At 47.4% G+C, this 123,306-nt stretch overlaps 6 protein-coding genes across 19 annotated transcripts; 3 read left to right on the top strand and 3 right to left on the bottom strand.

Annotated features, from left to right (window-relative positions):
- Positions 1-2,064: 2,064 nt before the first annotated feature.
- Positions 2,065-20,219, bottom strand: UQCRC2 (ubiquinol-cytochrome c reductase core protein 2). Of its 2 annotated transcripts, none has more exons than XM_085238076.1 (14): positions 20,081-20,219; positions 18,204-18,296; positions 17,912-18,061; positions 16,895-16,959; positions 16,084-16,140; positions 15,619-15,743; positions 15,006-15,103; positions 14,577-14,634; positions 14,351-14,446; positions 5,552-5,751; positions 4,683-4,763; positions 4,157-4,233; positions 3,026-3,179; positions 2,065-2,302 (listed from the first exon to the last, which is right to left on the bottom strand). In XM_085238076.1, exons 1-14 carry the CDS (start codon positions 20,114-20,116, stop codon positions 2,219-2,221), a joined length of 1,374 nt encoding a protein of 457 aa, XP_085094202.1. In that variant the 5' UTR covers positions 20,117-20,219; the 3' UTR covers positions 2,065-2,218. The 2 variants fall into 2 exon arrangements, with proteins under 2 accessions (XP_085094202.1, XP_085094201.1); XM_085238075.1 differs by having other exon boundaries at positions 20,039-20,178.
- CRYM (crystallin mu) lies at positions 20,168-28,860 on the top strand. The gene is made up of 8 exons (XM_085238077.1): positions 20,168-20,541; positions 20,669-20,819; positions 21,080-21,142; positions 23,263-23,364; positions 23,559-23,742; positions 24,929-25,050; positions 25,817-25,901; positions 26,435-28,860. Exons 1-8 carry the CDS (start codon positions 20,168-20,170, stop codon positions 26,497-26,499), a joined length of 1,146 nt encoding a protein of 381 aa, XP_085094203.1. The 3' UTR covers positions 26,500-28,860.
- Positions 28,311-36,847, bottom strand: ANKS4B (ankyrin repeat and sterile alpha motif domain containing 4B). The gene is made up of 2 exons (XM_010719938.4): positions 36,583-36,847; positions 28,311-33,135 (listed from the first exon to the last, which is right to left on the bottom strand). Exons 1-2 carry the CDS (start codon positions 36,744-36,746, stop codon positions 32,088-32,090), a joined length of 1,212 nt encoding a protein of 403 aa, XP_010718240.2. The 5' UTR covers positions 36,747-36,847; the 3' UTR covers positions 28,311-32,087.
- Positions 36,848-40,766: 3,919 nt separating this feature from the next.
- On the top strand, positions 40,767-47,008 carry ZP2 (zona pellucida glycoprotein 2). Its single transcript, XM_085238074.1, has 17 exons — positions 40,767-41,006; positions 41,150-41,233; positions 41,324-41,418; positions 42,081-42,239; positions 42,517-42,555; positions 42,770-42,934; positions 43,307-43,403; positions 43,479-43,660; positions 44,025-44,154; positions 44,328-44,509; positions 44,589-44,680; positions 44,766-44,890; positions 45,152-45,341; positions 45,686-45,818; positions 45,901-45,997; positions 46,085-46,168; positions 46,249-47,008. The coding sequence occupies exons 1-17, from the start codon at positions 40,910-40,912 to the stop codon at positions 46,392-46,394; spliced, it is 2,097 nt and encodes a 698-aa protein (XP_085094200.1). The 5' UTR covers positions 40,767-40,909; the 3' UTR covers positions 46,395-47,008.
- A 3,037-nt stretch (positions 47,009-50,045) lies between these two features.
- On the bottom strand, positions 50,046-55,428 carry LDAF1 (lipid droplet assembly factor 1). Of its 3 annotated transcripts, XM_085237691.1 has the most exons (6): positions 55,233-55,373; positions 54,524-54,768; positions 53,349-53,510; positions 52,690-52,858; positions 52,122-52,260; positions 50,046-50,934 (listed from the first exon to the last, which is right to left on the bottom strand). In XM_085237691.1, exons 3-6 carry the CDS (start codon positions 53,418-53,420, stop codon positions 50,841-50,843), a joined length of 474 nt encoding a protein of 157 aa, XP_085093817.1. In that variant the 5' UTR covers positions 53,421-53,510; positions 54,524-54,768; positions 55,233-55,373; the 3' UTR covers positions 50,046-50,840. The 3 variants fall into 3 exon arrangements, with proteins under 3 accessions (XP_085093817.1, XP_085093816.1, XP_031411749.1); XM_085237690.1 differs by lacking the exon at positions 54,524-54,768 and having other exon boundaries at positions 55,233-55,428; XM_031555889.2 differs by lacking the exons at positions 53,349-53,510; positions 54,524-54,768; positions 55,233-55,373 and adding an exon at positions 53,047-53,244.
- Positions 55,350-119,640, top strand: DNAH3 (dynein axonemal heavy chain 3). 11 transcript variants are annotated; one of them, XM_085237673.1, is made up of 63 exons: positions 55,350-55,865; positions 57,165-57,299; positions 57,770-57,862; positions 58,770-58,871; positions 61,436-61,667; positions 63,022-63,091; positions 64,580-64,766; positions 65,621-65,810; positions 67,442-67,637; positions 68,552-68,677; positions 70,174-70,369; positions 71,528-71,707; positions 71,896-72,032; positions 72,196-72,301; positions 73,305-73,483; positions 75,361-75,545; positions 76,186-76,309; positions 76,631-76,784; positions 78,367-78,511; positions 78,747-78,958; positions 79,224-79,315; positions 79,696-79,810; positions 80,734-80,850; positions 81,895-82,074; positions 82,354-82,490; positions 83,179-83,380; positions 84,652-84,744; positions 85,034-85,144; positions 86,393-86,507; positions 87,668-87,866; positions 89,146-89,254; positions 89,533-89,646; positions 90,301-90,477; positions 91,161-91,252; positions 91,675-91,894; positions 92,662-92,796; positions 93,938-94,049; positions 94,587-94,828; positions 95,439-95,539; positions 95,618-95,723; positions 97,273-97,402; positions 97,880-98,116; positions 98,438-98,541; positions 99,261-99,555; positions 99,974-100,153; positions 101,132-101,255; positions 101,347-101,503; positions 102,358-102,501; positions 103,136-103,802; positions 103,910-104,075; positions 104,402-104,618; positions 105,524-105,706; positions 106,466-106,664; positions 107,472-109,613; positions 110,547-110,772; positions 111,094-111,338; positions 113,423-113,539; positions 114,592-114,746; positions 115,454-115,621; positions 116,944-117,086; positions 117,655-117,859; positions 118,926-119,063; positions 119,236-119,640. In XM_085237673.1, the coding sequence occupies exons 3-63, from the start codon at positions 57,845-57,847 to the stop codon at positions 119,587-119,589; spliced, it is 12,204 nt and encodes a 4,067-aa protein (XP_085093799.1). In that variant the 5' UTR covers positions 55,350-55,865; positions 57,165-57,299; positions 57,770-57,844; the 3' UTR covers positions 119,590-119,640. The 11 variants fall into 11 exon arrangements, with proteins under 11 accessions (XP_085093799.1, XP_085093798.1, XP_085093801.1 ...); XM_085237672.1 differs by having other exon boundaries at positions 55,350-56,155; XM_085237675.1 differs by having other exon boundaries at positions 55,491-57,299; positions 61,436-61,661; positions 64,583-64,766.
- Positions 119,641-123,306: the final 3,666 nt, after the last annotated feature.

Genomic DNA, 123,306 nt, shown 5'->3' with positions numbered 1-123,306 from the left:
CTCTGTTGGTCAGCTCTTCAATGGGCACAGGAGAGGTGCAGCCAGGCTCCACCCCTTCCTGCAGCACAGCTGAATTGCCTTCACCTGTGCTCCTTGGCTGACTCACTGCTCGCCTCAGTGGTCAATCAGAGCTTCAGGCCGTGATTCAGCAGCCCCATACAAGGTTCAAGACCATCTAAAGAACATAAAGGTGCAGAAGTGCACGGGACCCAATGAGTTCTGAGGGAGCTGGCAATGAAGCTGCCCAGCTGCTGTCCATCATATTTGAAAAGTCATGGCAATCTGGAGAAGTTACCAGCAATTGGAAAAGGGGAACAAAATCTCCATCTTCGAGAAAGGGAAAAAGAATGATCCAGGGAACTGCAGTCAGCTCTGTGCCTGGCAAGATCCTTCTGGAGGCCCCACCGAAACACGTAGAAAATGAAGAGGAGGTGATTGGTTGTAACCAATGTGGCTTTGCCAAGAGGAAATCGTGCCTGCAAACTTGTCAGTCTTTTAATGACAGAGTTACAGCATCAGTGCATAAAGGAAGAGCAACTGACATCATCTGCTTGGACCTGTGCAAATCATTTGGCACTGTTCTGCACGACAGCCTGGTCACCAAATTGGAGACAAATGGATGTGATGGAAGCACTACTGGCTGGATATGGCATTGGCTGGATGGTTGCACTCAGAGAGTTGTGGTCGATTGCTCAATGTCCAAGTGGAGACTGGTAATGAATGCGTTCCTCAGAGACCAGTGCTGGGGCTGGTGTGATTTACCATCTTTGTAGGCAGCATGGACAGTGGGATCGAGCGCACCCTCAGCAGTTTTACTGATGGTACCAAGCTGAGTGCAGCTGAGGGAAAGGGCGTCATCCAGAGGGATCTGGACAGGCTTGAGAGGTGTGCCCATGTCAACTTCATGAAGTTCAACAAGACCAGGTGCAAGGTCCTGCATCTGGGTTGGGACAACCTCAAGCACAGATGCAGGTTGGGCAGAGAGTGTTGGTGGATAAAAGATTCAGCATGAGCCAGCAACGTGTGCTTGCAGCCCAGAAGGCCAAACCAATGCTGGGCTGCATCAAGAGAAGTGACCAGCAGGGAGAGGGAAGTGATTCTGTCCCTCTGCTCTTGCGAGATCCCACCTGAAGTTCTGCGTCCAGTTCTGGAGCCCTCAGCACAAGAAGGACGTGGAGTTGTTGCAGGCCATGAAGATGATCAGAGGATGGAGCACCTCCACTACGAGGACAGGCTGAGAGCTGGGGCTGTGCAGCCTGGAAAAGAAAAGGTTCTGGGGAGACATTACAGCCCTTCCAGGACCTGAAGGGCCTACAGAAAAGCTGGGGAGAGACTTTTTATAAGGGCAGGTAGTGACAGGGTGAGGGGAAATGGCTTTAAACTGGAAGAACGTAGATTTAGACTAGGTATCAGGAAGAAATTCTTCACTGTGAGGCTGTGGGACACTGGCACAGGCTGCCTGGTGAGGCTGTGGATGCCCCCTGCCTGGAAGCACTCGAGGCCAGGCTGGATGGGGCTGTGAGCAACCTGGGCTATGGGAGGTGTCCCTGCATACAGCAGGGGGTTGGGACGAGATGGTCTCAAAGCTGCCTTCCAACCCAAACCGTCCTGTGATTCTATGATCTAATTGTCAAGAAAGCTTTGGACTCCACAATTAGGCACATTAATTAAATTAAGCAGCTACAGGAACTGCTGCACATCTGAGCAGCTCCACACTGTGTCCTTCCAGCACAAATGAAGGCACTGAGGATGACAGCAGGACTGGCAGCAGGGGCAATTTACACTCAAGTGTGAGTATACACCTTTGCAGCACAAGCTGTAAGAAGCTATTGTGTAGTTCTTTGTGAAGTTAACTTTTTTCATTTGTGCAAAGAGAGCTGTGTCTCGGTGCCTTGTCCCAACACACCAGCTGATGAGGATGACTGGCATCCCAAGGACTGTTTTGACAGGTAATTTTCACACCAACTCACTCACCTTATTTCCCCCCTGCAGCTTTATTTTGAGATACAGAGCCAGACCAGAATTACAGGTACTGCTTCAGGGAAAGGAAAGCAACACAGAACGTATGAACTCAGCACTTTATTTGATCAGTGCAAGCCCACAGTTACTCCATTCATTTTCTCCAATAACTGAATTCATAAATAACAAGTTAGTAATTTCTTTAAGCACAGGTGACCGATAGTCAGGCCTATCCTGAATCCACATCCCAGCTTTGTTTTTACAGCTCATCAAGGAAGGGAGTATTGCCCAGATCTCCACTGGCTGCCATCGATTTCTTCCCGCTGACAAACTTCTTCGCAGCCTGAAAATTCATCAGAAAATCAGTGTAAGGAAACGTTCACTACAGCAGTCAGAAAGCAAAGAACCCAACACAACTGCAGCAGGACGCCATGCCAACGAGTTCCCTTGTGCTGCCTGAGCTTCGGCTGCTCCCACAGAACGGCACAATGACATGGAAGAGGCATTGGCTCCTTGGAAGTGGTCACCTCTGGATGGCAGTGACAGTGACAGTGACAGCACCGCGGGATCCTGCGGCTCTGCCACAGCTTCACATCACAGCAGCAATGGGTGAGCGGAGACTGGGAAAAACATTTGCTGTCTTAGAATTTCTGTCCCCGATGGACTTTCGGATGGAGTTTGCTTCAAGTATCATGAAGGCAGGAGCTCAGAACAGCAAATGCGGCTGTGCCAACTTACTGCTGGAAGTGCAGCAGTCCTGGTCTGCACACCAAGCACTTTGCCCTCGGCAGTCCAACAAGCTGTGCCACCACGTGCCCAGACTGAGACTTGCACCGAGTGTTTGTCAGTGCTGTGTGGGGGCTTTGTACCCTCATCTACACTCATTTTATGTAAGTCAGTAAATATATCGTCTAATTAATTGTCTTCTGTTAATAAAGATGTTAAATGTCAGCCAGCTGGTATTTGTTAATGAACCGCCTCTCGTGGTTTAAGGACACACAGACGAGCAGTGCCTCTGTTAGGAACTCGCGCAGCCATTAAGGAACACGTGGGGGGACACACTCACATTCACAACATCAGCAGAGGTTACAGAGTCGATCTTCTGAGCGACCACAGCAGGCGCAGTGTGTGTGCCGGACAGCAGCGCCTCGGAGCCGATCTCGTTCAGCAGCCCTTGCGCCGTCTCCACGGACATCAGATAGGCAGCCTTCAGCTGATTCCTGCCCCACAACAGGGAGAGGTGAGCACACCGCCCCAGTACCACGAGTGCAGCGAGGCCTTCCAGCACCTGAACTCTCAAGACCCCTCTGTTTTGCAGGTTCTTCCCTTTCTGCAGTGAGCAGAGGGGCACCACAAACAGTCACAGCACGAGGGCAGTGGGGAACGAGGCACTGTGCCCCGGGACCACCCAGCACCCCCAGTGAGACAAAATCATCAAGTTAACAAATTAGATGTGAAATTGATCACAGAGTCTCATGAAGACCAGACACAGATAAGAGCCATTCTTGCGTAACTGACAGAAGCACAGATGGGAAGTGGGGAGCTTCCCTGCTGAACAGTTCAACCTCAACCTTTTGTTAAGGATCAACAGACTCTGACTGCGTTTCCCTTCTTCCCCTTGAGTCAATCTGCCCAGCAGTGCTGTTCTGTACAGCCCAGATGTGGCAGCTCAGTGCCTGCAGCACTACTGAGCACAACAAAGCACAGCTCGAGCCAGGAGCTCCAAGCTGGGCTGGCACTGCTGGCACTGCTGCCCCTCTGGAGGTTTCCCCACACTGAACACCCCTAAAGGAACACAATCTTGGAGCACCTGGATGTACTAATCCAGCGCTTCACATTTGCAGATCCTCAGCACTGCTGTTCTCTGAAGGCTCAGAGCACAGTTGCTCAATACAACTGTTGTAGCAGTTGCTGCAGTGTGACTGCAGAGTGAACTGTTGACACACTGCAGCCCAGGATTCCAACACACTAGCTGTAGTATGAAACAGTTACCTGCAAGAATTATCATTTACTTAACAAGATCCTTACAAGAAATACTGCTGGCAGAGGATAAGTGTCGACATTGAAAACTAATGGAAACCAAAGCAGTCCAGTGGTGGTGCTTCCATTTCACTGCAGGACAGCGAGCGCTTCCCCCACCGCAGCACAGAGCGCGCAGCAGGGCACGCAGCATCCCCTCAGCACAGCCCACACTCACTTTGCCTTTGTGACATCCTCCTCCGTGACACCGCCCTGAGCAGCTGCCTTCAGCTGGTTCATAGCAGCTCTGATGACCTGAGGAAGACGAGATCGCTTAGGGCTTCTTCCAGCATTAAATGGCAATACGTTCTATTATTATTATTTCTATCGTTATCTTCAGCTGTGAGCTGAGCAGCTTTACAACAAAACTAAAACTACCGCAATCAATGCCAAAATAGACTAAAGAAAGCAGCGTGGGTTTGAACACAACAAGTTAAATTGTTAATTTGTACGGCACCTCCACCCTCCATGAGAACACCTGACTCCAACCCGCACATCTCACGCTGACCTACACGGCCCTACAGACACAGAGCAGCACAGCCAGCAGAGCACGGCGTCCCGCAGCCCAAACCTGCATCAGGCACTTCTCACTGACCCGCCCCAGCTGACACAAGGAGCCCAATGAGCTGCTCCTGGTGCTCTATCGCTGCACTGTGCAGCTCTGACACAGGCTGCCAACTCCCGCATTCCAGCCAGTCACTCACCTCCCCTGCGTGTGCAGCCTGAGATACGGCATAAAACCCAAAGAGCCCAGAATCCGAGTAATTCACATTAAATGCAGAAGCCTGCAAAATAAACACCATTATCTATTGTTTCAAGTATCACAACAATGCAGCATCAAGCAGAGGAAAACATTTGCTATCAAGATCCAAAGGCTGGAGGATGCCGGGTCACATCTGTGCAAGGATGACGCTGAGGAAAGAACTACAAGGGCTGCACTGAAGGTAATGCCTCCTGTTTTATTACCTTGACCCACACCATCAGAGGCAGACGTTGGTGGGATGGTGGCAGAGACTGAGCCTTCTCACCAATTTAACACCGCATTTTGCTGCTGTGTCACAAATTGCTGCAGTGGGGCACTGACAGAGTGATGTCTGACATAGAAGTGTGTATGCAGCAAAGAGGTGTCATTGAATTCCTCTGTGCAGAAAAAATGGCACCCACTAACACTGATGAACAGTTGTGAACAATGATGGAGACCCAGCAGTGGCTGTTGGCACAGTGAGCAGTGGGGGTGCTGCATTATGCAGTGGGGCAGTGACAGCAGCTCACCTCCACTGGTGCAGATCTGTACAAGTGCAGCATGCAGCTCTTGTTCACTGCTGGTCAAAATGCACAGCTAGTGGCGGTGACTGTGTTGAAGAAGACTGTGTCTTGTAGCTGAGAATTTGCTCTGTCACATGGTGTTACTGTGCTCTTTGTATCTATTGTCATTTCCACTGAAATAAAAAGGAAGCACTACTTCCAGAACAACCCACGTAACTAATTATGATTCTAGATGGAAATGGCAGCTCTCAAAGGACAGCACGTCTGTTACTCAAAACCTCAGAGTGCAGAAACCCCTGGAACTTACATCAAAAGGCTGCGTGGTTGCTTTGGCAATGCCCTGGTACAGCTTGCTGGTAACATTGCTTCCCCTCTTGATAAGTGGTCCAGCACCCAAGACGTGCTGCAGGACACTGAAAGCATTTGCTTCTGCACTTCCAACAGCAGCTCCTTCTGTTACAACAGCAGCATGGACAAGGCTGTGGCCACTCTGTTCTCGGATTTCTCCTAAGAGTACAGTAACAGGAAAAAAAAGGTAATGCATTGTTAGTTAAAAACTATTACGCATTCAGAGGAATGAAAACATTTGTAGCCAGGAGTTTCTTCAGAGGGAAATCAAGGTATGGATTTCTACATCTCCACCCCTTTTACTTTAAAGCCAATCCCCCTTGTCCTCTCACTGTCTGCTGGTGTAAAAAGTCGGTCTCCCTCCTGTTCATAAGCTCCCTTTAGTCCTGGAAGGCCGCAGTGAGGTCTCCCTGCAGCCTTCTCCTCTCCATGCTGCACAGCCCCGGCTCCTCAGCCTGTCTCCATAGCAGAGGTGCTCCAACCTCGGAGCATCTTCGTCGCCTCCCCCGGCCCCGCTCCAACAGCTCCCACCCTTCCCGTGCCGGGCCCCAGGCCTGGACGCAGCACTGCAGCTGGGGGCTCCGAGGGCAGAGCAGAGGGGGACAATCCCCTCCCTGCCCGCTGCCCCCCTCTGCTGATGCAGCCCAGGATGCAGTCGGCCTTTGGGGCTGCGAGCGCACACTGCTGCCTCACGTCCAGCTCTTCGTCCCCCACAGCCCCCCGCCCCTCTCCGCAGGGCTGCTCTCTGTGAGCTCTTCTCCCAGTCTGCACACCCCTGGCATTGCCCCGACCCAAGTACAACACCCGCACTGGGCCTTGCTCAGCCTCAGCAGGTTCTCGTGTGCCCACTTCTCGAGCCTGTCCAGGTCCCGCCGGGTGCCGTCCCCCCCTTCTGTTGTGCCGTCAGCAAACTGCTGAGGGTGCACTCGATGCCAGCCTCTGTGTCACTGGCTGAAGAGCACCGCTCCCAAGAGGGACCCCTGGGGGACGCTGCTTGTCAGCCTCCACTGCACACAGAGCCACTGACCGCAGCGCTCTGGCTGTGAGCGCCGACCAGTTCCTTATCCATGAACAGAAGTGGTGCTGATCTTCAGCATCGACAAATGGCGTGATATTGGGAACCGCATGTGGGAATCAATCATTAATGCTGGAAAGGAAGAAAAATTATTGCAGACCCTTGGCCCCTTGTGGAGGTCTATTATTAACTCTTTGAAAGCTATGCAAGCCGAGCGACAGGTAGCTGCTGCAGCTACGCAGGCACCGGCCGGTACAACAACTAATTCGGCTTCGGAGTTTGACGTGCCTGTTCGGGGTATCGCACACCCTGTGTACTCCTCGGCAGGTCAGGTGAAAGCATCGGTAGAGGCAGCAGCTCCTGATCTTTCAAATGACACTGCTACTGAGTCATCTGCAGTCTCCAGCATGTATAAGGGGCTAAAAAACTAACAAAGCCCTGGCGGGATGTGATAACTTGTATCAGGAGGTACAGGTTAGAACGGCAGGTAGCTGCCTCAGCTTCGCGCCGGTTAGAAAGTCTGCCCGAAGACGCTGGGCGCTTAAAGGTCGGGGGGCACTACGTTCCAACGCCCCCCTCGGGGGGACCAGCTCCACTCCGCACTAACGGCCTCTCGCAGGCAGGGGCTTCAGCGATCCCGTCTGCCCCCCCAGGGACGATGTAGAGGAAGTAAGTGAGGATGAGGGGCTGGACCTGTTTCCCGCTGACACAGAAGGTGGTAATGGGACGGAGCGAACACAGCCAGCGGCTCGGCACGACCCGCTGCTCCGCGGGCGGGAGCTCTCACAGGGCCGCACCCAGGAGGCCGTCGTGGACTCCGCCTCGCAGACCGCCCCCTCCTCGTCTCGATTGGCGGCAGTAGCAAGAGACGCCATCAGTGCCGGGGATGTGAGAATGGTAGAAGCGGTGAGTCAAGCATTCCCTGTGCGGTTTGAAGTAGATAACGATGGAAATCGACAAGGAATCCACGTACCCATGGGCTGGAAAATCTTATCACAGCTTAGGGCCACAGTTAATGAGAGCGGGCTGCGCGGAGAGCCTACTAAGCAGATATTGAACTATATATGGGGCAGCAGTGTATTAGTCCCAGAGGATGTCAAGGTAATTGTCCGAATGATAATGAGTCAGTCAGAGCAGTTGTTGTGGCAAGCCCATTGGCAGAGGCTGTGCGAGATCAACTCCAATAGCCCAAGGGCTGCCACAGATCCCCTGTTCGGGGTAACAGGAGAACAATTGATGGGCACGGTTCAATTCGCTGTCCCAGACATGCAGGTCTACTTGGGGCCCGAGGTCTGTTTGGAAGGAACGTGGCTAGCCTGACAGACAATGGAGATGGTTAAAACATCCACTCCAACTCCCTCGTACACGTCTATAAAGCAGGGTGAGGAGACTTTCGCTGGCTCCATTGACAGAATAACAGAAGCCATAAATAGGGCGGATGTTCCGGAGTGGATGAAGGGCGCCTTGTTACACCAATGCGCGATGGAAAATCGCAACGCCTCCACTCGGTCTGTCTTAATAACCCTCCCAATAGATGCAACTATCGAAATGATGCTAGACCGGATGAGCAGGGTACCAACAGGCCCCCAGGCGTTCTTAGTGGAGGCGTTACGAGAAATAGGCAGTAAGTTGGTGGAGGCGCAAACCCAAGCCTTTGCTGCTCTCATGCCTTTGACAAGAGGGGGAGGGGAGGGCAAAGGACTGAGCGACCACGGAAAAACCAGGAAACGAATTGTTTCTGCTGTGGAAAGGCAGGGCATATGAAAAGGGAATGTAAGGGCAAGGTCTGGTGTGACAACTGCAACTCCGCCTCCCATCGCACGTTAGCATGCCGCTTACCGGGAAACCGACAACAATGGCGGCCCCAGCAGTGGCCCCTCAACGCCTCCGCCATCAAGCCCACACAAGACAGCGGCACACGACGAAATGCATTCACAAGGGCCTCCGATCTTCGACCAGCCACAAGGGGAAGCCTCGGCCTGGACTTGGCAACCACAGTAGATACCACCCTTCTTGACAACCGGCCCATCTGAATACCTACGACAACTCGCGGGCCTCTAGAGCTAAAAGGGGCTGCCGTGTGCGCCTTGTTAATTGGACGTTCATCTACCGGTCTACGTGGTGTGACTGTTCTTCCAGGACTTACTGATGCTGACTTTGAGGAGCTTATACAAATAGTGGTGCAAGCACAGTTTCCACCTGTCCACGTTCCTGCCGGTTCAAAGATTGCTCAGCTGGTGCCACTACCTGTGCTGACACAAAGTATGCAGCCAGTTACCTCGAAAGCCCGAAATGAGAATGGCTTTGGATCAACTGGAGGATTAATGCTTCTTACAATGCTAATGTGTCAGCAACCCATCATTTCTGCCACCTTCCATTCTAATGGACAGTCGTGCGAGTTACAAGCCCTTTTGGATACCAGAGCTGACATCACGATTGTTGCCTAGATTCTCATTGCACAACCACAACTGTTCACTACCGAGCAGGAAACATTCCTGGAACGCACACTCCAGAATAAAGGACTGGTCATAGCTCCAGAAAAGGTGCAGCACGAGCCCCTATGGAAGTACCTGTGCTGGACCATCACACAATCGCAGATCAGCCCACAAAAGTTGGTGTTACATACTGATATTTGGACTCTCAACAATGCCCAGAAACCTCTAGGCGATTTACAGTGGCTATGCCCCGTTGTCGATATCTCCAATGATGATCTTAATGTACTGCATCCCCTTCTAAAGGGCACCGATCCTGCCACCCACGTTTTGGTGACAACAGAGCAGCAGCATCTTATTGAAACTCTTCGGCATCTTATTGCAACACAGGCCATCGACTGTCATGAGTCGTCTCTCCCCATAGATATCACTATCCTAAGTGGCCACAGGCAACTGCTGGGTGCACTGACGCAATGCAAAAAGAAAAAGGGGGAGAGACCAGACATAAACAGCTAGAATGGCTTGCAGCCAAGAACAACAATCCAGTAAGGGATCGATAATCTCATGGAATTAGTAAGAAAAGGACGTTACAGAGTACTCAACATCTCTGGGGAAGAGCCAGGAACCATATATTTATCCCTCAAACGTGTGGATCTGGACTGGTATCTACAGAATTCGGATGAGCTGGCAGCAAGTTTGCTGACCTCAGGAACAGCCCTGACAGTACCATCTCTCGCTTCCCTAGTATTGAAATGGATGTCACAACAACATTGGTTAAGAATACCTAAACAAAGTAAAGCTCCTCTACAAAATGCTGTAACAGTGTTCACGGATGCCGGCCGGAAATCGCGCACAGCGGCTGCAACATGGCATGAGAACTGTCAGTGGAAGCATAAGATTCTACAAGCGCAGCCCGGGGATTCCCTTCAAACCTTGGAACTCTTGGCCGTAGTATAGGCACTTATGAACTGGTCGCAAAGATCTATTAATGTAGTTTCAGACTCCTTGTACGTAGTAGGCCTGGTAGAAAGGATGGAGGACGCTAGAATAAGAGAGATTAATAATCAGCGCCTGTTTGAACTACTAACTATGCTACAGAGGGAGATTACGATCAGAGACGAGAAATATGCAGTAATTCGTATGAGGAGCCACAAATGGGCAGAAGGACTGGGGGAAGGAAACCAAAAGGCAGATGACTTAGTAACAATATCCGTCCCCATCAATAAGTTGGCACAAGCCGTGAGGCTCATAGCACTTTTCATCAGAATGCGAAGGGCCTTCAGAAACTGTATGAAATTAGCTTAAATGAAGCAAGGGGGATTGTATGGGCCTGCCTGACATCTGCTGATCACGGCCCCGGCCTAGGGTTAGGGGTCAGTCCTAAGGGGCTTGGTCCCCTGGAAATATGGCAGATGGATTTAACTCATGTTCCTGAATTTGGTAAATTCAGATATGTACATGTTACATTTACTATACATAGACACATATAGTAAATTTATCTGGGCTGCAGCCCAAGCCGTAGAAAGGGTGTTGCATGTAACCCGACATTTGACAGCATGCTTTGCTATCATGGGGCTTCCACAGCTGATAAAAACAGACAATGGCCCCGTGTACACTAGCAGTAGTTTTCAACAATTTTGCAAGAAATGGGGGGTGCAACATGTCACTGGCATGCCTAATTCTCCACCAGTCAGGCGGTGGTGGAGAGGGCAAATCAAACGCTTAAGAGGTACATAGGAAGGCTTCCGGAGGTAAGGGACCCACAAGAGCGCCTTGCCAGGGCATTGTATACAATCAACTATTTATGCATCTTCGGGGACAGGGAAGAGACACCCGCCCAGACTCATGGGCGGGTACCTTCCCAAAGCAGCACCAAGCCATTCTTTGTAAAATACCGAAATCCTAAGTCAGGGATTTGGGAGGGCCCCTCGGAGGTGAAATACATGGGGAGAGGATACGTGTGTGCTCACCCCAAAGGTCCGCTATGGGTTCCAGCAAAATGCACTAAGGCAGCAGCTGATACTGGTGGGCTGCCACCTCAGTGATCAGGCAGTGCTTCAGGCGTCGCAGCCAGGGAACCTGTGGGTGACTTGGGCGAATAAGACAGGTCAAACTGACTTCTGTTTGAGTCTTCAATCGGCCACTGAACGGATAGGACGATTGAATGTGAATTAACAGGATTTCATGTTACCAATACTGGAATCTATGGAAATAGCTATTTTAATGTATTAGTAGCACTAAGACAAAACCTGGAAAGGAATCTCAGGCAAAGGGATGACCCTATATTATAGAATGATTAACTCTCTTTCATCCCATTAATCAGGAATTTAAAATATGATCATGCAGCACCTGAGACAAAGGCGCACACTAAGAGAGTTAACCTTGATAGTTCATTCTGCAAGCAGGTGTTCCATTTGGCCTCCGTATCACGCACTGGCCATGCAGATGCAGAGTACAAATGGAAAATACCCTTCGGACCCTGAGAAGAATAAAAGCAAGAGAGAATCTGGGGTGGGTGAGAGAGGAAAAGTGCACCTTGAAGCAGGGGACGCCCTGCTGGCACTGCTATCGCATTCACCACCACCGTGTTTTTTCTCTCTCTTTTTCTGCAGATTGTTGGTTCTCAACGGTCTGTAAATAAGAATGCCCCTAGTTCTATCTGGCATGCAAAAGTTGCCCAACTATGAATTCTCTATTAGCCAGAGGTATAACCATGAGCACTCTAAAAGCATCTGTTGTACACATCTTAGTAAACTTTCAAAATCGATATATCAGAATACATTAAAGTTGAAGATCTCTTTCAAGGCAGAGAGATATTAACACAGAACGGGTCCCTCTGGGATTTATTTCCAGGTTGCAGAAAGTTGGGCTGCAGACCAAACACGTGTTTGTTCTTTTTAGGTTAACAGTATTTCTTGTCATGATACTATGTTTGCCTTGTTTCCTTTCTCACATTTATAGTATTGACAATTGAGGCCTTGATTGAGCTGTAGTGACTGCATTATTAATATAATTACGATTGTATTATGAAGGGCATTGACAAAGCCGCACAGAAAGCTATGCTCGTGCAAAAAGAAAAAGGGGGAATTGTTGGAGAATTGCTGCAAGAGCAGGGCAGCCATGAGAATGTGTACGAGCATAGCTGGTGCAGTGGCACAGAGTGCATAGCCATGAGAAAATACTAGGAGTTAGTGTATAATCAATGGATATACAGATGGTATAGATATACATCCAGGAGCTTAGCTAATAGAATTTATATTGGAGAAATGAGAGAAAGTCACTCACCCTGTCTGGGGGGGCTTGTGAGATGAACTCCTGATGGAGCGGATCTCCAGAGAGATCCTTTCCCACTGTTGGTCAGCTCTTAACCTCTAGGAGAGGTGCAGCCAGGCTCCACCCCTTCCTGCAGCACAGGTGAATGGCCTTCTGCTGTGCTCCCGTGGCTGACTCATTGCATTGCTCGCCTCAGGTGATCAATCAAAGGTTCAGGCCGTGATTCAGCAGCCCCATACAAGTTAGATAGGAGTCACAAGGTGCTTGGGGCAGCATGTAAACAATGGGCCCACATCTGCAGCTCTGCTCTGTGGATGTGGGGGGGACTGACAAGGAAACTGGCTTAGCAGCACAGGGGTGAATGCTGACTGAGCACTGGTTAAGGCTGAGCAGCCCACCTAGCAGCCAACCTTGTGCACCAATAGTAAGCAAACACGTGTATTGGAAACCTATATAAACCCTGTGTGTGCAACAATAAAGTGAAGCTTGATCACTCATACTGAGTGCTGTCGTGCTTCCCCACTAGAGAACAATCTAATTAGGATGCTATCCGTGGCAGTTCCCTCTTCACCTGACAGCCACAACATTTCAAATATGACAGAAGCAGCTCAGCAGCCACTTCAGTCAGCCTCCTTAGGACCCCACAATGCATGTCATCCAGTCCCATGGACTTGTACACATTCAGGTTCATGAGGCGGACTCGGACTTGTTCTGCCTGTACAGTGGGATTTTGCTCCCCCATTTGTCAGCAAGAAGCTCAGGGATGCAAGAAATATGGGAATCCTGCTGCCAGTGAAGGCTGAAGCAAAGAAGTGAGTACCTCAGCCTTCTTCATGTCTGTTAGAGTGAGCTCCCCCTTTTCATTTACCAGAGCTCTCCCTTGACTGTCTCTGCTGACCAACACACCTACAGAGCCAGAGCCCCTTCTGTATGTGGAGAGGGATGCCATGCCCCTCACCAAGTTCAGTTCCATCTGTCTCAGCCTTCCTAATCCATCTCTGCAGGACTGGACAGAACTCCAGTGCTCTTCTCAGGTCACAGACCCCTGCAGCCCTGAGCCCCTCACCATCCTCCCAAGGCACTCGAAGTCTCCCTCAATATTCTGCAGTCTCATTGTTGCAGCCTCCCCTGACCCAACCTGAATAAGCAGGAGCAGTAGCCATCCTCTGGCTTTATCAGACCCCTCAGTCTCTTCCCAACATCCCCACAACAGGTACTGCTCCTCTCTACAGAGGCCACGCAGCCCACAAACAGAAGCAGCACAGCCCAGAAGCTGTCCACGTACGCATGGGAGTGTTGTGCCTCTGCTCCCAGCCCCCCAATGCCGTGTCAGCCATCCTCTCAAAGTCCTGTGGGCCCCTGGCTGCTCCAGGCCGCTCTCTTCTCAGCCTGAGGTCTCCTGGATTTCCAGACCTGACTCTCATGCTGCCATCCTCAGCTCCACTGCAGAATGTGCCTGCACTGGAGCTGATCGCCTCGGAGAAATGTGAAATATTTGTCCTGTTTATCATAAAAGTGTTTATCCTTATCCTAGAAGCTGAAGTTATCCCATTCAAATGGTAAAAATTTCCTATTTTTCCATCTGACTACAAAGTGATCTGACACCCCAACCAAAGAACAGACTGCAGTATTATACAGACACTGCTCTGAAAGAGCAACACATTGCTTTGTGTTTCAGAAAAGGCTTCACACAGTCCAACAGCCCTTTCCTAAGGAGCCTACCAGCAGCTCCAGTCAACTCCCTGCCTTCCCCAGCTCTTAAGAGAACCTCCCCAAACACACTGAGCTAAAATAGACGCTAGCTTGCATTCTGTGTTAAGATAGACATGATTGCGCAGGTCAAACTTTGTTGAACATACAGGTTTGGTTTTTTTCCCAAAACAGTAGGAGAAAGAAAATCCTCTGCTTATTTAGAGAGACACCTCCGAGTGGTCATTTCCCACACAGAGCATACAGCACAACTGTACAGTTTTCATTGCAACTCTAATAGTGTTATAACAACACTAAGATGAGCCCCTGGGAGCAGAGCTGCACTCACCCCCTCGGTAGGCGGCCTTTGCGCTGGAAGTGCCGGCTCCGCTTCGGATATTTAGAAACTGCTCTGCGACTTGCTTCAAGTCGGAGTGCTTCACACCTGTAATGCAATAGTAATGTCACGCTATTGAAAAACCATCAGTTACAAAAGTTTCTTAAAAGCACCACAACACAGAACTTCTACAGCCGTTTCTTTTCTGACCCACAGTGCCCACACGGGCCATACGTACCTATTCCCACGAGGGCCATTCGCGCGCTTGTGAAGTTGTTCTGTACAAAATGGTGAAGCTGCAACAGGAAAGCAGAATTGTAGATATTTCGTACAAAGAACAAGAGGCAGAAATGTTTGTGACATCTGCTGTTCAGAGCTCACACTTCTTAAAGCCACCACCCACCATGCTTCCATGCCCAGAAGAAGTGCTTTGCACGCACTGAACAGCTACAGACTGCTTCTGTATGCCAACGTCTCACCAACAGCCATACAGCCACAGCCCTTCTAAATGCAAACCTGAGCTTTGTGCTCATCACCAAAAGCCCTGAGGAGACGAGATAAGATCATCAGCACTGATTGTACATCTGCTCAATTATTTTTTTCTCTGTCTGCCGTTCTCTATTCTTGGTAAGGAAGCTGGGAGAGATTTATCACACGAGAATCCTACCTGCTCGGATGTAATTTTTCCAATTCTGTAGTCTGGGCAGTACAAGGGGTTTGCCAGAGCAGTCTTGTAAGCTGCAGCATGCAAGTTTTCCAGCACTCCTAAGAGGAATAAAGTTTTCAGTACTGATGCTCCAGTGCTGAGGATTAGCAATAAACGCCAGCGTTACGCTGGTGAAGCACAGCTGTGGTGCACCTTACAGCGCTCATTCACAAGACCTGCAGACACGGGGCTGCAACAGCCCCACACAAATAAAGTTTCGTCCAGCAACAAATCTGGTCTGTGCATTTCTATTCAGCTGTACCTTATAAAGGCTCTCAAGGACTCACAGATGCTCAACACTTTCTGGCCTCGTGGCAAGGTATAACAGCCTAGTTTGCGTACATTTCTGGGGGGAGGGTGGGTGGCTTCAGTAAAAAGCAGTAGCCATATGTCACATATGGGCTGCAAAAACTTGTGGGCTTATGAAGAAGTTAGGTAACAACAGAAAGACCGTACCTATCAGCAGGGCAGGCAGAAAATAAAGTGGTCAGGGGACAGGGCAAGAGTTTTTCAAAGTTCTTCATTTTTAAGATGCATCCATGGCACCAACACAGCAAATCAGAAATACACCTACCAACTTGAGGGCTCTGAAACGCGATCGCTTTGTCAACTTTCAGCTGGGGCTGAAGATCAGTGACTTCCCACGGTCTGAACTCCGGAGCCGTGGTGACATTAAGGAGGTACTCCATTACGGTGTCACTGGAGAGAAAAAGTGAGAGAGGCATTCAGTGCGGAAAACCAGCAGGTATTTATTTAGCAGTTGAAAGCAGAGCCAACCAACCCAACAAACAACATAACACCACCAGAGCACACCAACCACCCAGACTGGAGCAGCAGCCAGCACTGCTGCAGGTGCCGCGATTCCCCTTCACCGCAGCGTTCGGGTGCTCAGTAACATGAACACAGGAGCTGAGCAGCAATGTGATGGTTTCTATTTATTACCACGACACGAGAGGTGCTGCTGCCCCCGCCCAGGAGAACGATACCCCATGGTAACACAGAGAACCTGACTTCTGCCCGCAGCGCACTGGGTACCTACACGTGGTCACGCAGGCATTCCACACAGTACGTCATCTTCTCTCTCGTTGAGTACACGCTGCAACAGAACGCACACAGATGTGTGGAAGTCCACATCTTTCTGTGCTCTCAGCTGAAACCCGTGTTTCCCACTGATGGAAGCTTTCAGCAAGATACTGATGGAAGTACCAGTTTAAAGGAGGGAGAACAGCAGCATTTTAACACACAGCCCTGCAGCACAAACACACATCTAGCAGTGGTATGGGAAGTACCCGGGTGATACCAACTGCATCAGGCCCATAGGAATCCAGGACATGGTGATAATTCACGGTAAAACAACAAGACTGAAGAGTAAAACCTGAGAAGTGGGTATAGATATCAAACAAAGCAATTCAGAAATTGCTCTCTGTGGGCAGAAAACTGCCTGCCTTTTCCACTCACCTCAACACATTATTTTTCTTAGCAAAAAGAGCAGTGTACACAGTAACCTACCACACTCTGTATAACACAACCTCACTGCACAGCTGGCACACAGCAGGTGCCCCTCATTCCTCCTAAGAGGGTTCTCTAGGTTTAGAACTCCCAAACTGGGAAACTCATCTACCACCCAAATTGTTCACAGAATTACAATAGGAGTGTTATCTATTTCCCAAGTAAGAAAAAACAATATCCACACACCTCAGTAAGTCTCACCTTCAAGACAAGAAAGGCAGACAGAACACAGAAGCTTCCTATACAAACCATCCCTTCCAGGCACGCACCCACCCACACACCGTAATGCTTTCGGTTCCCTCTGCCACACTGCTTTACTCCCACCAGGCCAGGTTACAAACCTTAGGCTGCCTCCAACAGCTTCAATGCCACGAGTAATCCTGAAAGAGGACGCTCCTTTTGTAGTCTATTAAAAAAAAGAGATAATAATTTGGAAAAAAAAAAAAAAGAGAGACTTAAGATTACAGCCTTGCTGATACGGGTCAGTGCTCCAGCAAAGCTGAAGCAGTCCGTGCTTACTCATTTCTGCAGAAACCACTGCCCCATACAGAGAAGCTGAGCCTACTTACCACATCCTTACTCCCATTCTATCCTTCTGATTTCCCAGCACAATTACCCCGTTGTTCCCCCAGCCCCATTCTATGGGAACGAGCCAGGTTTGGCTGAATGTTTCACAGGATTTTTTAACTTGGATAAACTTTGCACTGCCAGGACAAGGAAAGCCTACACATCCTGTTGCACTATAGGAGCAGTCACAGCACAGCTGGGAGCAGCCACAGCACAGCGCCCAGCACCGTCCTCCTGGCAGCAGCACCAGAAGAGACTGCTACAGCACAGCACCCAGAATCCATCCAGCACTATACCTGCAGAACCTACAGCAGCTGTGTTGGGCGTTTCAGTGCACACCTTCTGCCTGCCCACCTTTGGAGCTGTGTAAGGACTGCTGACAGTGAACGTGTATAATTTGTTCTTGAATCTGCTGGCACATCCCTGCCCCCAGAGCTCACGCCAACCCTGGTGGCATTAGTGAGAAAAGCCATTCGGAAACATCTCTCATACACATCTGAGTTCATGTGTGACATCCAAGTCTTTTACTGCAGCTGAAGCACAACGAGCCCCATCCTGGTGTGACACAGACACATTAGGTATGCAGCGAGAGACAGCATGAGAGAGCACAGCTCTACACAAACAGCACTGCCACAAAGCAACGGCGTTTCTCCCGCACTGGCATCTCCAGCCAGCAGGTAACGCGCACTGTCTGCAGCGAGGCACAAGCTCTTACACACCGCTGCCCTCTGCCATCCCAAATCTTCTACCACTCTATGCCCACCAAAAGCAGAAGCAGAATAACCACCTACCAGAGGGGAGGCGAGACGAAGCAGATGGGCGGTTCCCAGGTTAGCGGTGGTTTCGTATCTGCTGCCCGCCTTAATGAACACACCAATCCTCGAGGCTGGAGAAAAGTTCTCCAGAGATGCAATAATCAATCCATTTGGTAATTTTGTGATCTGCATTAAAAGCAACATTTGGGTTTCTGAGCCACTGGGTGTACTGCCACAGTTCTGCTTTGCTTGACAAAAAAAAAAAAAAAAAAAAAAAAAAAAAAAAAGGAAAGAGAGAGAGAAAAGAAATATCTGTGCTGATACCGACCTCCAGATCCTCAGCATCCGGAGACAGCTTCACCCGCTCTGCAGGCGCTGACACTGCAACTTTAGGTGCTACTTTAAGGGAGTAGAGCCTCTTCTGGAGGAGAGAGCAGAAGGAAAGGAGTTTGCTGCTGTCATGGTTCTGTTTTTTAGTTTTCAGTATTCCACATCATAACATCACATTGGGAGTAAAAGCGTTAAAGCTCCATTCCAGGTGCCCATCCCTACGCATCACGGAAGCCATGGGATCTGGCCCTTCCAGGTGGGGCGGACTCTCACTGCCTGGCAGTGCCGCTAGAGGCGCTTTCCTGGCCATTCCAAGCTTTTCAGGTTTGATTCGGTCTCAGGAACTCTCTCTCTCCTATCTTATTTGATTTATTAGTTTCAATTTCAATTAGATTGTATTATATTGTGTTATCTTGCATTCTGATATCATAATTAGTAAAATAAGCTTTCCTCCATAGATTGTTGCCACTGTTTTTTTTTTCCTTCCTTGAGCCCAGCTCCCATCTCCCTATCCCTTTTCCTTCCCATTTTGTGGGGCCAGGGGGCCCAGGAGCAACAGCCCCCCTATCACGGGCATAGATTGATCTAGTTAACTCCGTGACAGCTGTGTTAGTTAATTCCTACATACTAACGAAGCAGCTTATTTTAAAGTTGAAATACATTAAACAACGTAGGATCACAGACCAAAAATACACATTCTCTTTTAATTCCTCCAGTTGCTTTTCCATTACAGCTGAAACGTCAAAGCAGTGACTAAAATGAGGCCTCTGGAAGTCCAAAAAGCAGCACCTCGGGACAGTGCCCTTCTGCTTTCCTTTGTGTAGTATCAACCTCCCCTGGCACCATGTGGTCTGTAGGAACATCATGCAGGAATTAAATGAACGAGCCCCTGCGATCCCTATCTGTACTGTGGGGCAGAATCACAGAATGGCTTAGGTTGGAAGGGACCTCAAGGATCATCAAGAATATGATGATACATATCTGACACAGCAGCTCAGCCTCAAGGCAGAACGCCTGCTTACCTGCAGTGCTTTCCAGTCAAGGGGGGAACGCTACCAGAGCCCTCCTTTGGGCACCAGGCAGCAGCACCAATCACGGGACGGTTTGGGTTGGAAGGCAGCTTTGAGACCATCTCGTCCCAACCCCCTGCTATATGCAGGGACACCTCCCATAGCCCAGGTTGCTCACAGCCCCATCCAGCCTGGCCTCGAGCGCTTCCAGGCAGGGGGCATCCACAGCCTCACCAGGCAGCCTGTGCCAGTGTCCCACAGCCTCACAGTGAAGAATTTCTTCCTGATACCTAGTCTAAATCTACGCTCTTCCAGTTTAAAGCCATTTCCCCTCACCCTGTCACTACCTGCCCTTATAAAAAGTCCCTCTCCATCTTTCCTGTAGGCCCTTCACATCCTGGAACGGCTGCAACATCCCCCCGGAGCCTTCCGTTCCTCCTGCCGCACAGCCGCAGCTCTCAGCCCGTCCTCACAGCGGAGGCGCTCCATCCTCTCGCCACCTTCATGCCCTCTCCCTGCCCGCCTCAGCCTCCGGCCCCGGCCGCAGAGCACGGCTCAGCGCTGCAGATGCGGTCCCACAGGAGCCGCGGGCACAGCCCGCATCACAGCGCTGCTCCTCCGCAGCCGTCCGGCACCCGGCACGACCACGGCGCTCCGGCAGCCGCTCCCATCACAGCAGAGCAGCCGAGGCCCTGCGCTGCAGCCGGTACAGCCGGCCCGGGGCCGAGCAGGCCGCACCGCGCCGCGTCCAACCTTCAACGCTGCTACCCGGCCCGGCCGCCGACAATCACCAGACGAGCTCTCCGGCCTCGGCCTGCCTTACCCCAGCCTGCCCTGCGCCGCCCCGCTCCCGAGCGCCGCTCACCGCGAGGGACCGGACGGACAGCGGGAAGCGCCTCATGGTGCGGTGCGGTGCGGTGCGGTGCGGTGCGGTGCTGCAGAGGAGAAAGAAATGGCCGTCCGCGGGGAGGACTCCACCTTCCCGGCGTGCCCCACGCCGCGCGGCGCTCTAGCGGCGCCGGGACTCTACTGCTCCGGGGTGGGCGGGGCCATGGGCGGGGATCGGGGGCGGGGCGGCCGGGCGGTATTTCTGGGCGGTGCGAGGCGCCCGTTCGGCGCTGCGCGCGGAGCTCAGGCGGTTTGCGTGCTCGCCATGAGCTCGGTGCCGCCTGTCTTCATCGGCTCCGCGGAGGTGGAGCGGCTGCTGCCCCGCGCCAGCCTGCTGCTGCCGGGACTGGAGACCGCGCTGCGCAACTTCTCGGCGGGCGCGGCGGGCGGGGTGGAGCAGCCGCTGCGAGCCGTGGTGCCCGTGCGGCCACACGGGGGGTGAGGAGGGGCCGGGGCGGGCGCGGAGCCGGGAGCTCCCGGTGGGGCTGTGGAGGGAGGAGGGGGAGGGCTGCGAGTGCGCCCGTCGTGCCGCCCCGCGCCGCCGCTGAGCCACTCTCTCCGCAAGGTTCCTGGGGGTGATGCCCGCCTACAGCGCCGCGGACGACGCTCTGACCACCAAACTGGTGACGTTCTATGAGCGCCGTGGGGACTCTGCCGCGCCGTCCCATCAAGCCACCGTTCTGCTCTTCGACCCCCGCTGCGGCTCCCTGCGAGCGGTGCGTCCCGCGGGGTGCGGGCGGGGCCGCTTGGGAGGCGGCGGGGATTCGGGGAGCCGCGACGGCTTTGGTTGTTCTGTCGCGTCGGTGGTCGATAAGTGACGGGCGACGCGTTATCCGCTGCTCCCCGGGTGCCCCGCCGTGCGCTCCTCGCGGCGCGGGGCTGTGCGTGCCGTGCCTCGTTCACCGCTCGCTGCGGACGTCGGGCACTCGGTGCGTTCTGTGCGTCTCAGTCTGCTGTTGTTTGTTTGTTTTGGAAGGTCCTGGATGGCTCCGTCATCACGGCGAAGCGCACAGCGGCGGTTTCTGCCATAGCGACCAAGGTCGGTGTCGGGCTGCCCCGATCAGAGCGGAGCCCCGCGGCTCTGTGCGGTGCCGCCGGGCTTGTGGGAAAAGGGTTTGTTTCCCGTGTGCGCTCCTGAGGATGGCGGTCTGACAAAAAGACGGCTGCGGGGTGGCTGTGTGACAGCCGTGCTGACTGAGGGTGGTGATGCAGACCTTGGTGTGTGTTGCTTTATGCTCAGTCTGATGTGGTTGCTTTCAAATTCTCCTAAAACACATCTGGGCTGTGCTGCTGCATGCGGGCAGAGCAGCTCACTGTCCATCACACAGCAGTGCCGTAGCTCCAGCTCAGCCAAGTGAGAGGAATGGGATCTGGAGCTGAAGAGCACTCCTGATTTCTGTGCCCAGGTGGGGATGACCTCTGCTTTGCTAGCAGCACTCTGTGCCTGCCTGGTTCCGTCTGCAGCACCAAAATGGAACTGGCAGAGAGCTGAGGAACCCATCCCCAGGATCTTCTCCTGCTCCTGGGGCAGAAGAACTTGCAGAACATGATGCTCATCTGCCATCCATCCACCATGCTGCATGGAGCACTCTGACTGCTTCCCGCAGCCTCTGCTGGCTCCAAGGAGCTTTGGCTATTGGAAGGGCTTCATGACGAGACCCTCACTGCTATCCACTGCTCTGGGAAGCTCTCAGCAGTGGCTGAGTTTAGCTCATAGCTGTCATTATGTCCCCTCTTCAGCTTTCAAAGACTCGATGCTTTTATGCAAGGAGCCTTTGAGATTAGTGCTTCAGAGCCTTTGAAATGAATGTTACAAAGAGTTGTTGCTACTGGAAAAACACAATAATGAGACTTTTTTCCCCTCAATTTTCTTCCAGCAGAATAAGCAGTGAGAGCCTGCACAGCTCAAAAGCTTTTCGTGCAGAAGCGAGTGGCTGTAGTGAAAGCACAAACAAGAGACAAAGGTAGCGTGGGGCCGTGCTGCAGCCCATGCTGCTCTCCTGCCAAGTGCTGCTGAATCACAGGAGGGAACTGAATCAGAAAACCCAAAGCAACCACAGAGCTGAACCTGGCAATGTATTCCTTGGGCATTCCTGTTCTTACTGTCCAATGTTTCCTACCTCAGCAGTTCCACCATCCCTGCTGTGTCTAGGTCTCTTATAGTGGTTACAGAGTACAAATGCATGGCAATACAGTATCTGGGAAGCAGTGTTTTTCCTCATAGGTTAAATTAAATGGACCCCCTGCTGTGCACATGGGACAAGCTCAGGCAAAGTAGGAAAAAAGATCCCCCCCAAAATTGTGTCCTGACAGTGACTGTGCTTCTGTTGGTGCCTAGTAAATGCACTTTAAATCCATGGACTGCTGTCAATCAGATGTGATAGGAGTGAAAGCTGCCAAGTTACTGAGGTCCTAAAAGCTCTGGGAACATCGGCAGCTGAGAAGGGGAGTGGTGGAGTTGGTGCCCTGCTGGGGCAGGGAGCTCAGCTGCTACCCAGCTAGCAAGGAGCAGCCTGCATCTCAGCAGCTCCTGTTCTACCACCGTGTCATTATTCCCTTTGCTTTCTCAGCCCATCAGAAAAGAGGTGGGAGGATGCTGGAAGCACACAGTGTTGGTGTGCTGTGGGGGATGGGAAGGAGCTGGGGACATTGCAGTGGAGAGCCAGGCTGGGGTGGGGGATCGCCCCTCTTGGGGGCCAGCCAGGATTGCCTCTTGCAGCACCCAGCCCTGCTTGCACTGTGATCTGTGGCTTTATAGCTGCAGAAGGAGCTCTGTCAGGGGCTGCCCCGTTCTCAGACAGTGCAGAACACCGGCATCGCAGTTCTGTGCTTTGTTTGTCACATGGATGCAATGTGTTTTATTAATACTGCTGTGTGCCGTGGGAGCTGCGTTGGTCCGTACTGCTGTACCTCAAGTCTGAGATACAGGGGGTGGGCATCGAGACCCACAGTCGCCCCAAGGGAAGCAGCGGTGCTGCTGGCACGAGCCGTTGTGTCGGGGTGTGTGTGTGTGAGAGAGAGAGAAAGCAGCTTTGCACGAAGCCGTGGTTCTTTCCCTTAAGCATCTACGAAGACTGCTTGCTTTTGTGGTATTTGAGATCCGTTTGTCACACCAGCTGATCTGTTTTCTGACCGTCTGCTTGCTCTGGTGCTGTCTAGCTGCTGATGCCGAGATCTGCAGAAGTGCTGTGCATTTTGGGAGCTGGTGTCCAAGCACGCAGCCACTACGAGATCTTCACGGAGCTGTTCCCGTTTACGGAGGTAAGGGGCACCCGGCGCTCACTCCTCGGCGCTGATCGTGCGGCTGTACGAGGGTTGACCTCCCGGCTGCCCAAAGAGAAATTGCCTCACGCGTGTCACACGACGGTAAAAAGAACCCAACCCCAAAGGAAGCAGAACGGTTGGCCCTCCTTCGGCAGGGAGAGCCGCGGGCCGATCTGTGCGTTTCCCCGCAGGTCCGGCTGTGGAATCGCAGCGAGCAGCGCGCGGTGAGGCTGGCGAGCTCCGTGGGCGGCGCGGTGCGGGTCTGCGGCACGGCCCGGGAGGCGGTGGTCGGGGCCGACGTGATTGTAACGGTCACCATGGCGACGACGCCCATTCTGTTCGGAGAATGGGTGAAGCCGGGAGCCCACATCAACGGTACGCCGTGCCGCTCGCCTGCGGGCAGCTTCGCTGAGGGCTGCGATCTCGCGCGGCCTCGGCTCCGCGCACCTGGGTTCGACGCGGCCGCTCGCCCTGCCTTCCTGCCGGCCGCTGCACCGACGCGCGCCGCGCGCAGAGCGGCTCCTTCCTTCCCCGTGCTGTTCGTGTCGGTTTTTTCTGGAGCCGACAGCCGACGTCGGGCGGTATCCGGGTGCCCAGAGCCTTTGGGTCGGACCCCCCGCGGCGGTGCTGTCGGGGTTGCGGGCGGACCGACGCCGCGAATTGCGGCCGCGCGGGCCGCTGGCGGCGCTGAGACAAAGGGCGGATTGTCGGAGCGCGGCGTCAGGCCGTTCCCAGGGGCTGCAGCAGCCCAGAGCTGCATCAAAGGCAATCGCGGCCCTCGGTCGTCAAGGCGACGCGGACAAGAAGACCCCTCTTACCCTCTTTCCTCCTCTCGACCCCCTGCCTCCCCCCCACTTGTTACTCTGCTAGCAGCTCTCTTCAGAAGCGTTTAACTGCAATAACTGTTTAATTAGCCCAGAAGCTCTTAGCGATCTTTCTGTACTCGGAGGTTAGGCCCGTGGATTTGTTTCTTGTTGTGGATCAGTACCTGTAACCTGCGTGCCTTGTCCTGCTTACAGCTGAGACAAGAGAAAAGCTGCAGGTTTGAAAATCCCTGTTAGTAATACTGAGCTCTGCCTGCATGCGGGTCCTGGCAGTAAGCTCTGCTTGGGATAACTGCACGGTGCTTTGAGGCTTCTCCTTTGAAGGCACGCAGCATAGACACATTTGGGTCACGGGAAAGGGTGACAAATTTTGAGCGCTTTGGTGCTGATGTGATGAGAGGAGGGGGCTGTGAGAGGCGGCAGACAGAGGAGGTGATCCACGTGTGCCTCAGCTCTCTGGAGGCTCTGTGCAAAGCTAGCATTTGTTAGGAGCATATTTCAGAGGATATTGTTAGCTCTGCTTAAGAAAACAAAAGCCACAGAAAACAAGCTGTTCTGACTCAAGCTGGTCTGGTTCTGCTTACGAAGAACATGAGAGCTTTGGTGACGGGATGCTATGCCTCTGTGCTATGCCACATTCCCACCTGCATGCATGGCCACTTTGAGTGTCTGTGGACAAAGCACGTTTTGAGTTTGCTCCCAGCGTTTCTCTCAGTTGATGGGTTGTGCTGTCTCAGCGGTCGGAGCGAGCAGGCCGGACTGGAGGGAGCTGGACGATGTGCTGATGAAGAGCTCTGTTCTGGTTGTGGATTCCAGAGAGGCAGCGCTGACGGAGTCGGGAGATGTCATCCTGTCCGGGGTGAGTCTGGGTGTGCCCTGGTGCTGTGGAGCAGAGTTTGAGATGAGCGGTGCTTGGGATGGGCTGTGCTGGGGCTGGCGGAGCACTGAGGGCTGGGTGCTGTGCTGGGGCTGCACGGTGCACGGCTGTCAGATGGGGAACTGCTTTGAGATGTCTGTGATGTAGCCGTGTACATTCTGTGCCAGTGGTTACACGGCCTTCAGCGCTGCCCTTGGTGTACAGTAACCAAGTGCTGTTTTGGAAGGCGTGCATTTCTTGCACTCTTTGTTAATTAATATAAATATTTCAAATCTTTGAATCAAATCTGTCCCCTTGCTCCTGTAAGATCTCAGTGAGAGTGATGCGACTCAGAGCTCAGGATGAGGAGAAGCAATGAGCTGTTATTGTTCTGCACAGCTGCACTCAGCGCTGCTCTGCCTGAGCCATTGTGCAGAACAGGAGCAGTTTCCCTTCTGATGTCTGACACATGGGGATATGGGGTGGAACGCCATTGTTCTGCTGGTGGATGACGAGATGCCCGTTAGGAACAGCCCGGTTCCTGAGAGTGGTCTGACAGCTGCCCATGGCAGTGGTCTGTCCTTCTGTCTGCTCTGCAATTTCCACCCGCTCCGTGTTCTGCAGCACTGGGCACTGATTTCTTTCCCTGTAGGAAAGTTTCAGTTATGAGATAGCAAAAAGGAAAGAGTTGCATTGACAGTCACTTAGGAAGCCTATGTTTTAATGTACTTGTTGATATTATGTTGGTGTAAAGATGTCTGTTTTGCAGGCAGAGATTTTTGCTGAGCTGGGGGAGATACTGAAGGGTACAAAACCAGCGGTGCCCGAGAAAACCACAGTCTTCAAGTCTCTGGGTAAGGGCAGCCCCAGCTGCGCACAGCCCGGCTGGAGGGACTCTGTCCCTTGGTAGGGCTGCACACGGGAAGGCTGCTGAGCGGCTGTGGGAGCTGTGCTCTCCCTTGTAATTTGTCCAGCAGAGCTGTGTAGTGAAAGGTGATAAGAAAGCAAAATAGCAGAGGGAAAAGTACGCTTCCCATTTCAGCATTATCCAGTGTGAATGCAGAGCATGTGGAAGCAGCTGCGGCTGAGCGTGCTGCTGTCTGACCTCCGGGCTGACTGCAGGTGATGGGAGAGCACAGAGTGATCTGCAGCCCTGTGGGGAAGGGCAGCAGTGCAGGTGGGCAGCTGTGTGCTGTGTCCTGCAGCGGGAGGGGTCTCACTGTAGGAGCACTGCCTGTCAGGTTCAGACTTACGTCGGCTTCCCATAGGATGGACAAGAGGGAGTGGTGGCAGTAACTCGGAATGCAGTGATGGGGCTGCCAGGATGGAGCTGCCACTGGCTGCTGTCCGCCTGTTCTCTTCTGAGCCAAATCCCATTCTGTTTCAGGGATGGCAGTTGAAGATACCGTAGCTGCAAAGTTTGTGTTTGATGCATGGTCAGCTGGAAAATGAAGAGAGAGCTCTGCAGTGCCAGTGAGGCCATGAAGTACCAGCAGATCACTTGCACTTGGTTCTCTTGCATTTCTGGTTAACAAGATGGGCAGCAATCCCACCTGAATGCAGCTTTCAAGAATGAAAAGTAACGCTTCATGGGACTTCCTGCTGTTTTCTATAGCTGTTAGGTACCTGCAGCATTGCTAGCAAACGTCTCACAGTGTGCGGATGGATGGCAGCACTTACACTAACAGGGTGTTCTTACACGCTTTGCTATGCCCTCCCTCATTATTTATGGTGTGGCAGTCCAGGATGGATCTCATGCTTTTAGCGGGCTCGTTCCCACTGGGGTAGCAGGCAGTTTGGAGACTGGAGTTCCACGTGTGGAGCTGTGATGGTCTCAGTGCAGTGCTGGCTGTGAGCAGTTCCTCAGCCCTTCCAGGGAGCAGAGCCGCTCTGTTCTGCTGGGATCAGCCCCCACAGTGCCCCATTTCCTGCCCCACACCTCACTGGTTTTCATTTAGGAACACGTTCCCCAGCAGGACCTGTGTACAAAGCCGTGCCTTCCCTGCAGGTAGGCTTTGTCATAGGAGACCTGGCTCAGGCAGGCTGAAACTGTACTGAATCCCTCCTCTGCTGCTTTCCTGCCTGCGGTTTTGCCTTTTTCCTGTTAGAGGGACTCACCCAAAATGTCAGTGCTGAAAATGTGCTTTGATTTAATGTTTCCTTACGTTAGCTGGGAGATTTCCTTAGTCACCTGTGGTGTATGCAAGCTGTTCTCAAAGCATCTTGGTGACTGGAACAGCACTGGATGATTTTGGCCAGTAGAACTTGGAGTGCACAGGGAAATGGATTCCACCTGGCTGTGCTGTGTGTTGGTAATAGTGCTTATCCCAGTGGGTCTGTGCTGGGGCAGGAATGTCGGTGGTCCTCCCTTGCAGCAGAGCCGGGAATGCTCTGCAGAAGGAGGGGATCCATTCTGTGCCATTACGTGATGTCTGCACAGCGGGCTGATCAGTGGCTGAGAGCAGCCATGGCTGTGTATGCAGCCCGTGTCACACTGCAGCCGTGTCTGGAAGCTTCCTGCACCTTCCCGTGGGCCGGTTTGCCTGCCTGCGCTCGGGGAGGAGCGGGTGGGGGTCAGAGGGCTCAGGGTGGGAGGGGAAGGAGGCTGTAAAGCACTGCATGTGGGCACCTCGTTGGCAAATAGGTACGTGTGGAAGGGATTAATGAGGACGTGTCAGTTCAGAACAGTGAGTTCAGGGCAGGGCAGTGGGAAGGCGGGAGCAGCAGTGTGCATGGGTGTGGTTTAGCACGGTGCGTGCGGGATGTGGGGGGTAGGGAGGGGGGATGTGTTGGTGTGGGTAAAGGTGGGACTCAGCTGCTCTTGCTGCTGTCAGCGGAAATGAGGACAGACATTTCTCCCCCCAGCTCTGCGTGTGTTAATGATGGCAGCGTCACCCCTGTGTTTTTAGAGTACTTTTTTCTTTGTATCATTTGTGAAGTGCTGAGAAATGTGTCTGGGCTGTGGCTGTTACTGCAGAGCTGGGAATGCAGGGGGCTGTGACAGCCATAGGCACAGCAGTGCATCTGTGAGCCCCAGGTCCGTGCGGGGCAGCACTGTGGGGTGACTGCAGCATGCTGCTCCTGACATGCCCAGTCCCTTACCGCCAGTACTCTTCTACAGACTGCAGTCTCAGAGAAGCAGGCGGTGCAAAGCAGCGCTCGCAGCGTCTGTTGGCAATGGGAGCTGCTGTGAGCCCAACCTTGCCGCGGATAGCGTCCTAATTAGGTTGATCTCGAGCGGGGAAGCACGACAGTACTCAATATGAGTGATCAAGCTTCAGTTTATTGCTGCACACACAGGGTTTATATATGTTTCCAATACACGTGTTCACTTACTATTGGAGCACAAGGTGGGCGGCTAGGTGGGCTGCCTAGCTTCAACCAATGCTCAGCCAGCATTCACACCTGCTGCTGAGCTCATCCGCTTATCAGCCCCCCACACATCCACAGAGCACAGCTGCTGTGGGCCTGCTGTTTACATGCTGCCCAAAGGATGTTGTGTCTCCCATCTTAACTCCTAATGTTTTCTCATGGTATGCACTCTGTGCTGCCGCACAAGCTATGCTCGTACACAGTCTCATGTCCGCCCTGCTCCTGCAGCCATTCCCCAACACAACCTGAAACCATTGGGCTTCCCACTGCCCCGGGGGGGAGCCAGGCTGCCCAGCACAGTGGGACCACTTGGGTGTCTTCTCCAGGTCTTCAGAGAGCAAAGAACAGGCCTCACTGCTCTGCTTCCTTCTCTTAACAATTAAGAGTCTCAAGATTTGTTGTAACTCTCATCTATGTTAAAATTAAATAGCTCCTGTTTGACTTGTGTTTTGTTGTCCATTACTTCTGCTCTGGACAGCTGGGTGGGCTTTGCTCTTTGCTGTTTTAGATCAGGGGGAAAGCACTTCTGGTGTTGCAGCGATTGCTATTCTGGTAAATGGGATCACTGAGTGTGAGGGGAAACGCGGATCTGCTTGCAGGGATGCTCAGTGCTGCGCTGTGCCTTCTCTCCTCAGGTGTCCATCCCCTGCACAGCCATCAGTCTGTAAGGAAATGACATCGTGGTGCTCTCAGCTCTGCTCCTGTAAGACCTCATGGCTCTGCAGTTTGCGTTTGGGTGGGATTGTAGGGCTGTACATAAAGCACATCTCCTGCTGAAACGCACCATGCAAATGTTACTGAGGAGTTGCATCTGCAATTCCCTAATTAAGTAGTTCCAAATTATTTAAAAAAAAAAAAAAGCTATGGAGAAATGGAAATACACAAGTAGGGGAAAAGGAATAGAATGTGAATCTTACTGTTTTTCCCCAGTTGTCCCACATTGCTGTTTTATCCCAGAGTTCCATTTCCAGGACAACCTCCAAGAAAAGGCTCTCTTCCTCTCCCCCCATCAGGAAATGGCAAAGTGCAGGTGGGTGTCCTGGGCTGTTCTGAGCTGCCTGCAAGGCACTGTCCTGTGTGCCTCTGGGGATTCCTCCAGGTGCAGGACAAGGGGCTCCTGGGGGCTTCATGTACTATCTGCCATCTGCAGAGTTAATGGAGACCACAGAATCATACAGTGACTTCTGTTGGAAGGGGCCTTGAAAATCTCCCAGCCCCACTCTGCCGCTTTCCGGCTGCCCCCAGCTCCGTCGGGCCCGGCCGTGGCTCTGAGCCCCCAGGGATGGGCACCCACAGCTCCGGGCAGCAGGGCCAGCGCCTCACGCCCTGAGGGAAGGATTTCCTCCACATCTCACCTACATCCGCCTCTCTTAGCTTAGAGTCTTTTCTGCTTGTCCTCTCACTGTCTGCTGGTGTAAAAAGTCGGTCTCCCTCCTGTTCATAAGCTCCTTTAGTCCTGGAAGGCCGCAGTGAGGTCTCCCTGCAGCCTTCTCCTCTCCATGCTGCACAGCCCCGGCTCCTCAGCCTGTCTCCATAGCAGAGGTGCTCCAACCTCGGAGCATCTTCGTCGCCTCCCCCGGCCCCGCTCCAACAGCTCCCACCCTTCCCGTGCCGGGCCCCAGGCCTGGATGCAGCACTGCAGCTGGGGGCTCCGAGGGCAGAACAGAGGGGGACAATCCCCTCCCTGCCCGCTGCCCCCCTCTGCTGATGCAGCCCAGGATGCAGTCGGCCTTTGGGGCTGCGAGCGCACACTGCTGCCTCACGTCCAGCTCTTCAGCCCCCCGCCCCACTCCGCAGGGCTGCTCTCTGTGAGCTCTTCTCCCAGTCTGCACACCCCTGGCATTGCCCCGACCCAAGTACAACACCCGCACTGGGCCTTGCTCAGCCTCAGCAGGTTCTCGTGTGCCCACTTCTCGAGCCTGTCCAGGTCCCGCCGGGTGCCGTCCCCCCCTTCTGTTGTGCCGTCAGCAAACTGCTGAGGGTGCACTCGATGCCAGCCTCTGTGTCACTGGCTGAAGAGCACCGCTCCCAAGAGGGACCCCTGGGGGACGCTGCTTGTCAGCCTCCACTGCACACAGAGCCACTGACCGCAGCGCTCTGGCTGTGAGCGCCGACCAGTTCCTTATCCATGAGCAGTGCAGCCTTCAGATCCAGCTCTGTCCAACGCACAGACGAGGATGCGGTGCAGGACCACGTCGAAGGCCTTGCAGGGGTGGGCAGGGAGGGTCAGATCTGAGGGATACTCAAATGGAATTGCTGAAGAAATGGCAATGGGACTTCACTGGGCACCATGGCGGGGGATGGGTTGTTGGTTTCATCAGGCACTGTGCCCTGCGCCTCTGCATCAGTGATGTGGCTGACAAGGACTGGATTTGGCCCTTCAAATCCATTTGTGTAGTTTCACACATATAAGGCTCATCGTTTGCTTCTTGCTTTGTTAAGTATTGGTGAGTCTCAGCCAGAATCAATCCAACACCGATCCCGGGTGGCACTGCCCGACCTATCCCTGCGCTCGCGGCTGGCAGCTGATGCTGCACAGTGCAGGGTCTGATGGCACTGCTTGGCACAGGGAAATACAGCGTGCCAAGTGCCAGGAAAGGGAAAAAGTGCAGCACAAAGTCCAGCCAAGGAAAGCAATGGTGAGCAAATCAGAGAAGACAAAAATGTGGAAAGAATGGAGCGTGACAAGTAGATGATTAACTGCGATTCGTTTCCACAAATGCCGCACACTCTGAAGGAAAGCACCGTGCCTCCCCAGCTATGGGACCAGTCAGTGGGATACCAGCCCTGCTCATCGCCGCCTGCCTGCTCTTGTGAGCTGGATGTGTGTGCATCTGCAGTGCCAGGCTGAGGTGGCACTGAGCAGCAGCAGCACCGGCTGCACAGCTCTGCTCCTCAGTCTGCGTGCCAGCCGTGCCCTGCAGGGACACACAGAACCAATAAACGTGTGGAAAAGAGACCCTCGGCCTCGCGTCCACAGAGGGATTGCCTCCCGGTGCCCTCAGGACACCGTGTGTGCCAGCACACAGCGAGGCAAGAGGAGGTGCCGCTCAGCCCTCTTGGATCTCAATGGGGATTTCAGGCACTCCTCAGCAACAGCAGCAGAGAAGTGTGAGCGGCGGCACGGAGCTGGCTGTGAGATACTCCTGTTTACCTGAATTCAGACATGAGCAGAGGTGATGAGCCCCGGCTGGAGTCAAGGAGCAGATTTTATTCTAGCAGAGCAGCAGCACTGAGAAGAGCAGTTTGCAGCAATCTAACGCAGGGACGGAGATAAACCTGGAAGCCTGCAGCTCTGGGAAAGCCCAGTGGTGTTCGGCAGAAGAACGGGGCGGTTCGTTAAGCCGCGAGGTGCGTTCAGTCACACCCAGAGACCCCCACCCATGTAAGCAGGGAGAACGAGCCCTGGATTACAGCTCTTGGCTCTTACTGTTGGCAGAATGTGCCCAAATCCGCACACCACAGCCACCAACCCAGAGTGAGGAGCCCCGGTCTGACTGCACATCTCTGCATTACCACGAGTTCTTTGCATTCCATGAGCTCCTTGCATTGCCATGAGCTCTTTGCCCTTTGCATTAGCAGTGGTGTGAGAAGAGCCGCGTGCTGTTTTGAAGCAGGAAAAGATCTCAGCGTGCAGATCAGTAGATCTCAGCAGTGGGGATGCTGTTTTACAAGCAGGTATCCACAGTCTTTCCGGGATCCTGGAATGCCTGTTTCCTTTTACTCACAGCACTCAGGACTTTCTTTCTTGGCCCCAGCTCCACCTGGATGCTCTGTAGGTCTTCATCAGAACACAGCATCAGGGCATCTAAATCCATTTTTTCCCTCATGAAGACGGGTAGAAACTCATCCAGCATCTGTGAGGCCAGAAACACCTCCAGGGGTGTGCTCTCTGCTTCCTCGTCGTCCCAGAGCAGCTCCTCCTCCTGCCAGGGAACATCCGCACCGCTTCCAGCATCGCCCTCCGTGCTGCTCTCAGCACTTTCATTCTGGAAGAGCTCGCTGGACATTTTAAAGCTGATACCTTCTTTCTGGGAAGACACAGTTCCGGGATCTATATCTGCAGCCAAATTCCTTCCAAACACGATCTTGCCGAGACCTGGCCGTGTGAAAATGGAGAGCTGGCCATCATCATTGGGTAAGTCGTCCTCCTCCCTCTCATCGAACAAGTGCATCACGCTTCCCCTGTCCCCGCCGTCTGCCTGGCCGTTGCTTTGTGGCTCCTGGCTTCTCGTGCTGCCAGCCATCCTTTTTGCCTTCAGTTTGAAGGTATCCTTCAGGTTTTTGGAGAAAGGAGCTGCTGTATTCGATGTGAAGAGAGTCGGCAGCTTCACCCTGGAGTGAGTCCCTCTGGAGGAGGTCACCGAGCCAATCTTCTCCTTCATATAGCTCCTGTTCATTTCGTGCTGGTGCTTCTCCTGCCGCTTCTCGCACTCCTTGATCTGTTTCTCCACGTTCCTCTGGGCCTGGGCCTTCTGTTTGGAGACCTTCCTGGGGTTGGCCACGTTCTGCTCTGTGGCAGCCCTGTCCAGCAGTCTGACACACTCGTGGCGATCTCTGCTGGCAGCTACGTCCAGCGCCGTGCGGAGCTCGTTGTCCAGAGCGAATATGTTGGCACCGAAGCTGACCAGAAAGGAGACACAGTGGATGTGGCCATTGCATGCAGCGTGGTGGAGCGGAGTGTTCCCCCAGATGTCACATTTGTCCGGATCGCCTCTGAGGAGGAAAACGGCACAGAGTGAGTGGCACACGGAGGACAGCACCGTATGTGAAGCAGTGAAGCAGAACCAGCACCCAACGGTTACCTCGACTCTACTGTAGGAGCACGGCCCGATGGCAGCAGGTCGGCCTCGCTCCGTCCTGGGGAGCCGTGCTGCACCCCGAGCACGCAGCTGGGAAACCCCGATCACCGCTCACCCACGAGCGGTGGGTGCCTGCGGTCCCTATGGAGCAGCAGGGCATCTTTCCTACAGCAGGGGCTGTGGGGCTGTTGGCACAGCCCTGCCTGCTCCCTGTCCACCTCAGCTGCCCACTGCCACGCGGCAGCAATCAGCGGCACGGGTGGCAGGGCACACGGCACACCCGGCCTTGCACCCCTGGAACAGAGGGCACAGCTGCTCCCTGACCTTCCAGGCAGAGTATTGCGAAGGTTTTTTCTGCCTCTTGGCACGTCAAAAATTGGGACAGTACAAGGAGGATCCTTCACCAGCCGCAGCAAAGCGTGCTTAATGTGCCCACGCAGTGGCAGCGGAGTGGCAGGGGGTAACTGAGGAGGAGCAAAGTGCGGCTCCTTTGTCTCCATTGGTGTTGGGTTGGACTCAGACAGATTTTGGTTTCATTCAGTTCTTTTGTTTTCTCCATATGGTTTTTTTGCTCGTGGGGTTTGGAAAGTAGAAGTTCATTGGGAAATTGAAAAACAAAAGAAACAAAATAAAAACCATATTATTTTCAACAAAATTTAAAGTCAGTGAAAATGATTGCTTCCCTTTTGTACTGACTGCACACAGAGCTGCTGCCTGCAGGCTGGGATGGGCCCGGCTCTGCTCATGGAATCTGAGAATCACAGAATGGCGTGGGTTCATCAGGATCATCAGATTCCACCCTGAGCTGCAGGCAGGGCTGCCAACCACAAGCTCAGGACTAGATCAGGTCACACAGGGCCCATCCAGCCTGGCACCTCCAGGGATGGGGCATCCTCAGCATCTCTGGGCAGCGGTGCCAGCACTGCACCACTCTCACTGAAAAACTTCCCCTGACATCCAAACTAAATCTCCGCTCATTTAGAATCACAGAATCGCAGAATCACAGGACACAGTGTGGAGCTGCCCAGATATGCAGCAGTTCCTGTAGCTGCTTAATTTAATTAATGTGCCTAATTGTGGAGTCCAAAGCTTTCTTGACAATTAGATCATAGAATCACAGGATGGTTTGGGTTGGAAGGCAGCTTTGAGACCATCTCGTCTCAACCCCCTGCTGTATGCAGGGACACCTCCCATAGCCCAGGTTGCTCACAGCCCCATCCAGCCTGGCCTCGAGTGCTTCCAGGCAGGGGGCATCCACAGCCTCACCGGGCAGCCTGTGCCAGTGTCCCACAGCCTCACAGTGAAGAATTTCTTCCTGATACCTAGTCTAAATCTACGTTCTTCCAGTTTAAAGCCATTTCCCCTCACCCTGTCACTACCTGCCCTTATAAAAAGTCTCTCCCCAGCTTTTCTGTAGGCCCTTCAGGTCCTGGAAGGGCTGTAATGTCTCCCCAGAACCTTTTCTTTTCCAGGCTGCACAGCCCCAGCTCTCAGCCTGTCCTCATAGTGGAGGTGCTCCATCCTCTGATCATCTTCATGGCCTGCAACAACTCCACGTCCTTCTTGTGCTGAGGGCTCCAGAACTGGACGCAGAACTTCAGGTGGGATCTCGCAAGAGCAGAGGGACAGAATCACTTCCCTCTCCCTGCTGGTCACTTCTCTTGATGCAGCCCAGCATTGGTTTGGCCTTCTGGGCTGCAAGCACACGTTGCTGGCTCATGCTGAATCTTTTATCCACCAACACTCTCTGCCCAACCTGCATCTGTGCTTGGGATTGCAAGTTTAGTTTTAAGTGTGGGGGGCTGGGCAGGCTGTGACGGCAGGCAGTGGCACTGCAGCACGTGGGGAGGGTGCGGCTGGGTGCAGTGGTTTTCCACTCGGAAATATGGGAACCACATGTGTGCATTTCTGCTTCCGTGTCCGTTCCTGGAGCCGGCGGCTGCAGTGGAGGACGGCAAATTCCTCAACCCCATGCCAGCGGCAGAGCTGTGTCACCCCCAGCCTTGCAGGGCCCCGCAGCCCTGCCTGTGGTCTCTCCTCCCCCCTCACCCCGCCGGCCTCGCAGCCTCATTCATGTGATGGTGGGTGGGGTTCTGTTTTGTGGCCACGATGGCTCCTCTGTTCCTCTTTCCTTACTGTCCCAGCAGAAAGAAGGAAGCAGATCTGCCCCCCTCGTGTGACACAGACAGGCAGAGCACATCTCCTGCTGCCTGGGAAAGCGAACACTTTGGAGACAACAGGGCTCACGCTGTCACACTGACACGTCCCCCAGGGTCTGTGTGTGCTGTGGGCCCCAGCACCCTGCAGGGTGCATCCCATGCAGGGAACGCATCCTCACCGCACCTCTGTCGGGAAACTGCCATTGCTTCAAGGAAAGGATGAATTCATTAAATAAAAAAAAAGACCACCTAAGAAAGCATGGACTGCAGAGCAGACTGAGCTGAGCATCTCCCAGAACTGAGCTATTGGCAGCACCTGCTGAGCGCATCGGGATGGAGCAGAACAGAGCGCTGGGACGGGCAAACCCAGAGCAGCCCCGTGCCAAGGGAGCAGGAGCACATGGAGTAACACGAGGCCCTTCTGAGGGATTTGTGCCCTCTGCTGCAGCTTCTCTGAGCGCACGTGGAAGTTTTAGCTGTTATCATGGCAGAAGGGGTATTCTGAGCTCACATCTTGAGGTTGCTCAGTTATTTGTTCCCTGGGCAGTCACTCCCTCCCAGGTGCTCTGTGGACTCTCAGTACCTCCTTGCAGCCTCCTTCATCGCACAAGTTAATTTTTGCTTTCCCTGGAGGCGCAGCCACAGCAATAGGGTCCAAAGGCCCTTTTTATTGTGCAGCCACAGCCACACCTGAGCTCAGCCATACAGTGGATCTGTGGCAATCCCATCTGGTGATGTTTTCAAACCTGGGTCTAGGCAACGAGAACTAAATGCATCCAAGTAGTTAATCAAACGTTCCTCCCAACCTCTTTTACACCGTTCAGACTGAAAACACAATCCAGGGGACAACTTAACCTCCATCTCACCCCAGAATGAACATTCTCTTTACTCTGTTTCCCTCCTAATAAACTTTGCGAGAGAATCACAGCATGAAACATCAGCCCTGGAGGGAGCGCTGCAACGATGGGGACACAACCCCACTCAGTGATGCTGCAGGACGGTGCCCTCCCACCCTAACAAAAGGATTTCCACTGGGGAACAAGGGGCCGCTCGGCCACGCCGCGCACAGCTGTTTGCAGAGCTGGGTGCCCCGAAGGGACCGCCGCGGCTCTGGCAGCTCTTGGGACGTCGCTGCGGCGGTGGAAATAAGCGCTAATGGGGGTCAGAGCCGCAGGCCCCGAGAGGGAGGCTGCTCCACTCACCCTCTGCGGCAAATGATCTCCAGAGCCTCCAGGCGCCCATGGTACGCGGCCAGCAGCGTGGGCGTCATCCCGTCCTCATCGGAAGCGTTGAGGTCTTTCCGAGTGGCTTCTTTCAGCAGCTCCAGGTTGCCGTCGGCCGCCGCCCGGTGATACCTGCTCGACATCTTCAGCTCTCAGCAGCCTGCCTGCCGGACGGCCCGCCCACGGCCGGAGCTGCGGCATCGCCCCACGGGGGAGGGCGGCCGAGAGGGGCGAAGTCCTGCCTTGCGCACTGCGGGAGGTGTTCCTGCTTTCCCTCCCGAGCAGCGGCCCTGCTTCCTTCTTGCGTGGTGTGCTACCGAAATGCAGGGGAATCCTTCATCTTTTTGGTGTCTCAGCTGCTGTAGCAGAACGTTCTCGGGTACAGATGGAGCAACGCGGCTGATTCCCTCCAGGCAGCACAGGAGCTCCAGCAGCAGCAGCCTGCTGCTCCTGACCCCTGACTGCTGGCGCCCCATGGGACGCTCCGCCCAGCCTCGTCCTCACAGGCACGGGTCTCAGTTATCACAGCATCATAGAATGGCTTGGGTTGGAGGGGACCTCAAGGATAATGAAGCTCCAACTCCCACCACATGCAGGGCCACCAACCTCCACATCTCACAGCAGCCCAGGCTGCCCAGGGCCCCATCCAACTGGCCTTGAACACCTCCAGGGATGGACGGGGATCCACAGCCTCTCTGGGCAGCTGTTCCAGCACCTCACCACTCTCACAGCAAACAACTTCCCCCTGACATCCAACCTCAATCTGCCCTCCCCCAGCTTCAAACCATTCCCCTCGTCCTGCTGTTATCTCCCCTTTCCAAGAGCTGACTCCCCTCCTGTCTGTAGGCTCCCTTCAGGAACTGAAAGGCTGCAATGAGGTCACCCCGCAGCCTTCTTTTCTCCAGGCTGAACAAGCCCAGCTCCCTCAGCCTGTCAAGGTTAGCCTGTCAGTTTAGACGTTATTTCCATTGATGACAATGGAGCAATGGGTAGCCCTGTGAAAAGGGAAAGCTTTTGGATCTAGAGCACAGGGTTGGATGCTAGGAAAAACATCTCCAAAAGAGTGGTGATGCATTGGAACAGCCTGGGGAGAGGGAAGTCACCATCCCTGGAGGGACCCAAGATCCACAGAGATGATGTGGCACTGAGGGATGTGGGCAGTGGGCAATATTGCTGGTAAGGGGACAATTGGACTGGATGATCTTGCAGGCCATGAAGATGATCAGAGGATGGAGCACCTCCACCTCTGGAGGCTGTGCAGCCTGGAAAAGAAAAGGTTCTGGAGAGACATTACAGCCTTTCCAGGACCTGAAGGGCCTACAGAAAAGCTGGGAAGGGACTTTTTGTAAGAACATGATGCAACAGGACAAGGGGAAATGGCTTTAAACTGGAAGAACGTAGATTTAGACTAGGTATCAGGAAGAAATTCTTCACTGTGAGGCTGTGGGACACTGGCACAGGCTGCCCGGTGAGGCTGTGGATGCCCCCTGCCTGGAAGCGCTCGAGGCCAGGCTGGATGGGGCTGTGAGCAACCTGGGCTATGGGAGGTGTCCCTGCATATAGCAGGGGGTTGAGACGAGATGGTCTCAAAGCTGCCTTCCAACCCAAACCGTCCTGTGATTCTATGATTCTATGATTCCCAATCCTGTTTTCTTATGTTCAAAAGGATTACTGAGAGAAACACGCTCAGCAGGTCAGCAGCTGAAAAGAAATCTGAGAATGCTGAGAGGCAGCACGAGCTCTCTGAGCACCATGAGCTCCCTGCTCTCCTGGTCACACTCACAGCGGCTGTCAGCTCGGTGTGACGCCCTGCCAGGCTGCATCCTGTGCTGCCTCAGCTGCCCCAGCCCCATGGGATCTCACCGACTCCAGCAGAGATGCTGGGCTGCCTCCCCACACATCCTGACTGCAGCCCATGGAGCGAAGTGGGCACAACAGCTGCCTTTGGGGTTTCTTCTGGTAATGGGTTCCTGCTGCAGAAGTACGCTCGTTCCCACACCTTCATGACCGTTCTGTTAATTAGTTCAGCACACAAAATGTTGATCTCAGTGATGGTTATTCACTAACATCTCAAAAGGTTTCCTTCAGAAGGAAGTTTTCATACAGTGCTAAGTGGGATGCTGTTGTTCCAAGTTTTAACCAGGGGCAAAGCAAAACTCCCTTGAAAAACTCCAGAGAAGCTCTGGGAGCTCACAAGCTTTTTCATCTTTTGTCGCCAAAGTGGGCATCGCAAAAACAAGGAAGAAAGGAGGAAAGACCAAACAAAATCTCCATCTATTCCCAAACTCCTATTTGCTAATTCCTGTCCCGTCTGAAAGCCTCAACTAAAAATGTGATACATGATTCAGCAGCAAGTGAAGTTTCCCAGCCTGAATGCAGACATTTCTTTTGAGATCGATGCTCGAAGCAGAGCTTTTTCAAGTCCTGGGCAGTTCAAATTAAGCTTTTCTATTGGGGTTTGAAAAGAACTTAGAATTGTTCCTCTTGCAATGGAAATGTACTACGAGGTTGAGGAGAAACGCTGCGCTAATGGTGTGTGCTGCTGTGAGCTAAGGGTTACCGAGCCAGCAGCTCCCATTTTGTCTTTGGATTTTGCTGTGTCTTTGGTTATCACTGTTTCCTCCCAGGACAATCCCAAGAGCAGCACCACCGGTCGCACCCGTCAGCCTCAGCGGCAGCACGTTGCTGCTCGAACAGCTCAGAGCCCCATCCGCCTCCCCACCTGGGAGAAAAGCAGCGGTGCTGCTGCGCCTGCTCTGCACGATGCATTCTCCGGGCCAACATTTGCTCACTGCAAACTGGAGAGCAACAAACACGGCACGGTGAGGGCTGAGGGCAGCAAAGGCGTCCCTGCAGCAGAGGGGGCTGGAACCATCGGGCTCAGAGATTGGGCACACGGGGCGATGGCCGCTTCGCAGGGCGGATGGCAGCGTATTGAAACAACCACAAAGACACTCCTTCCCTCCTCGCAGCCGGCCGGGCTCCCGCGGGGAGGAAATGCTGCGGGCGTCCGACCCGCTGCCGGGCGCTGCGGGGCCGCGCTCAGATGTGTGCGCTCTGCGGGGCTGCTTGGCACCGGGCGATGCCTTTTGTTTTCCTGAAGTCCGAAAATCAAAGAAACAAAAGAAAAAAACACAGAGAAACCGAAGAGGGGGGCTTGCAGGGTTTTGGAGCAGAAAAACGAAAGAGAGCCGAGGAGCCGGTTTTATGTTCCAGGACGCGAAGCGGCCGTTCAGCATCGCTTTGGGTACCAGCGGGCGGCTGGAGCAGAGCTGCTCATCAGGGGAGCGGCCATGCAGGAATCCGCACACGGAAGGGAAGCGGCGGGCGGTTCCCGGCAGCACAGCGGCTGTGCTCCCGCTGCTCCGTGCAGTTCCGTGCCGCAGCTCCAGCGCTGCCCTCAGCCCACAGCAAGCAGAGCGCGCTGCGGGGCAGCAGAACCGGGGAGATGAGCCAACGTCTGGCGTTCACACACAATAACTGACACAACACCCGTTATTCCCTGCACAAATGTCCCAATCCTTAATGGCCACCCGTAACACTTCTTTTCACTCCTACGATCTGCCTTCTTGCTTTCTCACATCTCCAGAATTCAGTTGCTTTCAATAATATGAGTCTCTTGTTTCTTTTTTCAAGCCTGTCTGACTTGCAGAGAACTGAAGCAGCTCGGACAGAACGCAGCTCTGAGTCTCCTCCTCCCTGAGCCTCACAGCTCTGAAGAACAGAATTGGGCAGAGCCCCCGAGCTCTTTTGGTCCCAAATTCTGATAGGGACATTCTCTTCTGCCTTAACTGCCCCAAGGGTTCTCTGTTAGGCACGAGATCTGCCCTCAGCATTGCAGGTTTGCCCAGAAGGAGAACCGGACACCGTCAGGTGCATCCAGATCCCCCAGCGCATTAGTTTTAAATCACCAGGAAATCAAAGCAGCACAGAAATCTCATTTTCAAAAAAGCAGTCTGCACCATCTGGCAAAGGAAGAAAGGGAATAAACTCAGAGCAAGAACAAATGCCTTAAAATCAAATCCAACAACCCCATGGCAAAGACTTTGCACCACCCAACCATCCCTCAGAAGCCCTCCTCCTTCCCAGGGCAGCCCTGAAACGAGGGGCAGGTGTGGTGGCACCCACCAGAAAAGCTGCACCTGTGTGTGCCCCATATAAACCCACCTGGGCAGCACCCAGAAGGCTTGTGGTGGCTGGGAGAGATGGGGCTGCTTGTGGGGCAGCTGTGCTCTGACACTTTGAGGATGAGGTGAGGTGGGGGCCGGGAGGAGCTGGGCCCTGGGCCTTTCCTTGCTGCTCTCTGATGGGGTTCTGCTTTGTTTGCAGGCTGCTGCTGCTCCTTTTGTTTGGTTTTTTGCTGTTCTTGGCCCCTAGTGCCTTAGGGGACTGGGACCTCTCAGGTAAGAATGAACAAATGACTGGGATCTCTCTGTGCCCCTGCTGGTTTGAGGGGCTCTGTGTTTGCTGAGAGCTGCCTCCTCTGCTGCTGGTGTGAAAGGGTCTCTTGGATTGGGGCTGAGCTGACCGAGTCTTCCCTCTGCAGAGAGCATGACCTGCCTGCAGGACAGGCTGGAGCTGGAACTTCCCAGAGAGCTTGGCAATTACACGTGGCATGTGCATGCAGTGGGTAGGTATTGCTGCTGGCCTGGCTCAGTTGTTCCCTCCATGGCTTGAAGTGAGCTGCTGCCTGCAGGGCTGGCTGTTCCCTTCTCCATAGATGTGAGCGGAGAAGAGATGATGTCCTGTGAGCACACTGTGGATTATGAGAAGCTGCTGCTCAGTGCCCTGCTGGTGAACTGCACTAGCTTGGAGGTAAAGCACGCTTCTGTTCTGGGAGCATAACGTTGTGGAGTGTTTGGGGTTTTTCTGCTGCTCAAGGTTGGGCTTAGTAGGGTTTCTACCTCTGATTTCTACTGACTTCTCTACTGTGAAGGGCCTCTTCTGCTGGGTTACTGTTCCCTGAGCGCTTCCTCTTACAGCTGTGCATTAAACACCTTCAGATGCTGCTAGGAATGCCGTACTCTCCTGTGATGGAGTGGAGAGCTACTTTAACTGATACCTTGTGGGAGCTGGAAGGGGCCCGAGGGTGTCAGCACCTGGCAGATACGTGTATGCATGAATGCATAATTTGAGTTATGCAGAGCTGTTAAAGCAGAGTGGGGAGAGGCCCAGAGGCCTTACTGGTACTAGCTGCTCTGAGGCACTGGGAATACTCCTGGTCCTTGCTCCAGGAGCAGCCAGCACTGCTGCCGGGTGCTCTCTGAGGCTCTACTCCTGATTCCCTCAGTGCTTTGTGCCCCCTCTGCCTGGCCTGCTGACCTAGAGAGCTCCTAAAATACCAGTTCATGTTGTACCAACACAGCTGCTTATCCTAATGATGAAGGAGCAAACGGTGAAGGGCTTCTGTGCTGCACTGACCACTGCTGTTCCTTTCTGACTTGATGTCCCTCCTGATTAAAGCCTGTCTCCCCCAGCACGGACAGTACCAGCTAAGGCTGCTCCTGCTGCTGAACGACACCGTGGGAGAGGAGAGGAACGTCACCTACAGCGCTCAGTGCGGCGCTGCCCGCGGAGATGAAATCATCGCTCCTCTCTTTGTTGGTGCAACGAACTGCACAAAGGATTCCATGGCAGTAAGTGAGGGCAGTGCTGTGGGTGCTGCCGGGGGCCTTGGGCAGGCTGGGGTCCCACGGAGCGGTGGCTCTGGGGAGGTCAGTTGGCTGCAGGCCCTCCTTGGCACGGCACTCTGCAAACAGCCATTACCAGCACTGTGCCTGGTGCAGCACTGTTGTGGGGGTGGGGGCTGCTGGCCCCAACTCCAGCTTTGGGGACATGTCGCAGAGACTTCTCTTAGAAGCAGACGGTGGTTACAGCTTCATCTGTGGTAACTCTCATGGTCTCTTTCCTCAGGTTACTTTCCCAGGACCAAGTCTCGGTGATGAGCACCCGGTAGGTGTCCTCCTGCTGACAGAAGGTGTCTGTTTTGGGCCCAAGGGCAGCCTGTCGCCTTCAGGCTGGAGTAGCTACCTCTTGTTGGGAAGCCTATTGTGTAACTTCAGTGCAGATAGATCGAATGCACAGCCTGTGCTGTGGTGGCCCAAAGCCCCTCGCCGCTGCTGCGGGGCTGTGCTTTCCCTTCTAAGGGACCCCTCCTGCTCTGCAGGTTCAGGCAGCTGCGTTGGCCGGGACTCTGACAATTGATGATGGAATCAGGGTGCACCAGCTGAGCCTCGAGGAAGCCATGCAGCATGGCTACAGCTTTCTGGTTGATGGACACCACCTGGTATTCCAGGCAGCCTTCACTGCCACTGGAGTTGTCTTCTACAAGGTAGGAGCATGGAGCTCATGCTGAAGGGATGATGCAGTTTTTTCAGGGGCTGGAAGCCTTCCTCCTGATGGAGGTGTTTGTGGGTTATGGCTAGAGCCGAGCTCATCTGGAGCTGTGCTTAATGGTATGAGCAGGCTGTTAGTTTGCAGAGCTGACCTTGAGTTGTCTGGCCCTGCTCAGGGTGCACCTCCAGCAGCACAGTTCTGGGGTTCTGCCTGTCCTGTGAGCAGAACTTTCCTAAAGAGTGAGTGTGCAAAGCTCCACTTCCTTTCCTGGAGACCAGCAGCCTCAGGTGGGCACCATGGGGCTCTGCAGAGCTTTACCTGTGCTGCCTTCTGCACTGAGTGCCTTGCTCTGCATCCTGCCCTGCAGCACAACCACAAGGTGCTCTACACTGCGGCACTGAAGCTCACGTATGGCCCTCCTGAACGCAGACTGACTGTGGAGTCAAGAATGCTTTGTGCTCCAGGTAATGCATGGGAGAAGCTGCCTGCTCCTGCCCTGAGGAAACCGATGTTCTGCTTCAACAAGGATGTTGTTACAGGTCCGGTGCTTTGTAACACAACACACATGACTGTTGCCATCCCGGCCTTCCCAGGGACCCTTATGGCTGTGGCTGTAGAGGATGAGACCATCCCAATGGACCAGCTCCAGGACAAAGGCATTACTCTCAACACAACAGGAGGAGTCAACCTGCTTGTCAGCAGGGGAGTCCTGAAGTCTGCAGTGAGTTGAGGTTATGGGGGTGGGTGTGCTCACAGCTCTTTGGGCTTTGCTTGTTACACCTCTGACTGGATGGGTCCTGGGTTGGCCACGTGTGCTGTGACTGATGCAGGGTGGCTGTGGCCAAGATAAGTGTCAGCTTGCTGGGTAGCAGCACCCTCAGAAGTAACTCAGATTTCATGAACTGCCCTTGTGAGAGCAGCTGGAGATTACACTGCTACGAGGGGGGCTGCTGTCGGAGATGCCTAGAGCAATGCAGGTCTTCTGCTCTTCACAGTCTGTGGCTGCAGGGCAGACTGAACTGCTCCATTGTATGTGTTAAGGGCAACTCTTGCATTATGCTCCAGGAGAGTAACTTGTCTTCCAGCTATATGGGGAGAGCTGCCCCGGAGTTCAGTCCTACCTGTCCTCTTTGAAACTGACTTTTCATTTCCACGGGGAGACTGTGGCAATGGTGATGCACCCGGAGTGCCCCTGTGACCAGCACACACCAATAGGTGAGTTATGCCTTGGGATGGGCTTGGTCCAACCGGGTGCTCAGCTGGCAAACCCCAACCCTGCTTGTTCTTGACCTGCTCCTTCCCAGGAAGCTTCTGTGGCCAAAATACAGCAGCTGTTTGGCAGACTGAGCTGTTGCTATTTGGGCATGACTCCTGTACCTCTGTTCCAGCTGCTGTATGCACCCAGGATGGGTACATGGATTTTGAAGTCCTTGCTGGCAGTACTACACCTCCACTAGCCCTGGACACACTCAGGCTCAGAGATCCCATGTGCGAACCTGCCTCCAGGTCCCCCTTGAATGACAGGGCCTGGTTTCATGTCCCACTGAGCGGGTGTGGGACCAGGTACTGGGTGAGTATTCCCACAGCTGGCAGGGAGGGCTTCACGTGGGGGGAGTGCCTTCACTAATGCTGCTGTCTCTTCTCCTCAGTTTGAAGGAGAGAAGATAATGTATGAGAACGAGGTGAGAGCGCTGCGCTCTGACCGTGTGCTGCACAGGATCTCAAGGGACAGTGAGTTCAGGTGTGTCAGGAAGTCTCTTTGGCTGAGACTTGGTTGTGGGTATCTTGTGCACAGATGTGAGACTTGCTTCTTGTTCCCTGCCCAGGTTAACAGTGCTATGCTCCTTCAGCAATGGTGATGCCTCTGTCTCTGTAAGGGTTGACAACCCTCCCCCCCTGGCTGCTTCCATGAACCAAGGCCCCCTCTCTTTAATTCTTCTAAGCTACCCAGGTAAGCCATCCCCAGGCTCAGATAACTGGGCAGTAATTCATGCTTGAGATGAGAGGGAGGGTGTGCAAGTCTGGGTGTGTGGGCTTTGAGGGGCCCTACCAGCTTCTCTTCCTTCTGCTATGCTACTTGAGGTGGAGGAGTTAATTCTGGAGCTGGGTGCCTCTGGCCCCAGGAGGAGCTGCAGCTGGCTTCAAAGTGCTTGGGTTTCTTCAGGACTACTGTTGTGTAGTGACTTACCTACCAAGGCTTTGGCTCTTGCAGAGGACTCATACAGGCAGCCGTACCGTGACGACCAGTACCCCATAGTGAGGTACCTACAGCAGCCCATCTTCATGGAAGTGCAGGTCCTGAACCGCAACGACCCCAGCCTCCATCTCCAGCTGGATGACTGTTGGGCAACAGCATCAGAAGATCCGAGCTCGCTTCCGCAGTGGAATATTGTCGTTGATGGGTGAGTGCCCTGCTGGAGGCACGCTGCCCTGTTGGCTGCAGGGTTTGGCTGCTTCTCCCCTCACCCCTTCTCTCTGCATTCCCAATCAGAGGCATGGGGCAACAGGCCCTGCTTTGGGGAGCGCTGCCAGGTGCCGCTGACTGGTGCCACCCATGGAGGTGTCCTGGAATTTGCAGGATGGCACCTCTGCTTTGAACTGCAGCTGGAAGCAGAGCAGCCTGCGCTATAGGGAGGCATCCTCCCCATAACAGGGCGGTGTTGGAAATGTCTTAGAGGTCCCATCCAACTCCAGCCATTCTATGGCCTCTGCCCTACCATCAACAGGCTGCTTCTTCCCCTTGCAGGTGTGAGTATGACCAGGACAGCTACAGGACTGTGTTCCATCCTGTGGGCCGCGGTGCCAGCTACCCCAACTATCGCCAAAGGCTGGAAGTGAAGGCTTTTGCTTTTGTGTCTGACAAAGCCCTCCCCGGCCTAGTGAGTGCTGCTTATTGCTTGCTCGGCTCAGCAGGACCTCTTGTTTCCTGTAAGCGAGCGGCCACATCTGTTCTGTGTCCAGGTGTACTTCCACTGCAGCGTCCTCCTCTGTAACCGCGTCCAGCCGGACTCCCCTCTGTGCACAGCCAGGTGCCCCAGGCCGCCTAGAAGCAAGCGAGGTAATGCCCAGGTGCGCTCTGCGTCCCGTGGCAGTGCCAACACGCCGCACCACGCTGCTCACTTCTCTCTCCCATGCGTTGTTGCAGGCAGCGGGATGCCGGGCGCCAGCCCCACGGTGAGCCTGCAGGGTCCTGTGCTCCTGGTGCCCCACGGATGGGCGGCGGCGCGAGGTGAGGAGCGGTGCTGCTGTGCGCTGCCCGGCTGCGGGGGGGCGGCCCCTCAGCGTCGTGCTTTTCTGCTCCCTTCGCAGGGGATGCTCTGCTGAGCCGGGCGGCTTGGGCTGCGGTGACTGCGGCTGCTGTTGGTGTTCTCTCTCTGGTGGCCGCGATGCTGTTATCTATGGCTCTTCTTAAGTGCCTGAAAAGAAGAGCCTTGATGGTAAATGTGGAATATTAATGCATTTGTTAACAAACTTGGATTAAAAATGTGGCTTTTCAGGTAAGAGACGTCGCTCTGGAGTTGGTCGTGTAGTTCCTTGAAGGTAAACACAAGTGTCTCGGTGAATGGAGGCAGTCCTCTCGAGGTCTTTGGGCAGAGGAATCAAGCTGAAAACAGAAGAGAAGGCCCCCCAAAGCTTTAGGGCCACCTGAGCCTCACTGGAGGGCGGTGACTGTTTCTTTGTCTTAGGAAAGCCACGACTGCTAGAAAACAGCCATGTGAAAGCAGCCCCTCTTCAGCTGCTCCTTCTCTTCCTTCGGAGAAGGGCTGAGCTGCTGCTTCGAGGCCAGCTCTGAGCACTGCGGCGTTCAGGTCTCCTCGTCCTGCTCTATAACGCAGTCGCTCCGTTGGCTGCAGGGCTGTGGAGCGCCGCAGTGCGATGCTGAACTGGCCCTGCTCAGCCGAGCTGCGCCTGCCGAAGGACGAGGTGTGAAATGCACGGCGGATGGGAACCGGGCTGAGACCCAGCGGGTGCGGGGTGGTGGGACTGCGAAGTGTTCCTTTTAAAGAGGTGGGCTGGGGGGAGAAGGATCCCAGTGAGAGAAAAAGGCACGTGTGTGACAGGAGAAGCAAAACGGAGTGTAAATGCAGTGGAGTTCTCATCTGGAAGAGAAACTACACCTCCTCTTCCCTCCTTCCCTGTTTAAAGAGGATTTTTAGAAGGAAGCTTGCGGCAGTGGATGGTGTTAGCTCTCCAATAGTTCTGCTCATGCATTGCACACCTCCGTGCTAAGACTGCAGGAGGTGCCTGCTGCCCTTTAGGGTGTTACTTGGATTACTATACCACCTTCCCCTCGAATAAGGCTTCAGAGAATGAGTGGGATGCTCTTCCTCTCTCTGAGAAAATGCTTCTCAAATAGAAGCGAATGAAACTGGAGGTAGATGAGGTTTTAATCCAGGTTAAGTGTGGCTTGCAGACAGCCCAGTAAGTTAAGGTACTCTTTCTCCTGCAAGCAAAGAGAAGGGAGAGCACAAGTGGTGCCTCATCTGAAGGCGTGACTGCTGTGCTCGCTGGGCTGTGTCTCTGTGGGGCTGCTTGTGCCCTATTACAGCAGCTGCTGCCCACCCTTCTGGAAGCTGGCAGAGGCAAAACTAACTGAACTTGCTACAGCATCTCCTGAGCCTGCTATCATGAGCAAGGTCAGGCTGTGAGCAGTGCTTTCATTTGTACAGCACCATTGCTTTCACTTTTTATACCAATGCACTAATTTGAGAATAAACTGCTTCTGGAAGTCACAGGTGGAGAACGTCAGCTCTGGCAATTGCCTTTCCCCACTAAACCAAATGGTGATGGTACCAATGGCTTTGGGTTAATGAGATTCATCTTAAAACTGGATGTTTGGATTGTATTTGCTTTTAATCCAATGAGGGACCGGATAGCAGAGCAAAAGCACTGGTCAGTGCTCCGAGCCACTCCAGAATATCAGCATCTCAAGGATGGACACCCTACTGCCCTGTGAGCAGAGCCCAGAAGTGCTGGTCATGGGCAGCTGGCTAGGAAAGGCGTGCAGAGCTTTGCTGGGGCAAGAAGCAGTAGAGCTTTTCTTTGAGCTTAGCATGTTTCTTAATGTCACCATAGAATTATTCATCGTTGGTTTCAACATCTTGTAAGTGGGTAGAGCAGTGCTGTGTGGGATGGGGCAGTAGGCACCTCTGTGATGCTGCCACAGCTGGGGGGTGGAAAGGGAGGAGCGGGGCTCAGCTGCCACTGCTTCACAATAAGCATTACTGATGAGCTGACTATAATTCCTAAAAGGATTTCAGGGCAGATCCTCACAGAGTGTTGCATTCCTCAATGCATGATAATCAAGGCTGTCTTAAGCAGGATTCCTTTTACCCTGACCTCCATCAGTGGATGGTCCCGAGGACCTGGCAGTGCCTGGGAAGTGTCCCAGCCAGGGAGATGCAGGGTGCAGCCTGCTGTTGTGCAGGAGAGCTCACAAGGAGAGCCTGTATACAGACACTGTGAGTTAGCTCCACTGATGAGGATGTACCTTGTAGGTATTCTGGCTTCTGGCAGCCAGTGCTCAAAATGCAGACAGTAATGGATTTCCAAGGCCCCCTACACTGTGCCTCTAGGCACTCAAACCTAATATTTAGGAGGAAAGGGAGGAGGCCAGGTGTGGTCTTGTTATGAGAATTGGAGCTCAAGAGGCTCCTGGGCTGCTTGCTGTTTGTGGGGCAGGAAGGCTGACTCAGTGTTTAGCAAAGCTGTGTCACTGGTGCTGAGAAGGGCCTGGGGCAGAAAGGTCCTGAAGGGGAAGCTGGGGGTGGGGGGAGAGGGGAACACACCATCACAAGGGCGTTGAGTTAAGGCAAGACTTGTAAGAGCAGATCACTGTCAGACTCCTGTAATCCTAAAAGTTACAAACTGCACCTGGCAGGATGTGGAAATTGGCTGCTGGCAACCTATAGCATCGCTGACGAAGGAGGATTATGGCTACAGCGATAACAAACTCCCAGCCAAGCCGGAGCTCGTGTGGGATTTGCTGCTCCATGTGCATGCATGTCCATGGGGTCCAATGAGATCCATCCTAGTGCACTCAGAGCTGGCCAAGGTCAGGGCCAGACATCTCTAAATTGTCACTGGGAATCTGGAGAGGTGCCAGCTGACTGCCGGCCAGAGAGAAACCTCAGTAACTGCAGGCCTGTCAGACTCACCTCAGTGCTTAGAAAAAGGATGGAGAAAATTACCTTGGGAGGTTCTGAAGAACACCTGGAGGACAGTGCTGTCTTTGGCCGCAGCCAAAGGGGCTCATGGGAGGAGGTGGTCTCCAACAAATGAATCTTCCTTTCACGCTAAAGTCACCTGTCCTGTTGATGAAGGGAAGCCAGCTGCTGTTATCTTTGGGATTTCAATAAAGCTTCCCATCCTGTATCCTGGACAAACTGCCCAGCACAGCCCAAAATGTAACACGAGGGGTCGGGCCCCTGGGGTTATGGTAAATGGGGACGGCTCAGGGGGAAAGGCACTACTGTGGTGCCACAGCACTCCATTTTAGGGCCAGTTCTGTTGAATGTTTTCATCCACGTCTTTGATGGAGCACTGAAGGTGCTCTCAGTAAGCCTGCTGCCAGAGGGAGAGGAGCTGTTGGCTCCATGGAGAACAGAGAACAGAGAGGCCTTGTAGAGAGCCAAGCAACCACCAATAGGTTGAGTGTGACAAGCGGTGCTGGGTTCTGTGCTGGGACAGCCAGCCCTGGTGGCACAGCAGCCTGGGCCCAGGGATGCTGCTGAGCAGCCTTGCTGCTGGGGACTGGGGGTTTGGCTGCTGCAGATGTTACCCCCAGTAAGTATAGCGAAAGACTCTGCACGTGTGTTCAAATGGTGTCTTTGTTCCATCTTCTAGATGGATTTCTCCACTCCTACATTATATAAACGGTACCACAGCCCTATCTTTTCTTACAGAGAAATTTGGGAACACACACCCCAGTTTTGTTCTTGTCTTCCTGCTACCAATGGGAATTTTATGGAACATTCTGTGTGGGACAAAGTTTTGAAATATCCACAATAAATATTTCATTGAAGAAGTGTGCTCCTGCTTGAAAAGAAAACCCGTAAGGAAGTTTTGAGGGAAACTCGAGAATAAGTAAGAATAATGAGACAATGTCGTTAAACAAACAGCACTTTATTAAATTTATACAGTTAGATAATGCTTAGAAATATGGCAGCATTTTCAGAAACGGAAAATGTTTAAACAAAGTGAGAGGTTACAACCAAGAAGCAAAACAGGCCACTTAAGCACCCAGAGCAGGGGACAGAACAGAAGGGCAGACTGCATACTGCTGCTGGGAGGTGGCAGCGAGTGCAGGAAAACATCCCTTCAGCTAACACTGAAGAACACCTGGAGGACAGTGCTGTCTTTGGCTGCAGCCAAGGTGTGTAAAAGCTTATACCACAATTAAGGCATAATGAAACCTGCTTTCCTCTCACAACATACAGCATTAGTGTGGTATACTCACAGTATTTTAACATGTGCTGTTAGCACTCAGAAATTACTTTTTCACCTTTCAAAAACACTTCTGATGTTCTGGGCTTTAACACTTACGTATAAAACGGCCAAACTGCTGCGTACACACTGCAAACAACAGTACATCCAGAACTCCAGTAACAAAGGCAAACACTGCCTACCCCTTCTCTCACTCAACTGCCACCAACTCTGCTGTCACTGCTGCATCCCTCTACCAAACTCTGCAGAACATTCCCTCGTTCACGCAGTGTCACAACGCGCTGCTCAGTGGGTGCTCCCACCACTGGTGTTACAGTGACAACACACGACGCACGCCAGCTCTTTCAGCTCCCATATGAAGAGCGCTGAGGTTGGATGCTCAAGAAGTAAACGATTACATTGCAAAGGACAGACCTGCACAGCGGAGTGTATGAAGGAGACGGGCAGAATCCCACTTATTTGTTCTTTCGTTTGTTGTCAGAGAAGTCCATGACAGACAGACTCTTCTGTGGCGAACTTCCATTAACTTCTTGCTTCCTCGCCTGGCTCCTGCACAGGAGAAAAGAACAGCTTTATGTCTGTTCTCCCCTAGGATTGCTGTCTAACTTTCTGCCAGAGCAGCTGAGCAACACGAGATGTAAGCCTGAGACTTCTGAACATCCACTGCCGCTCTATTTGAAAAGGCACAGAACACAAAAAGAGCGATCTGCCAGTCCTCTTTAACATCAAACTGTAATTTGTATGTAGGTTATCAGTACATCAGTACAGCTACAGGAGAGAGAAATCTTTCCTGGACCCGGTGGGCAAAGCGGTGGGCCTGGCAGCACGCTACAAAGTCCTGGAGGTATGCAGATACACTGGGCTTTGCACCACAGTCTTCTCTTCCTGAAGTACGATACCCTCACAGGAAAACGTGTGTCCCTGAGAACTGTGCAGAAATGCTGCTGTGATGAAGGACCAAACTAAGAAAGTCTCAAGAGAGCAGCTGCAGTTTTTCTCCTCGCTCCTCCCCGTGCTTACGAGTGATCATCAGTCCTTCCTCGCTGCTAAACACGCTGGCAGGCAGTAGGTGGCCCTGCAGCACAACCTGCCAGGCTGCCCTGAGCCCAGCAGAGCACAGCTAAAGCAAAGCTCCCCAAGCTGGCCTCCAAGCCCTGAGCTCCTGGAGCATGTGCAGACCTGACCTGCAATCCAGCACACGTGCAGCATCCAGAAAAACGACTCACTCCTACTGAAGCCACCCACGCTCTTCCCTTTATCAACTCATGCTTCTATTCGAAAGCCACGTTTCTGTCCATTTCTCTACAAATGCAGGTAAGCTGAGATAGCTGGGTACTGTATTGTGCAGGAAGAACGCTGCTGCATCCTCTAGGCACGCTTGAAAGCATGCTTTCAGGATGTTTAAATCAATATTAATTCTGAGATATATTTTGATGTTACAGTGTTAGCATATGCTCGTTTATGCATGTTCATTGCAGGCAGATGGATCAGATGGCCTTTAAAAGTCCCTACAACTCGAAGGATTCTGTGGTTGTAACTCTCACCAAAATCCATACTGATGATGAGGTGTTAAGGTTTAAAGTTGAAGCACCAAAGCAGCCAAAGATGCTCAAGCAACCAAAAGCCATCCATTAAACAAACCAGAAGTGGTTCACTGTTAAAATAAAGGAAGCAACCAGTGCAACAGTGCAGGTGCAATTTGAAGTCAGGATGCAGATCAAAGCACGGGCTGTTACCTTGAGGTACACCAGTAGTTGACCAGAGCTGAAAGAACGATGTAACAAACACTCAGCACTCCAGAAACTCCCAGTGAAAGCGCACCCAGGCCACAAAGCACACAGAGGAGGGCTATGCCCCCGATGGATATCACAACACCTAATAAAACAAAATAGAGATTATCATTTAAACACATTTATATATAACTAAGTTAGAAAAGCAGATGTTCGACCAGAACCCCAAAGTAAAAGCATTTGGGAAAATGGAATCAACCAGCTGATGGGGGAACAGCCAAGAGCCTTCCCCGAGCAGGACAGCACTGGAGGGCAGAGTAACAATGTCTTCAATAAAATACCAGAAACAAAAGTTATGCATGGCCAAGATAATTGGTTTTGCTGCAATCAGGAGTTCAGATTAGAAAGGCAATTAGGATTTCCTCTTGTACAGAATGCAGTTAATCAGATGACTGTTCTGAGGACTACACGCAGAAATCTTCAAATGCTTCAACTGGGATTCCAAAAAGAAGAAAAGAGTAAGGAAAAGGTTTCATGTCTGAAAAGGGAGTATGTAGATACATGCATACAATACCTTCCATGACTATCACACCAACACAAGCCATTATGACTGTTGTAACAACAAAGATGAGGAAAAATGCCACAGGAATAGTAGACACTGCAATGAACATCAGGAGCGATAAGGCAACGAAAGGATGGTCATCCAAATACAGGCCAAGGCGGGAGTTCATAAATGCAACGACCTGTGGAGGGAAGAACAGTGCTTCAGCTTTCATCTCATCATAACTTCCAAGGTCACAGCTCTTCAGTGAGGAACAGGGGTAAGTCTGCAGTTGTTGCAGGTGGAAAGCAAATTCCTTCTGTTAAAGCAGTTATACACCGGAATTTTTGTGTAGGAGAAACATTTCTTTCCCTCTAAGCAAATACGTACGGTAGTTATTTGTAGAGCAGCACAAGCATGTCACCAAAACGCCACTCTTCTGCCTTAAATGGCTATACTGGTAAGACAGAAATGCAGAACAGCAGTCCTTTCATCTTGACTGCTGAAGATATGGGAGGGCTGCCCTTCCCCTGCACTCCTGAGCTTTTGCTCAAGAAAGAGAGCCCCAAGTTTCCAAATAAAGGAAAAAAAGCATCACTAGATCAGTTGGGGCACTGTATCTCAAGACCTGTAAAGATCCCGGCTTTGGAAGTGCGTCACAGACAGCTCTCCCAATTCTCACGCAGACCTACGTTTGAGTTGCTGTGGATGGACTGCATGATGAAGTGCCATTGCTTCTGCAGCTCCTGCAGCTCTTTAGACATGCTGTGACTCCAGTGCCGCTGCCAGCCCTCAGAGCCACCGACCTCCCCTGCAGCCAAGACCAGGTGGTGGGAGACTCGTGCAGGTGTTTCCTGAAAATAAAGGAAAAACTTTTGCCAAAACAGAGACTGTAGATTTTGTTTGTTTATGTCATTTCTAGCTTAAAATGTTAGATTCACAAGGGAAACCTAACACACAGGCCCTGAAAACTCTTCTAGAACTCCCAAGGACAGAAATAAGTATCCAGGTGCTCTACCTTCTTCCTTACAGCCCTGATATCCCTACCTGAACAATGCCTGCTTTCACAAAACCAGCTAACAGTCAGCAGGACACTCTGGGTCTGACACTAAGCGGAACATCCCTTTCCTGCTTAACAAGTACCACACATCATTATTATCCAGGTCAGCATGGGGGTCCTCTCCAGTACAGAACTCTAAACTGCAACTCAAAAAAAAAAAAAAAAAACCCAAAACCAAGAAGAGGGCAACGTGGGGTCATGAAGAGGAAGGCTGCTTACTTTATATCTGAGGGTTTTGAGAGCCCCACTCAAAACCAATAAGCACATGCAAGGAGAGGGACTCTATGGGAATGGTTTCATGGGGAGAACTGAATGTTTGTACTGCCCAGGAAACCTTTTGCATAGGTAACACCAGTAACGTGTATCAGCTGAAGGGCTTTTGTTCAGGGGTGCGTGGTTAGGGCGGCATCATAAATTAAGAATGCCTGCATCCTAACACCACATCAGGGCTGGTGAGGGCATTTCTGCATTGTGCACCACAGCCTTGACCCGTTTAACCACAGGGGCACAGCACTGCTGGTGAGAAGAGCTGGGGCTGTGCAGGTGGAGAAGAGAAGGCTGTGGAGAGAGCTGAGAGTGGCCTTCAGTGTCTAGAGGGGAGCAACAGGAGAGAAGGGGACAGACTCTTCAGTAGGGTCTGTGGTGACAGAGCAAGGGGAAATGGCTTCAAACTCAAACAGGGAGGTTTAGGTTGGACGTAAGGAAGAAGTCTGTTACAGTGAAGGAGGTGAGGCCCTGGCACAGACTGCCCAGAGATGTGGTGGACGCTTCATTGCTGGAGACAGCCAATGCCAGAGCTCTGAGCACCTGATGGAGCTGTGCGTGTCCCTGTTCATTGCAGGCAGATGGATCAGACGGCTTTTAAAAGTCCCTTCGAACTCCAATTCTCTGTAAGTCGGCTCTCCCTGCACAGCACACGACGCTCCCACGCCTCCAAACGCGGCCCGAGCGGAGCGCAGCAACGCCGGACAGCAGCGGCGCCAACCGCCCCAAAACGCATCTGCTGCGCCGGCGCCGATCCCCCGAGGGACACCCAGCGTCACGCTTAGCTTCTTTCAATTCCAAACGCGTAACCACGGCGTCAACGTTACGTTTGTATATAATTTTATATTAGTTAATTAATGTACGATTTTATCTACGCTGCCGTTACATCCGCACCCCCGACACGGACGGTACCGAACGCCGAACTCGGCTGCCCGGCGCGCCGCCTCCTCCCCTTCCGTGCAGCGCAGCGGGACGCATCCACGGCCCCAAACCCCACGGCCCCAAAACCCCACGGCCCCAAAACCCCACGGCCCCAAAAACCCCACGGCCCCAAAACCCCACGGCCCCAAAACCCCACGGCCCCAAAACCCCACGGCAACACTGCCGCCTCGCTCGGGCCGCCGCCCGCCAGGCCCCGCCGCGGGGAGGCACGGGGACAGCGGGAAGGGCGGCTCTGCGACCCGGCCCTGGGACCGGACCCCACGACCCGACCCCACGGCCCCGGCCCAGCGCCATCGCGCCCCCCGCTCACCTCCCGCCGGGCCGCGGCTCGCGTAGCGCTCGCTGTTGGAGCGCAGCGCGGCGCCGCCCTCCCGCTGCTGCCTCCGCCCCTCACGGCCGGGCCGGACGCTCGGCGGGTGCCGGGCGGCTCTGTTGTTTTCTGCGCCCTCCCGCTTTGCCCCGCCCGGCCCGCGCCGCCTCGGAGGGCGCTTCCGGGTTTCGTGCGGCGCTGAGAGCCGCGCGGCGCGTTCCGAAGCCTCCTACTTATTTTTATTTTTTTACGGCTGAAATTAAGGACGGAAAACGCCCTGGGCCGCAGCTGCGCGGCTCCTCCCGCAGGGGCAGTGCCGGGACCGCCCGGACGCGGCTCCGAGCCTGGGCCGCGCCTCGCAGGAGGCGGCGGCTCGGCGGTGCGGGCGGCTGCCCGGACCCGCAGCCCACACGGCGGGGAGTCCGGCCCGGCACTGCCGCGGGGAGCCGCGCCGCGGTGAGCCGGAGCCGCCACGGCCGGGCCGGCAGCCGGTGCCCGTGCCGGTGTTGTTGCCGGGCTCCTTGCCGCGCCGCCCTGAGCTGTGCCAGTCAGGGGCGGCAAAATGCGCCTTGGCGTTTCTGCTTCGATGACTGATTGCGGGTTGGTGCCACCGTGGGAACGTTGGAAAGCCGAGTATGAAATGCGTCAGGGTTATTTTGTAATGCAGCAAAGCGCGCTGTGCTTTTCATTTTCACACAGGGTTTATGCAGTACTTGTTTTAGAACACCGGGCTGTCTGCAGGCGGTGTGTGAGCGGTGCAGAGTTCACTGAGCTCTGCAGATACAAAGAAGTAAAGCAGAGATTTGTGTTACCATGAGCTCATCTGGGCACTGCTGGTGCAACACCAGGCCTTCATCAGCAGTGGGCAACTTCAAGCCCAGAGATGGTTGGACGTAAGGAAGAAGTCTGTTACAGTGACGGAGGTGAGGCCCTGGCACAGACTGCCCAGAGATGTGGTAGACGCTTCATTGCTGGAGACAGCCAATGCCAGAGCTCTGAGCACCTGATGGAGCTGTGCGTGTCCCTGTTCATTGCAGGCAGATGGATCAGATGGCCTTTAAAAGTCCCTACAACTCTAAGAATTCTGTGCTCCTGAATTTGTATGTATGTATATGTTAAGTGAATGTAGCTAGCTGTAACATTACAGCGTGTCATCCAGTGATAATGCTGCCATGAGCTTTAATGGCTGCTGGGGACATTGGAGTTCTGCACAAAGGAACAATCATCCCCATAACTGTTGCTTAATTGATCTTGTCTTCTTGCCAGCATTACCTTGAATTCCCAGGAAGGTGCTCCTATTGCAGAACTGCACCATGGAATTTGTACAGCTGTGACCCAAAGCAGTCGCGCTGCCTCCTTCCCCAGCATTAGCAGTGCTGGTTCTGTGCTCTCACTGCTGGCTTGTGCTCATGGAGCAGCTGATGGGGGGAGCTTCCATGTGTGGCCAGAAAGCACCATTTCCCACCTTGAGCTAACATCACATCCAAGGAAAGCAGTGCCTTTGTATGAAGGATGGCTGCTGTTCTCATGGTTTACAGAAAATGGGATGAACGGCACCTGAAAGTGTTGGTGAGGAGCTGTGGTCAGAATGGAAGGGTTGCTCGGTGGGCAGAACGTGTGTAATGCCTCTGCCAAGGGCTGGCGTAAGGAAACTGCTCTGGATTTCCTGCTGGGTAGTAACAGCTCCGTCAGTGCTGAAATTGGAAGGATGCTTTCTCTTGGGACGTGGTGACAGTTGTGGCTGGAAGACAAATACACAGACTGGTGTGGGAATGCAAGCATCCCATTGGCTTTGAATCTTTGGGGAGTTTGGTTCTGAATGATTAAAAATTAGATAGTATTCATGCTATTGCTGGAGTACCTAGGATGTATTTGGGGTTTGTGTAGCTTTCAGAGGTGAGGCAGACCCGTGCATTTGCTCATTGATTCCAGAACTCCATAGAGTCTCCATAGCTACAGCTTGGCACAACACAGCGCTGAGCAGGGCTGGCCGCACAGCTCTGCAGAGAAGGGAGGAGGACGTCCTGGCCTCCTGGCACCGGCTGCGCTGCGGCTGCAGCAGTGAAGGTGAGCACTGAACAGCAGAGTGTCAGAAATCCCTGCGCTGGAGTGGGTCTGCTGAGCAGAAGGGCAGGTAACCTGCCTCAGTGGAAGCACGAGGCCTGCTGGCCATACACCTTTCTCTTTTCCCCTTTGTATTGACAAGTGTTTGCTGCTCGTGGTGGAAACGTCTGCTGTAAGCCGGCGTTAGGGCCCTGGAGTCACTGGTGCCGTGGAAAAGATGGAGCGGTGGGGAGGAGCCTGGGTTTGGGGAGGTGGAGGCGGGGAGTAGGCGTGAAAATCTGGCCCGACAGGTGGCTGGAGAGAGTTAGAAAGCTTAAGGTGAAAAGTGAGCTTGAGGAGGACAAGAAGGGAAAGACAGCGTGTGGTCTGGGAGGAGAGGGGGTGGGGAACAGTGTTGTTGGGTGGGAGGCTGATTGCTTTGACATCTTTTGTTCCCAGAAGGGTCCTCTTGGTTTTTTTTTGTTTGTTTTCAGTGCATGTACTGATCTGAGGAGGAGGAGGACCAAAAAATTCTCAGGAACCGAAGCAGAGATGAAAGACAAAGCAGAATGAAGCCAACGCAGAGGGTGAGTTCTTTCTGCAGGGGCTATGGACAATTCATATGATTTTCAAATTGGCTGTTACTTGTGGCTGGTGGTACGTCATTGAGAAGGACTGTTTGAAGACGCTTGTTGCATGTTCTTTAGACAGTAACCTCTATAATATATATAATATAATAAAAGTAACCCAAGGGCTGTGTTACAATGAGCAGTGGTTTTCTTATGAACCCTTATATCTTCATGAATGAACAACTCTCCCAGCAAACTGCTCAGCTCATTCTCATCCAAAGGCCCAATACTTTTGTCATTAATCAAGAAAAACTCATGCTGCCTTTAGGGAGATACACCTGGTAACGTCTTGATTCTGGGTGTCTGTGTATGGGCACACAGTGGGTACCAGGGGGGTCGGTCAGATCAGACCTTTCCCAAAATGATATTGAGGAGGGCACAGTTTTGTCTATTTGAATGCCAGGTTTGGGCAGCCAGGATTCCCAGGCCTATATGAAAACTGCCCCTTGCTCTAATCATGTATTTGAAGTTACGTGTAAATCATGTGTAATTCTTTTGTACATAATTGTGCAGGGTAATGACTTGGTGTTTTATGGCAATTTAATGCGCTGGCATTCTGATACCAGGTGCTTTCACCTTTTTTTTTCTGGTAATCTCACTGCATATTTGGGAATTTGTTTCTTGTGGATCTCCTGAGAAAATATAGTTTAGGAAGATGAGAAGGACTGGAGGTGACTGCTTATACTAAAGAAAAATGCTGTTCAGAAATACCTGACAACACCATAGGACTGAATAATTTTGAGGAAATATCGTTAGAAGAACCTTCTGTGATGCCCTGGAAGGGAATGCGTCATTTTGAATAACTCTTTTTCAAAACAGCATAATTCATAAGTATCTTCAGAAGGTCTTTGTCATTTCTCTGCAGTTGCAAAAGGACTCAGTGTGCGACAGGAGCCGTGTGGGGCACTTATCTGAGGTGCCCCCCATCCCCGCTTCTGCTGCAGCTGCACCTTCCAAGTTGCACGAGGTGGGTGTTCTCCTGTCAGGGTAAATGTTGAGTTACGTGTGCTAAAATGATTTTAGGCTCTGTGTGTTACCAGGCTGTGGGCACATCATGAGTAAAGGGCAGGGAAAAGTAAATAAATACTAATTTTAAGTAGTGAGCAGATGGTTGGGTATCTTATTAGTGCTGCTCTTAGTTAGAGGAGTGTTGTTACATCTTCTATTATTATTTGGTTACTAAACCAGTTAAAATCAGTTCATTACATATATGGTTCATTATTATTTGTGGCTGAATTTTTGGATTAAAAATATTTTCCTTCCAGACAGATTGTGATTTATTTACTTTATCTGGCTACATAAGTACTTCATAGCAGTGCACAAAAAAACCTGAATCCAAATGATGGGCCAGAAACAGCTGAGAGCTTGGCAATTGCAGCACAGGTCTGAATAGGCTGGTACAGCTGCACAAATAAATCCCATGTGCCAGCATTTAGTGGGAGGAGGAAGAGAGGGCAGGCATCTCCTGCCATGAGCAGCCTCACAGTTCCCCATCTGCCTCATTTGTGTCCGCACTTCGTTTCCCCAATGGCGTCTCTTAAAAGATATCTTAATATCTTAAATATCTTAAAAGATATTGTTTGTGAAGAAATTGGAGTGTATTCTGCTGTGTCATTTTGCACTTCATTTGAAATTTGAAAATTTTAACTGCAAGATATATTCTAATTTTTTACAAAAGGTAAAATAATTAAATGAAATGTTGCATATACTTTTTTAATTGTCATCCAGAAACCAATTAGACGTGCTAGGGATGTGTCGAGGTTTATACAAGATGGTTTAGCCACTGACATTTGTGTCCCATAGGCAATACACTTTTGCCAGGTGACTTTTTCTCGTCTCCAGAGGGCAGATTTTCTCCTGGTGGATGCTTTGTCCAAGCAGTTGCCTTCAGTAGACCACTGGCAGAATTTTGCATCCAGCAGTTCTGTGTAGTGGGGAAGAAATAATGCAGTTTTGAAAGCAGACCTCACTGAGAGAAGAGCTGAGAATTCAGAGTTCGTGTTGAATTCAGTTCCTAAGGATAGCTGGGGACTTTCCTGGAACATCTCCACATCTGTGAATTAGTTTTAATTTTTGTATCAGATCATCCCCCCCCAAATTGTACTTCAGGGACCTACTCACCTGTCTTGTGTGTGCAGTGGAAGAAATGGAGCTGGAAAGATTGTGTGAGTTCACAAAAGCTGATGTAAGGAATATGGTTGCAGCAGTGGTGTGGCTGCCTCTGTCTCTGCTGGCATGGTCAGCCTCCTTAGTTAGAACAAAAGTGCAAGGCAGGAGTAATGATCTTGCATTATCAGATATTCCAGATTGACAAACTACCATAGCTGTTCTCACTAAACCTCATCACAGATTGGAAAATATTGATGTATTTGCAAGCTGCATCTGTAGGTGAAGTGGAAACCAGCTGTTTTGTGCTGGTCCTCTCAGAGGTCACAAAATGCTAAAATAAGCTAAACTGCAGCTTCTAAACAAAAGGCAAGGGAGACAAGGGAACCAAAGGAGAGATGTCATTAACGTATTTAGAAGGTTTTTTGAGAAACATGTGAAACTGATTACGGAAATGCTGTGTTGTGAAGAGATAAAAATGGGCAGTAGAGGTATGGCTGTGTATTCCAACTAAGTAAAAAAGCATTAAACCAGATGTAATATGGAAACAGAAGCTAAAAATGAGTTTAGAAGAATGAGTTTAGGAGCCATGATGTTGTCTATGTAGATTGCTCTGGAAAAAAAATGCCTCTTTATTTCCATGGAAGAGACAACAGATAGGAGCACAATTACACCATTTGATAGAGCAAATTCTTACCTACAAAGCACTGCTTTTCAGCACAGTCATCACCATTACTGTGCATTTCCACCAGCAGTGAGCAAGAGCTGCATGCTGCACTCGTACAGATCTGCACCAGCAGAGGTGTACATTCATTGTTCTGTCTTATGTACCCCCTGAGTGTGTATCTTCACTAAAAATAACTTCAGTCCCACATTCTTTATGCCTGTGACTCTTGTTCAAATTCTAACCTAAACTGATGAAGAGCCAATCCATTGATAGTAATTGACTTGTGAAGGAACATGGAGTGAGCAGATGGAAGAAATCTACTACAAATCCTGTATTGATGTGGGGGAGAAAGATGAGAATAAAATTTTTTATTTGTGTTATTATTCCACTATTGCAAGTATTGAGTGTAGGCAGGTAGTTAACAAAGGCTGGAGAAATAGGAATTTCCTCAGTGTAAGCAAACATAAGGAGAAGGAGAAGATGGGGAGGGAGAGGGTGCTAGCTAGATCCTGATGCTTTTGTTCGTCTGTTTTGAGGGGGGGCAGGGCATGATTGCTCCCACTAGAGTTGTGTAAAATTACTCCTTTCTATGAGTGGAGCATTGGGATGTAAAATAAATTAGTCTTCAAATTACTCTGAGTCAGACTTGTGTATTTGCCTGTAGTGCTAATTGGTCTGCTGCCCTGTTCTAGCACTGAGAAGAAGTAAAATCACTGTGCTGTGTCTAACTATGGCTTTTCTTACCCCTCCCATTTCAGCTTGTTCTTAAGAGCAGATGCTATCCTCGTTTGATGCAAGAAGCATCATGGACTTTGGCAGCTCCATTCAAAGAGCAGAGTTACCACCGAAGCCCCAGTGACTCCATAGCTAATAACTACACTCCTACTGCACGGGACTTAAAGCTGAAAAATCTTCACATATTGAAGTCCTCTTCGATGACGAGGACATCACCAGGTCCAGCAGGGCAGGAAGCAGTCACACCATGTATCCGTATTTGAATCTGTCTATGGGCTTAGCCTTGTTTGTTGTGTTTGTTGTCTTTTCATGCATTATCTGGCAAAGTGACTCTTCCCTGATAAGTGCTTACAAGTGTGTTACCTCGGGGTCAGGACAGACAAGTTTCCAAAAGCACGCATAACTTTACTAAAGGTAAGGCCAGTTTGTGGTCAATTTGTGAGGTTCATCCTTCCAAATAGTCACGTGCAGTTATTTGGAGGAAGTTGTGTGCAGCGTGGAAAGTGAAGGTGATACAACTCAGCTCTGATTATTGTCAGAAGTAAAAATGGGTACCAGCAGCACAGCACAGAAACAGGTTCAGTGTGCAGACATGCACTTCTGCTGTGCTCGTGTTCACAGGGAACGGGCATCAGTCATCCTCTGAGCATCAGCTCCAGTAACCTTGCTTAATTCACTTCTCATGCCTCAACCTTGCAGCTGATGTGTTAGCAACCTGTGCACACATACAATTCCTACAGTATGAAATAAATCGTGCTGCTGATTCAAAAAATATTGTGATGTAATGCCAATAAGGATATTAAGAATTGCTTCTGCTGTTTAAGTTTACCTATATATGTATCTATATAGCAAAAACATTGCTCAGATGTTATCTCACTCATTGCAAGTAATAAATTAACTCAATTACTTAGTGTGTTAAGTAAAAAATTAGCTCAATTACTTAGTCTGTTAATTGAAGAACTAAGAACTCAGGTTTCTTTCATTATTATCTAGTTAGAAGCCCCCTGTCTGAGCAGTGACACATCCATAAAGCGCTGTTTCCTACACAACGTTTGTAACGCACACGTGTCCTACGTGGCTGCTTTGCTCCTCCAAAGTTGTAAGAACTGTTTATTTTCCCTGGGGTAGATGGTGTGTAATAGATTCAATATCCACTTATTTCCCTGTGCATCGTGTAAGAAGTGATTATTTTGTTTCATTAGGTGTCTTTACAGTTTCTTAGTTATACACCTGGTTCTTCTACTCCGTGTGCTTCTGTGGTATGTGAATGGGATGTGGGGGCAGGTCACAGTATTGGAGAAAATTTGTGATGTATTTATTTATGGTTTAAAGTCCCATCTGTTTGTACACCTGGTAAGAATTTGCACTTCTCCCATTTTTTTACATGTAATAGATTTGGTGGAACAATATATCTTATTGAACTGCTTTAAAATTCAAAAGCGAGTGCAGCAGGGCAGAAAAGATGGTCTGTGCAGAGGGTTGGGACAGCACTGACATTGCAGGACTGAGCCCTGGCCCTCAGCAAGGTTCTGTGCCACGTGGTTAGCTTTGATTCAGATCAGCGTTTGAAAATATGTACGTATGTCATTTTCTTAACTGGTGCTCAAAGCTCTAAAAGAATTGGCACCTTCCAGGAAGAGGCTCGAAACTGCTCCAAGAAGTCCACGTGGTTCTGATAGGTAATGTTCTGTAGCGATGTAACAACACACAGAATCACAGCTATTTGTCTTATTGAGTTGTGCTTTGATTTTCTTTTGACTTGGAGGATGTGATGTGCTTCCAAGCATGAGATGTTAAGTCTCTTCAAAAGGTATGTGTATCATCTTGACATTCTCCTGTGTTCTAAGCCAGCATCGTTCACTTCTTAGTGGCAGAGTACATTCAAGTCATGGGCGTGCTGACAGTGCCCTCCTTTCACAGTTACTGACTTGAGAATCCCGAATTTAGGTGGTGGAGATACAGCTCCCAGCTGTGCTGTGAGCCTTTAAATGCTTCAAATGCTCCTGGAGTTGTGTCAAATTGAGCATTCTACTCTAGTGAGTATTTCTTTTTACCTTGTTGTTGTTGTTGCTTGTCTTCCTCTGAAAAACAGGGAGAAATAGTCCTCTCTGGCATTGCTCTGGTCATTGGTCTGTGTTAAGGTAAGGTGGGGATCTGTGCCATAAGAACGATACAGGGGGATTAACATTCTGTTCAACTAAGAGCTTGATAATGTGCAGTAAGCCAGGTCTGCAGCAGCAGGCTGAGTGCTGCTCATCCTGGGCAATGCAGGCAGGATCCCAGTGGAGAGCACTGTGTAGTCCTGGCAGCGAGGGCTGCAGTGTAACATACGAGGGCTGCTCCGAAAGTAATGCCTTCTCTTTCGTTACACTGCCCCGCGCTGTCAGAGGCAGATGTTAGTGGGATGGCAGCAGAGGTTGAACCTTCCCACCAACACTCCGTTACATTTTATTGTCTTAATGGCACCCGCTGACATTCATCAATGCCTGTGAACATTTATGGAGACCCAGCAGTGGCTGCTGGCACAGCGAGGGGTCGGTGCTGCATTTCAGCAGTGGTGACAGCAACTGTGGTTCACCTCTGCTGCTGCAGATCTGTACGAGCACGACATGGAGCTCTTGTTCATTGCTGGTGAAGATGCAGAGCTGGTGGTGGTGACTGCACTGAAAAACAGTATTTTGTGGCTGAGAATTTGCTCTACCAAATGGTGTTATTGTGCTCTTTGTATCTATTGTCATTTCCATGGAAATAAAGAGAGACATTACTTCTGGAGTGACCCACCTATATTTGCAAATGAGACTATTTGAACTTTGGCTGAGATTGTTAAGATTTTGGAAAGAGAATCACCTGAAAGTGGGTGAGAGCTTGGGCATAGTAGCTATTACTGTGAGGAGATCTGGCTCTGGTAGAATTGCTTGCAAGATGTTGCCCATCTCAGCAGTACTGCATAGCTGGGAAGTTTACATGATTAGTTAAAGTGGCAGCTGGTTTTCTCTCTGTTAAAGTAAATTGCTATCTTCAACAATTTTACGGAGTTTCTCTTATGAATCATTGAAGCACTTCATCATAGGCCGTATTTGTCCTTAGAGCAGAGGGGTGTAGTCTGTCCACGTTGATTTGAGTATCCACTGAAGCTTCCTTGCTCACAAAGCTGTGTTTTGTTTCAGAAGTACCCCGGCATTACGCACTTTGGATCTCGTTTCCCTGCGTGCAGCTGCTCATAGGCCAGAGTTAGATGCTACACGTTACACAGAAGATCAACCACTGACTCCAGAAGAGCAGTTTGTTGTCATGCACTCACATGAGGAGGAGATGGATAAGCGAGAAATGCCACCTTCAGGAAACGATATGGAGGTATTTACTGTTCATTTCCATTTGGAAAGCAGTAGCAGCAGTGCATTGTCGGCATTACATCTGTAAACTCTTTGCTTAAATGGAGCTGAGAAGAGGACAACTGAGGTTTAGGAGATGCAAATAGGAATATCTAGCAAACTGCTGTTAAATTTTGCTTCCATTCGTACTTGCTTCTCAGTTTGCTTTCTATATAATGATTTTGCAAATAAAACTGTCTTCCCAAATTTGTAACCTCACACATTGGTGGCTTCTACTTCAGAGGTGGGAAATTTAGTGTGTTGCACTAAATTTCAAAACAGATATAAGTGTGATCACAAGTGTGTCAGACATTTAAAGAGAATTGGGAGATAGGCACAGCTACAACTCATGATGTTACCTTTTGGTTGCAGAAAAGATTCAAGTAATAGAAAAAACCCAAATGATTTTGAAGTAATCATAGTAATCATAGCAATGAGGGGAGAACTCGCTGTGGCCTTCCAGTATTTGAAGGGAGTGTATAAAAAGGGGGGGGATACGACTGTTTACATGGGTGGATGGTGATAGGACAAGGCGAATGGTTTAAACTGAGACAGGGGAGGTTTAGGTTGGACATTAGGAGGAAGTTTTTCCCCCAGAGGGTGGTGAGGCACTGGAACAGGTTGCCAAGGAGGCTGTGGATGCCCCATCCCTGCAGGCATGCAAGGCCAGGCTGGATGTGGCTCTGGGCAGCCTGGGCTGCTGGTTGGTGACCTGCACAGAGCAGGGGTTGGAGCCAGATGAGCCTTTTAACCCAGGCCATGCTATGGTTCTGTGGTAATTCACTGTCTGCTGGACACTCCCTACACAGGTGTAATATTTTAAATGTTGTTTTGCAGCGGTATTGGCACTACGTGCACAGCGCCGTGCAGGAGGACGTGTTGGCACCTCAGGATGAGGAAGTGATGAATGTAATTTTACAGCACATTCCATCTTGTATTCTTGCTAACCCCTATCTGGAGAATTCGCTTGTGAGTTTAAAAGAAGAGGTTAAGGAAGACTATTGTATCAGCCTGATGAAAGCCATTGGTAAGACTTGTAATCTCACAGTGATTGAGCATATGTAAACTGTTGCACTTGGAAAGCAGATCTGCTTTCTGTTCTTAGCACTGGTGGAGGGTTCTGTCAGGGTCAGCAGAACTGCAGTGGATGGTGGATGGCAGAATGTCAGCATTCTTCCTAAAGTTCCATATTGAACAAACACCTGTGTATTCAACCTCTGCCAAGGAGGTGATTTTGTGAGTCAGACTTTATATGCTCTTGTTGTGCACATATATCCATTTGCTTTCCATACCACACTCCAGGAGTTTTGGAGCCTATTAGGGACCTTGATACAAACACAATATAGCAGCAATGACTCCAGAGATATTCGGTGTGCTTTTTGGGAGTGCATATAGAGGGGCAGGAGGGGCAGAGCTGTTCATTCCAAGTGCAGGGGAACTGCAAAAGGAGGTGATGTCAATGCAGAAAATGGGAAATCTGTGCCTGTCCTCCTTCACGGGACGCAGGCTGATGGGAAGGCAGACTTGGGTGTATCAGTGGTCACAGAGTGCTCACCAGTGTGAGCAGAACAAAGAGAGCCAGTCCCTGATGGGGGTCTTGGTGATAAAGGGTTGCTTCTCGTTCTATTTTGTGTAGTGTGAGTTATACCTATAACAAGGGTTTATTTTCTATAAAATGGCAGTAGGTAAGAATCAGTTTTAGTTTTTAGCAAATCAGAGAACTGTTTTACAAATGAAATGTGTTTTCTCAGAACTTGTACCTGGGAATTGAGCAGTGCCTACTCCATCAGCTGACAGCAGCCCTTGGTGTGCAGCACTGTGTGCAGCTGCAGTTGCTTTCTGACTTCTGCAGAAGCCATGTTATAAGGCATGGCATTTATTTCCACTTGTGTTACAGTGAACACAAAGCCATCCTCTTTAAACACAGATGCCACATTTGGCAGCATTCAGCTTTCCCACTTTGAATTTTTTAAAATCTGTTGATCATCAAGTATTTGTAGTCTCCTTTTCACATGGAAAAGGAGCGTGGAAAGGAGAGACTGCTCGGTTTTCACTCTGCTTTCTCCACTCTCCAATATCCAAGTAACCTTTAATTTGCTTTTCTTTGTTGGTATAGTCTCAGTGTTTGTGGTTCCCATATATGGGAGAGCTCAGTGTGTAACTCAGGTTTTGTAGACGTTCTTGGGGCCGGCAGTACGGAGCTCTGTCCTCTGGGAGAGAACACACATCAGCCTTTTGTGTGCCACACTCTTCCTAGATGCAATGAGGGCTTCATGCAATAATTTCTGCATTCACAAACATTTAAGAAGCTTTCTAAAAATCCTGCTTGGAAGGGAGATATTTCCACCCTCAGTTTGTGGACCAGGGAGGAACTGAAGCACCCATTACTCACCTTGGGAGGACAGGATGAAAAGCTGTTTCTACACCTCCTGATTTTAGAGCCACGACCAGACCCTGTTTTATTTTTCCAAAATAACTTTATGTGTATGTTGGTAACTTGATTATTGTGCTGTATTTCACTGAGAAAAACTTAGAAGGAGCGGCAGTGCAAATTTTAAATGAAGAATTCCATGCTCTATGTGAACTACAGAAGACTGTGTTTTCATACGCATGACCGTGTGTGCAGTCTCACCGCAATATGTATCTGATTTATTCTAGTCGATTACGTCCTGATGGATCCAGCTGAGAGAGAGAGACTGCTGATTGGAAGTACCCCGCGCCCTTTTCCCCTGAGAGTCATCCGGGCACCCGTCCCATGGCACAGCTCTTACAAAGAAGCAAAAAGCTGGAATGAAAGCAATCTCTTTGTTGTGAATCCGCTGATGCACACTTTACATCAGCTTTGGCTTTCTGAGTAAGAAATCGCAATTAAAAGTATGTTCGAACTGTATGGCTTTGTTAGAGAGTGCATCTGCTGGCTGATGCTGCAGAGCTCTGAGCGGGGGGAAGTGGAGGGAGAATGACAAAATCTGTTCTGTTTTCTAAAGATTGTTTCATTTTCAGAGCCTGCAGGAATCTCAGCCACGGAATGGTTGTTTCCTGCAGAGTCTGACTGTGAGTGAGGAATGTGGACTCAGTGCTATGAAAAGATCATCCCCTTTGTTAAATGGTGTTATCCCAAATTCACTTTGGGATAAGACTTGATGCTCAGTGAAATAGTAATGTAGAATTCTCATTGTTATTGCTGAAATTAACAGAAGAAAAGCTTTTGCCTCTGCTAAAACTGAGTCTGTTTCAGTTGGAAGTTGCTCTGGGGACTCTGTGGCATGTTTTCATGGGGAATTAAATATGGTGTTTAGTAACCCTAGTTACTAGTAACCTTTTACCATTTAAACATTGATGAAATGTAGTTGTTTTTTTTTCTCCTAGAAGGTACCCAGGTAGGTGCTTTTTACTATTACTGTGGGGCAGAAGCAGGAGCTGTCATTCTGGGTGCCCTTACTGTCTGGATTCACTAATAAACCTACAAAAAATACAAGAAATATTCTGACCATTTTATCAAAAATTAACGTAAGTTGAAATCTGCGAAATGCCAAATGAAATTTGTGAAGCTCTTTACATTTGCTAACTGCAAAGGACAGTTGAGCGAACAACCAAGCAAAAACTGTTTAAATGCACTTGCTGGACCAGTTGGCAGTGATGTGACTTGCATAAGCAAAGAGGTATATTTGTGTTTGTAAGTTCATTCAGGACCTGACTGTGTATCACTGTGGGTTTTTGCTTGTTTAAACCAAGGTCCTTGAAGTGCCTGCTGTTTGCTCTCCATAGGTACAGCTGCCTGAGGTTTGTTCGCACTGAGGAGATCCGTGGAGGAGAGCTGCCGCTGCTGCCTGCCGGCTTTGTGGGCGCCGTTCGCAGGCACTGTGTGGAAGCTCGTGATGTTCTCCTGAACAAGTCAGTGCCACCCGTCGTGACAGTGGGAGATGGGTATCTTAGGGTCTGACCTACGGCAAGAACTGCACATCTCAGTTTTATTTTCTGGCATGAAGTAGCAGTAAATTTGCTCGTATATAGAAGTGTTAGAGTTCTGATTTAGCTAATGTAAGCTAAGAGAACACGATTACATTTCAGTTTCTACTCCTATGGATTTCATTTGCAAGATGAAGATCCGTAGTTAGGTATGTGTTACAGGTCCTCACCAGGTAAAATGAAGTACAAAATTCTCACTGACTGCAGCAGTAAGCAGCCATTCCCATTCTGATCCAGGCCACACTGCTGTCAGTGGAAAACTCCCTTTGTTTGCAGGTACACTCACCTGTAAGTCCCTGTATGCTGAGACATCTCTGAAGAGGAAAGAAATATGGAAGCAGAGAAGTAACCTTGGTGTTAGGCAGGTGGCACTGATGGCCTCAGGAAGTTTTCGGACTGTCTGTTCTCTGGTTAGTTAAGTGGAACCACACAAAACCATAGGCCCATTCACTGTTATCTGTGAGAAAGTGAGTGGTCCGACCAATTAATATTTCAGAGCGTTAGACATGCGGAATGTTGTTGAACAGTGTATTTTGAGGGTTGGATTTATTTTTCAGCTTTGTAGCCATTTTACAGTGTATAATTGTAATTGACTTTCTTATTTATTTCAATACATTTGGAATGAATGTGGAAGCCTTTGGATTGTAAGCGTTTCCCCAAAGATGTGAATGTTTGCCCAATCTGACATTAACCTGGGACGTTTTGTTTTGGTGTGAACCTGTAGATATCAGTTAACTCACGCTGTTTACAAAGGAAACAAAGAAAAGAACTCCGTGGTTAGATGTGTTTCCTTTTAAAAGCTGTCTCTAGCTTCAGCTCACTGAGAATCCTCATTAAGCCGTATCTGTTTCCAAGGGGTGGCTGAGATGGCAGTGGTTCCAGAGACAGGCACCTGAACCAAAGGGAAAAATGAACGATAGAGAAAAGCATCTGGATGCTGAAAGAGCAATTGGAACCATGAGGGTGCTCACAGCAGAGCAAATGGGAATAAACTGACACTAGGTAGCTGGAAACTAGAAGGAAGGAAGGCTAAATCTGCCCCCTGTCTGCAGGAGTTGTGACCAGAAATGTGGCCTTTTCAGTGTGGAAATCAGTCATTTAAAAAGGTGTCTGGCGCTGGTAGGTGACTGTGTTCTGTCATCAGGATCTCAAGGCTCCCATTTAATGCTGATAATTTGTCACCAGTGTTTCACATCCATTTAAAATAGTCTTAGGGACCCATGCTAACAAGTATCTTTACCTTAAAAGATGGTGTTTCTCCAAGTGGAGGCAGATGCAGTTTAGTCTGACAGCTTGTTATCAATTCTTTGCTTGCTTTTTGGATTGTGCATATTCTTTGGGTGATTTCCAGCTTAGATTTCATTACAAGGAGCAAAGGAAGCCTGAGAAGCTTTTAAAAACTTTGCCTTGTTTTCTTTTAGGTGGATCCCAACTTGTGCATCCATTTTACGTGATGAGAAAAGGAAGTGGCTTCATTTTGCTCCTGGAAATGACAGTGATTCACCCCAGCAAATCGAGAGCTACTTCAGCTCTGTGGCGAGTCTCATGTCGTTACAGCTCCGTCAGATGGTTGTTAGCTCTTTGGAGGACCTTCTTAGGTTTTTTATGATGCACGAGGTATGTGCCACGAGGTGTATCTCTGCTCACTGTTTCCAGGGTTATGGGGGGATGGTAATTCATGCAGTCACGAAACGTAATACTCTTTGAGGGCTGAAATACTCCAGATAGCTTTAGCCTTACTGGAATAGGGCTGAGCCCTTCGGATCACCATTCCTACTCAGTGGATTTTTTTCAAGGGTGAAGAACTATTTACTCAGATAATGATTTTGCAGGCCTGGGTTATAATTAACTGGAAGAGTTTTCGACTCCATCATGAGAGGATGTGCTATTTTTTAATGGCATTTTTCAGTTTTATTTGCCTTGACCTTAACCTGGCCAAACTGTTCTTATGAAAGCACTCAAATAACCCTCTTTCACATTAGACGTGTGCAGCTGTATGTAATCCTTTGCAGAGAGAACTTGTGTATGGTGTCCTGTCTATACCAGATGGGTGCCCCATATTATTTCAAGCAATGTGTTTAATTATGAAAATGAACTGCAAGAGATTCTGTGATCTTTTGGCTACCATAGAGTTGTCTCATAGTGGAAGTGAGTTTATTAAATATCAGGTCACACAGAATACCTGCTGTGATAAGGCGGGAGCCATAATGAGTATGGCAGCTGAAATGCTGTGTGGCAGGCAGAGGTCAGACATGATGGGCCATGGCAGGCTCACCTTGTGTCCGGCTGCTGCTGCTTTTTGTTTGGTGGCTTGAAATTCTTACAGCTTCCACATTACCATTCTAAATGTGGGTTAGCATTTTGTTACTGTAAAAGCAATTTGGAGGTAGGGCAGTTCTTATTAACCATCAAGACAATTAAAGCAAGCAAAAAAACCCTACAGAATCTTGTATTTGATGCTGGGCTTTATTTCTGATAATGATTTTTTCTTTGCTTTGGGTTTTAGTTCTGCGTGGCAATTAGTGCTTCTGTTACGTAGTAAAGACTGAGGGAATTAGGCTTAGCCCCAGCTTCCTAATTCCGTGTCTTACAGATTCCTTTAGGAGTTGGCATCTAAACATCTTGTATGTTGGTGCAGCAGTGTTCTGATTAAGAGCTGGTGAAGAAAATCCCATCGGTGCTCTGTAGTTAAGAGTGGGTACATGGGTTACATTTAAATGACTACAGTTATAATTGATTTATTTGGCATGTTCAATTTCCATTCTTTTCCCCAAGGATGGGAGTGATTTTTCAGAACCCTATCAAGAAATGCAGTTCTTTTTGCCTCAAATACTGATAGTCAAACTGAGTGTGGAAGAACCCAAGATTATCTTTGAGCCACCTTTGAAAGGATGTTGGGATTTCATCAGTCTGTGCTTCAGGGAGATCCTACAAAGTGCGGAGGGACTTCCAAAGGTACTGCACAGATTGCAGCTCCGTATAAAATACAACATGAATTAAAAACACGTGGTATAAAATGTTACCTATGAGGCAGAAAACTCTCATATACACTGTACCAGTGAGAGTCACATACAAGGAACTGCATTTTGTGTTATAGAAGATACTGTAAATGCTCTCACATCACTTGCAGTGATTCCTTTTAGGTAGAGAGAATTCTCTTTCCACAACTACAAAGAAATGACCTCACTCTCAGTACAGTCAAACCAGACGAACCGTTGTTTGCAGAGTATATAAACAAACTTGAAGAGATCTTTGAGAGCAACATGCTTGGTCCACAGAGGTAAGTTTTGTCTTTGACTCTTTTGCCCTTCTCATTCTCACATTCCTAAAAACACTGATCTATTTGACTCAAACATTAAACAATTTGAGCCAATTTGTTTCTTGCTATAACAGATCTTCACATTGGAAGCTCGTCTTTGTTTTTGTCATCTTCTGTGTTTAAGGTACTTAAACATATACAGGAAATACAACCATCTTTTGAACAACAGTGCACAGCAAGACGTTACGGATTTCTTGAATGGAAGTCCATCCTTAGGAGCTTTAAGAGAGGTAATACATAACTGACAACCGCTGTGCGTTCATACAGCACCTCACACCTGTAGGTCACTCCAAAAGTAGTGCCTCCTCTTTATTCCCATGGAAACTACAACAGAGACAAAGAGCACAGTAATGCTATTTGATAGAGCAAGTTTTCAGCTACAAAACACTGCTTTTCAACAGTCACCACATTTGCTGTGCATTTTCACCAGCGATGAACAAGAGCTGTGTACTGTGCTCGTGAAGATCTGCCCCAATGTCACTGTCACCACTGCTGAGATGCAGCACCCACCTCTCACTGTGCCAACACCCACTGCTGGGTCTCCATAAACATTCATAATTGTTGATGAACAGCAGGGAGTACCATTTTTTATTCATGGAGGAATTCAGTGACTCCCCTTTGCTTCATCTGCACTTCCACATCAGACGCCATTCTCTTGGAGTGCCCCGTTCTGTCAGGTCTGTCGCGCAGCAATAAAAAGTAATGGAGCGTTGGTGGGAAGGTTCATGCTGCCATCTCACCAACATCTGCCTCTGTCAGCATCGGCCGTCACATTAAAACAGGAGGCATTACTTCTGGAGCAGCCATCATACATTGCCATTCTGAAGAGTTTGAATTCAGATGGTTTGTTTTACCCTTGGGAACACCTGGGAATCCATCTCCCTTACTCCATAGGGCTGCTATGCTGAAGAATAGTTCTCTCTGGCCTTCTTCTCTGGGTTTTGTTGGATGCCAGGCAAAGGCTGTCCGGAGTACCTGGTGAATCTGGGTCTTGCTGGTCTGTTGGCTGTCTTGTCGTTAGCCCTGCCCACTTTCTTTGCTGCGTTTGTGAGTTAACCTCTGCCCGAATACTTCCTGAGGTAGTATTCATCTTCTGGTGTTCCTTAATGTGCCATTCTCCTGTGCGAAGATTTCAACCCCGTTTCCTTGTTGGGAATTAATTAGCTGTTGTTTAGCATCTTTCGTCTATAAGCTTGAAGGACAAACATCGAATCTATTATTTTCCATTGTTAGAAGATTGACAGCTTCACAGAACTGAAAAGAGAGATCGCTTCCATGCGTGTCACTGTCCCTCTGGCCATGTTCTGCCTGGATGCTGCACAGCTGAACGAGGAACTCTGCATTCGGACTCAAAGTCTTAGAGATGCACTGATTGAATTTGAGGTGATGGAAAACAGGGAGTTAAATAAAAGGTACGTGTTGTTAATATGTGTGATTGTTGCTTTCTGTGTGCACTGCTGCTGTGTATCTGTGTCTGAGATAGCCGCGTTCACCAGCTGCCTCTTCTACCAGCACCAGGCGTGTGCAGGGAAGTACCCCAAAGTGAGTGTGCAAAAGGAACAGAATGCTTTCCCTGCTGGCACCCAGCTAAAGCAGAGTGCAGAATGCAGTCTGTAGATCAGCTTCTCTTGTATCTGACTTTTTTTTTTTCCCCTAGGGAAGCAGTGGTTCTGATTACATACTTGTGGCAAATTTAACAATAGTACATTTTTAAAAAATTAAAATGAGGATATAATTTGACTTTATTGTGATGGGATAATCATGGATCTCTGAAATTAAAAAAAAAAAAAAAAAATTACCATCAGGGAAAGAATTCTTTCACAGTCAATAGAGACAGACAGTAGCTGTTTTGTTTCTGTTTTAAAGGAAAGGTTCACCTCACTTACTGTTGGAAATATCCAAGTCATTTATCAGGACGGTATCTCTGATGAAGCAGGTTCTATTCGCAATTGCAATGGCGGGCCTCCTGCAAGCAGGAGAGCACCCAGAAAACAGCGTTACATCTTTTATTCCCTACTGCCCGATGCTTATCCCGTTCTCCCCTAGTTCCTCATTGGCTGAGTACTGCAGGTTCACAATCTTCTCAACGCTTCACTAAACATGCAAACACTGGACAAACATAAATCTTCGCTGGCTAAGCGTAAATCTCTATTTAATTAGTTAACTTCTAACCCTTATTCCACACTTGATCATTGTTTTGTGGATATCTGCTTGTCCTCCCCTCCACAGAGATAAGCTCGGAAGGAGGACGGAGGGCAGTATCTTGATGCCTGCCTGTCACCGCCCAACCTTCTCACGGAGTGAGGCAGTCCGGCCTTGTGTAGAGGCCCTGGCTTCTTTGATGTCTGTTAAATCTGTTTTTCTTTTGCTGGGAGTTTCTTATCCTAACAGAACAACCCTACAGTATGTTTTCTAATCCCTAACACTATACCCACATCGTCTGGAACATTTAACAACTATTGCAGTTTTGCAAGAAAGAATTAATCACATAATTCAGTAATAATGTTTCTAAAACATGCTACTAACATACACAGTATTTCTACTTCTGAGATCAACTACTAAGGATAAGTTACAGAATACAAATGCATTATGTTCTACTCCTTCAAACCAATTGCTGTTCTTAACATCAAATGCAGAAGCAACATTCCATTCCCACATTACCCAAAAAGCATCTCCTGGTGGAGACCAACTGTTCTTGATGGGGCCTCTCCGTCTGCACTGACAGGGGCTCATCTAGGCCATGAGCTTGTTTGGGAGGCCTGGGCTGCTTTAGTGGGACTGATCTCAGTACAGAGCAGGAGTCTGGGACAATGACATTTATTGCTCTAACAAAGAGGGAAAACAACAGGATTTGTCCTGTTTTCCATTCCAGTGTAAAAGGAGTTTTTTAAAGTTGATTTTTAATAATCTTTTACTTTGTTTCATGCCGTACATCTGATCTTATTTTTGTGGAGTGGTTATGTGAGCTTTTGCTTACTGCATTCAAACATTTATTTCTGCCACAAGTCAGGTCTTGAAAAAGTAAATTCTAAACTTGTGGGAAATAAACTGTTGTTGTTCTGCTGTTGTTAAATTGGACCCAATTTAATGATTGCTTTATTATGTATCAGTTCCTACACAGCAGAAGACTGATTTTGCAGGGTAAAATATAATCCTTAATAAATGTATCTCTGTTGTGTGTATTCATCTGAATAATTGATGTTTAAAGGACAAACTTCGCGAGCAGAATCTTACATCTCTTCACTTACAGGTGCAGTTATAAGCCTGTTTGTTGTTTTTCTTCTTGTAGGATTTGTGGTGAATATAATTTAATTGCAAACAGAATGAGCAAGCTGCCTCTGAACACGGCAGAGCTGGTGGAATTGGACGCCTACTTAAAGAAATCCAGTCGAATCACTGCTTCCAAACTGAGGCAGGATGTCTGTGAAGCCGCCCGCAGACTGCAGTTCCTTATGGACTATGCTGACCTTTCTGGTTTGTCTCCACATAAGAACATTCATAGGTAGATCCTGGGCTCTGCGTGGATGAATGGTTCATCTTCTAGAATGAAGATGAAGGACGGCTCACTGCAAGCTTCCTGAGTCCTGAGTCCAGTGAATGGAGGGTGCTAAGCAAACAGAAATGTGAAGATAGAAATGTCAACCTGCCGTAGTTACGATGCTATAGCTCTTGTGAATCAGTCAGCATTTACATATTCTGGAATAATAATGATGTAAACATTGTTTTATCCGCTTTATGGTGGTGTAATCTACATATTTAGTTTGGAATAATCTGTCACTTTACGTAGTTGGTCTCAAATATCGTTTAACAGAATATGTATTCTGGCAAGCTCTTCTCAGTGATTTCTCTGTCTAGTTAATGTCTAGAAGTTTACCTTCTTCACTTGATTTTAGAGTTTTGCTATCAGACTAACCTGTTTTAGCAAAAAGTTCATTATACAGCAAAGATAATTCAGCCAGCAGCTCGAAAAAATGCATAGGAGGTTCATTCCTAACTCACTTATTCCTGAATGCAATCTTGTCTTCTTCTGCTTCTACTTCTCAGTCTGTTAAGTCATTGCTTAAAAGGTAGATTCTTCAAGACGTCTATATATATATATATTTTCTCCTTTTAGGTTATGACATACACCTGAATAGCATGGTTCTCCATTGGCCCAATCAGATAGAAGTGATGTTTGAAAACTGTGGAGATGAGCTGAGCAGCAGGAGGGAGCACGCAGAGCTGGTTTTGCTGGAAAGGTATGTTGTGAAGATGTTTTATTTCATTGGATATTTCTAAAGGAAAAGAACACCTCGTTATCAGTAGAAGAGAGAGAATTACAAATAAATACGACTTGGAGGGCAGCTGAGAAAATAAGAGAGAAACCTCCTTGAAAATATGATGGACATTTTTGAGAAAATGTTGGTCAGGATAAATGAGAACATATTTTAAAAGGTCTGAAAGGAGAAATGAAGGAATAGTTGAGTCCTGTTACATCTGTCATTGTAGTTCATAAAATAGCTGAAACCTAAAAAAGAGCAGAACAGAGCACCACCTCACCTCAGCTGTCTTTACCTCAGGTGTTCGCAGTTCGATGAAACACTTGAAGGTTATAACAGAGAAATAGAAAGCTACAAGAAGCAAGAAGTCATGACCATAGAGGAGATGAGGAGCAACGCTGAGAAACTGAAGGAGCTAAATAAGAATCTAGATGAAGCAGTGGCTGAACTCGAGGTTAGTGGTTTTTTTGTGTCAGCTATGGGGTGGGTTTCAGTGTCACAGGGTGAACAAATGCTTTTCAGGGCTCTGGGCACACACTGTCAAGCAGGCTTAATGATTCCCAAATTCAGGAACGTGTGGCTGCTATCTTCTTATCCCCACAGTACGACTGCTGAGTTGAAAAATGTGTTTTTTGGGGAGGAGAAATATTTATTAAAGTTCTTTAAATGGAATAACTGTAATTGCAAGCAGTCAGCAGCAGCAGGTTGCTGTCCATGAGAAACAGTTCTTCGGACAGAGGTGGCAGGATGCTGGGGAGGCAGGTGCCATTTTTCCTGAGTTGTGCTATTGGAACTGTGTCTAAGTCTCTCTGCTTATTCTCTAATTAAAACCAAATGTTTTAATTAGAGAATGTCCAGCTCCTTGTATCATTTCTAGAAGTGCCAATGGGCATTAATTAATATTAATATTAATATTTAATGTGTGTATTATAGCACAGACAGGAAAGTTTTCAGGTGATAGAAGAAAGCTGAATACCAAGATTCCTAGATTCTATTAGAGCTCTCCAGCCAGTATAGTGTGGTTCTGGGCTGAGCAGTTTCTTGGTTGTGTCTCTATTGGGATCTAAGAGTGGTTACCTCTGAAAGTCTCACAGGTATTGTGAGGCTTTATTGATAATCTAAACAACAGCAAGATGAAATTTCTGCATATACGGAGCCTTAAGGATCAAACGTTTAATGAAGTTCTGCTCAAAAGAGAAGATTGGACCAACGAAATCAGCATGAGATTTAGATAAATTGCTCCAATCCTTGTGTATCTACTGTTGTAATCTGACTTGAAGGCAGCCAGTGCATCCAGCTGTGTGAGTGAGCAGCACTGCTGCGTTGTAGGCAGAGCAGAGTAAATTATTGTGCTGGTGCAGTTCGTTACTGCGTGCTCATAGTGAGGGATGCATCCACACAGTGTAAGTGACATTGAGCAAATCTTGATCAATCTTGATGTTTCTCTGCCTCCAGCTCAGATTGAATGACTGCATGTATTAGAAGAGGTCTGTTGGTGTACAAACACAGACTTTGGATTCGATCTGAATTCAGGCAGTGTTGTGCTTCCCTTCCCTACCTGTAAAATGAAGAAGGCAGTGATTTTCTCTAAATCTTTGCATGTTCATTTACACTGCAGGCAATTTTGGACAAAGACAGTATTTTATTATCAGTAGATTCAGCAATTAATGATTTGTTTGGTTGGAGTTCCCAAATGTTTCTGTGATAGAAGCTCAAAGCAAGTAATTCCAAGTGAAGACAATTCCTATGTGACTTAAGTGTTTCAGGGTGCCTTGGAAGCTCGTGAGACACAGCATTACTGCCCATCGTGGTGTTATCTAGCAAACAGTTATTTCAGTAGTAAAAGATACCAACAGTGAACAAAGGGAGTTTACAAGAATGCATTTGCCTAAAAGCCATGGGCGTAAGTCTGCGTATGTGTCTGGTTTTGGCATGTAAAAAATTATAACCAAAATTAACTATTAGCAAGTTTTTTTTTTTTTTTTAAATTGAAATAAGACTTTTAATTATTAATGTTATTATTATTTTAATTAAAGGCAATAAATAAAGAAGAGGAGTTACTTGAGCGGGAGAAGAGTTACTTTCCTTTACTGCAGATTATATTCACAAAGAAGCAGCCCATTGAGCAGCTCTGGATAACAGCGTATGATTTTCATACCAAGTCTGAAGAGTGGATGCACGGTGAGGCACTGATGAGATGTGTCGTTTAGTTAGTTAGGCAGAGGCTGGAAGGGTTGCCTGGTTGTTGTGAAATAACAGTTCTGAAGAGAGAAGCGTTGGAATCCAGCACCAAAACAAAACTGTAGGTGTGGACTTTGCAGTGATATTAAATAAACAAAACCTGAGTGATTTCCAGAGGGAAGATACAATCCACCCTGAATTGCTCATTCTGTTCTCTTTATGTTGCTGCATTCAGGATTTCTCCAGAAATTGAATGCTGATAAAATTACTGAAGAAATTGGCAATATGTGGAGAACGATGTACAAGCTCAGCAAGAGTTTCCCAGACCTGGCTGGGCCGAGGCGGTTAGCAGAAAGCACAAAATACAAACTCGACAAGTTTAAGCAGCATCTTCCTGTCCTGTCCCTTGCCTGCAATCGTGGAATGAAGGAGAGGCACTGGGAGCAGGTATGGCAGGCCCGTAACCGGGGTGCACTGCTGCACGTGCTGGGGACAGTTCTGTGTGCCACCATAAGAAGATCTGTGTTCTGGTGCTGTGTAGATCAGGTTCTGAAATTTCCAATGGCTCAGATCTGAGCTCTTCTGAAGTAATTTTTGGCAGAAAATGGAATGGGTCGGTTATATGAGCACTGCTCAGCATTTATTTCTTGCTGTTTGATAAATCTGTTACAAGTGTACCTCCTGGTAATAGGTATTCTTACTTCATTTTCAGATTAGTGAAATTGTGGGATGTGAAGTCAGACCCAATGAAAGTACTACCCTTCTAAACATGCTGGAACTGGGACTCTCAAAATACATTGATCAGTAAGAAGCTTACTCTGTTTTTTTTTTGTTTCTTCTTTTTACAATCACTATTTCATATGCTGGATAACAAATTCTAGTTTTAATCTTTTTACATGTTAAGAACTTCCGTATTTTCACAGCTGTATTTTAACAAAGCCTGATGGAGCTGTCAGATGTCTTTGTGGAACAACAAAAAATGGTCATATTCCCAAAGCACATAATTTCTGCATTCAGAATTTTCTGTCTGTATTTGTATCTAAATTAATACTAATTTCTCTACCTGGTGAGCTTGGAAGCACATACATATTCCCCAAAATGAGAATCTGTGTGAGAATCCATGTAAAAATTAGCAGCTCTTCGGTTGCAAAAGCATTTCAGAGTTACGTTTCATTTCAACTTAGGCTGGAACCCATCGGAGCAGCTGCAAGTAAGGAGTATTCTTTAGAGAAATCAATAGAGAAAATGAAATCAGAGTGGATCAGCGTGCACTTCAGTCTGGTGAAATACAGAGACACTGTGAGTAAATGTGAACTCTACATATGCATTGTTGAAAATAATTATTTTCATTTTCAGTATTAGAGGAAGCCACTGTTGTTTCATGGTGGCATGGTGGAAAGCAGTGTCATACCCAGGGCCCGGGCAAATATATCTATTACTACATATTCTTCTCTTTAGACCTTCGTGTCTGGGAACATTTGTGATCTCAACATGTTCATCCATAGAAATAGGTGAGACTGAGAGCTTCTGCAGTTTTGTATGGAAAGGTGAACAATGGTGAAATGTCTCACTTGCCCAGAAGACAGAGGAAATCGTGTACTGTGGAGAAGAGAAGGCTCCAGGGGGACCTTACAGCCCTTCCAGGACCTGAAGGGCCTACAGAAAAGCTGGGAAGGGACTTTTTGTAAGAACATGATGCAACAGGACAAGGGGAAATGGCTTTAAACTGGAAGAGCGTAGATTTAGACTAGGTATCAGGAAGAAATTCTTCACTGTGAGGCTGTGGGACACTGGCACAGGCTGCCTGGTGAGGCTGTGGATGCCCCCTGCCTGGAAGTGCTCGAGGCCAGGCTGGATGGGGCTGTGAGCAACCTGGGCTATGGGAGGTGTCCCTGCATATAGCAGGGGGTTGGGACGAGATGGTCTCAAAGCTGCCTTCCAACCCAAACCGTCCTATGATTCTGTGGAAAGGTGGTTATTAACCACTAGCATCCCTGGCCAGCTTCCCACTTGCAACACTAGTGTATCCCTTGACCTTTGAAATAGTCATGCACAGTAGAGAGACTGTATCTGCAGATGTGTTTTGGGCTTGCTCAGTGCCTTGCTGCTTTCCTGCCTTCAGCCATCAGAGAACAGGGTGGCAGGAAGCTGAGGGAGCATGACGTTGAGAAGCCATGAAAAGGAGCAACTGCAGTTTACCTTAAAATATGATGTATTTGCAGAACAACAGCATCCTGTCAGCAGTTGATGACATCCAGCTTTTACTGGATGATCACATTGTTAAGACTCAAACGATGTGTGGCTCTCCCTTCATCAAACCAATGGAAACCGAATGCCGGGTAAGAAAAAGCTGATTTGGTTGAGCTTGTGTGTCTCTCATGATGTGGTTTCTCTAATGCTTTCATGTGTTTTCTATAGTTTGATAGTTTGAACTGTTTCAAGGGATCACACGTTCATATTTTTCTCCAAGAGCTTTGAATTGATGGTATCCAGACAAAGGTGTGCAAAGCTCGCTTTACAGCTAAAGCAAATGTAGCTGCTGATCCCAGCAGTTCTCCCCACCACTCGCTGTAAAAAGTGGTAGTAGAGAAGTGTGCCTATTGTTTAGAAGGAATATTCATATATTTTTAAAAAAATAACGCTGATGCTTTGCTCTTGTAGCTGGCCTGGCACAGCTTTTGGATGCTTGCTGCAAACTTGATCCAAAATTAGTTCCCAGCTGGAGAGCAAAGGCTCAGAAAGAAAAATCAGTGGTTTTTGCTGTTGAACACCTTGTAAGCCTCTGTAGGCTTCTCCACAAACCTCTGCCAGTACAAAAGTTGCGAACTGTGAAGCCTTGTACAAATACTTGAGAAGCTTCTCGCTCCTTTGGCCTGCATGTTTATTTTGCAGGTGTGAGTGCTTCATTAAGACATACGGTGTCCTCTCACTTGATTGCTAGCTGCAGATCCCCGTCAGCCAAATAACTCCTGTGAGGAGAATCACCTTGAAGAAAGCTGGAAGCATGAGCTGTAGTCTTGTATTCCTTCAGATCTGAGTTGGAGAACTGTTTTATGACCTAATCAGTTAATTTAAAGAGAACCAGATGCAGAATGCACTTCTGAACTGTTGTTAAATGAGAAGTCCTTCATCAAGTAAACTGTCTGTGGGATTAAGGCATGCATTAATGGTGCAGTATCACTCTTGTGGTGTTTAGGCTTTTTTCATAGGGTTCTTTCCAGCTTGTCAGAGGAAACTCTTCCAGTGGTATTTTTCCAAATAAAAAGCCACGGGAATGCAGTGCTGCATTACATTAGTAATGTCTTCTACTGTCACTCTTCTAATCAATCTACATGTTCAAGTGGCTGCTCATTAGTCTTACATATTAAATGTTTTCAATGCAGGCTTGGGAAGCGAAGCTGACTTTAATGCAGAACATCATAGATAGCTGGTTGAAATGTCAGGCAACATGGTTGTATTTGGAACCAATTTTTAGTTCAGAAGATATTATAGCTCAAATGCCAGAAGAGGGCAGAAAGTTTGGTATTGTGGATGCATACTGGAAGGACATCATGGCACAAGTGGTAAGTGCTAACATTTAGAGCATGTACTGTTATGTATATCCAGTGGCATCGTTATTGCTGCTGAGAAGATGGACTTGCTGGTTTTCAGAGCTAGCTGTTTGTATTTAAGTCACAAGAAGATCTGAAATCTGGTGTTGTAGTAAAAGGGCTTTGAGATTTCTCTAGAGGATGGATGCTGTGGGGGTGGTGTAGGGCTCCAGTGATATTTTAATTTAAAATTTTTATGTACAAACATTTAGTAAACTTTCAGCAATTTGTACTGTATTTGTTGTTATACAGGTGAAAGACTCGCGGGTACTTGTGGCAACTGACCAACCCAGGATGTTAGACAGACTGCAGGAAGCAAACGCTCTCTTAGAAGACATTCAAAAGGGATTGAATATTTACTTGGAAAAGAAGAGATTGTTTTTCCCAAGGTAAATTAATTAATTAATTGGGCCTAAAAATCTGTAAGCTCTTTCAAACAGTTTCTGCTGAGCTGTTAAGTCTCATCTCATCAGCACATGTGGGACACAGTGCCATGGAACAAAAGGTGAAACTGTGTTCTTCTTTCCAGATTTTCATGAGTTTTTCTCTGAGCTAAATTTGCAGTGCCGAGGGCAGGCAGACGTGGGGAAAAAGTCTGCCTGGCATTGCTTCCATCTGTGATTAGAAACACTTGGTCACTCATGGGGCATTTTTGAGGCAAGCTCCTACTTTGCCCCGGCTGTTCTGGGGTTCTGTCTCTGCCTTACCTTCTGCAGAGATGTGTAGTATGTAAGGCTGATAAATCCTGTGAGGAACAGGATTCTGTGTTTCAGCAGATCTCTGTTGGCTGTATGGTCAATCTGCTCTTCCCGGAGTTTTACGTGGGTTTTGAGAAACCATCTTCTTCCTCCACTGCATGAAAAGAAGGTTGTGCTGAAATTCTGACTGAAGCAACTGTTACAAGTTATATGATGTCAACAGTAACGTAAAAGAAAGGGGTCTGAAATAATAATTTCTCTTCTGTTATGTTGACATTATAAGCAACAGTAAAAACAATTTATCTTGCAGACAGTGTATGTTTAATGACAGTTTTTGTGCTTGGAATGTTCATATTCATTAGCTGTATTTTTCTGGCAGATTCTTTTTCCTGTCTAATGATGAACTGTTGGAAATACTCTCTGAAACAAAGGATCCCCTTCGAGTGCAGCCACACTTAAAGAAGTGTTTTGAGGGAATTGCTCAGCTGGAGTTCACCAAAAATTTGGAGATTCTAGGCATGATCAGTTCGGAGAAGGAAATCGTTCCTTTCATAGATAAAATCTATCCTACAAATGCAAAAGTAATTTTTTTTTCTTGCTGTGATATCAAATGTATGCTTTGCTTACGGGCTATGTTTTTGGGGAATTAAATTTAAAACATTTAGGATGAGATCATGAAAGGTGTTTAGGGATGGAAAACAAAAAAGGAATTCCTGCAGAAACGAGTGAGGTGTAGCACACTGCTTAGGAGATGTGACACAAACACGCTGTGCATACATCTGTGTAAATGCTCACGTGTATGGATAGGTGTGCCTACAGAACATGGCACAGCATGGCTGGAACACAGAGGAATGAGGGCAAGGAGGAATGCCACCGAGGAGTCAGCCCTCAGTTGGGGGGCGGCTGGGAAGTCCAGCCCAGAGGCTGCCCTCCATCTTTGTCCTGCAGGGCAGACTGTGCTATAGAATGGTTTGAGTTGGAAGGGACCCTACTGTCTGAACGCTGTTCTGTTACCTCATTATACCTGCATTAAGCCTGGCAATAAAAGGCAGGAAAGCAGCAGGATAGGAAATGGCAGGAAGATAAGGGGAAAAAATGTTGGATCTTGAATGATGGGATCTGTGTTACTGTGCTCCCATGGAAGTCGTTCCCCCAGCTGCTGTACCAGAGAGGTAACTTGCTTCATCTCAGCTGTTGCTAAAACTAGTGGTAATTCACAAGGCAATCCATACTCTAAATTATAATGCTGTGCTCTGAATGTAAGGCACTTCCAAGATTGTTGAAGGCAAAATCAGGTAATTGTAATTCCACTGTTTGTTGTAGTCTTCAAATTTGGAACGCTGAGAAGTATCTGGGCAGTTGGACTGGATGATCTTAGGGGTCTTTTCCAACCTCAGTGATTCTTGGATTCTATCTCATTCCCTCCTTTTTCTGTTCTCAACCTGAAGATATGAAGGTGAATTACTGAATGGTAACCAAACAGAGATGAGAAGTGGGAAATGTTGTGAGGCTCACAAACCACCTTTTACCCCCTAAATTTTCCAGGAATAAAATATCCTGTGATGAAATGATCAAGCTTATCTGGCTGTGCCAGCTGGCATCTTCTGTTTTCTTTTGTGGGAAGCCCTGTGTGTATTGATTCAGCTGGATTCTCTGCAGTTAGTTGATTTGCCTGCCTAAAGGCAGTGTTAGCTGCAGAAGTGCCTGTCAGAGTCTGGAAAATTTCTAGCTACTTTGTCCTCCTAAATGAGAGAAAAGTCTATAAGAATTTGTTGTATTTCAAAGGGTTTGCACTGTAAGAAGAACATAATCAGAGAATTCTTATTGACTCGACTGCTTTTCCTACTTGAAGGGCATGGTAGAAAAATGGCTTTTGCAAGTTGAGGAAATGATGCTGGCCAGTGTAAGGCAAGTTCTTCAAGATGGCATAGAAGGATACATCAAGGTAATTGGTGCTGAATTATAGTGCAAAATAAGCAACTGTATGTGAACAGATTGTTCCCATTTTTCTTAGCCAGGGCAGCCTGTTTGAAGATAAGGGCAATCTAGCTCTCCTTGTTCAGTACTGTGTGTGAAGTTTTAGTTCTAATGTTCTTGAGTAAAAAGTGACAAAACTTTCCATGCTAGCTCTCATTTATTTTCAGTGTGAGACAAAAGAAACTGGAGAAAATACTTATTGCAGTGCTGTGATCAAGTGTGCTTATGTGACTTTGAAATGGATCTTTATGTTCAAGGTTCCTCGAAAAGCTTGGGTACTGCAGTGGCCTGGGCAGGTGGTGATTTGTGTTTCATCCATTTACTGGACAGAAGCAGTATCTGAGGCCATAAGGAAAGGAACCTTACAAGTAAGATTTTCTTCTGCAGTTGCCTTAATCAGAGTTTAGTGCTTATTAATAAAACCTCTGTCTAACCAAGATGATCAGTCAGCAACACCCTACAGCTTATTCCTGCAGTATGCTTTATTTTCTGTTTCCTTGCTCTCATTGACTCTGTGTATCTTCAGGGCTTTGCTGGAGGAAGTGATGTTACTGTTCTATAAGATTATGCTGGTATAAATAAAAGTACAACACAAACAGTCATAAACTGTTGTTAAGCGCTGTCTTTTTATTCCTACCTTCCATCTTTACCTGCAAAGCTCCAGGAGAATCTGGAGGCAACAGTGTTTTCTTGCAGTGTGCTACAGTTATTTCCCTACTGCTAGATTCTCTTACCATAAAAGTGAAGCAGACAGATCTGTTCTTCTGTACAGTCTTGTTACTTCTCCTGGTGTCATCACACGATGTTCACACAGCTCTCATTTGGGGCTGATGAAATGCATGATCGAGTAATGAAAATAATTTCTGTTGAAATTTTGTCTGGTGCTAATAGCGTGTGTGAGAATTGATTTGGGGATTTGTTCTGTCAGTGGATTGGACTGCTTTTTAACCATGAAAACTTTACACCAAGTACTGCATTTTAAAGCTAGCACCTTGTTTCTGTATCCTTACTGCACACCTTCTAATTGACTTGTCTGTGGTGTTTAACACTAGCTGAAGATCTATTCCATGTCTTCAGTCACAGGGTTGCTGGCTGCCTGTTTCTCTGGCCTGCTGGGGTCTGGATGGCAGCACAGCTGTAGGATGAGTCGCTCTCCCTGGTTTGGGTCATCTGGAAGGTTTGCTGAGGATGCACTCAGTCCCACTGCCTAGATCACGAATGCAAACTCAGGAGAAAATAATTGAAAATGTTCCTAGTAAAGTTAGGCGAATCTTAGATTTGTGTCAGTATTATTAATTTACAGATAACTACAAATTTCCGGAAGAAATATAATCCAAATCTACTTGACAGTGAGTCTACAAATCTCCTGTGATAGAAATTTGGCATTTCTACTGGGGAAAAAACAGTTCTGCTTACATTATATTTCAGGCCATAAGGCTTTCTAGAATGCTCATAGTGCGATAGAACTCCAGAGTATGAAAGAGAATTTAAGATGTTGAGTGATGTTGGGCGTTCCGTCACTGCGCTCTGACGGAAGGGCTCTCTCTGATGCACCCATGGGAGCTCAGGAAGCACTGTGCCATTGCCTTCACGCCTGCACTCTGTTTCTGTGACAGGATTTCTTGGAGGAGAGCAATCAGCAGATTGGAGATATTGTTGACTTGGTGAGAGGTAAACTGCCCAGCGGAGCCCGGCTGACTCTCGGAGCTCTGACTGTCATCGATGTGCATGGTAAGTACATCTTGTTCCTTATGGGGCAGCACTGCTGAACTTTGGTAAACTATGGAAAGTGGCAGCTCCAATTCTTCCTCCACCAAACAGGCCATGCCAGAAGATGAACTGCAGGGTTAGTAATGGTAATCATTTTCATTGGTTAATTCCCAGGAGATGAAAATCAAGTGCAGTGGCTGGACTGGTGCATGGGGTCCAGCTATTGATGGAGGCACAAGGACCTCGAGCAGCCTCTGTGAGCTGTCTCAACACTTTCCCAATGGCTCTCTGTTTTTCTTAGAGCAGCAGGGCTGAGGGGAGCTGCTCACACCCTCGCTGGGGAGCAGCGTTCTCTTGCTTTTCCAGCATTTCCACTGCTTGAAATGAGCAAAATGGTTCTGCTCAGTCATGCTAAAAAAAAAAAAAAAAAAAGTTATTCTCTCTCTCTAAAACATTTTTGTGCTATCTTAGGGCATTAAAATAATGATTTCATTTTTTATGTCTCTACATGATGCAGTGATTTGTAAGGTTTTTGTTCATGCATCCTTCTAGTCTTTCCTGAAATTCTCTTTGGCTCCATACTTAACAACAACAATCTTGGTTTTTGGGGTGCTGCAATATGTCAGTGAAGAAGGAAGAAAAGTAAGCCTTGGACTTGAATGTTTAACCATCACACAGAGTTTGAACATGCAGCTATGTAACTGTCGAGGATCTTGCATCTTGCACTTTGGAGACAAATTCTGACATAAACAGCATTCTGTCACTTCCTGGCTCTTTTGTGGTCTATTTATCAGTATGGAATTCGGCCATGAGAGTGGATTTTGTTGTTTTTTTCCTGCAGTATCAGGTAAAATAAGTGTCCCATGTTGGCTCCTTCAACCACTGACTTCAAACAGCCTTTACAAAGTTACTGCACAATGATGGAGATTGCTCAGCCCTATATAGCTCTGCATCTGCTTAGAATTGGCACTGGGATCTGGATCAGGTGGAGCTGGTTCCCTGTACGAAAGCTGGGGATTTCTTTCTGACATGAAATTTGTCTTACTGCTCTAAATGTATGTAAGGAAATATGCTCTTATGTGTATGTAAGGAAATATTATTTTACTTATACACTGTTTTAAGTAAACAAAGATAGTAGAAGTGTTTGGATTTTTAAAAACAGTCAGTCCCTGACTCTGCAGCTCGTGATGTGGTTGAAAAATTGGTTGAAGACAAAATCACAGATCTGAATGACTTCCAGTGGATTTCTCAGCTGAGATACTACTGGGAAGGGGAAGATGTGATAGTGCGAATGATTACAACAGAAGTCAAGTATGGATATGAATATCTGGGCAATTCTTCACGTCTGGTTATAACCCCGCTAACGGACCGGTGTTACAGGTGAGCTGTGTTGTTTATGAATAGCATCTTTTTTTAATGATTTGCAATCTGTATTTAATTTCATTTGTTATAGTTAATAATTGTAGGAGCTTTAGCATCTAAGAGTTCCATGTAGGTTTTGGAGGCAGATCTTACCCATCTTCTTTGTCCAAATATGTTAAGGTATTTGCAGCACTTAGATTCCTGTACTAGTAGAGTGCTAATCTCTGTTGTACACAGGAAAGTGCCTCTGAAAAGAGCTGGAAGGTGATGGTAGTGGAAATGTAAAGAACTGTGTGGTAACACTGGTGAGTTTATTTCTGTAAACTAAGGCATATATGTGAGGCGTGCCCATCTGCCAAATGAAGAGCAGCTATAGAGTCGCTGGTGCCTGACTGCTGGTAGGTGGGTTACTCTTCCACTGCTTGCTTGCAAGAGGCTGAAATGGAAATACTTCATCCTCCAAGGGCATTTGGGTCTTCACTTCCAGTGTATCCCGGAGACATGGGTCATCTCAGCAGGTAGTTTGAGATTTAAAGATACTTCTTGATAGCTGTCTCCAGCCAAATTCATAGAGAGGTTATGAAAATGTTTCTTGGGCACAGAGTGGCTGTGAGCTCACTGCTGCACTCAAACTGCAGCTAAATGGTGACATTATCGCCTAGGCCAGCAACCACTTGCTGTTCTAACATGCACAGGGGTAGTGGAAAGATAGTGGGACTGCTGCACTGCCTGCAAACACAGGTCATCTCCAGTAGTGTTAGTGCAAACAAAGTCTCATCCAGACTTAGCAACTGCTTTTGGTGGCTGAGTTTTTGAGTGGCTTGTAAAAGAAAGAGATCACTCCACTGTTAGCAGGGATGTCAATTTTAGTATGAATATCACTTGGAGAGCATGGTCGTTTCCATTTAGGGAAACAACCTTCGTGCTTTTTCAGCCTTCTCTAAAGATTGACTTTGTTTATAAAGCCAGCTTAAAGTTGTTGTCATGGAGAGCACCATGTCTTTCTGCAAACTCTACCACTTTCCCTGTGGTTCTGCACATTTGATTGTACAATTGAGGATATACAGAGTGGGTGCATGTAATAAAAATCCTCAACATTCCTTGCAGGCCAGGTGGGTGACTGTGAGCTTCCACTTTGGGGAGCCAGCTGTGAGACGTTAGCAGGTTGCTAGGTCAAGCTGCAAAGTACACATAAATCACTGCCAAGGGAACCTGTATAGGAAGATACTGGTCCAATCCTTCAGAGACAATTTACCATTAATAATTACTGTTTCTAATGGCTGTGCTCTTTACGTAGGACATTAATGGGTGCCTTGAAATTAAATCTTGGTGGTGCACCAGAAGGACCTGCTGGGACTGGCAAAACAGAAACAACTAAAGATCTGGCAAAAGCGCTAGCTAAACAGGTATTAAAATGTAGTTGGTTTGGTTTAGATCTTGTATGGGTGTGTAGGTATTTCTTGCAATGCTGTTCTTAATCAAATATTGTTTTTCCTCTGCCAGTTCAAGCTTTATTCAAAGTAGAAGTTGGTAAGAGCATTGCATTTTGTATCTTGTCTATATGACATCATTGTGTAGTCATCCAAAATTGGAAATAATAATCCTTTCCTGGTTTAGACGCTAAGAATTTTATAATGGATTTGGTGTTAATCCTGAGAGATGTTGTCTCTGTGTTCTGTTGCAGTGCGTGGTCTTCAATTGCTCAGATGGTCTCGATTACAAGGCGATGGGCAAGTTCTTTAAAGGTCTGGCACAGTCTGGGGCTTGGTCCTGCTTTGATGAATTCAATCGAATCGAGGTAGTTTTTTAACTCAGATATGTAATATGGAGAGCTTTATGATACTTAGGTGGACTAGGATTGAGGTCAATACTAGTAGGCCTAGAAATTCCACAAAGATCTGTATTTTTTTTTTATGTTTTAATGTCTTTAACAGCTGAATTTCTCTATTTGTCTGCTGTAACTTGTATTTTAATGAACTCCAGTGTTAGCATTCTCATTTTTCAGTGTTCTGTAACCTGAACAGGAGGCACTGAGGATTAGCCCTGGACAGCTTTATCCATTCCTTGCATTTCCCCTCCATTTGGGGCACTGAACGAGTCAGTCTTTCTGAAGATGCTGAATTCTTTGTAGTGTGAGGCAGAAGGCCAGTGCTTCTGCGGGCATCCAGAGGAACCTCCCGGCCACCCGGTTTAACTGTCCATGTTCAGGCAGATTGTATTTTCTTTGGGACGAAGCTTTTCAGAAGCCTTGTGGTATCTGTACGTTGGTTAAATAGAGAATGGGAGTATGATATTTCAGAGGATTGCTTTAAAAGACAGCTAAAATTTAGGCTCGATTGTCAGTCTGGGCCTTACATTGAGTGGTTCTCACCTGGAGGATTGCAGGAGATAGCCATCAAAATGTATAAACCTTTGTACTTCTGATGTTTTCCAATCCGCTCTGCCTTATTAGGTTGAAGTATTGTCTGTGGTCGCCCAACAAATACTTAGCATACAGCAAGCTATTATCCGTAAAGTCAAAACGTTCATCTTTGAAGGCACTGAGATCTCTCTCAATCCCACCTGTGCTGTGTTCATCACGATGAATCCTGGCTATGCCGGTCGGGCTGAGCTGCCTGATAATCTGAAGGTAACCCTAGGATCCTGATTTCTTGTAGAAATTAAACAGAACTTGCAGTTTCTCATCTATTTTGATAAGAAGAGCCAGACAGCAACCAAGTAATACTGTGATCTAACTCGTTCTGCATGCTGTTCACTGAATGTATAAACACAGGGCCGTACAAAGAGCACAGACAGAAGGTCTCAGCACAGTCAGCCTGAAAACTGTTTGAGCTTTAGCTGTGCTCTCACTAAATGGAAATTCTCGTGGTGTAAAATGGCTTGGAGTTCCAAACCCCGATTTGACTTCATTTTAACAACTTCTTGAGAAACTGCCGAGACCAGTAGGGTTCTTTTCCCAGCCTTGGCATGCATTCTTCACACGACCTCGTACAAGACATTAACCAAGCCATGTGCTAGTGTGTCTGTTACAGAAGTGAGATGAATAATGCCTTCTGTTTTGGTCTGTTAATAGTTCTTTAGAATTATGACTCTAAATATTTGTTCTTACAGTGCTAAGCACAGACCTGTTGGTAAGATCGCAGTTCTGGTAATGGTTCTAATGTGATCTCATTTATTTCAGATGATTCCTAAAGGAATGAAAGAATAACATGACTGTTATAAGTTCACAAATCACAGAGATACTATTCTTACAAAACAAGTGCAGCTTACTACCAAATTCCGCAATGTGAGCTTAAATATCCTTTCTTGTAGGCATTGTTTCGAACAGTTGCCATGATGGTTCCGGATTATTCTTTGATTGGAGAAATTTCACTTTATTCCATGGGATTTTTGGACTCTCGAAGGTAAGGCATGCTGAATTTTCCACCTTGAGTGAGTCTAATAGACCTCATTCCTCCGTGAGGCACGCATGCAGATATGTACTTTTAAAGCATAATGTTCTGGAAAACCCATCTTGTTTGGTTGCTCCAGAAAGTACTGTTTGACCCCCTGCATTATTGCCAGTCCTCATTTACCACCTCATGCTGACAGATACGTATCTCTGCACTGAACCACTTGCAAAATGCAATTGAAGTGGAATTGCTGAGTGGCACACATGCTCTCTGGCACATCAAGTGTACAGTTTTGCTTCCGAGGCATCTTACAAGTATTAACTTGGTTGGTGGGTCTGCATATTCACAGTCACTGCAGTGATTTTGATGCTTAAATTATTTTCTTGGCATGGTGGGGTGTTTTCCTTCTCCACGTGCTATTTTCATTCCCACAGTCTTGCCCAGAAGATCGTCGCCACGTACCGTTTGTGCTCAGAGCAGCTCTCATCTCAGCACCACTACGATTATGGCATGCGTGCTGTTAAATCTGTGCTGACAGCAGCAGGAAACTTAAAGCTCAAGTACCCAGCTGAGAATGAGAGCGTGCTGCTGCTGCGCGCTTTGATGGATGTGAACCTCGCCAAATTCCTGGCACAGGATGTGCCCTTGTTTCAGGTAAGCTGTCACTTGGCTATGCCTGAGTTTTGTGGTAAGAACCTGCAGGAAAGGTGTTTCCTTATGAGGATCAGCTGCTCCAGGTGCTGCCGTGTTGGCGTATGCCTGTTGCAGTCCACAAATCTGGATGTGCTCTTTGGTTCCATGAGTATTGTCTTGAAAAGCACTCAGTGGTAGCTCTGAAGTTATGCTGTAAAGCTATAACTGCTGAAGTCACTGATTTATTAGCAGAAACATTGTTTTTGCAGCTTGCATTCTAGCTTTGTGCTGCAGAAAAGGTGTGGACAAATAAATCGATCAATTAGAAATTTGAAGTCAGATGAAAACAAAGAAGTTGTTGCTGGTATGCTGCCTTCATACAAAATAAAGACTGTGCAAAGGTCAGACAATAAAATGAAAGACCCAGAAGCTGAGGTGTGAGCGCAGTTATCTCTAACACCACCTCAGAACACAGAGCTTCTGTTTAATAACTGAGCATGTTCAACAGCTTTCACTTTCCTGTAGCACAGTTTGAGACACCTTTGCAGAAGGTTAACCTTGCTTTTACAGCATCAGTGTGTGTAGGAGAATTGCAGGGCTCCCTCCTCTCTCGTGCTTGCAGAACACACTGATGGCTGCAGTCAGTGCCTGGGCGTTAGGTTATGAACACATTCCCTCTTCAGCTCTGCACAGGTGTTGTTTTCCTTTCAGGTTATAGTGCTCTGCGAGTTTTCCCTTTTTGTAATCTGTGGGTTCAGATGATGTTTTATTCTGTCTCTCCTCAACAGAGTATCATATCTGACCTGTTCCCAGGAGTGGTTCTTCCCTCACCTGACTACGAGCTCTTTGCCCAGGCAGTGACTGCAAATATCAGGAAAATGGATCTTCAGCCGGTTCCGTGGTTCATTGGGAAAATTATTCAGGTTCTTCTCACACTTATTTCTTGGGGAGATGCCAGAGCAAATGATTGAGAAATGTTCTTCATCCCTTCTCTGACAGTGCCATGAATGAATCAATAGATAATAGCCTCTGTGATCAGTTAATTTTGTGTTACAAACAGCGTGTATTTACTGAGGAAAAACCATGGAATAAATGTCAGTTCTGCTTACAGTTTGAATTCAGACAGTTTCTGAAGGAGCGAATTAGCTGTAGCTTGAGCCTGATGATTCAGGATAAAACATTAAGCTGAAGCTGTTAATGGCCAATACAGTGCTGCCCAGCAAACAGAGCTCTGGGCTGGCAGGCAGGCTGTGGGCCCAATCTCCTTGGGAAGGGCTGGTGTGTCCCGTCATGGCTTAGCTTTACCTTCAGCCTTGTGTTCCTGCTGTCCCCCCTGCACTGCGGTATTGGTGGCCTTGCAAAGAAAGCTTAGCTTGTTGCTATGTGAGCAGCATAGCCTGGTGCTGTTGGGAGCAGAAATGCAAGGCATGGGGCTGGTTCATTAGTAGTTAATTGGCTTACGCTGCTTTGCAAACCATGCTTTATCTTTCATTAAGCAGGGGCAGTATTAACTGGTAAGGGATTTAAGATATCAGCCTTAGCCTGAGGTTAAGCAAAATCTGCTTAGGGCTCCTCGTAGGGTTCTGCTTGAAGGCGTTCAGGTGGAAGGCTTTGATGTGAGGTCTGGCAGTTCTGCTGAGGGCACTGAAGAGGTCACCACCCTTACAGTTCAAAGATAGCCTTGAGGGACTGCTGCTTTGGCAGATCCTCAGAGCAGCAGTTCCAGCTGCTGTGTGTTTTCTTCACTGATGGCCATTCATTTCATGGAAGGCTTTATGCACTGGGCCATGATGAGCAGTGCTTGTTGAGTGCACCATAGTCTGTGCAGTGACTGTGACAGCTGAGGAAGGATGCTTAGCAAGAAGGACAAATTTGGGGAGGAACTGCTTGAATTACATCCCTGTGAATTGTCATAATCATAGGATGATGCTCTGAGGTGGGTCAGTGTCTTAATGGACTGCAGTGTTTGGCTGCTGTTCTTCCTGCTCTGTTTGAGCGCAGGCTGGTTTCATACGCACTACACTTTGTGCAGTGTTAAAGCTGAGTGTTGTGTCACTGCTGCAGATATACGAGATGATGCTGGTGCGCCATGGCTTCATGATTATTGGAGATCCCCTGGGTGGGAAGACATGTGCATACCAAGTGCTGGCTGGAGCCCTTGGGGATCTGTGTGCAGGTAACTTTGTCCAGCCCCAAACTTACCGTTAAATGAAATTAATTCTACGACTGACGGTATTTCTCTTTGCAGAGACACACTGAGGTTGGTAGTCATCCTACATTCTGTTTTCTCAGCCAATGAAATTGCTGTTCATTGAATTTTTTTGTCTTCTGTATTTTCTGGAAGTAGTTTAGTCTGTATTACTGGAGTAATAAAACACAGTAATGTGTTTGTACTTCTTTGCATTTTTTAAGCGTTGTATCTGTTCTTAATACCCTTGCAAAACACGCAAAGCAAGCTGTGATGGGAGATTGTAAGTAGTCTCCTTAAACGTACAAAATCTCTCATGCTCTATTTGTTCCTTTTTAATGTGCTTTTGCAAAAAGCACTTTGCACTTTTCTTGTACAAGTAAAGGAAATTGTTATTCACTACTGCCTAACTTCAGATGTTTCTTTTTTGCCTTGTGCAGCTGAAGTAGGAACCTTCAAAATGTTCTTACTCGGATGTTGAAAAAAACAAACCCGTCAAGCTCCTCTGTTTGTCTTCCTACACAGCAAAATCAATGGATGAATTTGCTGTTGAATACAGAGTTATTAATCCTAAAGCGATTTCCATGGGACAACTGTACGGCAGCTTTGATCCTGTAAGCCATGAGTGGACAGATGGGGTTCTTGCACATGCCTTTAGGGCACAGGCATCTTCTACTACAGATGATCGAAAGTGGATTGTGTTTGATGGCCCAGTGGATGCAGTTTGGATAGAGAACATGAACACTGTGCTGGATGACAATAAAAAGGTAGCCTCGTTTAGCCAGCTGTCTCACACTTTACCTTACTGTCGCAGTAGTAGCAGCATTGCTTCCGTGGTGGTCGAAGAGTATAATTGTGGTATGCTGCATTAGGAAAGGCCGGTGTGCTTATAAGCATTGCTTTTTCCTTGAGTTCCGTGGTTTGGTTCAGTAGAAAATTGCAAGCTGTTAATTCTTCCTTAGAAGGCTTATCTTGCTCCAACTTCATTGAAATGAGGTAATTAACTGAGGATATAAATGAATTGAAACTGAGATTTATTTATGGGACGTTTTAGGAAACTGAAACGAGTAAACTCAGTTCTGGAACTGAAAACTGAATTTGTGTAAAAAAATTTGGTGAAAATTAACTAAAGAAAAGCTGCAGATCATAACTGCTTTTCCTTACATAGTTATTTAAAGATACAGTATTGCATGCCATTACAGTAACACGTGGAAAAATTGAGGTGAGTCAAAAGGCAGCAAGTGGTACAAGAACACAAAGGAGTGAATGAGAAGTGACAGCAAATAGAAGATGTGGTGATGTATGACAGGCATTACTTTGTCTGGTAGATTAACACTGACATGAGTAGGTCACATTTCCTTTCGGTTTTCCTTCTAGCTGTGCCTAATGAGTGGTGAAATAATTCAGATGAATTCAAAAATGAGCTTAATCTTTGAGGCAGCAGACTTAGAGGAAGCGTCTCCAGCAACTGTTAGCAGGTAATATGAAAGCCCTCTAACATGGAGCGTCCCACCTTCTGCATCTCTTCCTCTGCCATAGCTGTTCATTCTTCCCAGGTGTGGTATGATCTACATGGACCCACAGCAGCTAGGTTGGAAGCCACTGAAGGATTCCTACATGCATACACTGCCTCCAAACCTGCAGGAAGAGCACCGGGAGCTGGTGAGAGCATTACTTACCGGCAGAGGTCCCAGTTAGCAGATCGACTTTAAGGCAATGCTCAGTTTGCCATCTTGAAAGCGAGCATGAAGAATCAAACCTGGTGAAGTACTGTCACTATTTTGAGTGTCCCAGGTTTCTTAGAGGCTGTTGTAAATTGTTTTATAGTTATCAGTGTCAAATGTCAGGGCGTGAGAAGAGGAGATGCCATGAGTAATAGAAATACAATGTGGGAAAAAATGAAAGATTAGAAATGTTTTTAACTCATCCTTCTTCTTTCTGAGACATTTATAGAGTTCAGCTTGAGAAATACTTGAGAAATAATTAAGATATTGATAGCTTGATCTTCTGTGGCCTACTCACCTTAGGCACAGTTGGTAAATTGTCCTTTGTTGGATTTCTTGCACAAACATGAATACAGATTGTGTATTATATCTTCATTGTGGTTGCAAATGTATGTAGGTGTTTGTGGGAATCAGTTTTTGTCAAAATTCAGACTCCGGTTTACTGGTCATCAAAGTGAAAGAATCAGAAAAACAATCAGGTCTCTATCACTGTTTGATAGTGACAGGGTGGGGGGAACAGTCTTAAACTAAAAGAAGGGAGAGTTAAATCAGATGTGAGAAGGAAATACTTCACACAGAGGGCAGTAAGGCCCTAGAACGGCTGCACAGAGGTTGTGGTGCCCATCCCTGGAGCTCAGGGCCGGGCTGGGTGCGCCCTGAGCTGCTGGTTGGCAGCCCTGCCCGTGGCACGGGGTTGGAACTGGGTGATCTTGAGGGTCTCTTCCGACCTCAGCCATTCTGTAATTCTGTGTTTCAATGAATTGGGTTAGAGTTGAAGAAAGTCTTGATTTCTTCATGTAGCAAGACTAGTTTTGAGCTTTTGCAGGAAATTAGGACCAAATTCAAAAGAAGTGCAAAGCCTGTGGAAGCTCTTTATTGACACAGTCCACTTAGTTCATCAAAACAAAATAGTTCTTTCTGAGTCAGCAGATAGGTGCATTCCTTGAATAAAGGGCCCTGAGAAGAGCCTAGGTCACGATGCCTCCTCTCCTGTTTTCCCTCTTGAGATCACGGAGCAGATCCCATCAGCCTGCCTGCATGCTCCAGCACTTCCATAGGTACCAGTCCGTGCTTTTGGAACTCCTGCTGTGGCACCGTATCTCTGCTGGGTCCTCAGCAGAGGCCAGTCTTTTTCAAAGGAGGTTGAGGCCTTTTTCTTTCTTCATGTTGGAATAATTTTTTTGTTACCTAAGCAAAGCAGCAGCCTCCCTAGGCTGAGCTATTGCTCTGATGTTGGTATTTGTAACTAGCTAACAAAATTTAGGGTGAAAACTTCTGTGTGGCAGAAGCAGCTTGTTTTCATCATCAGGTGATGACAGTGAGACTTTGCGATCACATCTGCTGCCTCACAGTGGTCATTTCCTGATCTTCCTTCTGCCAGCTTGGACAATTCCGGTTGCTTTATGTTTTACTGACAGAGAATTGGAGACAGTGGGAAGTGTGGCAACTGCTGCATTGTTAAAAGCCATTTTCCTTTTTCCTGGCAGGTCAACAGCATGTTCACGTGGCTAGTTGAGCCCTGTTTAGATTTTATTCACCATCATTGCAAGGCCATAGTACAAACTTCTTCTATTCATCTGACTTACAGCTTGATGAAACTCTATACTTGTCTACTTGGTAAGTATCCTAAATCTCAATCCTTTTATTCCTTTTTTTTTTTTTTTTTTTTTTGCCTTTCGTTCCATAGCAAGATGAAGGTTATCAGACTCCAGGAATTTCCTTGCTGCTTCAGATCCTACGACACAAGTACTTTCTCACAGATCAGTATTAATTACACAGTGCTTTGGCTGGCATACAGAGCTTTTGCACTGGGGCATTGGTGTCATTACAGAGCTGCACATGGCCTTGTGAGCATATTTCACATGCTTTGTTTGCTGTCCGCTGACATCTGAAGGAAAAGAAAAAAGAAAAAAAAAACCCTCTGTAAAAGCTTCTCATTCATTTCTATCTCTAATTATTTGTAGCACTTTACACCGGCAAAGTTTTCACGATGTGGATGCTCTGAGTCTCAGAATACTTTCTGCAAAAATAGGTTTTGAGTTGGGGTTAATGTTGTTCTTAGCATTTAACTAGAATTCAAAATATGTGTTTTAGATGAAATAAAGCAACCTGAGGAAGAGGGGAAGGAAAGCATGTCGAGTCAGCAGATCACCTTGTGGCTGCAGGGGCTCTTCCTTTTTGCTTTGGTTTGGACGATTGGTGGGACCATCGATGCAGACAGCAGAAAGAAGTTTGATTTGTTCTACCGTAACTTGTTAATGGGGACGGATGATGGAAACCAACGCCCTAAGAATGTGAAGATCACCAGAAACAATATCTTCCCAGAAAAAGGTACTTAGTAACTGTACTTGCCTGGATTTTGATAAAGCTGTAAGTCTGCTCAGCGCCTTAACAGAGCTTTGCATGTGCTGCAGAGCCAGCCTCTGCTGTGTGCTGCACGCCGGGTGCCCTCCTGCTGATACACCTCATGGACTCAACACTGCAGCTGAATCTGACCTGGAGCAGCTGTGTGCTGAGCACAGCAGAAGGGCACTCCTGAGATAAAAAGGCCTTTGTTGTCTCTCCATGTTGGACTTCTTACACTAACGTTATAGAGGTTTATTCTAATCAGTGGGTTTTCCCATGTTCTGTTTTTTTTTTTTTAATTAACAGGGACTGTTTATGACTTCTATTTTTACAAGCGTGGAAGTGGGCAGTGGAAACTGTGGACGGATTACATCTCGCAGGATGACCAAGTTATCTCCCCAGGAGCTAAGGTTTACACTGATGCTTTTCACTGTAGAAAATAATTATTTGGTTAAAAGATTTAGAGGTGTAAATCAGTTACCTTTGTGAACTCCTACTATGTTTAATGTTTGAACTGCAGCATTTATTCACTGTTGGCCCCTGTGTATTAGTTCTGGTATTACTGGTGTCACTGCACAGTATGCATTAACCAAGCAAACAGGTCAGTGCTGGTTTGGAATATGGTGGGCAGTACCAAGGGTCGTGAATCCCTCCATTTCCACGTAGCGGCACACGCATCCTGATGGCATTTGCAAACTGTAGGAAGTGTAGCACAGCAGTGATCTGTGTAGAAGTACCAATTCTGCAGGTGTAATTTCAAGATAATTGATGTTTGTTGTTTTATTAGAGAGAAATCCTGACAGCACTGTCCCTCCCTGTTTGCACAGTAGGGGACAGAATTAAGCTGTGCTGAGCCACGCAGTCCTCTTTTCAGGCTTCATGTAGTGTCTATGAGCCATGTAACAGGTAAGTACTGTTTGGGCTGTTTACTGAATAATCTCTGCAGAACAAGCAGTGCCATCTGCACTGTCTAGCAGAATCTCATTGTAACCTGGGTTTTCAGAGAGGAGAATTTCATCAACATATATATATTTGTGCTGCAGGCTTCTTGTAGCTGCACAAAAGTATTCGCATTGGTGTAGTATTAGGTGTTTGGTCTTCATGAGTGTTTTACTTTCCTGTGTAACAGGTCTCAGAGCTAATCGTTCCAACAATGGAAACTGCCAGACAGGTGTTCTTTCTGAAAACATATGTGGAACATAATATCCCTTTGCTTTTTGTGGGTCCCACTGGCACTGGAAAATCAGCTATAACAAACAATTTTCTACTACAACTTCCCAAGCCAACGTATATCCCAGTTTTCATCAACTTCTCTGCAAGAACCTCGGCTAACCAAACCCAGGACATTATCATATCCAAGCTGGACAGAAGAAGAAAAGGATTATTTGGGCCTCCTCCAGGGAAAAGGGCTGTGATATTTGTAGGTAAGACAAGTTTCTCATGTTTTTATGTCATTTAAATTCTGGCTTTAGGCCAAGGAAGTAATTCGCTGAGACAAGTCATTTGTTTTGCCTCAGTGCTCCTTGTTTTTTTCAGGTATCCAAGGGAAGGTTAGCACTGCCCCTGCTGAAAGGTTTCTAGCTGTTGGAGCAGTAGTCCGGAACAGTTTGACTCTTTTTAAATGTGTTTGCAGTGTGATGCAATATAAAATCATCACCACCAAATTAAACCATCTATGTTGCCTACAAAGTGCAATGGCATTTGATTCTGGTTTTACGAAATACCAAAATAACAATGTAGAACCTTTTCCTACCACTGTTTCCATTGTTTTTTATTCTTAGCTTCACAAAAGAGATTCCTAAACACTGAGAGGTTTTTCCTTACTACCTCTGCTTTCCACAGATGACCTAAACATGCCAGCCAAGGAGGCGTACGGAGCACAGCCGCCCATCGAGCTTCTCAGGCAGTGGGTTGATCACGGTCACTGGTATGACCAGAAAGATGCATCCAAGATTAATATCATAGACGTGCTGCTTCTGTCAGCTATGGGTCCTCCTGGGGGAGGCAGGAATGATATTACAGGTAGGAAATCTGCCAAGGGTGGTACAAAGTCTGTATGTACGAGGAAAAAAATATATTGCAATGGAGAGCTATCTAATTGAAGTTACGAGGCAGGTTTCATTTTGCTGATGGTAGATTCTACGCTTGTCTGTCATTTGGATTGCTCCAAGAGGAAGTATGTGTACTCAAGGCCAAAACTGTAACTTTTCCAGAATGAACTCAATCAATATTGGGAAGTAGATGATGAAATGGCAAGAAACTTTGAGAAATTGACCCTTTTTTTTTTTTTTTTTTTTTTTTTTTTAACTTTTCTCTCATTGGAAAGGGAAGATAGCAAATCCTACTGAAAGGTCTCTGGCTACACTAACAATTCTCACCTGAAATCCCATTTCCTGCTGCTGAGATAGACTGCTTGAATTTACTTAAAGGCATGTTGCTCTAAAATCTGTGGTGCCTGCCAAATCACTGTGAGGAGGGTTATACTTTCTAATTGAAAGCCTTACTATAGCTACAGCTACATCATTATATTCACTTAGCCTCCACGTAAAGATTCTAGTACAGGTATGCACTCTGAGGAGGTTTTATTAAAATAACTATTCTGACACTGCTGATTTTTTTATAATTTAGTAGTGCATATTCTGCATACTTTTATGTGAAATCTGAGAAGAAGGTCATTGCTTTTGTAAAGTTTTACTGTGCCGTATCATGGATGTTAAAGCTCCTGTAATTGAAATTTGGGTGATAGTGGCCGTATTGTGACAGAGATTTGTGGTTTCCTTATTAAAAGCAGTCAATTTAAAGAGGAATATTGACATAAACCATGAACCAGTTTATGCTCCTTTGGTGTCACTGCTGGGGCAGAAATTAGGCAGAAACAAAATAGTGGAGCTGCAGCCAGATGCAAATCTGTGTGAGTCGATCCTAGCCAGATGCTAAGGGGAGGCAGAAAAGCACTTGGACGTTCCTAGAGCCCTCTGTGTGTTCTTCTGTGTGTTGCAGGGCGCTTCACGCGGCACTTGAACGTTGTATCTATCTGTTCTTTTGATGATGACATTCTCACCAAGATTTTTACTGCAGTTTCTGATTGGCACTTCGGCAAAGGCTTTGAGTCCATCTTTCTAAGGTAATTTGATGCATTTCCTGTATCACCTTTGTCATGTTTTCTCCTGCAGCTTATCTGTGGATCTTATATTGTCTCTCTTTTCCTTCTTCAGGCTTGGTAAGATAATGGTCCAAGCAACAATGATGATTTACAAAATGGCAGTTGAGAATTTCCTCCCAACTCCTTCAAAATCCCATTATGTCTTCAATCTCCGAGATTTTTCCCGGGTTGTTAAAGGAGTGCTGCTCTGTCCACACACTCATCTGCAAGTAAGTAGTTCCATTATGTTGCTGTCGGAAAGAACAATGGGAAGAGTAAATTATAATATTACGAAGGGAACATCTCAAAATACATGAACTATGATTTCAGTTGATTTGCATTTACAATTGAGATAGCAGTTGAGTGCCTTGCTGTGTACTTTCCCTCTCTGATGGAGGGAAACAGCTGTTACTTTTGCTGATGTTCTTTCCATGTGTGGCCCAGGGGTCCAAGGCCAATCTGTTACAGCCTGTACTTTGGGCCATCCCACCTCTTGTGCCTTCAAACAAAATCTCCCACAGAAACAAGTATGTGAAAAGGCTTAGTGTTTCTTTTCAAGTTAATGAGCATGCCAGTGAACAAGACAATAGGAGGCCCAGAATTTGGGCCAAATACTACAGAAGTATAATGACAGATATGGAGGATTTTCATCCTTCTGCTTTTTCTTCCATTTTCAGCAATATTGCTTGGGAATTTCTAGGAATATTGGAAGTTGTATTTCTACTGGGGTAATGTGTTTGGTGCAAGAATAGAACAAGATGACCACCAGCTACTCAGGGGATGTCTTGGCCAGTGACAGTTTGGGCAGGGATAGGGCTAGAGGCTGTGTCTTAGAAAGATTTGTTCTTTATGTACAGGAGTGGGGAGATTTGATACAGCTGAGAAAAATGCACTGACAGAAGAGTTGCAGGTTGCTGGTTAAGGGAGCTTGTCAAGTGAGCAGATGCTGAGCCATATGCCAAATGACTTGGAACTGAAGGATTCCCACTGAACTTAGTACAAAATATAGCAGGGTCCAGATGGACATTTCTAACTCGTCCTGCCTGAGCAATATTTACCTGTATTCTTGTGTGTACCTTTTCAGAGTGAAGACAAACTGATCCGCCTTTGGATTCACGAAGTGTACCGAGTTTTTTATGATCGCTTAGTTGATGAGGAGGACAGGGAAATATTCTTTGAGATGGTAAAAAAGACAACATCAGATAGCTTCAAGCAGAACCTTGATAAGGTATTTTTCAGCAACACGCTAGATCCAAGTGTTTCAGAAACACTTAGACACTAAGATTGCATTAGTACTGGATATGTTTTGAATGATCTATACCATAGCATTCATGAAGTTTGGGTTTTCTTCTGTTTGTATTATGTTTTATATGTACTGTTATGGAAACTAATACTTTATATCTGCATGATCCAGAACTTCAAAATGATTCTGCTTTGCTACAGAGGATTGCATGGGATAACTGTCTTTCATTGTTCACTTGTGCTCCTGCTTAGCATTCAGTGGAATGAGTCCCTGGGAGTAGTGGGTACTTTTCTGAGAAATCTTTTGGCGACTTTTCCTGCTTTTCACAGCATAATCACCATCTGACATGTGCATGGCAGAAACTTGCATGCCTGCTTACAGAGTATTACTCCGTTCAGGAGGCTTTTCTGTTTCACCCTTCCACCCTCTTCCACTCTTTTTCTCTTTCTTTTGTCTTTGTTTCTTTTTTTTTTTTTTTTTTTTTTTCCATACTAAGATGATAACTAATATAGCTGGAAAATGGTGCTTCTCACAGTATTATTATTATATGGATAAGAATCATTATTGCTTTAGTGAAAGTAATTCTCTAGTAGTCTGATTTTTGTGTTGATTCCTGTAGGTACTGAGTCATCTCTCACCCACTGGCAAGGTCACTGATGATCATATTCGCAGCCTTTTCTTTGGAGACTACTTGAAGCCAGACAGTAATGTAAAAGCATATGATGAAATCACAGACTTGAAGCAACTGACAGTTGTGATGGAATCCTACCTGGAGGAATACAACAATACCAGCAGAGCACCAATGCCCTTAGTCATGTTCAAGTTTGCTATTGAGCATATCTCAAGGATATGCAGGGTACTGAAACAGGATAATGGACATCTTTTGTTGGTGGGCATTGGTGGAAGTGGTCGACAAAGTGCTACCAAGCTAGCCACCTATATGAGTGCTTTTGAACTCTTTCAAATTGAAATTACAAAGTCCTATGGAGTCAGTGAGTGGAAAGAAGATATTAAACGAGTCATGCTGAAGGCTGGTGTTGGTAACAAGAACGTTTCCTTTTTGTTCTGTGATAATCAAATAAAGGATGAAGCATTTATAGAAGACATCAACATGCTTTTAAATACTGGTGATTTGCCTAATATCTTTGCTGCTGATGAGAAGGCTGAAATTGTTGAGAAAATGCAAAGTGCATCAAGGATTGGGAGTGAGAAAATTGAAGCTACTCCGCTTGCTATGTACAATTTCTTTATTGAAAGGGTGAAGAAAAATTTACATATTGTCTTAGGTCTGTATATAATGCATTATTTCCTAGAATGGTTTTTCTGCTTCCTAGCTGCAGAATAAGTTAGATAATAATTGTGGTGTTCTTGCTGTGTTTTTATATTTTTCCAGCAATGAGCCCTATTGGTGATGCGTTTCGGAATCGATTACGGATGTTCCCGTCTCTGATAAACTGTTGCACCATTGACTGGTTCCAAACCTGGCCTGCAGATGCTTTGGAAATGGTTGCTAACAAGTTCATAGAGGATGTTGAACTTGAAGATGACATTAGAAAAGAGTATGAGTTTATTTGTCAAGAAACATGATGCAAATGTTTACCTCCCCATATCAGGCCTGCGTGACCAGGACACTGTGTGTATAAGTGGGCCAGGCTGAATCACCTCTTTGACTACAGTGCGAGTCAAAGGCATCTGGATATACATATCAGACCATGCTCTTTGAAAGAGCATTTGAAAATCTGAAAAATATTTCATGTAGTAGGGAAAAATAATTCTGCCTTCACTTATACTGATAAGATTTCATAGACTTAAAATAATTTTCTCATTATTAATTGATATAAAGAGAGATGATATTTACACAGTAACATAAAAAATTTTTCTCTAGGGTTGTGTCAATGTGCAAATATTTCCAAGAAAGTGTGAGAGAGCTCTCCATCAGCTATTACAGTACACTGCGAAGGCACAACTATGTAACACCAACATCGTACCTAGAGCTGATTCTTACCTTTAAAACTCTGCTGATTAGCAAAAGGCAAGAAGTTGACACCATGAGAAATCGTTATCTAACAGGGCTTGAAAAACTTGACTTTGCATCTTCACAAGTAAGTCTCAGTAAAAACACTGAACATATGGCATATGCATACTTTAGTAGAAGGGCTGCATAAGTGGAATCAAACTTACAGAAATAAAACTTATTAAATTCCTTCTTCACTGTATTCAGGATGCTGTTGATAACTTTCTATAGAAGGCCATCCAGAAAAGTGAGGTTACTGCTTAGTCATTTTAACTTCAGATAATAGCACTTAATAGAAAGCTACACGAAGCTCATGGTACTCATTGAGTATTAAAGGGAAAAAAGTAACAGATACACTTATTTTCTCAAAACCTTATATATAAAAACTATTCCTTGGCTTCTTTGTAAAACAGGAAGAAGTTGAAGAACATTGTAAATCCTTAAAAAAACATTGATTCCCCAATGGATTCCCAGTGGGAGATTGATTGGGGTCCATGTAAACAGCCCCCCTTTCATGCATCTAATCCAGGAATTGAGCTTCCCAATGCAAAGTAGTGAAGCTTCCAGGCACTGTCCTGACAAAGAACATCTAGTGCAGGGCTGTTGCTGTCTCTAAGTCTGTGTTACAGTCATAGTTTCTTTTGGATTCAGTTTTTCCACTTGTGCAATAAAAGATTATTTGGGGTTCTAGAAACTGAAACTGACAGCGAAGAAAAAAATACAATTGATCAGTTTATTTCTCATGATTGAAATTAAGTGGATCATAAAGAAGGAATCATGGATGATTACAAATACTCCTTTTTAAAATTCAGTTCCTTTCAATAAAACAGCTCTTACTAAAAATAGGTCAGAGGACTATTTTAATAATTATTCAAAGTCTGATGTCCCTTTTTCACTTGTTTAATGTTTTCTCATCTTTCTCCCTAAGACATCAAGAGTGTGAAGTGTGTGCAGGTGTTTACAAGGATTTCCTCTTGATTTCCTGTTCATCAGGTTGCAGAGATGCAGAAAGAACTGACTGCTCTTCAGCCTGAACTGATTCGAACTTCTGCAGAAACAGAGAAAATGATGATCCAGATTGAAAAAGAAACAGCTGAAGTAGATGCAAAGAAGGAAATTGTGTCAGCAGATGAAAAAGAGGCTAATGAAGCAGCAGCTGCTGCAAAAGCTATTAAGGTACTGAATGGGGCTTCAGCCTGGAGAGGAATGGGTTTTCAGCATCTTTGTATTCTGATGTATTAATGAGATGAATTAGATGTTCCTGTTATAAAGAAGGTAAATTTTGGCTGCTTAGTGTGTGGCTGTTTCACAGTACCTTTATTGGTTCCCATCCCAAAAGATTCATAGCTTTTATTTCTGTAGTAATATACTCTGCTTTTCAGCAGTTGGAGTACTGAGGTTAGACAGGTTCCAGGCCCAGAGATGGTTTGCTTGGGGTTAGGTGAGCTGATGTGTCACAGAGCTGTGTGAAGCCCTGCCAGGCATAACCTAAGAGATGCTGATGCAGCCAGTTGTCTGTAGCACAGAAATCACAGTGGGAAGCTGCAGGATTCCTCAGTATATTTTTGGAGCTAGTTGGAAAGGCCACTGATAAGTAATTACTGAGATCTGGGTATATGATAAAGAATTTAAGCTACTTGGTATATACTTTTTACCCTATCAGTGCTCTTAAATTAAGAGCAATTTTATCTAATCTTTTTTGATTCTCTTCTTCAGACCAGAGAGACTTTGAGCTTGAAAGCTTGGCTGGCAGTCTCAGGTCTGGGTTGAGCGTATGGAATTTCCTAACTTCTCTACAAACCTTTCCTCTTCAAACTGTGCAGACCAAAGTAGTTTCCTCTCCAAGAAGCACAATGTTGTGGAGACTTCTTATTAAATACTTCCAGGCAGAGAGCGTTCTGTGGAACTACAGGCATCTCCCCAATGTCTTGACAGGATGAATGCGAAGGAGACCTTGCAGAGGCCATGCCAGCTCTGGAGGCAGCACTTGCAGCTCTTGATACCCTGAATCCGTCAGATATTTCTCTTGTGAAGTCCATGCAGAATCCACCTGGTCCTGTTAAGCTTGTCATGGAGAGTATCTGTGTCATGAAGGGGACTAAACCAGAGAGGAAGCCTGATCCAAATGGCAGTGGTAATGAAGCGTTTGTTATCCCTGCCCCAGGAATGGTTGGGTGCTGTGTGTTGCCCTGGTGGAGCACGTTTTTGTTAGTGATGACTTAGGGCTGTTCTTGATAGCTGAGAGCTTACTTTGCTATTACAGCATCTTGCGCTTGCTTGGCTGCTGCATAAGCTTTGTAGGTATGATCCCAGAGGGCGCAAAGTCACAGTTTCAACTTACTTTGACCCAGTCTTGTGGTATCGTCACCTTGAAAGGCTCCCCTGTAATCCCTGGTGCAAAACAGCACCAGATATGTGGGAGACGGAATCCTGGCTGTCATAGCCATAGGCTACCATTCTAACAAACCCTTTCTTTCTCATGTTACTATTCTGAGACTGCACAGGATTTACAAGGTAGGATAAGAAAGACTTTTACATCGTGTCCCCACATTTCAGCTCTTAATAACAGAAATAAGAGTTCTGTAAATTTGTTTCTCATCCAAAATTGTCGTCTAGATTAGGATGTAGTGCCTTTGTATAGGTATTGATTTGTCTAATAAACTATGGTAAGAAAGACTGCATAATAATTTGTTTCCCTTGTAGAGGTAGAATTAATGTGTAATTAATAATTAATTCAAAATTTCAATGAGTATTAGTGATACTGAAGTTCCGGACTGAATTTCTTCAGGAGAGGATTTTCACAAAATAGTTGACAGTGCTTGCATAGTAGAATTTGACTGCAAAGTCATGATAATAGTTCTTCCTGTTAAGTTTCAAGTATTTATTTTTCAGTTTGAACATGCGTGACTTAGGCCTGATTTTCATGTTATGTGTAATGCAGGTAAAATGATAGAAGACTACTGGGGGCCCTCTAGAAAAATTCTTGGAGATCTGAAATTCCTGGAGAGCTTGAAGTCATATGACAAGGATAATATTCCTCCAACTGTAATGAAGAGAATTAGAGAGAGGTTTATTGATCATCCAGATTTTCAGCCAGCTGTCATTAAAAATGTCTCATCAGCCTGTGAAGGCCTGTGTAAGTGGGTGCGAGCCATGGAGGTCTATGACCGTGTTGCAAAAGTGGTTGCCCCGAAACGTGAACGTTTGAGAACTGCAGAAGAGTTACTGGATGTTCAGATGCAGAAGCTAAAAACAAAGCAAGCGGAACTTAAGAAGGTTGTTGATCGCCTCCAAGCTTTGAATGATGATTTTGAAAGCATGAATGACCGGAAGAGAGAGTTAGAAAATAATATCGAACTCTGCTCACAAAAGCTTGTGAGAGCCGAGCAGCTCATTAGTGGTCTTGGTGGAGAGAAAGATAGGTGGACAGAAGCTGTACGGTTACTGAGAATCCGGTACACAGACCTCACAGGAGATGTGTTGTTATCTTCGGGAACTGTGGCTTATCTGGGAGCCTTCACTGTAGACTACCGCTTACAGTGCCAAAAGCAATGGCAGATTCTGTGCAGTGAGAAGAACATACCGTGCTCCAGTGATTTTACCTTAAGTAACACTCTGGGGGATCCAGTCAAAATCCGTGCGTGGCAGATTGCTGGGTTGCCAATTGATTCTTTTTCCGTTGACAATGGCATAATTGTTTCGAACTCAAGGAGATGGGCTTTAATGATAGATCCTCAAAGGCAAGCTAACAGGTGGGTGAAGAATATGGAGAAAGCCAACAAGCTGTCAGTTATCAAATTATCTGACGCACATTATGTTAGGACATTAGAAAATGCTATTCAGCTTGGAACACCTGTCCTGCTGGAAAATATTGGAGAAGAATTAGATGCTTTCATAGAACCCATCTTACTAAAGCTAACATTCAAACAACAAGGAGTAGAATACATGAAATTGGGGGAAAATATAATTGAATATTCAAGAGATTTCAGGTTTTACATAACAACCCGTTTAAGAAATCCTCATTATCTTCCTGAAGTGGCTGTTAAAGTTTGTCTGCTCAACTTCATGATTACACCGTTGGGTCTTCAGGACCAGCTTCTTGGAATTGTAGCTGCGGAGGAAAAGCCTGAACTAGAAGAAAAGAAAAATAAACTGATTGTAGAAAGTGCGGCTAACAAGAAACAATTAAAGGAAATAGAAGACAAAATCCTGGAAGTCCTTTCCAAGTCAGAAGGAAACATCTTAGAAGATGAAACAGCAATAAACATTTTGTCTTCATCCAAAGAGTTATCTGAAGAAATCTCTGAAAAGCAAGAAGTTGCCTCAGCAACTGAAATGCAGATAGATTCTACTCGAGTGGGGTACAAGCCCGTTGCTGTTCATTCGGCTGTTGTCTTCTTCTGCATCTCAGATCTGGCAAACATTGAACCCATGTACCAGTATTCGTTGACTTGGTTCGTTAACTTGTATGTTCAGTCCATTGCTAAAAGCAAAAAGAGTGAAGATCTAGAAGAGAGGATTAAAAATATAATAGAGCATTTCACAACAAGCATCTATAGCAACGTCTGTCGCTCACTGTTTGAGAAGGATAAGCTGTTATTCTCTCTCCTCCTGACAGTGGGCATAATGAAGGGAAGAGGCCAAATAGATGATGAAGTGTGGCGTTTCCTACTGACAGGAGGAGTTGCTCTTGACAACCCTCATCCCAACCCGGCTCCAGATTGGCTCTCTGACAAATCCTGGGCAGAGCTCGTGCGTGCATCTTGTCTGAGAAACCTTCAGGGCCTGATGGAACACGTAAGAGAGAATTTTTCAAAGTGGAAACGAGTCTATGACTCTGCAAGGCCCCACGAAGAAAATTTCCCAGATGCGTGGAGCACACTGACGGGGCTGGATCGTATGGTGATTCTCAGGTGCTTCAGGCCTGACAAAATAGTTCCAGCAGTGCAGGAGTTCATCGTAGAAAACATGGGAAGGACGTTTATTGAACCGCCTACTTTCGATCTTGGACGAAGCTACAGTGATTCCAGTTGTTGTGCCCCTTTGATTTTTGTGTTATCACCAGGTGCTGACCCCATGGCAGGTGAGATTGATACTGAAAACTTTTTTTTTTTTTTTTTTTGGCTAATTAAATGACACTGAGTTGTGAATAAACTGTTAGTAGCATAGGCCTCACTGCCTGACCTTTAAACATCTGTAAGGCATAACACCAGCAGTGATAGAACAGAAGAGCTTACATCTAGCTATATATATAAAATGATAGTAAAATTGCTGGAGTGGGGTGAAGGAAATGGTGATGCCGTATCTGGGTCTGTGAGCAGTGGTTCAGAAGTCCAGAATTTCTTAACATCCACACCAGTTCATTATTCATGCTTACACTATGGTTCCTCTCGTGTGAGTCTGGGACTTGTCCCCTTCTGAAAGTTTCCTCACTCTGTTACTGAGTAAATGGTGTATATGACCACATTAAAAACACATCTCTTAAATGGCCTTTAAGAAATAACCACCTCATTTATTTTTAAACCTGGTTTTCTGCCCAAAGGATTGTAATATCAGCTGTACTATAAGGATTTCCAGGAGGTACTGGCTTGAGCAGCAAAGTAAGAGATACTTACAGCCCACAGCTAAAGGCTCAGTTCGCAGCTCAACCCCATATCAGACTGTGCCCATGAAAGAGCAGGGAGCAGTGCAGGCTGGAGCTGAGCACTGGGGGCTGAAGAGGAGGCTGGGCATTTAGCCTGGCTGCCAGTTATTTTTGTAGTGTTACTTTGTTGTACATCTGAATTTCAGCACATGCCTGAGAAAAACAGGGCTGATGTAGTTTTGGGTGCTACCTGTGGGTTGTTGAGGTGTTGCTTTGCTTTGCTTTTTTTCTTTTTTTCAGCTGAGTAGAATATCTGTTGGCCTTTACTCCGTTAATACTTGTTCCATTATGAAAACAATAAGTATAACATGGATCTAGTTTCTAATGGACTTTGTCTGTCTGTCTTTGCATGTGCACAACTTGCCATCGTAGCTTTGCTAAAATTTGCTGACGATGTTGGCATGGGAGGTGCAAACATTCAGACTGTTTCGCTTGGACAAGGTCAGGGCCCAATAGCAGCCAACGTGATCTGCCAGGCAGTCACTGTCGGGAGCTGGGTGGTGTTGCAGAACTGCCATCTTGCAACCAGCTGGATGCCTGCTTTGGAGAAAATCTGCGAGGAAGTGATAGTGCCTGAGAGCACCAATGATAAGTTCCGGTAAGGGGTTTAGTTCTTTTTACATCAGCATTTCTTGTTTGCTGAAGGCCCCAGCAAAAAGAAATGAAGCCTGTTCTGTGTGAACAGCTGCTTACAACATTCATATTGTTTGATGTGTAGTGATAAAGTAAAGATACCTAATTGGGATGTCATCTTTTCTACTTCTTTGATATACTCTACTTTATGCTGCATTTATAGAGATGTAGATGTTCTCATTATAGCTAAACAAGTAATAAACCCCTTAGTTTGCTGAAAATCAATACTGGGGAGTTGTCAGTATTGGTGACTTTTGAATAATGAGCATTTTGATTTTTTTTGCAGACTGTGGTTAACCAGTTATCCATCAGCAGAATTTCCTGTTAGTATTCTCCAGAATGGCATCAAAATGACAAATGAACCTCCAAAAGGGGTCAGAGCAAACCTGCTTCGATCGTACCTCAATGATCCCATCTCTGACACCGCATTCTTTAGCAGTTGCCAAAAGCCAGAAATGTGGCAAAAACTGTTGTTTGGTCTTTGCTTTTTTCATGCTGTTGTGCAGGAAAGGAGAAACTTTGGCCCACTGGGTAAGGTTCAGATTATTTTCCAGATTGTTTCACAAAGGTTAGTAGTTTTGAAATGCATTATTTATTATTAAAAAGCAGTATTGTTGTCAGCAGTATTGCAGGAGTGCAATCTATACTGAGCATAATGAGGTTTATAAGCTGTTACCAGTGATTCTTTTCAAGCAAAGTTGCTCTTGAAGCTCCTGTAAATGTTGCCCTGGGGGAGGGTTAGAAAGTATCCATCGTGTCAATAAATCATACCGTATTTGCGTTACATTATAACTCACTAGATTAGTTTATTACTCCACTGTTCAATAAATGCAGTAATTTACTTATCATGTACTTATAAATAGTGCTTCTATTCATGTGTGCATGTTTTAAGCAAAGCCAGTGCGTATATTTGCTTGGTGTAAAACTGAAAGTCAGTAGCTGCAGTGTGTTCATAATACAACTGTAAAAGATGTATTTAGGGAGATATTGATTTCTGACATTTTCCATAAAATGCAGAAACATAGGAAATAACAGATTTCGTATTTATGTATATATGTATCTTACACTCTTCATTAGTGTACGTGAAGCTCTCAGCCTTCCATTCTGATCAAATCTGCCTTTATGGTAACAGTGAAGGCTGTGAAATGTTATATTTTCACTGAAAGCCGCTGTCCCTAATCAGCAGCTATTTGCATTAACACAAGGTTGCCAGAATGAATTTAGTCCTCACTGGCTGATGTGGCTGCTAGGGCACACTCCATATTTGAAAAGTTATGGCTGTCAGAAGTCCCCAGAGACTGGAAAAAGGGAACCATCACTTATTCACAAGAAAGGGAGGAAGGAGGACCTGGGGAACTACAGGCTGGCGAGCATCACCTCTGTGCCTGGGAAGACCGTGGAGCAGATCCTCCTGGAAGAGATGCCAAGGCACATAAGGGATGAGCGGGTGATCTGAGACAGCCAGCATGGCTTCACCGAGAGAGGATCGTGCCTGACCCATCTGGTGGCCTTCTGTGATGGAGCGATGGCATCAGCGGCCAAAGGAAGGGCACCTGGTGTCATCTGCCCGGATCCATGCAAGGCCTTCGACGTGGTCCTGCACCGCATCCTCGTCTGTGCGTTGGACAGAGCTGGATCTGAAGGCTGCACTGCTCATGGATAAGGAACTGGTCGGCGCTCACAGCCAGAGCGCTGCGGTCAGTGGCTCTGTGTGCAGTGGAGGCTGACAAGCAGCGTCCCCCAGGGGTCCCTCTTGGGAGCGGTGCTCTTCAGCCAGTGACACAGAGGCTGGCATCGAGTGCACCCTCAGCAGTTTGCTGACGGCACAACAGAAGGGGGGGACGGCACCCGGCGGGACCTGGACAGGCTCGAGAAGTGGGCACACGAGAACCTGCTGAGGCTGAGCAAGGCCCAGTGCGGGTGTTGTACTTGGGTCGGGGCAATGCCAGGGGTGTGCAGACTGGGAGAAGAGCTCACAGAGAGCAGCCCTGCGGAGAGGGGCGGGGGGTTGTGCGGGACGAAGAGCTGGACGTGAGCGTGGAAGGCCAACTGCATTCTGGGCTGGGGGGAGAAGGATGGTTGCAGAAATTAACCCATTTTTTGGTTTGTGTTGGGCCTGGGTTTTCCTGGAGGATTCCTTTACCTGGAGCATAGGCCTGTTGTTGGTTTTTTGTTGCTTTTATGTTTATTGTAATGCTACTCTGACTATTGTATGGATAGATGGGCAGATTTTCCAAAAACAGAAATCAGTCAGTTAATTTAAACTCATGTCCTCACTGTCTTCAGATAGCAGAGGATTAGTTGAAGGTAACAAACAGATCTACTTTGGGTAAAACACAATGTTTCAGGAGTGGGTAGTGCCAGATACCTGTGCTGATATTTTACTTGCACAAAGAGCCTGAGGATACAATCCTGTTACAGAATGGTATTGCTCACCAGGCTGTTAGTTATTCTAGTGAATGCCAGGGCATTCACTATTCACCTTGGTATTGTCTGCAAGTTGTGATCTTCAGCTCTACGATAGCAATGTTACACCAGTTCCGTTGTTTCCTAAGTGCGGTTTTCAGCACAGGGCAGCATTCATTCACCCCATGTATCTTTCCTGTATTGGACAGGTTGGAATATTCCATATGAGTTCAACGAGTCTGACCTCAGGATCAGCATGCAGCAGATCCACATGTTTTTGAATGAATATGAAGAAGTCCCCTTTGAAGCTCTGACATATCTAACAGGTATAGGCGTTGTGCCCTCTAACGCGTTCTGACTTTGTACCAGCTGAAAGTACCTAGCTGTGATGAACTATGAGTGCTTGATAAATGTAGCAGCTTCCATTCGGGTTTACTTTCTTGGCCTTCCACATAACGGCAAGGTGAATCCCAGACCTTCAGATTTCATGGCTGTCTTGGCTTATGTGTGGCTGCAGAGTTACTCCTGGTCCAGCAGACCTCCTGGTCTTCGCTTCATGTGTCAGATCAAGCAGTGACTGGCTGTGCTTCACTGCAGCTGGTTGTGTGTCAGACCCTGACACAGAAAGCATTGGTGGTTGGCTGTAGGGTAGGATGTGGTTGTCCTCTCAGTTTAAAGCAGTGGGCGTTGACCTGGGTAAGTAATTTTGTTGCTGTGACAGTTGGCTTTCTCCAGAAAGGTTGTTGATACCTCCTTTGTCGGCTTTATAAAGATAATTCCTGGTTTTTGCAATTGTTACAATTAGCTTTGTGAAAAATAAAGTAGTTAGTCATCATTTAAGTAGTAACTTTTAGCTGTTTCCTCTACTTTATATCAGTGCAAACCTCCCCTCATTGCTTCTTCATTACTGAGGGTCTCTCCCACCTATTCTGTATATTGATGATCCCTTTTCTACCGTCTGGTGCATAATCAGCTCTGAGTTTGTGTGAACGGATCAAGACAAGGATCAGCTATACAGCACTGCTCAGATCTTGACAGTTCTAAAAATTCTTAAAGCAAAAGAGATGTCACTTGAAACATGTCATTATTCACTGCAACATAAGCAGCAGTTTCTTAAACCAACTCGGTGTTCCTTATAAATGTTACCACTGAGATACTCAGTTTGGGTCCACAGTCCCAAAGATGTTAAAGTGCATAATCCCATTGAATCCAAAGATTTTAGTTACCATAATTCTGTTGATTCAGTGGTACCTAAAAACTTCTGAGGATCTGGAACCTCAGGATTTCAACTTACTAGTGGTGTACATTAATGTAAAATAATTTTTATTTGTTCATTAAATTTAATCTTTTCGTTCTGGTTTTCTCTGTCCTTTCCCAGGGGAATGTAACTATGGTGGGAGAGTAACAGATGATAAAGACAGGCGGCTTCTCCTGTCCCTTCTGTCTACAGTCTACAACAAGGATATAGAACAGGACAAGTACATGCTTGCACCTGGAGGTGACTACTATATCCCACCACATGGTCCATATGAGGTGAGGAGACAGCATGTGTAAATTCTCTCTTTAATTGTTGGGGAAAAGCTCATCTACGCTACACTTCGATACACTGAATACAGTAAATAAATATACAGGAAATAAAAACATGAGGTTGCAAAGCCATGCCAGACTGCATCTATGGAATATGAATTTGGTACTTAATATTTAGCACAAGGCAGTGGAGATGGAGTGATATATTCCAGTATTCTGATCAAGTTGTTGTGGAGAGCAACTACTGTGCAGATTTGCAGCACACTTCTGAAAAGATGACAGGAGCAAGGCTTCAGGATTGTACAGGTCCTTCGTGGGACCACTTATGCCTTGATAGCAGTGATCACAGTGAGACGGTAGGAAGGCAGGCATGTATTCCATGTTTGGCCTCTTTTTCCCTTCTGCTGATGTCTCAGAGTTCACCAGTAGATGGGATTGGAACACAGTTGTTAAGCCTGCAGTTGTAAGCACTCCTTGCATTTGCTTTTTGTTGCATTTCTTTCTTTTGCTACTTATGTGAGAGTAGAAGGACTCGGTGAGTCTCTGAACCATTCAAAGCTGCTGTGTGGACTGGATAAATCAATTCCTGAATGATTTAGGTGGGGGCTTAAATTTGTGTTTCTACATGGGAAAGTTCTAACCAAGTTGGATGTACTGATCATTTATGGATATATCACTGCCTGAATTCTGTTATTTGAATGTTTCTTTTACAGTCTTACATTGAATACCTAAGGAGCTTACCAAGTGTGACACACCCTGAGGTATTTGGGCTTCATGAGAATGCAGACATTACCAAGGATACCCAGGAGACTAACCAGCTTTTCAGCGGAGTGCTCCTGACTTTGCCAAGGGTGGCAGCAGGAGGCGGCAGGTCCCCTCAGGTAACAGGGGGAACAATCAACTCGCAGCCTGGGAAGGTGCTCGTGCCTCATGTGCCCCACATCTCAGAGAACCCTACACCTCCCATCACATGAGTGTTACGTAGGTGTGTAGGGAACAGGGGGTGGGTTGTAGAGAAGCAGATGTGGACTGAAAGAACTTGGATTGAAATGGGTGTACTGAGGTGTGCTGACACTACACAGCAGCGTCTGGTTGAGTAGAACATGTGGTTTGAGTGGGAAAGTTTCTGTCATCTGTCACATTTTAAAATAACAGCGAAGTGCTGCATTTCAGTCATGAATTGTAGGTAGAGCCCAATTTGCAAGCTGGTGAAGAATCTCTGGTGAAGTCGCATCCTTCCTGAGGCACTTTTACAGCAGGACACTGATTGCAGTCTGCCTTTTTCAGCAGTGGAAGTTCTTGCACTGGCCTGGCCTCGTCTAGCAGTGATTGACTGTCCGAGCTATTCTCGCTAAGGGGCAGCCTCTTGAGGGCCAGGAAGTACCGAGCCTATCGGTCACCAGGCATGCAGTGTAATAGCAGGAGGCAGAAGGTCTTCCCAGTGAAGGCTGTGCTTTAATGGCTCTTTCACTCCTATGTTATTGCTCTTTGAGTGTTCGGTTTCTGAGGTATGATTTTCTCTACCCCCTGACCGCTTCGGTTCCTGCAGTCCCAAACTTAACACTGTGTGTGACTTCTGTGGAACAAGGAAAGGGAACCCAAACCTTGCTGTTGTCAGCCCTTCCAGGGGACCTGGCAGTGCAGGTGCTGGGCGCTGCTCTCCTCCCTTTGTTCCGGCAGCTCAGGTTGCTCCAGTCCAGTCTGTGCCCATTTGCTGCAGGTAGATGGCCTTTCACACCCCTCAGATGGGATATCCTGTATTTTATATACATGTGGATTTGTGAGGAAATGAAACCAGTGGAGCCTCATTTCTTGAGAGGGTGCACAGTGATTGCATTCTGATGTGTAATGTGCTGGAAGGAAAGCTGCTCTCATGGCTGGGATGCTCCTGTTGTCTGCCACTCATTTAGTCCTGCATACCTTTGCTTTTCCTTCATTACGGCAGTAGAGGACTGTGCCTATCTGCTCTGCTGCTCACAGTTACCTAAAACCCTTTTGCAAATTAAATATCAGTTGTCAGTACATTTAAAATCAGTGAGAAAAGGAGCTGCAGGCGCATGCAGAGACAGACAGGCTGGTGTTCAAGAAAGAAAGATCATGAATGCGTTACCTATGTAGTTATACAGCAAAAATGTAAAGTCTGTAGCGTTTCGAGGAATTTAATGAATAGAAGTTCTCATTTACTGCCGATTTGGGATTTCAGAAAACTGTTGAAGATTTGGCACAGGACATCCTATCCAAATTACCAAGTGACTTTGACGTTGAGGAGGTGATGAAGATGTACCCGGTACTTTATGAAGAGTCCATGAATACGGTCCTGAGGCAGGAGCTGATTCGATTCAACAGGTATGGCTCTGTGTGCTGTGCAGCACTGCTGACATTGAGGAGTGCTCGTATGGGACACTGCTGTAGCTGGAAAACTTTAAGCAGTTAAAAGCTTCTCACAATACATGCTTCTTAAGATGACAGATCATGCTTTGTCTCAACATTATTAAAAAAAAAAACGTGAAAGTTGCAGCTAACTGCCTAAACATAAAAACAGTGCCCATGTTCTTGTAGCAAGAACTTAAATCAGAGTTGAATTTGTTGTGCTGGAGATGGGGCAGCCTGCTTCCTTCTTTTTAAGTCATGCCCAGGCTCCTCTGTTCCCAGCAGACTGCAATAGCTGCTGTCAGAGCCTTGAAGCTCTTCTCATTTCTTTCTCCCTCCTAACACGGGATTTTTACTGCCTTTCATTTCTGTACATGTGTTTGCTTTTCCCAAGGTAAATAAGTTTTCATTACCATATGTGGGGAAAAAGACTTTCTGACAGGACATTCCCCAGCTTTGTTCAGTCCTTTATTCAAGCTGAAGGTCTATAGCCAGAAAAAAAAGTAAGTAAATGACCAGGTGATGATTTCTGTTTTATCTGAAGGCTTACTCAGGTGGTTCGTAGCAGCCTTGTTAATATTGGCAAAGCCATCAAGGGCCAAGTGTTGATGTCGTCTGAACTTGAAGATGTTTTCAACAGCATGCTAATGGGAAAAGTGCCATCAATGTGGGCTGTCAAATCCTATCCATCCCTGAAGCCCCTGGGGAGCTACGTGTCCGATCTGCTCTGTCGGTTGGGCTTCTTCCAGGTACGCTGAGCTGAGACCAACAGGTAAAGGACGGGCTGGTTGGAAGGTGGGCAGGTGAAACGTCTGCTGCTGTCCTCCCTCAGCAGAACCCAAGAGGCTCTGGGTTGGGAACTGCTGTGCCCTGCATTAATAGCACTGCTCTGTAGGGTGACTCCAGGATTACCTCCTTTGTGCCACTCCAGTGCAGCATTTACTAGTTTTCATTTTCCTTCTTTTAGAAAATGTGTTTTATTTTGCACTGATGCCGTAATGACTGTCCTACTCAAAGGGCACTGACCAGTTATAAACAATCCCATGGAGCATAGCAGGCACTGCTACACGTTACGTGTGTGACTGTAAATCCCTTTCAAGTTCAGTAAGCAGTGGCATCACTTCCACATGCTTTTTGAACAAACTGTTTGATTCTGTGCTCTATCTTCCATTATTTTCCTCACATTCTTAGCACACTGTTTAAATTACTTAAACGTTCAGCTATACCTTAAATAGCTGAGATAGTGAGATGTAGCAAAATTCTGTAGAGGTCACAGAGGAGAAAGCTAAATGGAAGAGAGGAAGATTTGTATGAAGCAGCAGAATTCTGTGTTTGCTGCACTAAAGCACCATATATACTCCCTTAATTTTTTTGCCTCCAGATGGCTTGGAGCAGTGTGTGTATCTCCTGTCCTTGCACTGTTTCTCCTGCTGCCTTCCTGATTTCCCAAATAGACGCTGGCATCTTTTGTGCAGGAGTTATTTCCTCTGTTGGGTTTTTATGTGTTGTCTATAGTGATACACTGTCCTTACAGTGATAGGAAGATAACGTAACCTAAGATAATCTGACCTTTTTTCATGTTAGGAAGTCAGTGTTTAAAAGGATGTAAAATAAGGAATATTGACTTAAAAAGAAAAAAAAAAAAAAGGAAAAAAAAGACTATATAATGAGTGGCAATACTCTGAGGGTCCAGTCAAGGGTTGGATCTTACTGTGGTATTTGACTGCAACTGTGAAGACGTCTCCTCCTGCTGAATTTCACAGCAAAGCCACAATTTTTTTTGCTTTTTTTTTTTTTTTTTTTCTCTATATTCAGGATTGGGTCAGCAGTGGGCCACCCACTGTCTTTTGGCTGTCAGGATTCTACTTCACTCAGTCTTTTTTGACGGGGGTTTTACAAAACTATGCCAGAAAATACACTATCCCCATTGACTGCATTGGATTTGAATTTGAGGTAAGAACACGTGGAGGAATTTTGCTCTTCTTGAGCAGCTTGAAAGATGTTCTGGGGCAGCAGGGAATGGAGTTTTCAAAAGAAATCCTATCACAGGATTTAACATACTCAAAATAAATAATAACATTTATATACTCCAAATAAAAGCAAAACAGTGGTTTCTTCATTACAGGTATTGAAACAGGAGGACACGATGGAGAAAATACCAGAAGATGGGGCTTATGTGAAAGGCCTTTTTTTGGAAGGTGCACGATGGGATCGAGAATCCTCGGTGATTGGAGAATCGCTTCCAAAAATCCTATATGATCCCTTGCCCATAATATGGCTGAAGCCCGGAGAAAGTTCCAGATTTCTTCATATGAACATCTATTCCTGCCCAGTGTACAAGACAAGCGCGAGAAGAGGCATCTTATCCACTACTGGCCACTCAACCAACTACGTTCTCTCTGTCGAGCTCCCTTCAGAGCAGCCCCAGAAGCACTGGATAAATCGCGGTGTGGCAGCGCTGTGCCAGCTCGATGACTGAGACAAGTCAATGCACTCTTCATTTGTAACTAAAAGATACGCTTTGTCTCTGGTGGCTGTTTGTTGTTTTTTTATTTTAATTTATTATTACTATTTTGTTTATTTTTAAATACCGCTATTTACTGCTGGCTTTAATACAGCCCCAAATTTCCTACATTTCTTTGGCAGTTCTCACCCCCTGCACAAAAATGAGTAAGTCATAGAATCACTGAATCACTGAGGTTGGAAAATATCTCTGAGATCAGTCCAACCATCCACCTACCACCACCATTTCCCACCAAACCATGTCCCTCAGTACATCTACGCAGTTCCTGAACCCCTTCAGGGGCAGTGGCTCCCCAGTCCCCCTGGGCAGAGCCCATTCCAGCTCCTGACCCCTCTTTCAGAGGAGAAATGTTTCCTGATACCCAGCCTGAACTCCCTGGAACAACTTGAGGCCATTCCCTCACCTTGCTGCTACTATTGGGCCTTTTTGTTTGTTTATCCCCAGATAAAATTGGGCTCAGGGAGTTTTGCTGCTGATTTCAATGGGAATCTAATCCACAACTCTTGCAAATAGGACTTTCTGGATTTGCCTACACCTTGCATCCCGGAGGATGTAGAACAAGGAGCGAGCACTTGAGAACAGTCTCTTCTCAGCACAGTAGTTTTACAACTAATCTTCCACTAGAATGAACTGCCAGAGCTGTTCTGTAAAACAATAATCACTGATACTCCGTGGATATGTGCGTTAGAATTTCCATGGAAGAATTCTGGAAAGCACGTGCAGAAGGAGCCTGCCATTTCCTGGAGCAGCATGCTTGTCTCGTCATCCAGTAGCTATTAAATTTCTGTATTAATGACATACTTATCCCAGGTGCCTGATCAGTGGAGCTAAGTTTCCTTTCTCCCACAGTCTATTGTACCTCGTGTCAGACTAATAATCATCTACTATTTTGTACCAAAGATGGATTCTTAGAATTTTGATATATGCAATTCAAGGGAACAACAGAGATCAAAGCAAACATTAAAAAAAAAAAAAAAAAAAAAAACCACACACAAAAAACCAACAACCAACAAACCACTGCATCCACTAATTTGGGGTCATATCTTTTTTTCACGGAATTACCTAGCCATAAAGATTAGGAAATACACAAAGATCATCCCCATCCCTGCCTTCGACCCCTACAGCTCAAGCAGGACCGGCAGTACATCAACATGACTGCACAGCTATCACTGGGACAACCTTTCTTGAGAAGAGAATGAGGTTTCAGAAGATCTATAAGATCTTAAGGTAAGGTTAATTAAAATTGGTCTTCTAAAACCACAGTCTTTTCTTAGATTTCATGAAATTAACGGGGATGGTTTCTACTTTTAATATGATTAGAATTCGCTGAAATACAGTACATGCTTTAAAAAAAAAAAGTCATTACTATGTTTCTGAACAGCTGCATCTGATTGCAGTTATCAGATCAATAACGGATTACTAATGATGCCAATGTGACATCAGAGGGGACAGAGGGATATGAATATGAGGGATATGAACATGAGGGACATCATCTGAAATGACGGCATTGTGAAGGCTTGTGGAGGGTTGAAGAAGGGTAGAAGAGCCTTTTGATTTGTGCTGGGGAGCTTTAGAAGGCTGATTTGGAAGACAGAGTTTTGTGGTTCCTGGTGGTGAAAGAATCATTTGCTTGTAAAAAGCTAAATGGAGCCCTTGGCAGTGAGGGCATGAATGCTGCATAGCCCTTCTTGCCTTTGTTTTGAACTTTAAAAAACAAAGGTCTGATTAGTTGGAGCAGGTTTTTCCTGAGGGAAGAATGTGGAGTAAAATTTCATTGCAAAATACAGTGCTTGGAGATGAACTGGAGTTATGTTTTTTTAATCCACCCTAAGGGATTTAACATTTCTATTTCTTGATATTTCTTGATATTTCTCTCAATGTTAGACTAGCTTCTTTGTGCTGCATTTTTCTTTTGCCTCCCCTGGTGAAACTGTAGCTGTCTCCTTGAAGCGTGAAGTATCTTGTGGGTAAAGCTGGCTCAGAGAAGAAAGGCTGGAAAAGGAGGGTACACTGCAGTGCTTAAATGTGTAGTATGAAGCAGTAGTACATTTAAAACTGTCATTAGGAAAGGATGTTACATGGCAAAGAAAGGTGTAAAAATAGCAGAGGTTACCTGGAGTTAGGGTGTAGTGCATGCAACAAATGTAGCAGCCATGACAACCTTGTTCGGAACCCCATCATTTTTAGAATAATGGAAGTTTGTATGATATTATGATATTTTTCTGACTTCAGCTGCTTCTCTACAGCATTGCAGCTATTCACACGTTTCTGCCAGTTAGGGATGTTAGCAGGTGTTAACCTCTACAACGAAAGTCCCCATTGTAATTCTACTCTACAAGCAAAGCCATCGGTTTAAGCAGTTAGTGCATGGTGTACTTGGAGAGCATAGCTTTGCTGTAGTGGTATAAAGCTGCTATACATTAGGTCTGATTCAGGGGCAATTGTTGGCAGGCCTTGTAGCCTCAATGGCAAAGTTGGTCATCAGAGACTGATGGTTTCCAGTCTTAGTTCTTCCAGACTCTTATCTGCTCAAGTATGACTGAATTTTATCTGTGAGTAAATGGGGCAAATTTTCACTCCAGCAACTGACTGGTGGCAAGAGGCACATAGTCACCTTCCCTACCTACACCCATTGATTTTCTCTGCTATTGGAAGGCTGAGTCAAGCATCAGCCATACTTTAAAATGCCATTATTAAATGGTTGGATATTAGGAAGAATTTCTTCTCAGAAAGTGTTTAGGCATTGGAACAGACTGCCCAGGGAAGGGGTGTCGTCAGCATCCCTAGTGGTGTTCAATAAATGTGTAGATGTGGTACTTAAGGACATGGTTTAGTGGGCTATATTGGTGGTAGGTGGATGGTTGGACTAGATGATCTCAGGGGTCTTTTCCAACCTTAATGTTCCTGTGAGAGATGTGTTGGTTCTGGGCACAGCCCAACTGCTCAGCGCTCGGCTGGCCGCCAGTTGGACCCATCCCTGAGCAGCAGAATCATCACTGCTCTGGGAAGGAGCTCTGCTCTCCACCTAGTCTTGAGCTTACATGGCTCAGTGACTCACTTTGTGCTCTTAACACCGAAAAAAAGAACTTAGAACTGGAGGACTGAGTTTCTCCAGGCTGAGAACATATTTAAAGATGTAAATGAAGGTTTTGTACAGATAAACTAAACATCTAGAAAAGAGGGAATTCTTTAGAGGAGCCACTTTGTCATGTTCCCCTTTGTGAGGGTCAGGAGCAGCTGAGTTGCTTTACTTAATGATTACTGACATCTGGAAGAAGTATGCAATGTACTGGGCTGCCTTTATCGCAGAGGAAAAGCAGTGGAATTTACTGCTAGAGATTCTTCTGCAATTCTTGCCATTATGGAACCATAGAATGTCCTCGGTTGCAAAGGAGCACAATGCTCATCCAGTTCCAACCCCCTGCTATGTGCAGGTCGCCAACCAGCAGACCAGGCTGCCCAGAGCCACATCCAGCCTGGCCTTGAATGCCTGTAGGGATGGGGCATCCACAGCCTCCTTGGCAACCTGTTCCACTGCCTCACCACCCTCTGGCTGAAAAAATTCCTCCTCATATCCAACCTAAACCTCCCCTGGCTCAGTTTAAACCATTCCCCCTTGTCCTATCACCACTCATCCTTGTAAACAGCCATTCCTGTGCTGGGGGCCCCAGG

This window comes from Meleagris gallopavo, chromosome 16 (genome assembly GCF_905368555.1).
Source record: "Meleagris gallopavo chromosome 16, MGAL_WU_HG_1.1, whole genome shotgun sequence".
NCBI classification, from domain to species: Eukaryota; Metazoa; Chordata; class Aves; order Galliformes; family Phasianidae; genus Meleagris; species Meleagris gallopavo.
Note: the sequence above shows the minus strand (reverse complement) of the source record. Positions and strands in the feature narration are given on the sequence as shown.

Coding starts and splice junctions, on each gene's coding strand:
- UQCRC2 (XM_085238075.1), bottom strand. CDS start 20,116: ATGAGGCGCTTCCCGCTGTCCGTCCGGTCCCTCGCGGTGAGCGGCGCT. Junction 18,297..20,038: donor GCGGCGCAGGGCAGGCTGGG/GTAAGGCAGGCC, acceptor TCTCTCCTCCAG/AAGAGGCTCTACTCCCTTAA. Junction 18,062..18,203: donor CGGATGCTGAGGATCTGGAG/GTCGGTATCAGC, acceptor CTTTTAATGCAG/ATCACAAAATTACCAAATGG.
- CRYM (XM_085238077.1), top strand. CDS start 20,168: ATGGCCGTCCGCGGGGAGGACTCCACCTTCCCGGCGTGCCCCACGCCG. Junction 23,365..23,558: donor AGCTGTTCCCGTTTACGGAG/GTAAGGGGCACC, acceptor GTTTCCCCGCAG/GTCCGGCTGTGGAATCGCAG. Junction 23,743..24,928: donor GCCGGGAGCCCACATCAACG/GTACGCCGTGCC, acceptor GTGCTGTCTCAG/CGGTCGGAGCGAGCAGGCCG.
- ANKS4B (XM_010719938.4), bottom strand. CDS start 36,746: ATGTCGAGCAGGTATCACCGGGCGGCGGCCGACGGCAACCTGGAGCTG. Junction 33,136..36,582: donor GAGATCATTTGCCGCAGAGG/GTGAGTGGAGCA, acceptor TTTCCTCCTCAG/AGGCGATCCGGACAAATGTG.
- ZP2 (XM_085238074.1), top strand. CDS start 40,910: ATGGGGTTCTGCTTTGTTTGCAGGCTGCTGCTGCTCCTTTTGTTTGGT. Junction 44,155..44,327: donor TGACCAGCACACACCAATAG/GTGAGTTATGCC, acceptor CCTCTGTTCCAG/CTGCTGTATGCACCCAGGAT. Junction 44,891..45,151: donor AATTCTTCTAAGCTACCCAG/GTAAGCCATCCC, acceptor TGGCTCTTGCAG/AGGACTCATACAGGCAGCCG.
- LDAF1 (XM_085237690.1), bottom strand. CDS start 53,420: ATGTCTAAAGAGCTGCAGGAGCTGCAGAAGCAATGGCACTTCATCATG. Junction 52,859..53,348: donor CCATCCACAGCAACTCAAAC/GTAGGTCTGCGT, acceptor TTCCCTCCACAG/GTCGTTGCATTTATGAACTC. Junction 52,261..52,689: donor TGGTGTGATAGTCATGGAAG/GTATTGTATGCA, acceptor TTGTTTTATTAG/GTGTTGTGATATCCATCGGG.
- DNAH3 (XM_085237673.1), top strand. Junction 86,508..87,667: donor GACTGTCATCGATGTGCATG/GTAAGTACATCT, acceptor CTGACTCTGCAG/CTCGTGATGTGGTTGAAAAA. Junction 100,154..101,131: donor AGGCAGGAATGATATTACAG/GTAGGAAATCTG, acceptor TGTGTGTTGCAG/GGCGCTTCACGCGGCACTTG.